The 144,179-nt window shown below is 42.5% G+C and overlaps 2 protein-coding genes across 4 annotated transcripts; one reads left to right on the forward strand and one right to left on the reverse strand.

The window, feature by feature from the left end:
• The first annotated feature begins 8,838 nt into the window (after window positions 1–8,838).
• Window positions 8,839–21,759, forward strand: LOC107983336 (uncharacterized). Its single transcript, XM_062961262.1, has 5 exons — window positions 8,839–12,533; window positions 15,016–15,225; window positions 19,792–19,948; window positions 21,139–21,268; window positions 21,349–21,759. Exons 1-5 carry the CDS (start codon window positions 9,013–9,015, stop codon window positions 21,501–21,503), a joined length of 4,173 nt encoding a protein of 1,390 aa, XP_062817332.1. The 5' UTR covers window positions 8,839–9,012; the 3' UTR covers window positions 21,504–21,759.
• A 26,113-nt stretch (window positions 21,760–47,872) lies between these two features.
• drd2 (dopamine receptor D2) lies at window positions 47,873–104,103 on the reverse strand. 3 transcript variants are annotated; one of them, XM_062961065.1, is made up of 8 exons: window positions 103,968–104,103; window positions 60,289–60,599; window positions 57,875–57,984; window positions 56,765–56,901; window positions 55,623–55,819; window positions 53,399–53,485; window positions 52,122–52,455; window positions 47,873–51,115 (listed from the first exon to the last, which is right to left on the reverse strand). In XM_062961065.1, exons 2-8 carry the CDS (start codon window positions 60,562–60,564, stop codon window positions 50,922–50,924), a joined length of 1,335 nt encoding a protein of 444 aa, XP_062817135.1. In that variant the 5' UTR covers window positions 60,565–60,599; window positions 103,968–104,103; the 3' UTR covers window positions 47,873–50,921. The 3 variants fall into 3 exon arrangements, with proteins under 3 accessions (XP_062817135.1, XP_008117091.1, XP_062817136.1); XM_008118884.3 differs by having other exon boundaries at window positions 60,289–60,603; window positions 103,968–104,100; XM_062961066.1 differs by lacking the exon at window positions 53,399–53,485 and having other exon boundaries at window positions 60,289–60,603; window positions 103,968–104,100.
• Window positions 104,104–144,179: the final 40,076 nt, after the last annotated feature.

The following is a 144,179-nucleotide window of genomic DNA, read 5'->3' on the forward strand; positions in this document are numbered from 1 at the left end:
ATTTCTTCCCATGGGAAAAACTCCCTGCTCTTCATCTCCCACAGCAGCAAGAACACTCTGCACCTGAATCCCATAATTCCCATCAGAGTCATCTTGAAACTCATCCTGAACCTGAATCCCATCATCATGCACTTGCATCCCAGAATCCTCATCAGAGTCACACAAAGGCTGAGTCACAACACTGAGTGAGTTTCCCATCTCCCTTATCCCTCTCCTTCCTTGACATTTTTTGATAGCCGTTGTGCCAAGAGCAGCCGATGTAAAATTATATGTCATGCTCATCTCTTAGGCGCAGCTGAGGAGTGAATTAATCTTCTCCACTTCGGAGATGGCACAAGCGGGGCTTTCTTCTCTTGCTCCTTCCAGCCTCGTACAATGAGGTCCTTCAGAGAGATGCTTTTCAGCCTACCTGTGCCGCAGGGTCAGGGCTGTCACTCTTTTCAAGTCGCGGGCCTTCACGCATCCCTCTGTTATCGGTGCACTGCTTCAGGGAACAATCACTCCGTTTATTACGGATGCAATCTCTGATTTCAGCTTCCAGAGTGAGTAGATACACCCCAGGGTTGCATAAACACCCTTAACCTTGATTTCATGAATAAGACAGAGTAATTTCTCCCATAACCAGACTTACTTTAACAAGCTAGTGCAGGCATAGGCAAACTTGGGCCCTCCAGGTGTTTTGGACTGCAACTCCCACCATTCCTAACAGCCTCAGGCCCTTTCCTTTTGCCCCTCAGCCGCTTAAGCGGCTGAGGGGCAAAAGGAAGGGGCCTGAGGCTGTTAGGAATGGTGGGAGTTGGAGTCCAATACCCCCAGAGGGCCTGTACCTCTTTAGTGTGGGAGGAGTTGTAGTCATGTCATTGTACTGAGCATGTTCAGACACAAGACTCCATTTTGTTAGCAGTTTGTATCAGACCTCGGTGGAGCGGCGGAGGGGGAAAAGGAAAGGGGCCTGAGGCTGTTAGGAATGGTGAGAATTGCAGTCCAATACCCCCAGAGGGCCTGTACCTCTTTAGTGTGGGAGGAGTTATAGTCATGTCATTGTACTGAGCATGTTCAGACACAAGACTCCATTTTGTTAGCAGTTTGTATCTGACCTCGGTGGAGCAGCGGAGTGGGGAAAGGAAGGGGCCTGAAGCTGTTAGGAATGGTGGGAGTTGGAGTCCAATACCCCCAGAGGGCCTGCACCTCTTTAGTGTGGGAGGAGTTGTAGTCATGTCATTGTACTGAGCATGTTCAGACACAAGACTCCATTTTGTTAGCAGTTTGAATCAGACCTCGGTGGAGCGGCCGAGGGGCAAAAGGAAGGGGCCCGAGGCTGTTAGGAATGATGGGTGTTGCTGTCCAAAACACCTGGAGGGCCCAAGTTTGCCTATGTATGCCTGCACTATGCCTGCTTAACTCCAGGCAGCCAAAGCCAGTCCTGTCCGGACAAAAGTTCACATCCCTGAAACCATGCCAATGTTAACATGTAATTAAATTATCCATGAAATTGAAATCTTCCTTTTTGCCATTGCCGGGAGTAGCGCAGTTGGATAAGCTATTACTCTATCCCTCTCGCTGGGAAGGGAGTATCGCCAGCTTATAACTCTGATCCCTTTCATTATATAACGTGGGTATCTCTCTGCGTGAAAACTCTCGAGGGTTTCCTGGTTAGTGGTAAATCCTGACAGCAGAGTGATTATTTTTCTAAAACCGTCCCGTTGGATGTCTAGCAAAATGGAGGTGTGGACTCCTTCAAACTCTTCTGCTTCCCTTCCCTCGATCCTCAGCATTTCATTGCAAGGAGATTTTAACTACTTCGGTTGTTTAAGATCTTTTTAAAGCACTTCTGCTGTTTCGATCTCCGCAAATTGACTGGAATTAACTGCAAAGAGAAGCAGAGATATTGCACCGTGCCTGCTTGTTGGTGATGTTTAACATAGTTTGTGTGAAATGTTCCTTTGGAGAAACTACCCTATTTACTTGCACCTAATGCTCATCTAAATTTGGCTAAAGAGTTTACATTAGATTTGCTTAATACAATAGTCTTACTGCTGAGCCAAAACAAAAGGAGAAGCTGATTCAGCTTGTTGCACTTGGAGCTCCTCTTTGAGGGAGTTTATGCCTCAATGCTATACATTACAATGCTATAAAACCCTAGGATTTATAGGTCTGAATTAAGGTCTATGTACAAGGTTCTTGGAAGAATGGAATTAAGTAATTGATATGTTTTTAATGCTTTTTAATGTTTGTATAATGTATTTTTACTGATTACTGTTAATGGTTTTAAATGTGTTGTTAATTTTATTGATTGTTTGACATTGAATTTTGCCGGGTATTGTAAGCCGCCTTGAGTCCCCTCGGGTGAGAAAGGTGGGCTAAAAATGTTGTAAATAAATAAATAATAGTTTGGTGAGGCATCAGCTGTCTCCGGCAGAGAAGGCTCAAGACCTTGTCAAACTATATCCCCCAGGATTCCGTAACATTGAACTAAGGCAATTAATGCATTCATTCGACCAGCAGGAGCCCAACTAGAAGTGACATTAAGGCTGTGGTTTGCAATATGTTCTTAAAAATGACCATTATGATGACGAGAGTTGTGGAGTGAGAAAGAGACGGATAATTTAAGGGATTAGTGGCATCAACCAACTTAACCAATGCCTCCCCTGCTGCGGTCCTGAGCAAAATCCCTTTTTCAGAGTTAATATTCTCATTGGGAATAAATCCCCTGTTGACGTCAAGTGAGGATTTTCTCCCAGCGCAAAGGCTAACAGTCCAGAGGAAAAAGGTCTTTTTTTCCTCTCTAGGGAACTTTGCCCGGTGGCGCAGCATGTTAAACCACTGAGCTGATGAACTTGTAGAGCGAAAGGTCGCAGGTTCAAATCCGGGGAGAGCGAAGTGAGCACCAGCTGTTAGCCCCAGCTTCTGCCAATCTAGCAGTTCGAAAGCATGCAAATGTGAGTAGATCTATAGGTATAGGTAATGGCTCTCCTTCCCACCAGCTGGCTCCCCTTCCTGGCGCTTACTTTAATAAGGCTTCCATTCTTCTTACCCGGCACTTGCTGTTTCTAATCTAGAGTAAGAGGTGCTCAGCTGCAGGCACTTGCAGGCATGCATGCTTTCTGGGCCTGCCTGCATGCCTCACCACACATGCACTCTCTTTCCAAGGCAAGGAGGCAAGTTCGGCTGCAGACGAGAGCAGGCTTTCATGTAGAGCAAATTTTTGTGTGGGGAGGGTCTTCCCATTTCTCGGTCGTGGTCTCTGTGAAATTGCACATATGGTATTTCCCTGCGAAGAAATGGAAGACACGAAAGAAACATTAGAAACGGTAAGAAATGGAAGACACGAAAGAAACGGCAAGAATGAATTCTGTGCACAACTCTAATAATCAATGTCACAGACTATTTAGTTCAATATGAGTAGGTGATCTCATATCAACATCTCTTTGAGACACCTAAGGTTCATGAGAAGAAGCTAATATTTTATTTACATTTCAAGTGAAGCCACTGGAGGGGGATGCTTTTCAAGACCATTATGAATTTGGCAAAAATGTGGATTTCAAGTCCCGGTGGTATTTTGTGTCCCCAGCTGGCAGCACGGGGAGACAGCGGCGGGGACTGAAGGCCAAAGGGATGCCCAATGAATCGGCTGATCCGCCAGAAATAGCATTTTCTGTGTTTGCGACAGATGAGTCACGTTTGGTTTGGGGACGTGAAAACATTTGCAGGAGTTTCTCGTTCTTGAGACGCCATCCGCTGCAAAGAGTTCTCAGCTCCGGAGCGAGAATAGGAAAACAAACCCTGCTTTTCCCCCTGAAGGTTTGGATGATTCGTTGCCTTTTTCTCTCCTTGTGAAGCAAAGGATGTGTGCACCCACTCTGTGTTACCAACTCTGTGTAACCCAAGCCAATCTCAAAGTCAAGGAGAGCAAGGTTGGAAACAAATGTGAATGTGTCTTGATGCCTCCACTTCTCCCCTCCTCTTCTAACCAAGACTCTTCCAATTGGTGGGTTTCCACCCTTATCTTTCTCCCTTTCTTTGGACCACGTTGAAATGAGTTGCTCTCAGATCTTAAAAGCACTCGCCAAGTACTCAACTCCGTATTCTTGACGCTCCAAGCCCAGTCCGGTCACGGCACCAAAGGACTCTCCATCGCCCGCATGAGCTAAAACTGAAGCAAAGGATGAAGGAGAATGGCTTCCTTGCATCCTTGTTGTCATTCTCCGCTCTTCTATGTCTAGTAGGTGAGTGAGATTTTTGCCCTGCGTTCATCCTTCTACATTTTCTCCCACTTTTCTCTGCATTTACCCCAGAACGACAAGGATCCTTCCGCCATTGGTCTTGGAAGTTGTCGCTCAAATGAGTAAACTTTTCCCAAATCCAATGTCCTTCTACACTATACAAGGATGCCATCTGAACTGCCATGGCTCAATGCTATGAGGCCGTGGGAGTTGTGGTTTTACAAGGTCTGCCCAAGAGTGCTGGTGCCTCACCAAACTGCAACTCCAATGGTTCCATAGCATCGAGAAGCTGTAGTATAAGTGGCATCAAACTGCATTAATTCTATAGTATACTCTAGGCATGGGCAAATTTGGGTCCTCCGGGTGTTTTGGACTCCAAATCCCACCATTCCTAACAACCTCAGGCCCTTTCCTTTTCCCCCTCAGCCACTTCAGCTGAGGAGTGTGGCAGATTTCATCGCATAATAGTCGCAAGATTGGATGGCAAGATTTGTATGTTTATATTCCTCACATAAGGGTCGCAGAGTAGGGACAAACTAGGATCCTCCAGGTGTTTTGGACTACAACTCCTACCATTCCTCACAGCCTCAGGCCCTTTCCTTTTCCCCCTCAGCCACTTCAGCTGAGGATTGTGGCAGATTTCATCGCATAATAGTCGCAAGATTGGATGGCAAGATTTGTATGTTTATGTTCCTCAAATAAGGGTCACAGAGTAGGGGCAAACTTGGGCCCTCCAGGTGTTTTGGACTACAACTCCTACCATTCCTCACAGCCTCAGGCCCTTTCCTTTTCCCCCTCCGCCGCTTCAGCTGAGGAGTGTGGCGGATTTCATCGCATAATAGTCGCAAGATTGGATGGCAAGATTTGTATGTTTATGTTCTTCACATAAGGGTCCTCTATACATCCCCATAACACAGCACCTGATTTTTCTCCCCTTATGACCTTATCAGCATTATTTTACTAGCAATTCATGGGTTTCTCCATCTGCAGTCAACAGCTGCAAACTCATTTCCTCAATCCGAAAGGGAAGCTGTGCCTGTGTGCCTTGGATTGTGATCCGTGGCCACGCTTTCGGCCAAGCTGGATGTGAAATGTCTCGATGCTCTGCTGATTTTTGGAGGCTGGTGCCTGACCTCCGATCAAAGCCTTTTGCATAATACATAGAGCCTGCTGTCTCCTCTTAACCGCATTGGCTTGGCCTCATGGTCGCAAAGCCTTGGCCAAATATATCGAAGTTATTTCCCTCGCCAGGCACACATGCCTGAGAATGCGTGTGGAAGTTAAATTGTGGGAAAGTGAGATTTGGATGAGCTGATTCAAGCCATATAGTCCTGGTTTTTTTATGACTTTATGCTTTGTGTCAATTGTCAATGCATCCTTAAACCAACCTTATCTGCCCATTTTGAAGCAGATTTAAAACTTTGGGTCCCCAAAGCGGAGCAAGGAGATCTGATCAATGTTCAGAACAAGAGCATCATCATGTGCGAAGATTTGCTGCAGAAGATTTTTTTTTCTATTATCTGATTATATGTTACTGCCATTGAGAAATCCCCTGAAGTGGCAGTCAAGATGAATAATAAAACATCCACTGTCTAATGGAGATTTTATTATTATTCTTAAGAGACCTTGATTGGGCATCACTTACATAAGAATTAGATAAAACAGAGCCTTAGTGTGTGTTCGACATAAATGTCTAGCATTGCAGTTGCCGTATATACTTTATAAGCCGACCCGAATATAAGCCGAGGCACCTAATTTTACCACAAAATAACTGGGAAAACATTGACTCCAGTATAAGCCAAGGGTGGTAAATTTCAGAAATAAAAATAGATACCAATAAAATTACATTAATTGAGGCATCAGTAGTTTAAATGTTTTTGAATACTTACGTAAAGCTCAAATTTAAGATAAGACTGTCCAACTCTGATTGAATCATTATTCTCATCTTCTTCAATGTAAATGTGCTTATGTATCCTTTTAATAATAATAGAGTAAAATAATACATGTAATAATAATAATAGTAATAGTAATAATAATTATTATTATTATTACTATTACTATTATTAACCCTAATAATAATAAATCACACAGTCCTAGACACCTGGGAAGTGTTCGACTTGTGATTTTGTGATACGAAATCCAGCATATCTATCTTGTTTGCTATGTCATACAATAAAATAATAATAGTAATAGTAATTACAGTAAAATAATACATGTAATAATAAATAGAGTAAAATAATAAATGCAATAATAATAACATGAGTGAAATAATAAATGTATTATTATTATTAATAATAATAATAGAGTAAAATAAATGTAATAGTAGCAACAATAATAGAGAAAAATAATAAATGTAATAATACCAATAATAACAGAGAAAAATAATAAATGTACCATATATTCTCAAGTATAAGCTGACCCAAATATAAGCCAACCAGGAACCTCACCCGAGTATAAGCCGACGGGGGCTTTTTCAGTCTTACAAAAAAGACTGAAAAACTAGGCTTATACTCGAATATCTACAGTACTTAAAACTTTTGCTGAGCATTTGGAAATAGAGTTTAGGCATGTAAAGAAAAGGGAGCAAGCCGAGGGACCGAGAGAATGCAAACAGAGCAAATAAAGGCTTTGTAGGTGTGGATGTGCAAGGTCTTGTTTCAACATTATGTCAGAAAGAGAAATAGCAGACCGTAAATACAGGTTTAAACTGCTCTTCATGTCATCAGTTGACCACTCCAGATTACTGTAAATGCATTGACTCATTGGCTTTTCCTGCCCTTTAGCTGCTCCCAGGAGTGAACCTTGGTCCGGTGACTCAGCCGATGAAAGCTTCCTTGAAGAAAGCCTGGTGACCTCCAAGAGCCACCTCATTTCGGTGAGAGAAGATCACACAGGAGAAGTGACCCTCCAGTTTGACAGCTGGACCTCGGACCCTGCCAGTGAAGACTTAACTCACTCGCATGGCGTCACAGGAACGGAGGCTCAAAGCACCTCGGAAGAAGAAGATGGAAGCCAGGCGGTTACAATTCTAGCTGGAGAGACTGAGAGCCCTGGGCAGACCTTCACTGATGGAGGCCTTTTGGGACATCAGACTGATGCTCTGCTCACAGACAAGACCCTGATCACCACTGATGTCTCAACATCACAATCCATCGAGACCAAACAAAACCATCTGGCAACATCTCTCTCCAGTAAAGAGCAGTTGAGGAATGCTACAACCCAGGAACTCAGACCGAGTGAGGAGTGGTCCACCTCTCCTTCGGGTAAGACAGAAGAAACGGAGTCAACTGCAGGATCCTTGGAGAGCACTGGGCACTGGACGGGATTGTCCACCATCCTCTCTCCAGTGACAGCAAACTCCAGGAGTATCTCCACATTGGGTTCGGGAAAGAGTGGAACCGCACCAGAAGCCATACCGACTCCCAGAAAACAAGAGATTGAGACATCAGTAACAGCTATTCCTGAAGCTAGCCAACAGTCACAAGTTATGAGTCAACAAACCACATTTACCAGGACATCAGATGTCACCAGAAGTCCAGGAACCCTGATGGTGGTGCAGAGTAGTTCCACATTTCAGGAGCAGCTTTTTGAGCAAGGTGGTGTGACTATTCCCAGGACAAAGATGGAGCAGCATGATACTTCCTTGGATTCCTCTACACATGGAGAGATGATGAAGGATGAGACCACTGAGCTGAAAATGACTGAAAAGCCTACGCTCCAGACTTCTGCTCAAAGCAACACTCAGCCCTTCCCACCATTGTCAACTTCAGAAACTCTCTCTTCGGCATCTCCGCAGAAATCTTCCCGAAATGATGACATCGGTCAAAGCATTCAGCCCAAAACTTTCTTTCCATCCCAGTCCCCTCTTTCTGGAACATCTGATATATCCAGAAAAGCAGAAGAACATCTTCATGAAGGAATGAATTCTATGTTGCTCCACGCAGTTGACTACCAGACAACAATCCAAACGCCTCTTTTCAGTCTGTCCCAAATGACTGTAAGAGAATCATCCTCTCAGGCCAATCTGCACAAAACCACCAATGAGGATCAGCCAAGTCCCATGGCCCTTTCTGAACCTCAACCATCAAGTGTTCCTCCCTCTGTTTATGACAGGTTGCAGGTAAGCAGAGCCAGCACTTTTTCACTAACTGACTCAACAGCATCTCATGGTAGGAACACAATGTCAAGCTTTGGGACCTCCTCCCATGTCAACTCCCCATCAACAGCTATGTCTGTACCCACTAGACACAACACACAAGGAATGTCTGTGTTCCAGCAGCTCTATATGCTTTCTACTGTCCATGGAGAGCAAACATCTGTTCCATTTGTTATTGATCCAGAAGCCTTGCTCACCTCTTCTGCTCTTGTTCCCACAACACTGCAAGAACCTGATGTCCACATTTCACCAGAGAGATCAGATCTCCTTCCTCTTCCTCAGTCTGACTCAGACCCAACAGATATTGCTTCAGCTCTGACTAAGACCACATCACTTAATTTGGCCTCCTCACATGTTGGGCTAAACTCATCAGTTGCAGGTTCATCAACTCTCTCCACGTCCAGAGCACCACCATTGTCAACTCTTGCAAATAGAGAACAGGGAAGAGAGTTGACTACCGTCCTGCCATCACAAGTCAATGAGCAAATACTTAGCAATACTGCTTCTTCTCATGTGGAACTAGATGTTCCAAGGACACCATCGATTGCTGGCTTGGAGATCCCAAGCCCTTCTTCCCTTGATCACACCAGAACAAAACTCTCCCCAAGTGTCTCCATCTCTTTTTATACTAAGATGCCACATCTGCCAGGCCAAGTTCTCACCAACTCACAACCACCTCACATCAATCCTCCTGTCAACAATGAGCATCCATTAAGCACCTTGAGTACGATAGTGCCTTCTCAAACCAGTTCTCAAATACCAAGCGATTCTGTCACTGTTATGGATGAGTCTCATCTTCTTGTCACATCTCCTCCTGCCCATGCCATCACGGAGACAAATGGCACTGCAGCGGAAGGAGGGCTGCCAGTTGATGCTGAGCCACACACAACAGATATCTTTACTACTTCAAAAGCTCCATCACAAGCTTCATCTCCTCCTATCTTCATGGAACATGCCTTGCTGGATGCATCTGCTCACCCAGGAATCCAACGCCTGACCCATAATGAGACTCAGACACCAAACCCATCTTTTTCCACCACACTCCAACTTGATTCATTTAACATGACTCTCAAGCCACACACATCCCACACCTCTGCTTTTGTCCACACTAAATCCCAGTCGTCCAATGCATCCACCGCTGCAGGGATTGGAGACCAGATACAAAGCCTATTCACAACAATCTCTCCTCATTTACAGCCACAAACTACACCTTTTCTGGTCATAACACCTTTCACCTTTGGAGAAATGAGGGAAGGAAAAGGCTCTTCACAAACCAGCTCTCCAACATCACAGGCTGGGATTTACAGGACGTCTCTGCCAAGTGTTGCATCTTCTGATTCCTTAGGGACAAGTCCTTCCAGTTTTGCCACTCCATCCTCTCTGATCAGTCATCACAACACAATGAACTTCTCTCCTCTGAGCTCAGTTCACTTAGAAGACAATGGTGCCCTCAGCACAATGTCAACACTGGCTATATCCGGAGCTCGGGATCTCCCCCATAGTTTCCTTGGGTTCCCCCAGTACCTCAACCGGTCACCCGGTGAGCTTGGTGCCTCAAGTTTTAACTCTCTTGTGTTGAACGGCATCCTTGGAACATCACCTTCCCTTCAGTACATGTCCCTCTTGGTCCGGAATGCAGAAAACATGGTGTGCTTACAGCGCATGCAAAATTCGACTCCGCTTTCTGAAGAACCAAATACTGATGGTCACGGAGTTGCTTCAGCTCAGGAAGCTCTGCCTTTGTCTTCTGCTTTTGGTTTGCCACACCTTGGTGCTTCAAGCGTGATCCAGATGGGCCCATCTAGTGTCATTCTGGTGAAACCTGTGTTTGTCTTCCTACCAGCTGAAACACCCAAAGTTCCTCCACCATCCTCCGTGGAGGAGGAATGGAACCACAAAACCAGTCTTTCATTCACCCACAAAGATGTTTCGGGTTTATCTCCTTATACAAGCAACCAGGAGCAACCCATGGGAACCAGTCCAACTATGTCCACCACTCCGCATTTGAAACTTCTTTCCTCTCATGCTTTTTCAATGGATAAGCAAAATTTTTCAGAGAAAATCCTCAGTGCTCTACGAAAATCAACAGGAAGCAACCTTATTAAGTCTGAAAGCTCAACAGCGAATCCATTCACCCAACCATCAAAGAAAGCTAGCACCAGAACAAAGTATTTAGGGACTCCAAATCAGAATGGTAGGATTCAGTCCTCTATTCTTGTTTCTCAAAAGGTGGGAAGGAATCAACCAATTGCAATATCTGTTGGAACTACTGCAGATCACCACAATATCTCGGGTGCTTCCACTGTCATGTTGCCTATCCTGGAAAGACATGAAACATTACCACCCTCCACTGAACTATTGGACATTCCCCTCAAGATGTCTTCTTTGCCTCCCTTGGTGGGACCTTCTGCTTCTCAGATGCTGAGAAGTTCCTTTCAGACATCCAGGGCTCCAAATATCCCTCAACTAAGCCCCATGCTAATGTTTCACACTGAAGGTCATCAACAAGATTCATTGACCCCCATTACTCTGGTAAGTAAGAACTTTGAAGAGTCCTTGAATGCATCCTCAGCTAGGAACATGAAACTGCCATTAGAGGTGGGACATTTCACTCCTGAGAGTCTTACATCACATAGATCCTTGAGCACTGAGTTGATTGGAGAGGAGTTGTTTCTGGCTCCTTCAGAAGTTCAATATGTACCCAATGAGGTGTCAAGTTACCAGTTACTCCCAGTTGGAAAAGAACACAAAGTGTCTGTATCCTCAAATGACTCCTACGCAGAAGAAGTGGGTGCATTCCCTGTGTCCACAGCATCTTCCTATCACGCCAGCACTATCTTCTCCAAACTTTTCCATTTTCATCCAATCTCTTCCAAGTCCACCATGGGAAAGGAGAACCCAATAATTCTACCTTCACCTTCTGCCTTATTCCCAGCAGGTCCTCCAGCACCATCGACTCCATCAGAGGAACCACTGGAGGCTCCCATTAACCATCAGAAGCTCTCTGGACTCTCTACCAACGTGCCTTCACAGGTGTCATCATCACACTCCTACTTTGCCAAATCAGTGATGAAACACAATCCAACCACTCACCAGATGCTCAGAAAAAGGGCTTCTCTTTCAAGCACTCAAGGATGGCCAGAACCAAGAGTGAGCACTGGAGAAACCAATTTGAGTGCAAGGGAAGCAATTCACATTGTGCCAGTTTTGTCTGGTACAGAAGCCAGGAACATCTCTGCGTGGCTGGCCACCACAGACTTCAGGTCAACCTCAGTCCCACCAGATGATACTGTGGGATCTGTAGGTCTTCATGGTTTGTTCCAGAAGTTACCATCACGTACTGTCCTTGGAGATGCATCCATTACACATCTTCAAGGCACAACTGTTTTGCCTGCAGGTCGCGGAACATCTCTCATGGCAGCATCACACAGTGTTTTGAATAGGTTGCTGCAGCCCAGTGTAAGTGAAGCAAATATAGCAAGGTTTTCTTCAACATCACCAAGACAGAGTCAACATCTTGAAGACAAGAAGGGAGTGACCATAGGGACTGCCAATGAATTTCTGGTTAGATCTAGTTTTCAACCAGTGCAAGCAAGCTTAGAAGGTGAACATCTGGGTGACAAATGGATACAGGATGTTGTTTCCTCCTTTCCAACTCCTTCTCCAGTGTTTTCCACCATTCTCAATGGACCAAAATTGTCCACATTATCCTCTGGTATTGAGCGACTTGAGGGTAGAGGCCTCCTGAGACAAAGGTCCTTTTGGCAAAATCCACAACTACACATCTCTGAGAGCTTTCCAAGTCTTCAAACAGAGATCCAGCCAAACCCAGGAAGCTTTGAACCTTCTTACAACATCCAAACTGATGGAGACGTCTCAACAGACACTGCTAGCAGAACTGGAACAACCAGTGAATTGCGCTCGTACACATCTGAAGAGCAGGTCGGTCTCACAAGAGATCCTTCAGGAGAAGGGAACAGAGATGATGGAGAAAGCAATGATAATGATGAGGAAGAAAGTGAAAATGATGATGATGAAGAAGATGATGGTTCAGTATCTGACTTGCCACCATGGGACTCCAGTACTGGTTTGTTAGACTGGAGAGTACAGCACCATCGACGACGGATGCGTTCAGATGATGTTTTCTTAAATGGGTAAATTCAGGGATGGGAACTGGATACCCGGTGTTATTGGACCCTATCTCCCAGCATTCCTCAGCATTGTTTCTATTAGATAGTCTTGCTAGGAGATGTGGTCCTTCAACATTTGGTGGGCCATGGGATCCTTCTTTCTGTGTGTGTTCAAAGGGACCTTGTAGCAACTTTGAGACTAAGTGAGAGAAAGAAATTGGTAGCATAAGCTTTCATAGCTTTAAGTCTAATTCTTGAGATGTATAGAGGTGAAGTACCTAGGAACATCACCTAATATTCCTTGGTGGTTCTCCTTCCAAGTACAAACCTGGCCTGATCTTGCTTAGCTTCTGAGATCAGATACGATCTGCTACCTTTAAGATTCAGATGTATTAACATCCAGGGTACCCCACTCTGTTCTATTATCCGTGCTCACTATTCTATAGCTGCTCAGTATGATTGTTTTGTACTCTTTTTGTGGCTTTATTTTTCAAATGTCTTCTCAAAAACATCCTTTTTCAAATCATGGGTTTTCTAGTTTGTTCCTCCATAGCCTCATCTTGGCCCTAGTCGTGTCACCATGCTCCAGATGACTTTGTTCCGATCGTGACGATGATTTTATCCTCTTATTGATTTACAATTTAATATGACAGCCACTTAGGGGACTGAAAAGCCAACATCTAAACATGTTAATAAATAACAAACTGCTAAAAAGGCAGAAGCTGCCAAACGTCCCCTCCCCACCAAATGAAAGTGTGCTGCTTCTAAATCTTATCAACCAGAGAACAATACATAGATGTTGAATCATTGATTGAAGATCTCATACTGGAATTTTAATGCAGAGGGATGTGTAATGCATTCACTTTTGTCATTCTTTTTGACACCTTTGCTCTGATGGAATTTAAATTATAATTTGATGGCAGAAGAAACCAATTTGTCCTTGACCTCCAACTGGAAAGATCTTGGTCATCAGATGTCAGTGTTGCCCCATCCTTTCTTGACTTGATCGGAAACATGGCTCCTCTTCATAAAGAGAGGTTGGGGATCATTACTACACAGCCAGAAGGTCACTACAATTCTGGTCCTGATGTCCTTGAGATGATCTAGTTGGGAATTTGTGACTCTTTGGGCTACTTCCAACACTTCCTTGAACACATCCTGATCTCATCCATCCTTGGAAGCTAAGCAAAAGTTTAGTTAGTCCTTGGAAAGATGACCACCATCATGGATCTCCAGGTAGGGCTAGGAGAAGACTTCTACCTGAAAACCTGGAGAGACAATGCTGCTAGTTAGAGCTGACACTACTAGGTTAGATAGAAGAAGGTTCTGGCTTTATATGGAGACGTTCGCAGGTTCTGTTACCATCCTCTTTAGGAAAGAATCCTTCCTGAAGTCTTGCAGATCCATGGCTGACAGTCAGAGGTGACAGTATTGGGCTATATATATACTAGCTGTGCCCGGCCACGCATTGCTGTGGCAAAGTGGTGGTATTGGTTAAAAATTGTTGTGTAATTTTATTTGACATTATTTGTATTTTTTAATTAATTTTATTGTAAGTTATCTTTTTATTTATTATATTTTATTATTTTCTTGTATTATTTTTAGTTATTTTCTGTTATTATAGTATTTTATTGTATTAATTTCTTAGTGTTTTTAATTATTTTTAGTGTTTTTTATTATTTTTATTGGGTTGCTAGGAGACCAAGTTGGAGGAGCTTAGTCTTCAAACTGGCAGCAATTGGATAAAAGCAATTATTCCTCTCCCTCTAATTAGGACTTTATTTTTCTTTTCTTTTTGTTGTATCAACCTAGAGCCGTGGATGATGGGTTGTGTTGTCAAATTTCGAGATTGGGGGCCCCGTAGTTTTGTTGTTTTGTCTGGTGCTGTGATTCCATCACTCTTTTATATACCGTATTTTTCGCTTTATAAGACGCACTTTTTTCCCCTCCAAAATAGAGGGAAAAAGTCAGTGCATCTTATAAATGCAATCTGCGTCCAGGAAGGGAGAATGGGGCGATCTGTGCCGTTCGCACGCGCGGACAGCACAGATCGCCCCATTCTCCCTTCCTGGCGATCTGCGTCTTATCATCAGGTGCGTCCTATAAAGCGAAAAATATGGTATATAGATTTATGTTGACATATAATAAAGACTAGTAGAGAATCTGCTCATTCTCCCATAAGAATACTCTGAGCTTCCAACACTTAAGAGTGCTAAAATACAGTGCTGGTACTAAATTTGCCTGTTTGGATCTCATGTTGGTCATGAGATGGTCGCCTAGTTAACCAAAGATGATTAAAGAAGCCTTCAGATAGATAGAGATTAGCTGACAACCAGCATTTCTAAAGCAAAAACAGCAACAAATATCAAACCCTCAGTCCCTTAGTTTAAAAAGATGGGTTGGGAAATTTAGACTATTTCAACATCATATAGAATGTTACCTCACTGAATTCCTCCACTTTGTTTAGTTTCTCGTTCTCTTAATATCTCTTTCACATTCTACACAGTTTGGCCGTTGTATCGGATGACGTCTGCAGTTCTGGAAACTATACCACGGAAATGAGACTCCAGCCTGCAAGTCGGGGAGGCAGTTTCCTGGCCCAGATTGTTCTTCACGACAACAGAAGTCGCCCGACTTTGAGTGTCGAGTCGTGTTGTGTGACTCCCACCGCCAGGCCCACCAGACCAGAGTCTGCCTCCTGCTGCCATTTTCCCAGGTGAGGAAAGAGGCAAAAGGTATTCTACCTGCACAGATATGAGTTTTTTAAAAAATGGAGACCGGTGACACTCTATATTTGGGTCATAGTATTTGGGATAAAAAAGAATTCATGGAATATATACCTTTAAATATCTGGAGGACCATCTGGAGGAAAACGGAGCAAGCTTGTCTTCGGCTGCTTCCAATGATGGGACTCAAATCAATGGCCTTCAGATGTCATGAAATGAGATTCAGACTAATATTTGGGAAAACATCCTGGTGGTGAGAGCTATGGGATAGAGCAGGGGTCCCCAAACTAAGGCCCGGGGGCCGGATGCGGCCCTCCAAGGTCATTTACCTGTCCCCCGGCCTCAATTTTATAATATAATATTTTTATATCATCTATATATATAAAAGGGTAATGAAATTTCGGCCTAGGACCAAACAACAAAACTACACATCGCAGAAACACTAAACTTGGCAGCACAACCCCTCATCCATGCCTCTATGTTCATACAACAAACAGCTCCAGCTACTCCAGAAAACGGCCAGGCTTTGAGACTGCAAGGCTATTCACTGCTATTCCACCTGGCCAACAAAGGATTCCCATAAGCCACAGCAACGCGTGGCCGGGCAAAGCTAGTTTTAAATAATATAATATATTGTATATACATACAATATTGATAATAATATTATAATAATTATAATATAATTACTAATAATACTAATAATATTATAATTATTTAAATATATAATTATGTATATTTTTAATGTATATTCTTAATTTTATTGTAATTTTTAATCTTGATGTATTTTAAAATTTGATGAAAACTGTTTTTTGATGTGTATGTTTATATTGTAAGCTGCCCTGAGTCCCCTGATGGGTGAGAAGGGCGGGGTAGAAGTGATGTAATAAATAAATAAATAAATAATGTTATACAATATAATATTAATAATACCATATAATAATATTAATTATATGATATATATCTATATATATAAAAGGATAATGGCGTCACTCCACCGGGCAAAACAACAAAACTAAAGTCCCCCCAACCTAAAAAATTCACAGCACAACCCCTCATCCACGTCTCTACGTTCTTACACTCAACAAAGGATCCCCCCCCCCCCTCAAACAGGGAAACACCCACTCTTTGAAGGTCCAAACCCATTCGGTACTCATCACTCTTTCATCTCAAAACACAAAATAAAGAACAAGACTCTGAGAGCAAAGAAATTACATCCAGGAAACAATCAAGGCCACCTAACACCTCCCAACAAAGGATCCCCCCCCCCCCCAAGACACGGAACCACCTAAAAAAAGCCACAGCAACTCGTGGCCGGGCACAGCTAGTTACATATAATATTACAGTATAGTGGTATAGTTCAATATAGTAATATATAATGCTAATATTGTGTTATGCTAATAATATAATATATTGTATGTACATACAGCTGCTCTGAGTCCCCTTCGGGGTGAGAAGGGCGGGATATAAATGTAATAAATAAATGTAGTAAATGAATAAATAAATAATTTTAGACTTAGGCTCGTCCAAAGTCTGAAATGACTTAAAGGCACACAACAACAATCCTAATTCACTTGACTATCTCATTGGCCAGAAGCAGGCCCACACTTCCCATTGAAATCCTGATAACTTTATGTTGGTTACAATTGTTTTCATTTTTAAATATTGAATTGTTCTTTCATTGTTGTTGTTGTTTTGCACTACAAATAAGACATGTGCAGTGTGCATAGGAATTTGTTCGGTTTCCCCCCCCCCCCCCCAAATGATAATTCGGCCCCTCAACAGTCTGAAGGATTGTGGACCGGCCCTCTGCTTTAAAAGTTTGAGGACCCCTGGGATAGAGCAGCGTGGAAAGTTGTGGGCTCTTCCTCCTTAGAAGACTTTCCGCGGAGCTCGGGTGATGACCTTTCAGTGTTTTTGGCTGTGTGTTCCTGCGTGTTGGACTCGGTGACTCTTGGAGTCGTTCCCAACTCTCTAATGCTATGAACCCTGTCAACGGGAAGAGAGCATTGCATCCAGGCTGATGATTCTGGGATTATTTCACAGCCAAATCCCCCTTTACAGTGTCAAACATGAGTGCTGAAAGCTGGCCAGCGTCGAGGGTCACCTCTGTGGCGTTCGTGACACCGTTTGCTCCATACGGATCAGAGCCAACCCTCGTGACATCGGTCTGGGCCAGCTTAGAGGAGTCACCTTGGGGGCTTGTATTCAGCAATGGAAACGGAGAGCTCATTCCTTTCACGGACGTAGCTTTCCCTCTTGGCCTCACGTTGGTGGGCTTTTGGCTTACGTTTGAAAGGATACAATTGTTCCGCTCCTCCTGGAAGCTGCCTTAGCAAATATATAGACTGCCAATCTTTAATCAGACCAGGAGCAAGACGGAAACAAGTCACCAAGCTCTTTCTTTAGCTTGATTTCTAAGGAATGCTGCTCTGGCTCAGGGAGGCCCTTTTACCTAACTCAAGCCTCTTTGTGTCTCAATCAAGAATGCAAGGTCTAAATATAATTATCATAATGACGACAGCAGCAACTACGAATACTGTATTGCGCCTCAGCCATGGGACACCTTTTCACCCAGACACCACGCAGAGGTGAGAGAATCCACTAAGTGTATTAATCTATATATATAAAAGAGTGATGGAATCCTGGCGACCGCCAAAACAACAAAACTAAAACACCCCACAACATCGAAAATTGACAACACAACCCATCATCCATGCCTCTAGGTTGATACAACAAAAAGAAAAGAAAAATCAAGTCCTAATTAGAGGGAGATGAATAATTGTTTTTATCCAATTGCTGCCAGTTAGAAGGCTAAGCTCCGCACACTTGGTGTCCTAGCAACCCACTCACCTAGGGGACAGTCAGAGTTAGGCCTCACTTAGGCCTCTTCCACACTGCCTATAAAATACAGATTATCAGATTTTAACTGGATTAGATGGCAGTGTAGACTCAAGGCCCTTCCACACAGCTATATAACCCATATAATCTTATATTATCTGCTTTACACTGGATTATCTGGACTCCACAGATAATTCACCACAGCTAGGGCACAGCTAGTAAAATATAAAAGACTAGCTGTGCTCGGCCATGCGTTGCTGTGGCGAAGTATGGTGGTATGGGAAATAAAGTATTGAGGAATTGGTGGTAGTTAAGGGTAAAGTTTTTCCCCTGACATTAAGTCCAGTCGTGTCTGACTCTGGGGGTTGGTGCTCATCTTAAGTCTACACTGCCATATAATCCAGTTGAAATCAGATAATCTTATTTTATAGGCAGTGTGGAAGAGGCCTGATTGAAGTGGCTCTGGGCTGAGTGGGTTGCTAGGAGACCAAGTGGTGGAGCTTAGCCTTCTAACTGACAGCAATTGGATAAAAACAATTATTCCTCTCCCTCTAATTAGGACTTTATTTTTCTTTTCTCTTTGTTGTATGAACGTAGAGGCATGATGAGGGGTTGTGCTGCCAAGTTTAGTGTTTCTGGGATGTGTAGTTTTGTTGTGTTGTCCTAGGCTGAAATTTCATTACCCTTTTATATATATAGATAAGAAAAAACACAATAAAAAAGAACAATCCAAAATCCAAAAAGACAAATCCGGAGACTCCGGAAGTGCTGAGTATAGGTGAAGCTCAGTTTCAGGAATCAACCTACAAGAATTCAAAAACTTGGAACTTCACTTTGAGTCAATACAGTGAAACGAGGCAAACTCCATGCACTTGATCAAAGTTGCATCCAGAACTTGAGAACGAAACAGAGAATAAACCAGACCAAAAACGATGAACAGGAATTAAAATCCAGAAACTTGAAGCTTAAATGAGCAAATATGAATAACACCCAAGAGTTGTTCTCACTTGAAATACAGTGTTGTTCTCATAAAGAGCGGTCCGCTTGGAGTCCACTAAAAAGTCTCAATTCTCTCCCATGACATCACTCCTCGTACACCTGGGTCTTTGCTGCTTATCTCAAAGCCACTGGGAAAAGTGAGTTTGTCTCTCTTTCACACTCTCTCAGCACAGCTACAGCTGCTCTGACTTAAACAAAGACTCACATTCCCTCACATTCCACTGAGGAACAAATTCTGGCAGATTCTCATGGGAACAGATTTTGCTTTCTCCGACATCCTGAGAACTTCACTAACCTATCTCTCCATGCCACTTCCATCTCCCAAAACACCCTCCAGAGACCCCACAAAATTCCTCATCCTCTGAAGCATCAGATTCTTCACAAACCACAGCATACGGTTACTCCTTTCGCTCATCTCAACCACTGACTGTCCTGCTCTTCCCAGTTGTGTCCCGTTGGCTCTTCATGTTCAAGTATAGAGGCCAATGATAAAACAAAACTTCTTAAAAGTTGCTTCTCCTTTTGTGACAATGCTCAGCTACAAATCCTCCAGTCATTGACAACATCGCATAAAGGATTATGTTAATTGTGGCCCAAAAATGTAACTTTACGGACCATTGATTAGGCTGTGAATTTCCTAGTAAGCTTTGGATTGTCAACATTCATTGGATTCCCAGCATCCTGAGCTTCTCTCTTTTCCATTTTCCCCTCCTTCACAGGTCACTGCTGGGATGCAGACATGTCCAGATTCACCAGAACAGCAAATCCAGTGTTGCCAGCTTCGCCATCCAGCTTTTCCAGATGCTCAACCATTCTGTGGCATACCTGCATTGCGAGCTCAGTGTCTGCCTGACCGGGTTGGCTGGCTGTGAAGAGGTGCGATAGCATTAAAATGGGTTAATAATAATAATAATTACTATTATTATTATTATTATTATTATTATTATTTATTTTTCTATCCTGCCACCATCTCCCTGGAGGGACTCGGGGCGGCTAACATGGCGATGCCCAAAACAAAACAGAATAAAGCAATTACAATGAATATCAAAACAAAACAGTAATAACATAAATCAAATAAAATAGACAATTTAAACATTTTAAAAATACAATAAAACACATAAAATCAGAACAAATGAGTAACAATACAGCATCAACCACTGGAGATAAAAGGGGTCAATTACAGTTATAGGTTGCCGCTCCATCCTTCTTAATCAAATCACCGGCATTTTTCTGACATTTCCTTATCGGAGCCTTAAAATACCTCCCCTCTTTTAGGCAGTATTTATTTATCTACTCATATTTTGCTTTTGAACCGCTAGGTAGACGGAAGCTGGGCTAAAGGCCAGGAGCTCACCCTGACCCAGGCTTCCAACTGTCAACCTTTTGATTGACAAGATTTACTGCAGCTGGTGGTTTAACCTGCTATGCTAAAGCCCCAGCCTGTAACTCCAACTACAGTAGAGTCTCACTTATCCAATGTTCTGGATTATCCAACGCATTTTTGTAATCAATGTTTTCAATACATCGTGATATTTTGGTGCTAAATTCGTAAATACAGTAATTGCTACATAGCATTACTGCGTATTGAACTACTTTTTCTGCCAAATTTGTTGTCTAACATGTTTTGGTGCTTCATTTGTAAAATCATAACCTAATTTGATGTTTAATAGGCTTTTCCTTAATGCCTCCTTATTATCCAACATATTCGCTTATCCAATGTTCTGCCGCCCCGTTTATGTTGGATAAGTGAGACTCTACTGTATATATATGCTTTGGATCACATTGGAAAGGGCTGACACCCCTGTGGTGTTTCCTTTGCTCTTTGTGCCCCTGTGCAGAAGATTTCACCTCACTTTCTGTCTCTGTGAGAATTGGATTTTGGAAAATGTGTCTTGTTGTGGGAACAAGGATTGGAGATGAAGCTTCAGTGGAGACCTCTTTTCCGCATGATAATAACTTCCAAGGGGTAGATTTCTCTTACTTCCTGTTGTCTCACCCCTGTTCTTAACTATGACCTATTTGTAAGCTGGATGTTTGGGACGGCCTGTATTTTTTTTTCTTCCTAGAACTGCTTGGAAAACAAAGAAGGGCCTTCCAAGCCGAGCGACAGGAGGAGTTACGAAACCCTCCGCAACGTGATCTCCTTCGGTCCGGTCCTAAGAACAGAAGCAGAGTTTTCACTTGGACCGTCTCCAGGTGAGTTTCCAGAGCAAGAGGAGAAAGCCCTAGGTTTCTAAGGATCACCACACGGTGATATCCCCATTTTCTCTTTCCAGGTTCTCCTCTTGGCATGATGCTCCTGGCCTTCCTACTCTCGTTGACCAGCACCGTTGGCGTCCTGGGGACCATTGTGGTTCTCTGGGTGTGTCGGAGGTGGGAGGTGCAAAAAGGGCCCCCCTTGGCCCCCCCGGCAGGAAGCGAATCCCCTTGAGACCCCCGAGTGCTCACCCCAGTAGCCGTCGCTTGGGCAAATTGGGACCACTGCTTTCCCTGCGGAGCAGCTCTTTCCATAGGGAGACTCCAGCCTCTGCTTCTCTATTTCTCTGCCTTTATGAGAGAGGCGTTAAAACCATAGATAGGGGATGGAAGAGGTTGCGGAATCTGAGAGAGAGAGAGAAAGAGTGGGCTTTGGGAGGAGAAGGAAAGAAGGAGGGAAAGAAAGGGAAAGAAAAAATGGGGAAGGGAAGGGAAGGGAAGGGAAGGAAGGAAAGAAAGAGGGAGGGAGGGAGGGAGGGAGGGAGGGAGGGAGGGAGGAAGGAAGGAAGGAAGGAAGGAGAGAAAGAAGGAATGAATGAATGAAGGAAGGAAGGAAAGAAAGAAAGAGGAAGAGAGGGAGGGAATGAAGGAAGGAAGGAGAAAGGGAAGGAAAGAAAAAGGGAGGGAATAAAGAAAGGAAAAAGAGAACGTAGGAAGGAAAAAGGAAGGAAGAACAAAGGAGGAAGGAAGGAAGAAAAATTAAAAGGGAAGGAAGAGAGGGAGGGAGGAAAGGAGGGAGGGAGGAAGGAAGGAAGGAAAAAAGAAAAAGGAGGGAGGGAAGGAAAGAAAAAGTGGGAGGGAATAAAGAAAGGAAAAAGAGAGCGTAGGAAGGAAAAAAGAAGGAAAAACAAAGGAAGAGGGAAGGAAGAAAAAATTAAAAGGGAAGGAGGGAGGGAGGGAAGGAAGGAGAGTGGGAAGGAAAAAAAAGAGGGTCGGAATAGAGGAAGGAAAAAGAGGGTAAAAAGGAAAAGAAGGAAAAGGAAAGTAGGATGGAAAGAAGAAAAAATGAAAAGGGAAGGAGGGAGGGAAGGAAGGAAAAAGAAAAAAGAAGGGAAGGAAGGAGAGAGGAAAGAAAAGAAAAAGAGGGTTGGAAGGAAAAGGGAAGGAAGAAAAAATGAAAAGGGAAGGGAGGGAAAGGAGGGAGGAAGGGAGGAAGGAATGAAGGAAGGAAGGAGAAAGGGAAGGAAAGATAAAGAGAGAGGGAATAAAAAAAGAAAAAAAGAGAGCGTAGGAAGGAAAAGAAGGAAAAACAAAGGAGGTAAGGAAGAAAAAATGAAAAGAAGGAGGGAAGGAAGGAAGGAAGAAGAAAAAGGAAGGAAGAAGAGAGGGAAGGAAAGAAAATGAGAGTTGGAATAGAGGAAGGAAAAAGAGAGGGTAGGAAGGAAAAAGGAAGGAAGAGAAAAGGTGGGAAGGAAGAAAAAAATGAAGGTAGGAAGGAAGAAGGAAGAAAAAACTAAAAGGAAACAGATGGGAAGGAAGGAAAAAGAGGGAGGGAGGTAAGGAAGGAAAGAAGGAAAAAAGGGAGGAAATGAAGGAAGAAAAAAAGGTAGGAAGGAAGAAGGGAAAAAAATAGGAGGTGGGGGTGGGACTAGATACGCAGAGGAAGTCATGCGAATTGCAAATCTAGCCAGGGAATAGAATGAACACCCCGAAACTGCAAAATTGTGGGCGACAATGAAAGCAAACTCCTTCCTCCTCTGAGGTCAGTTTAATATTTCCGGTGCAGTTACAAAAAGGGTCCTTGCAACGTTCTGTCCTGGGAATATATTTCCTGTTGCTTTCTGAGCACGATTCGCAAAACGCTTCTCCCTTTGCATGCATCTATTTTTGTGACTTTTTTTATCGTCCTTCACCTAAATGAATCCCTTAGAGCTGTAGAGTCGTAGATGGATGCTTCATATATTAATATACAAAATACAGGAGATATTCTGCATGATTTTGAGCACACGGGACTAAGATAGCGTCCCTTAGCCAGTGAATATCAATTCCGCTTCCCTCTTAACTTTCTGGGCTTTAGTGTCACTTTGGGGCTTTTGCTTTCCATCAAAAAAGGGGCAGGAATGGCATTGAAATGGGATGAAATGTGAGACTTGGGTCCAATGAAGAAAGCTCCTCCATTTGAGATAAAACTAGGCTATTCCAGCATTGCGATCTGCTCTCTGTACTAGATCCTGGAAATATGTGGCATAATAAAAGAAAAAAAAAATAGCCTCTATGTGAGTGGGCATCAGTTTCCTTCAATCCAAGACACATTTATTTATCTACAGCATTTATATTCCACCCTTCTCACCTCAAAGGGGACTCAGGGTGAGTCACAGAACATATACTTGGCAATCATTCAATGCTGTTAGACAGACAGGACAGACAACAGGTAGAGGTATTTTTCTCCAACTTCGGCGTCCTGGAGGTTATGCTCGATTCTGGCCACAGGGAGGTGCTGTTGCTCCGTCCTCTATGACGAGGAGTCCTTGATCACAGACTTCCTCCATTCTTTGATCGCCAGCATTTTCTGGTACAGTAGAGTCTCACTTATCCAACATAAATGGGCTGGCAGAATGTTGGATAAGTGAAAATATTGGATAATAAGGAAAAAAAGGAGCCTCCGGTGGCCTAGGGGATAAAAGTCTTGTGACTTGAAGGTTGGGTTGCTGACCTGAAGGCTGCCAGGTTCGAATCCCACCCGGGGAGATGAGCTCCCTCTATCAGCTCCAGCTCCATGCGGGGACATGAGAGGAGCCTCCCACAAGGATGGTAAAACATCAAAACATCCAGGCGTCCCCTGGGCAACGTCCTTGCAGACGGCCAATTCTCTCACTCCAGAAGCAACTCCGGTTGCTCCTGACACAAAAAAAATTAAGGAAAAGCCTATTAAACGTCAAATTACATTATGATTTTACAAATTAAGCACCAAAAACATCATGTTTTACAACAAATTGATAGAAAAAGCTGTCCAAAACATGGTAACGTTATGTATTTATGAATTTAGCACCAAAACATCGCAATGTATTGAAAACATTAACTACAAAAACATTGGCTACTAACAAATGGACTACAAATAAAGATAGAATTGCATAAAATGAACTTACAATAGCAACATTGTTAGAAATTAAATCCATAAAAAGTTCCATCCTTGCTGTCTAGAGAAACAGCTGTGGATCGGGGCAGGAGGCAAAACTGTGTTGGATAATCCAGAATGTTGGATAAGCAGATGTTGGATAAGTGAGACTCTACTGTACTTTCTTTTTACGGTGCTGTATAAAATGCCTCCCTGTTTAAGCGGTGCCTAATTTCTCTACTCACAGCTCTAATCTGTTGTTGAACTGCTTAGGTTGACAGTGAGCTGGGCTGAAGGTCGGGTGCTCACCCCAACCCGGGGCAATGTTTCTGTGGATGGCCAATACTCTCACATCAGAAGCGACTTGCAATGGGTTCTCAAGGCGCTTCTGACACGATAAAAAAATCAATCAATCTATCTATCTATCTGTAACTATAATTTTATTTATTCTCTCTTCTCTCTCTCTCTTTCTATACTCCATTGTATGTGCCTGTCTCATACTCTCCAACATCTTGCAGATAAAAGCTGTGACATATTTAGTCAAGATGTCAAAAAGTTGTATGAATTGGACGTAATCAGGGTTATTATGAGCGTCTCACCAGTCGGTGTGTTCCTCAATCCTTGTGTCCCGGCCTGAACCAGGGACTCAGAAGGGGGCCATCTTTCCCCCTCATTAAAATGTCATAATTTCCCAGCCTAAATTACTTTGGATCCTCGCTGGGCCTCCAGCTGTTTGATTACGGCCAGACTGCCAAAAACCGGAACATTGAAAGAGGATTTCATCGCAGAGAGCGAGCCCTTGTCTGAGTCTTGCGCACGGCTTTTTTTGGTCAGGATTTAAGAGCATTATTTCTTTACCCTTCTTTCCCACCTTGAGCTATTTAAGCCCAAGTGGAAACAGATATTTCAAAGCCTCGCGAAACGGCCTCGTAGATCCCAACCCAGATCTTTCTCCACGTTTCCTCCGGGGTCTACTTTTCACATCTTTGATAAGCGTTGTTCTATCTGGAACAGAGAACCATTGGGACAATATTTGCATTTCAGATCGTAACAAATGTGCCTGGCATTTAACTCACTGGGGTTTCTTGAGGCAACATTTACACAGGAAGATGCCCCACTGAGAACAGAAAGTCTTCCATTGGAGTAAATGCACTTAATTTATATCAGCCGTGCCTCGAATATGTAGATGGTGCATAAATACTTTTCATATAGACTGACTGGACAAAGGCAAAGAAAGAACACAATGTTGAGTGTATCTACACTCTAGAATGGATGCAGTTTGACACCACTTTAACTGGCTCAGTGGAATCCTGGGAATTGTAACTTTACAGCATCTTTAGTCTTAAAGAGTACTGAATGGCTCACCAAACTACAACTCCCAGGATTCCATATCTGTTGCACCCTAGGCTTACGAGAGTGCTTTGAAAACCAAACTCAGGCCAGTATCAACAGCAAAGCAGTTTATTGAGGATTAAATGTATATGCAAGCAAATATTAAAAAGTCTCCGAAATATATATATCTATATATATAAAAGGGTAATGAAATTTCGGCCTAGGACAAAACAACAAAACTACACATCCCAGAAACACTAAACTTGGCAGCACAACCCCTCATCCATGCCTCTATGTTCATACAACAAAAAGAAAAGAAAAATAAAGTCCTAATTAGAGGGAGAGGAATAATTGTTTTTATCCAATTGCTGCCAGTTAGAAGGCTAAGCTCCACCCACTTGGTCTCCTATCAACCCACTCACCCCAGGGGACAGGCAGAGTTAGGCCTCACTTAGGCCTCTTCCACACTGCCTATAAAATACAGATTATCTGATTTTAACTGGATTATATGGCAGTGTAGACTCAAGGCCCTTCCACACAGCTATATAACCCATTTATAATCTTATATTATCTGCTTTGAACTGGATTATCTTGACTCCACACTGCCATATAATCCACTTCAGTGTGTATTTTATCCAGCTGTGTAGAAGGGGCCTCATACTTTGCCACAGCAACGCGTGGCCAGGCATAGCTAGTTTATAATAAATGGCACTTGACTGTGCAATTATCGTTCATCAAAGTCTCAGAAAGTTATAATCCACAGACAGAATTGATAGTTCTACACCAAGAATCAAAGGCAGCAAGTAATCCGAGTTAGCAGAGATCCAAACAAGATGTAGCGATTTCAGCAACTGTAATCCACATGGGAAGCGTTTATCCGCAGTAACAAGAAACTGGAACAACAAAGCAAGGTATACTTGAGAGTCACAAGGCAAGGCGCAGCTTGGATGGAAAGTCTTGGATCAGGAAAAGGAAAGCAAGGAAAACAAAGCAAGGTTTACTCGAGAGTCACAGCATGCTTGGAGTTCTGGAAACCAGACATGGGAAAAAGGCAGGAAACAAGGCTAGGAGCTGGATACTGGAACACGGGCACCTCTTCGGAGGAAAGCAAAGTTGACTCCGCAAGGAAATGCGGGAGCGAGGTCCCTTTAAGGGATTCTCAAGGTTGTTTACCTTGAGAATCCAGGCACCTCGCATTTCACAAGGGAAAGTTGACTCAACAGCGTTTGAGAGCTGATCTTCTACTTCACCATAGACATTCTCTTTGACTCCTTTCTTGCGAGATAGGTTGTCTGCGGTCAAAGAATGTATCCTCCCCAGCCGCCTCTCCATTTGATGAAACTAAATATGGGTGATCATCGGAATTTTCCCCAATTAACTGACTTTCTGAAGGTTTAACCACAGGCAGCTGCAAGGTCACTGGGCTCGGATCCCAATCTTGCAGAGGCCCATCATCGGATTCAGTTGCTGAGTCAACAACCATCTCCTGCGAAGGGCCTGATCCTGACAGCTGGGCTACAACAATATCCTTGAGTGGTGTCAACCATTGATACTACAGTGTAGTTCAGGCCTGGGCAAACTGGCTCTCCAAGTGTTTTGGACTTCAACTCCCACAATTCCTAACAGCCTCAGGCCTTAAGCGGCTGAAGGGGAAAGGAAAGGGGCCTGAGACTGTTAGGAATTGTGGGAGTTGAAGTCCAAAACACCTGGAGGGCCCAAGTTTGCCCATGCCTGGTGTAGATGCATCCTCAATCCCAACTTGTTGTTAGAAGTTTAAAGGTGCCATGGTGTTGAAGCTATTTTGATGGGGTTGGATTCAGCACCTTGGAGAGCTCATGCTTAAAGTCAATTGTGAATTCATTACTTCTTGTTGTTGCTGTTGTTGTTGCTGCTGTTGTTGTTGTTGTTGTTGTTGTTGTTGTGAATTCATTGACCCACTGATGTGGAAGCCATCACCTATCGCTAACCAAGAGGGCCATGATTTGAAGCAGTGTATCCTTGAATGAGATTTTGTAGAGGCAACGCCAGTAAATCAGGATTGTTTTCACATTTGTGAGGTTTTTTTACTAGCCACTGTAGGAAGCAGAGACTTTGATATCATTGGTTAGGTCCAACAAGACTTGCCCCATTGGATCAATAGTTATATGGCGAATCAGCTCATAGATAATTCCATTTGTTGTTGAAGGCTTTCATGGCCGGGATCACAGGGTTGTTGTATGTTTTTCGGGCTGTCTGGCCATGTTCCAGAAGTATTCTCTCCTGAAGTTTCGCCCACATCGATGGCAGGCATCCTCAGAGGTTGTGAGAAACAATTCCATTTGTTTCTCGACTCTAGTTGGGATCCATCTAGTCTACAAACTTGATGGATCCTGAGTCTGATTCAACGCTTTTATCCTTGGGCCAGTTTCTCCATAACTACCTGAGATTGGGATGATGGGAATTATAGTCCACCACAACAGGGGATGGTAACAGATTGGGGAAAGCTGTCCTTAGGTATTGGAAGAGTAACTCTTTCTTGTACAGTTTGCCAACTTGATATATGTGAACAACTTATTGGAATTCCCGTCTCTTTGTGGACTATGGGAAGGTCAGAGAAAGCTCTCTAAGCCTCTGAGATGCCTTCAGGACTTTGGAGCCTTATGGCTTCTATTGTCTTCACGATAACAAGTATTAACCCACCATCCCTGCTGGAGATTGCTCTAATCCTCTTACTATGTCCCTTAATTCCCCAATTCACTGGCATTACCTGCTTTTATTGAACCCGAATGCATTGTAAGCAGAGCCCAGGTCAAGTCAAGCACCTCTCTTGAGGAGGCTGTGAATGTACTCTTAGAGCTTCAACGCCTTTTGTTCGCGAGGACCATCTTTTCATCGTATGTGATTATTTATTGAAAGCATTCCATTACCACCCTCTCAGCCCAGCAGAATGTTAATGACTAATCTTGCATTAATGCCGCTGAATGTCATCCCTGGGGCCAGCATTTGCAATTCCATATCGGCGCTCGCTGGGATTGGAGAATATTTACATTTCTGAATCCATGTTTTTCTTCCAGAAAATACAATACAAATGCAAAGAAATAAAATATTTATGGTGGCGGCGATTTGTCCAAGGCAGAAAAGAGACACATCTGGGTTACCGTTGGCCCAGAAAGGAATGAGACATAGCTTATTTGCCTGGGAGTCAACGATGCATCCCGAGACTTAAAACACAGGAGCATTGTTATGTTCCTCAACATCTGGTTTCATGGTATGGCCTTTCTCGTTCTTCTCTGTCTCCTTGCTTTTTTGTACCATTTATCCAGATTTGGAGTCCTTCAGATTTCTTTACCATGGGCCGAGGCTTCCACGTTTGCTCTTTAGAGTCTACTAAAAGCCCATCTTCTCGTCCATCTCTGCAATCAGGAACCTTCAGCGCTCAAAAGCATTCATTTTCTTCCATCAGCAAAAGGTGGATTTCAAATGTTAGGTCCATTTGGCTCTTAAAATAGCACCACGCGAAATGTCAGCGTGCTTTTCCTCCAACAAGATCTTCCCGTGACGTTTCTGGGAGTCAATTCCAGGCAATAATGTCATCTACTTCCAGTTTGAATTCTCTTTTTATCTCTCATCTGCCCTGAAGGCTGAAAAACTCAAAGTGCCATTAAATTCTGCTGGAACTTCCAAGAACATTTGAAACTGAAGCTATATAACAGCCCTGGGCAAACTTCGACTTCCCCTCCAGGTGTTTTGGACTTCAACTCCCACAATTGCTTACAACTGGTAGGCTGTTAGGAATCATGGGAGCTGAAGTCCAATACATCTGGAGGGAGGGCCGAAGTTTGACCAGGCATACTATAAGGAATGCTCAAACATGACACAATTGCGCAATTGTGAAACAAGTTGTAGGATAAAGTCCTCATTGTGGGAGTTGAAGTCCAAAGCACCTGAGGGCCGAAGTTGGCCCATGCCTGTTATAAGGAATGCTCGAACATTGTGCAATTGTGCAATGAGTTGTAGGATAAAGTCCTCATTGTGAGAGTTGAAATCCAAAGCACCTGAGGGCCGAAGTTGGCCCATGCAGGCTATAAGGAATGCTTAAATAATGCACAATTGTACACCGGCTCAATGAGTTGTAGGATAAAGTCCCCATTGTGGGAGTTGAAGTCCAAAACTCCTGGAGGGCTGAAGTTGGCCCATGTCTGCTATAAGGAATGCTCAAACATTGTGCAATTGTGCAATTGAGCAGTGAGTTGTAGGATAAAGTCCTCATTGTGGGAGTTGAAGACCAAAATACCTGAGGGGAGGGCCAAAGTTGGTCCAGGCGTGCTATAAGGAATGCTTAAATGTGACGCAATTTCACAAATGCGCAACGAGTTGTAGGTTAAAGTCCTCTTTGTGGGAGTTGAAATCCAAAGCACCTGAGGGCCGGAGTTGGCCCATGTGGGCTATAAGGAATGCTTAAATAATGCGCAATTGCACACCGGCTCAATGAGTTGTAGGATAAAGTCCTCATTGTGGGAGTTGAAGTCCAAAACTCCTGGAGGGCTGAAGTTGACTCATGCCTGTTATAAGGAATGCTCAAATGTTATGCAATTGTGCAATTACGCAATGAGTTGTAGGATAAAGTCCTCTTTGTGGGAGTTGAAATCCAAAGCACCTGAGGGCCGAAGTTGGCCCATGTGGGCTATAAGGAATGCTTAAATAATGCGCAATTGCACACCGGCTCAATGAGTTGTAGGATAAAGTCCTCATTGTGGGAGTTGAAGTCCAAAACTCCTGGAGGGCTGAAGTTGGCTCATGCCTGTTATAAGGAATGCTCAAATGTTATGCAATTGTGCAATTACGCAGTGAGTTGTAGGATAAAGTCCTCTTTGTGGGAGTTGAAATCCAAAGCACCTGAGGGCCGAAGTTGGCCCATGTGGGCTGTAAGGAATGCTTAAATAATGCGCAATTGCACACCGGCTCAATGAGTTGTAGGATAAAGTCCTCATTGTGGGAGTTGAAGTCCAAAACACCTGGAGGGCCGAAGTTGGCCCATGCCTGCTTTATAGTGACTTCAGAATTCAGCTTAAGACCATCTCGGTGCCATCAGAGCCACTAGCAGCTACCACTGAACCATAAAGCTCAGGAGATGCTCAGGAAAGGTTCTCTTTGGAAACATCAAACACAGAATCCTAGAGTTGGAGGAAATCCTAGAGTTGGAGGAAGACACCATTTAAGCTGTCTCAACAGATGGTGATCCAGCCTGTGCTTAGGAACCTCCAGAGAAGGAGGCTCCACCGGACTCCCAGGCAGAAGAAGCATGTTCCACCATCAAGGATGTTCTACCTGATGTTTTGATGGAAACACTTCTCCTGCAACACGTTGGGTCCTAGTCTATAAGACAGCAGAAAACAAGCCTCCTTAATGTGAAATGTGACCTCTTGAAACCTAGCTCTCATGTCCCTTCTCTTCTCCAAGCAAAATATCCCCAGCTCCTTAAACCACTCCTCATAGAAAGTCATGGTGTGCAGAACTTTGACCATTTTAGTGACCCTTCCAACTTGCCTGTTGTATTGTGGTTTCCAGGTCGGAATAAAATTGGACTTGACTTTCCTCGATCCTCACATTACTGACATTCCTATTGATGCAGCCTCGAATCGCATTGGCCTTTTGAGCTGCAGCATCACATTATTGGCTCACGTTCCGTGTGTGGTCTCCTAAGACTCCGAGATCCCTGTTTTCAAGCCAAGTGTCTCCCTTCCTATATCTGGGCATTTCATTTCTTTTGCCTTACCTTTGTGTGTCAGTTTCATCCTCGGTGTAATTCTTCCTTTTCAAGCTGCGATACAAGAGGAAAGCAGCGGGGAGACGGGCCCTGCTGCTCTGGAAAAGGTTACAAAGTGCTTTCAAAAGCTGAGAGATGAAAGGCAGGGTCACGCTGACTCCTGTTCCTCAAACTTGACAGCAGAATGAGCCTTCTTCGGTGAGCGAAATGTCATGTTTTCTTCCGAGCGGATGTCAGAGAGAGAGAGAGTGGAGGTGTGTGGTTGTGAATCAGGCTTAGATTAGGAAAAGCTGCTTGCTTGTACAGAACGCTTTGCACTTTGGAGTCTCTCGGAGAGAAATTAAGCTTTCTGGGAAGAACGAATCCAACATTCGGTTTGGTAATATTGGAGAGATCAAGGGCAGAGAGGAATCCTTTCGTTCCCCATCAGGCTTGGAGCTTTCCGGCCCTTTTCAGATGAGCCTCCTTTGTGTCCTCCAACTCATCTTTGCTGGAGACGAGACAGAAAAGAGCACTCAGTCTTCAAACTGTTTTTTGAAACCTTTGTTAAAAAAATATCAGAAAAAGAAACTCACAATTCAGTCAGGACTAAAGTATCCGTTCCTCTTTGAAGCAGGGCTTGGTTTGAAAAAGAGAAGTGGGATAGGGACCAAAGTCAGAAACTCGGTATAATTCGATAGAAATCTCACTGTTTTGGGAATTGGGACTTGGTCATAGCTCAGGGCCTCTTCAAAATGATACAAATCTGGGAAATCTGTCTTACTATTTATGAATATTTCTGGATGAGATTTTAGGTGGTCCATCTAAACCTTGGGCAAAGTTAGGTGAAGCTATTATTACTATTATTATTATTATTGTATGACACAGCTAACAAGATAGATATGCTGAATTTCGTATCACAAAATCACAAGTCGAACACTTCCCAAGAACACTTCCTTCTTCAGGGTCCCATTCGTGAGCTATAGCCAGGTCTTCTCCTTATCAGCTTTTCCTTCAATTTTGTCAAGGAACTTTCCATGCAATGTTTTGTTGTACCAGCTGTCAGCTCTAGTTTGTAGTGCGGTTTTCTTGTACTGATTTTTTGTCTGCTGTGCTTTGAGGAGTTTCTGATTTTTGATTTCAATCAAAGCAGGTTCTTCACTTTGCTTTACATCTTCTGCCAGGGCATGTTCTTCTTCTTTGACTGCTTGTTTTACTTGTAAGAGTCCTCTGCCCCCTGATCTTCGAGGCAGATATAGCCGGTCAACATCACTGCGAGGGTGCAGTGAATGATGAATGGTCATTATTATTATTATTATTATTATTATTATTATTATTATTATTATTATTATTATTATTATTATTATTATTATTATTATTATTGGTGCCCTCTCTATCCTTCTTTAAGAAACAATTGAAAACATGGATGTTTAGGTTGGCCTTTGGAGAGACAGCCATTGGATAACCAGCCTCATTATAATTCTATTCTGAATTTTACTAGGTCTCTCTTATCTTGGGATTTTAATCTAACGATTCTATCTTTATATTGCTGCTGCAGTCCCCCCACCTATGAAGTTTGACTAAATTGTATTGGTGGTTGTTTGACACTATTACTGTTGTATTAACTTTTGTTTTAACTTTGTTTTATTATCTTATTGTGTTTTAACCTTTGTATATTGTGCTAATGTATTTGTGTTGTTACTTCTCTAACAATGTGAGCCTCCCTGAGTCCCCGCGGGGAGATGGTGGCAGGGTATAAATAAAGTATTATTATTATTATTATTATTTCCTTGCTAGAAGTGTAATAAGTTTGCAGCAAGTTTTAATCTGGACTGTAAACAATCCATCCAAAGACCTATTTTGGGAGGAAAGGTTCAGCGGCTTAAAGTTTGGTCTAAAACCCAGAGCGGATTGACTAGTCCATTGGCCCCAGAGCGCCATCCTTTCCTGAGACTAGATTGGATTTGAATTTTAGTAATTCAGGAAAGAAGTTAGAATGGAAACAGTTGACTCAGCAGCCTTTCCTCCTTTTGTATGAAGTCACCTGCGATTGTTTAGTGTTCCTTGCCTTCTCTCCTCTTTTATGTGATCATCCAAACCAACAACAATCTGCAAATCTCCCGGATTTCAGCAAGTGCTTGTTCTTCTGCTCCGCAGCCTGGCTGTTTGGAGATAAAGGGAGCCAAAGCTGCCGAGGATGTAAAACACCGGCTTCTTTTTTGGGAAGCAAATCTCCTTCCAGATCATCTTGTTTCCTCTGGTATCATGGTTTCTTTGCTTTGTAGTCCACATTCTCTGTTCTTTATATCAGTGCTGCATTTGGAAAAGCTTTGTATTAGGTGGAGCACAGACTCTTTTGAAAGGTGCCAGATATTCTAAGAGAATTCATTTAGTTTTTGTTGTGTTCCTTTGGTCTCCAAACAAACCAAAGAAATCAACCAATTCGCTGTCCAAATCCCAAAGATTTGTTTTAGAGCGATTTTGTTACTCCCCAGGGTTTGGAAAAGTTACTTTTCTAGGAATACAGCACCTAAAACACCATTTCTGGAAAGACAATAAGATCAATAAAATATTAAAATATGTAAAGGACCCCAAAGGCCACCCAGTCCAACTCCATTCTGCCAACACACAGATGCTGCGTCCATGAAAGATGTCCAAACAGCCTCTGTTTAATTATTTCCAATGATGTATTTGTCATTTAAGTTCATTGATTCTAGCCTCTGGAACAGCAGAAAATAGACTAGTTCCATCTTTTATGTGACATTTCTCATTAAAGATAGATGCATCGTATTGTGTTTAGTTTGGAGTCCTCAAAAGAGATCTGTCGGGACAACAGGTTGAAGTAGGCAGATTTTAAGACTTTGTGGTGCATCTACACTGCAGAATGATTACAGTTTGACACTACTTGAATAGCTATGACTCAGTGCTATGGAATAATAGGTGTTGTAGTTTTGTTACTGAGGCATCCGAACCCAAATTATGAATTATATGAATTGTGAGCCGTGATTCCATTGGGATATTACAGCAAATGCACAAGCCTTTGCCCTGTAGCAACCTGTTTATGAATGTTTTTTGGAATTTGGTCTAAGTAGGCACACTCCAGATCCCAGGAAACAATCCATCAACTGACCATAATCCTCATGCAATGAAGTGGGAGATGTGAGGGGAATACAATAAAGTTTTGTCAGAACTTCTGGGTCCCTTTTCTGCTTTCCCAGATACGATCGGGGCTATCTGTTGTGATGGAGTCTTCGAGTAGAGATCCTACTAGTTGTATTAGAAGAGGCAGGAAGACTGCTCGTGAGCAAGACTCTGATGAGGAGCAACAAAGGAAGAGAATCCGGGAAATACTTATGGAGCCCTCTGATGATGATACCTTTGAGGGTTTTGAAGGGTTTTATGGGACTGGGAGTCAGGAGGATGGGATGTCAGACTCTGGGAGTGAGGTGATGGATTGGACTAAGGTTCAGGAGATCCGGGAGATTCATGAGGAGCCCACAAGCAGTGGTACATTTGAGGGATGGCACAGAGAAGATACAGATGGATCCTGGGGAGTTATGGGTTTGGATAGAAGGTGGTCTGGCTGGAGAGATCGTAGAAGGGCTGCAGCTGGAGGTAGGGCATTGGGTGACTCCAGCTCTGTTGAGGATTTGCAGCAACCAGCTGTGGATGGGGTGTTGGCTGGCTCAAGTTCAGAGCAGGACTTGTAGATAAAAGTAAGTTTGTTGCTAATGTAGCTTTGCAATCGGCAAGGTGTTTTGTTGGGCACTTTTCGAGATCTCTGTTTCAGAAGACGTGTTTGGAAGACTGCTTTGGGATGTAAGTGTTAACCCGGGTTTTTAGTGGCAACGGGGGCTGGCATTGTGCGGGTTTGCGCTGGATTGTCTTGTGTTGGTTTTATGCATTAGCTGCCGACTTGCCTCCTTCGCTTTGGCTCTTTGTGTTTACCTTGGACTGGAATTCGGAGACTATGACTTCTTCCTGACGACCTGGACTGGAATTCGGTGACTGTGACTTCTCCCTGACGACTTGGACTGGAACTCAACACCTGTGACTTCTCCCTAATGACGCGGACCGGACGTGGCAGCTGTGACTTCTCCTTTACAACGTGGTTTTGCTTTAGCAACGTTTTGTGGCATTGTGTGGCCGTTGGTGACTGTGGGTTACTGCTGGTAGCTTTCATGTGTTTGTTTAGCTCCAACCAGCAGGTGGAGCAAGTTTCCAGCCTTTTCAACTAAGTTTCTTTTAATCTGGATTATTTCACAGGATAATCCAGATTATATCCCAAGTTTGGGTCTTTTGAGTTCTTTTTGGACATTGTTACCTCACACTGAAGAGAAAGTGTTTTGACCCTCCTTTTGGTTGTTTCTTAGGCTCCTTTGTGCTGTTTTTGCAATAAACTGAGTTGTTTATATTGGCTGCCGTCTGACTCGTAACACTATCTGTAGGAGCAAGTCCTCTCCCATGCCACGAGCAACACCCATTGAGCTGGGCGTCACCTTCAAGCACCTATTATGTATCTTGGACTGATCCTATTGTGTCCACTGGAACCAAACCATTAGTCCCATCTTAAACCCATTGACAATTGCCACACCTCATTCCTTCCTCATTACTCCCCTCTCAGGGGCAGATCGGGAAATGGACAAATACTTCAAAATAAAACAATGACAGTTTATTAAAGTTTCCCACCAATGAAAGAAACAAACATCGATGACACCAGAGGGAATCCCAGACCAATCATGGACACTTTCTGGATCAATTTGGAGACATCATGGAAGTCTTGGATAGCTGTCAAGATATAATAAATAGATTCTATATTCACAATTGCAGTACGTCTTTGGAGTGCTTTCTCTGCTGACATCCTCTCTGGCCGGTGAGAATTAATCTCTGATTTTGCCTTACACCCACCTGTGTCTCATTTGTCCTTCGGGAAAGCTAGACATGCCAGGCCCATCCAACAGTTTTACAAGGTCTTTGCCCTTCTCTGACCAAGGGTCCTGGGGCCTTACCAAACTACATCTCCCATGCTTCCATAGCATTTAGCCATAGTGTTTAAACTGGTGTCAAACTGCATCAATTCTAGATACAGTTGGCCATCTATTTTCCCCTGCGAGGCACTGAAACGTATGGATTTCTCCTCATTCATCTCTTTGTGATGTAGAGGAACACCTTTTCTCTAGCTCGTTAATTTTTCCTTAATTGAAGGGGGTGGGAAAAGGTTGAGGACTTAATTATCGCCATATTTTCCCCTGATTAAAAAGCAAGCATCTTCTATCGGCGGATGGGTTTTAATCACTTTTCTTTCTTTTGATTGATGCCTCCTTTCTCTTCGAAGGTTGCGGAGATGAAAAAGAAATGAATTGCGCATTCAGGAAGTGAGAGGCAGTTCATTAACGCTACTCTTGAATCACATCATTCATAAAATCTCTTTATTAATGACGGGGCTGGTCTCCGCCTGCTTGAGGTGTAGTTACACTGTAGAAATAAATCAGTTTGACACTGCTTTAGCTTTAGTTTTACAAGCCTTCTTTGCCGAAGAGTGCTGGTGCCTCACCAAACTACAAATCCCAGGACTTTGTAGCATTGAGCATTGTTTGGACTAGATGATATTTCCATTTTTATAATTTGGAAATGTGCCCGCGTTTTCCTGTGATTTTTGGATTGAGAGCAGACAATGGCCCAAGTGACACACAACAAGGGTCACTTCATTCCTCCCTCACGCAACTGTGAGACAGTCGGCTATTTGACTAAAAACCCATTAGAGACCCATAATGGCAGATAATAGATTTAAATATCCCTCGACCAGCTGCAGTGTGCGAAATGGCACATCATGTCTAGCCTTTGTGTGCATCCACTCGAGAGATGGGCGAAGGACTGCGCAATAGAGCTGTAAATGGGAAAAAAAGAAAAGATAGAGAGAGAAGGAGAAAGCGAGAGGGAGGGAGGGAGGTTTAACTATCAGAGACTGGAAAGGAGCTCAGCTAAGGATTGTTTTCAAGAAAATGCTCTTAACTTTGCAGAAATTGGAAGAAATGGACTGCCAATCTCCGCATCCCCCTGCTAACACAATTGCATTTCCTATGGGTTTAGTTCCATCAAAAGAGGTTCAAGACCTTGTCAAACTACATGTTCTGTCACGCACTGGGCCTGTAACTATTGTCTTTGTATAGGACGTATACTTTATGCCCAGTGGAAGCCAGAGCGCCTCAAAGGGAGGTTCTTGAGGATTTTCCTGAAAAGGATAGTCCTTTGAGTCTTTAATGAGATAACAAAGTCTTTATTGTTGAACAAATAATAAATCTTCAAGGAGTCGAATAACACTTCAAGGTTTCCTTAATAAACTGTTGGCCTTTTCAGTCTTGTCCCCAGGGGACAGGCAATTGGCTTTGGATAACTGTGAAAACCCTCTTATAACCTCTCCCAGGCTGTCTATCAATATGGGCCTAACCCTAACCCACGACCGATTCCAAGTGCGTCTGGGTATCGAGTGGACCTACCAACCAAGGCTTGCAGATGTTTCAGCTGGGGTTCCGTGGATCTGTGGTGCTGTTCTCTCTCCGAGGTTTCTTTGGAAACTTTAGGGCTGTTTCCCTCAGGAGCTGTGAGGCTGAGAGGCTGTGAGCTCTCAGCCAGAGCCTTTGGGACCTTTTCCCCTGGAATTTCCGTTTCTGTTTTCCTGGATGTTCTATATCCCCACATGTTATTGAGATATGAAGCTTTTCTACGGGACGAGCTGGTCTACGTCCTATAGCTTAGCTTCCTTAAGTGACTTAAAAATGGCTCCTTCCCTCCCAGAGCCCTGAACAAGGGGCGGAACCAAACTTGATGATTGACAGGCGATCTGTCCTATGATTGCAAACATTAGCAGCAAGAAAATAAAGTTGGAGCTTTTGGTACAGCCGTACCAGCACACTACAACTCCCAGGGTTTCATCGCATTGAGTCATGGCACAATGCATAGATGCACTCATTGAATCCGGATTTTTGGGAGCTTTGTCGCACTTCACAGTTTTATATCACCATGAGTCCAATTTAAGTGCTATGGCAACATTCTACGTAACTTGTGAATCCCAGGATCCCATAGTGCAGAGTCCAAGTGGATATCGAGGGCCATATATGAATATATTTCAACATTGCTTGTATCATTTTCAATTATCAATTGGATCGAATTCTGCTCAATATCTGGTCTTGTTTTATGCTGTGATTCTTTGTGTGTCCATTTTCACAATTCAGCAGTCTTGAGTGTGTATCTACACTGTAGAACGAATGCAATTTAATGCCACGTTAACTGCCGTGGCTCAATGCTATGGGATGTTGGGAATTGTAGTTTGGTGAAGCAGAGAAGGCTAAACACCTTGTAAAAACACAACTCCCTGCATGCTACAGCACTGAGCCATGGCAGTTAAAGTGGTCTCAAACTGCATTAATTCTACAGTGTAGATACACTTCTTATCTTTCTTTCTTTTGCATATGATTTTAACCATCTCCACCTTGGAATGATCTCAGATTCTTTGATGAATGTTGTGCTTTTTGGTTGGCCAAACTGAGATATCCACTTCAGTCTTGCCATTATTTTTTCCTTATTGTCTGTGAGCATTTCTTGTTTCCTTCCAATCTATTCTGAAGTGTCGAGGAAGGAGGGAGGCATTAATGCGGTAAGATGAGTGTTTTTCTCTGGCGAGCATGGGAGGCTTATGCGCCTTTTGTTGTTTGGAATCAAGTGGCTTCCAATAACAAAGGCCTTCATCCCACCCATTTTGTGAAAAAAGGTAAAAAAAGGAAAACTGTCAGGGCTTCGTAACTTGAGAAATAGCTTTCATGCTAAATTCACAACATTCTTAACAGCACCTGGAGTTTCTTCAACTTCAATATTTAATTAGGGACTCTGTGCAGTATGAGAAACCTTAGTCCTGGGCTTCCTCTACGCTGTTGAATTACTGTATATATTCGAGTATAAGCCTAGTTTTTCAGCCCTTTTTTAAGACTGAAAAAGCCCCCATCGACTTTTATTCGGGTGAGGGTCCTGGTTGGCTTATATTTGGGTCAGCTTATACTCGAGAATATATGGTGCATTTATTATTTTTCTCTATTATTATTGGTATTATTACATTCATGATGTTTCTCTATTATTGTTGCTACTATTACATTTATTTTACTTTATTTTTATTATTAGTTTTATTAATACATTTATTATTTCACTCACACCATTATTATTGCATTTATTATTTTACTGTATTTATTATTACATGTATTATTTTACTGTAATTATTACTATTATTATTATTACATGCATTATTTTACTCTATTATTATTAAAAGGATACATAAGCACATTTACAGAATAATGATTGGATCAGAGTTGGACAATCTTATCTTAAATTTGAGCTTTACGTAAGTATTCAAAAACATTTAACCTACCGATGCCTCAATTAATGTAATTTTATTGGTATCTATTTTTATTTCTGAAATTTACCACTCTCGGCTTATACTGGAGTCAATGTTTTCCCAGTTTTTTTGTGGTAAAATTAAGTGCCTCGGCTTATATTCGGGTCGACTTATACTCGAGTATATACGGTAATGGAGATTGATATTGCTTTAACTGCCTAACTCAAGGCTATGGAATCCTGGAAGTTCTAGTTTCATGAGGCACAGTGCTCTTTGGCAGAGAAGGCTTAATGTCCTATAACATTAATGAATTGCCATAGTAATTCCAGTGGGGTCAAACTGCATTGATTCTATAGCGCAGATACACCTTTGGAGTGCCAGTGGTCTGGATCCTACCACAGAGCCTCATAGTGAACATCTGTATTTGTACATTTGATGTGTGATGTCAGTTCTGCAAGAACCACGGGTTTGGGGTCCCTGCATGCCTAGGTCAAATGAGATACAAATGGGTTGAAGGCAAGGAACAGAGGGTTTATTCACTTCAGCCAGAGAGGATGTCAGGAGAGTCTGCACTCTCAAATCAGACATAACGGTTCAGATTGGTGCCAGCGAGGATCTGTGCACTGATTTGTTGAAGTGCATCGTTTGCCACTGCAGTAGATACTAATGAATCATCATTGTTGCGAACTTTAATGAACTATCATTGCTCAGTTTGAAGTTTGTGACTGTTTCTTGACTCCACCTTTGGAGGGCACTTGAAGGAATGTAGGTAGGGTTCAAGTGGATGGATGGATGGATGGATGGATGCAAATAGCTGCATTGCTGCCATCTGTCATGATCCTCATCTCATGCCATCTCCGGACACAGAGTGCTGACACAGAACACATGGCCATGGGCCAAAAGGGAGGACAGGACATATGAACCAGCCATAAAACTCAATTGCCCTGAGGTGGGGGGAAAGGGACTCTAGAATGTGGGAATGGGCAACCTCCAGGCGCCAGAACTCTAAGAAGATTTATAAGACTGTAGCTAAGGCCTATATAGATGGGCAGTAGAGTAGACTCTTGGATTCTGAACAATAAAGCCGTATGGTATCTTCACTCATTGTGTGTCTTGGTGTATTCTTCCAAAGAAGACTACCCACAGCAACACAAATGGAGCTGAGAAGCCTTACAATTTGTTCGGACCTATATAGATGGGCAGTAGAGTAGACTCTTGTATTCTGAACAATTAAGCCATATGGTATCTTCACTCATTGTGTGTCTTGGTGTATTCTTCCGAAGAAGACTACCCACAGCAACACAAATGGAGCCTATATAGATGGGCAGTAGAGTAGACTCTTGTATTCTGAACAATAAAGCCATATGGTATCTTCACTCATTGTGTGTCTTGGTGTATTCTTCCGAAGAAGACTAACCCACAGCAACACAGCTGGAGCTGAGAAGCCTTACACCATCTCAGGTGAGACAATGGGTCTGGTTGGCACACCTGGACGGACCCTCATGGAAATACAAAGGCAAAACATTGGGCAACTCCATGATCTTTTGGTCTGTCCATTGTTGGCTGCACGGAGGTATTGTTAGGGGATTACTCCCATTGCCTGAAGGGATGGGATTTTCCCTGTGTTCCACTTTGGTGTATGCTTGTGCGACTGTACATCCAGGACAAAGGTTGTCTGCAGAGGTTCACTGGACTTGGTTTCCTTCAACTTAACATCTGGGACCTTTCCTGGCATTCCCTTGGATGTGGATTTTGGGGTACTTTTGGTGTCCCGGGGTTTTGACACCAGGATTAGTGTTCTGCGCCTCTTCCATTTCATGACATTGATGGACCAAACCATCACACATGAACTGAATGCACAACTGAATGCACATCCAGACACATTGCACAACCATGTTCTTCTGCTTTCCTCCCAGTGGGTCAATTGCTTCTCCTGAATACATCCTGGAACAATCTCAGGTCAGGACACTGTTGGTTTGTCCCAACTAGAATAGGTCAATTGGATACAGTGGTGAGCCAATCTGTAAGTAAATTCAACAGGTCTATTCTAGTCAAGACTAGCAATAAGGAGTTGAATCCTGCAGGAAAGTTTCAACTTGCGTATATTCAATGAGTACATATATGAATAGCTCACCCAATTTCTGTCGCTCTCAATATTCCATCTTTCTTACCTTATTAAGCACACTATATATGGACCATATTTTACCTTGAATTCTCTAGTAAACACACAACATTTGTAAAGAAAATTCCATATCAACACAGTCCTCAAAAACAAAACACAAAAAAACCTAGACTGGCCACAGACAGAATGTGACTCCTTACAGCCCATTCCATAATTACTTGATCATTTCGCCTTCAACTCTCAGAAACAGGGAAGAACTCATCCATTTGCCATGTCATCCAAGACTGAAAATTGCCTTTGCCAAGTTTGTGATTGCTGTTGGATGGGAACAGCTAAAATTACCTCCGAGCAATTGAAATTCAGGCAGGCAATTCGAGTGCCAAGAAACACCGAAGATGTTCAGGCACCTTTGGGAAAGAGCAGGGTGTTCTGACCTCTTTGCATTGTCTCATGAATTCAGGAAGACGTCTGGGTTGAGGAGAACCTATAAAGCAGGCATCCAGCTCAAGACAGGGAACATCAAACAGAGCAACCACGATGGTGAATTCTGTCTTCAGAGTGAAAAGCCTGATCTCAAGTAGCCAACCTGAACTGAATTATTCTTATGTTTTCCAAGTAGATCCCTTTCTTGAGCATCTTCTGATCCTTATTTTAGTCCAGTGATAGCTGGCTGGGGGTTCTGATGGCAGTGGGATCAGTTTAGTCTGAACTTTAAAATCCAAAGCTCAAGGCTCTGAAGCCTATCTAGGTAACAAAGGGACACTAGATCCTATCATGCTTTCAAAGAGCATCCCAAAGTGCTGAAATTGGGCTGGATGTAAAGGAACTGTCTCAGGTACTGAATCTTATTCCATTTCTGCACCTTAGGTTATTAAGGTGTTGATGAAGATGGAGATGAAGGTGGAGCTGTTGAAGATAATTGTGGTCATGGAGAAGGTGTTGATGGTGACTGCGATGATGACATGCATTGGGATGAAAAAACAGCAAGGTATGCTTCAACTCCCAGAAATCCTAACAAGTGATAAACTAGATGGGATTTCTGGGAGTTGTAGACCAAAACACCTGGGGACCCACAGGTTGAGAACCACTGCTCTACAGAAATGCTTTCTCAAGGCATCTGATATGGAAAGCCATCAATGATCTCTCCCAACATAAAAATCCTCAAGTTGGAAGAGACCTCAATGGCCACACAGTCCAGTCCTCATTCTGCTAAGGAGGAAGACACCATCAAAGCACTCCCAACAGATTGTCATCAAACATCTGTTTGGGGACATCCAAAGACAGAAAGTCCTTCACCATCCATTCTATCCTGAATGTTTTCATCTTGAAAGTTTGTAGAATTATAGAATGACACCAAGGTCGTCCAGTCTGATATGCAGGAATGCCCAATCCAAGCATGTAAGACAGCAATGGTAATTTGGAGATCTATTCTTAGCAAGTATTTCTTTCCAGGAAACTCAATAAATACCAGCAGCTGTGGCTATCAATGGTCTGTGGACCCCTGCTTTGACTTTCAATACTTTATGGCAGGGGTCCTCAAACTTTTTAAGTGGAGGGCTGAGTCACAGTTCCTCAGACTATTGGGGGGCCAGACTATGAAAAAATAATTAAAAAAATTAGGATTGTTGTTGTGTGCTTTCAAGTCATTTCAGACTTAGGTCAACCCTAAGTCTAAAGCTTACGACAGTGACCATGGGCCTTAGTTTAAGGACCCCTGATCTAGACGATCTCATAAGACCATAGATAAGCAAAGAGACCTTCAAAGACCATCTAGATGATCTCATAAGATCACAGGAAAGCAAAGAGACCTCCAAAGATCATCTAGATGGTCTCATAAGACCATTGGTAAGGAAAGGGACACTCAAAGACCATCTAGATGATCTCATCAGGCCATCAGAAGACCATAGATAAGCAAAGAGATCTTCAAAGACCATCTAGACGATCTCATAAGACCATAGGTAAGCCGAGAGAGCTCCAAAGACCATCTAGACGATCTCATAAGACCATAGATAAGCAAAGAGACCTTCAAAGACCATCTAGATGATCTCATAAGATCACAGGAAAGCAAAGAGACCTCCAAAGATCATCTAGATGGTCTCATAAGACCATTGGTAAGGAAAGGGACACTCAAAGACCATCTAGATGATCTCATCAGGCCATCAGAAGACCATAGATAAGCAAAGAGATCTTCAAAGACCATCTAGACGATCTCATAAGACCATAGGTAAGCAGAGAGAGCTCCAAAGACCATCTAGACGATCTCATAAGACCATAGATAAGCAAAGAGACCTTCAAAGACCATCTAGATGATCTCATAAGATCACAGGAAAGCAAAGAGACCTCCAAAGACCATCTAGATGATCTCATAAGACCATAGATAAGGAAAGGGATCCTCAAAGGCCATCTAGACAATCTCATAAAACCATAGGTAAGGAAAGGGACCCTCAAAGGCCATCTAGATGGTCTCATAAGAACATAGGTAAGGAAAGTGACCTCCAGAAGCCATCTAGATAGTCTCACAAGGCCGTTGCTAAGCAAAGAGACCTTCAAAGACCATCTAGACGATCTCATAAGACCATAGGTAAGCAAAGAGACCTCCAAAAGCCATCTAGATGGTCTCACAAGGCCGTAGCTAAGCAAAGAGACCTCCAAAGACCAGGTAGACTTAGGTCAACCATAAGTCTAAAGTTTGGGACAGGGGCCAAGTAAATGACCTTGGGGGGCCACATCTGGCCCACCGGCCTTAGTTTGGGGACCCCTGCTCTATGGCATGGCTATGGAACGAATGGTCCTCCAGATGTTGTTGGGCTACCTCACCCATTTGTTCCCCCTTCTAGCCAAAATGATTGGGATTTAGAACATCTGGAGGGTCACATGTTCCTGGACAAACTAATTCTGGTTGGCCAAATCCCAGATCCCCCATTTAGGCAGATTTTGAAGGCCCACAAAATGCTTTTCCCTGCCTTGAACCAGCTGGGCTCCTGTTGATGCTTCCTGCCCAGAGCAATGCATTGCCAATGAATGGCGCATGGCTAATCGGCCCACGGTGTGGAAAGTCACATGGCAATTAGAGATGCTTTTGTCGAGCGAGATTAGCAGGATTACATGTAAAGCAAAGATTAATTTCTTCCATCAACACAGGAAGGCAACAAAATCAGTTTCCCGTCCAGAAAATGGAAATGCCAAGCACTTATTGTGAGCTCCAGAGGCTGAGAAGATGCCTTGCTCCTGCCGGCTGCCCTGCTTTCTTTCGCTTTCAACCCAAACGAATTCAACCCAGGGCTGCAAATCAATTCGCCATCCCCTTAATTAAAAGATTCAAACACCCTAAATGTCAGCGCATTTTGCGCGATTAAAATAAAAGCAGGAGGCCAGCGCTCCCCCCCACCGCCCTTGCCTCAACAAGTGAGATGAAAACAGAAAAATGTCACCCAACGGGGATGAAATATTGACTGTGGCATCAAAGCCGAGAGGAAGAAAACGGGACAAAACATGGCAACGGTGCAAAACTGGTGTGCTTGATTGATCCCGACGTTTAACCGTGTATCTCCCACTCTTGCAAAGTGATTCAGATTTGTGTTTCAGAGAGGATCTGCAAAGCTTTGCAGATGTTTCTCCTTCCACAGCTTTCTGGTCCTTCCTTTTCTTGCATAATGAGAATGAAAGGCATATGTACACAGTCTCCAACATTTCACCGGTGGAAGAAGATCAAGACTTTGCTATGTCAATGCCTGAAGCCAAATCCATCCCTCTAGGATTCTTCGGATGACCCATGTTGTTGTCATCATACCATTATTAGTGGTTTCCATGGATGTGTCTTCCCTCTCAATCCAAAGAACATTGAAATCCGTCTTATGGCTTCGTTCTTAAGCTCCAATATGGTGGTCATTGAAAGGATCCCTTTGAGAAAGTGAACATGGACTATGGACCAGAAGGTCTCCCATATCCTTCAAAGGTGGACAGCACGTCAATATTCTGTGCAAACCCCCAATCGTATTGTAGGCCACCATGTGTTGCCTTCATTTCAAATGGAAATATTTATGGTTTGCTGATTTAGACCAGATTCCAATTGATGGTTTTTGGTGTCCTAATAACGTTTGGTATCCTCTTGTCCACAAAAGAACCTCACATAGAAAGAAAGCAAAACCTCAAGGAAAGGCATTTATCCTAACACATTTCCTGACATGCTAGTTTCTTCTTCATAGACAGAGAGAGGTAGGTAGGTAGGTAGGTGGACATCCAGTGAAATGAACTGTATGTTAAGCCACTTTGAGTCTCCTCTGGAAGACATAAAGTAGAATAATAATAATAATAATAATAATAATAATAATAATAATAATAATAATAATAATAATGTGGTCCCGGTGGTGATCGGCACATTGGGTGCCATGCCAAAAGATCTCAGCCGGCATTTGGAAACAATAGACATTGACAAAATTACGATCTGCCAACTGCAAAAGGTCACCCTACTGGGATCTGCACACATCATCTGAAAATACATTACACAGTCCTAGACACTTGGGAAGTGTTCGACTTGTGATTTTGTGATATGAAATCCAGCATATCTATCTTGTTTGCTGTGTCATAATAAAATAAATAATAATCCTCAGCTGCTGTAAGAAAATCGCACAGACAGACTACAAACAGAGGCACAACTATGTGGCCCAAATGATTCACTGGAACGTATGGCTCAAGTACCACCTCCCAGAAGCAAAGAACTGGTGGGATCACAAACCTGCAAAAGTATTGGAAAATGAGCACGTAAAGATATTGTGGGACTTCCGAATCCAGACTGACAAAGTTCTGGAAAACAACACACCAGACATCACAGTTGTGGAAAAGAAAAAGGTTTGGATTATTGATGTTGCCATCCCAGGTGACAGTCGCATTGATGAAAAACAACAGGAAAAACTCAGCCACTATCAGGACCTCAAGATTGAACTTCAAAGACTCTGGCAGAAACCAGTGCAGGTGGTCCCGGTGGTGATGGGCACACTGGGTGCCGTGCCAAAAGATCTCAGCCGGCATTTGGAAACAATAGACATTGACAAAATTGCGATCTGCCAACTGCAAAAGGTCACCCGACTGGGATCTGCACGCATCATCCGAAAATACATCACACAGTCCTAGACACTTGGGAAGTGTTCGACTTGTGATTTTGTGATACGAAATCTAGCATATCTATCTTCTTTGCTGTGTCATAATAAAATAATAATAATAATAATAATAATAATAATAATAATAATAATCCAGCATATCTATCTTGTTTGCTGTGTCATACAATGTCATTGTGTCAATAATAATAATAATAATAATAATAATAATAATAATAATAATGCATCACACAGTCCTAGACACTTGGGAAGTGTTCAACTTGTGATTTTGTGAAATGAAATCCAGCATATCTATCCTGTTTGCTGTGTCATACAATAATAATAATAATAGTAATAGCAACAACAACAACAATATCCTGCAGTAATACCTTTGTCAACTGATGGCTTCCATGTTGAGGGACAAGGGATGATGAATATTCTCCAGGTTTTGGTCCGAAGTTTAAATTCAGAACAAAACATGGTGAATAATAACTTATTTAGAGGACTTATTTGAATTGTTCCTCTGAAATTTGGCCCAAATGGTCCCAACTAACTTGGAGGTCACCAAGTACCATAAAGTGATTATGTTCTGACATGGATTCGTTGACTCACTGAGAAGTTGGCTGCAAAGATAGAAAGAATGAAGAAGAAAGAGAGATTCAGGAGAATCCTCGAAGTCCCCAGGCCAGGCAAGTGGAGTCCCATCAAAACCTGATTCAAGATGAGGTTTGGTTGAACGTATGCAACCCTACTGAGATTTCATTGTGTGACGGAGAACAACTGCTAGATCCCACCTTATTTACCCGATGGACTTGTAAATTAAAATTCCAGAGACCCATTTCTGTGTCATTTTATTAAGTGGCTGTAGAATAGCTGCAGGCAGCTTACAAAAGCTTCTGTGAAGTGGATACAGTTAGCAGTTACAGCATCGGCCGTTTGGTGAGATGGGCTTCCTGATGGCGGGCTACAAAGAGTGATGACGTTGGACATGTTGAGTTAGAAAATGTTCCTTCCCACCACTGCCTTTGGCTAGAATTTCGAAAGCATCAAAGCTTTCTAAAAATGTTGCTAAGGGGTGAAGGAAGGTCAGAACTCAATGAAATATGTGTCTCAATGAAAAAAGAAAGAAAAGATAAGTATATGGCTTCAAATCGTCGGATGCATAAACTTCATGAGGTTGTCTTAGGCAAGGGTTGTTTCACCATTCCTCTAAATATAACCTCCAGAACCTAGAAGTCCCCCTTCCAAGTATTTACCAGAGCTGACCCTGCTTAACAACCAAGTTCAGATGGAATGTGGTGCCGTTGGGGTGATGTCTACATGCAATATTATCTCAAAAAACGCAGATGTCTATAGACTACAATGAAACGTAAAAAGGATAGTATGGTATGTAATGTGTGAGTACTATGTTAGTAATGTAATATTTCTTCTATATAAACAACTTTTAATGGCACTTGTTATGCAAGCTGCCAAATTTTTTGACTGGTTTCCCGGGTATAGGCCAGTTTCGTTGCTTCTTCAGGTAAATCAGATTTCCCACTGTTTGTTTGGGCTAAAGAGTGGTGTGGCTCTGCCTTTTTGATTCTTCTATCCATATCGAAATACAAAGAATGACGATCTAATATACACTTTAAAGGAAAATTAAAAGTAATACATACCATACTTTAAATAGACATGTTAGAAAACACCCCAATAAATGTATAACAAAAGAGAAGCAATATATAAGGATTATACAGTAGAGTCTCACTTATCCAAGCTAAACGGGCTGGCAGGAGCTTGGATAAGCGAATATCTTGGATAATAAGGAGAGATTAAGGAAAAGCCTATTAAACATCAAATTAGGTTATGATTTTACAAATTAGGCACCAAAACATCATGTTATACAACAAATTTGACAGAAAATGTAGTTCAATATGCAGTAATGTTATGTTGTAACTACTGTATTTACTAATTTAGCACCAAAATATCATGATATATTGAAAACATTGACTACAAAAATGGCTTGGATAATCCAGAAGCTTGGATATGCGAGGCTTGGATAAGTGAGACTCTACTGTAGTTAGAACTTACATGTCCTAGGAGGATCTTTACACACCGTGTTCTTTATCAGGTTGCGAGCATTCTACTGGGGAACAGTAATGGCTTAAGTACTATAGCACAATTCAAGGAATGTAGCACAATTAAAGAGATATAGCACAATTAAAGAAAACAGGTAGATTCTAATTTATCATTCAAGCCCCGAGGAGTTAAAGACTTTAGTTTGTGGATCCAAAAGGTTTCTCTGCGAAGGAGAGATATCCTGATATCCCTGTTGAAGGGGGCTTGTAGTTTCTCTAAGACAAAGTATTTGAGATCATTACAGGAATGGGAGCTACAGTAGAGTCTCACTTATCCAACACTCGCTTATCCAACGTTCTGGATTATCCAACGCATTTTTGTAGTCAATGTTTTCAATACATCATGATATTTTGGTGTAAAATTTGTAAATACAGTAATTACAACATAACATTACTTCATATTGAACTACTTTTTCTGTCAAATTTGTTGTATAATATGATGTTTTGGTGCTTAATTTGTAAAATCATAACCTAATTTGATGTTTAATAGGCTTTTCCTTAATCTCTCCTTATTATCCAACATATTCGCTTATCCAACGTTCTGCCGGCCCATTTATGTTGGATAAGTGAGACTCTACTGTATCTTTAAAATGCAAATACAGTGTGGATTCTGTGCTCATTCTTTTGATTCTTGATCTATGTTCAAGTATCCTCGTCCTTATAGCTCTGGTTGTCATGCCTACATAATTTTTTTTGCATGGACATAAAATGGTGTATATCACATTTTCCAATTGCATAACAAGTGCCATTAAAAGTTGTTTATATAGAAGAAATATTACATTACTAACATAGTACTCACATATTACATACCATACTATCCTTTTTTACGTTTCATTGTGATGTCTACATGACCAGTTTTGTTCTTCTTCAAGAAATGGTCCGTGGAGAACGGAAGAGCTAGATGCCAGGTAGAAACCAAATGATGATGTTGATGGAGGATCTGAAACAACCATTGCCTAGAACTCCAAGTGAAGATGGCTTTTTTCAGATGTAGTGCTTACCATGCAAGACAAGTTTTGGAACACCTTATTTATTTTTTTGGCTTGGGCTTCGGCTCAGTTCCTTCTATCCCCCCTCCCTCCATATATACATTAGTATGATACAGTCGCTATAGTTTTGTTTTCTTTCCTACTCTGCCCTGAGATTCCGTTTCCGTACTTTACATTCGCCGCTCTGAAGATCATAGGGTAACGGTGGTTGGGTTGGTGGAAACCTTTGGTGAAGTTGGCCCCACCAAGACTTGGCAATGAACCCATATGTTCATTTCAAAGCCTGGAGACCATTCCAATGGACACGATTCCTAGGAGTGCTGGCTTTTGAGGAAAGATCAATTCAGTGTGTGGAAGCATCTCCTATTGCAAAGTAGACAAGGTGAAGGTGTCTTTGGTGAGAAACGTACCAGTAACATCAACATGGAAACAAGTCAAAGTGTCTCCCATGATTGGGTTCTTCCATAACTCATGTGATTAATGCACTGGAGGCCTTGCTGACCACAAGCAAACGTTGTCGTTGGTCTCCTTGGTTCCTTTCTTTGTGTTAAAAAGCACAGTGCAGAGGTTGCGTTGGAAATGAACACTTTTGTGACGGTCCCTCAGAATCTACACATCACCGTGAGAACGAGGCAATCTCGGACCACGACTGGCTGAAAATACACACTTTGAACTCTGTATGTGCTTCCTTGGAGATACCACACCACAGAAGTTCTCCTCATGAGACCTCCCCATACTATGATGATGCTATCCATGCACTTGGTCCTCAAGGAGAAGCTAGCAATGGAGGATCTTCATGAAAGCCTTTCGGAACTCAATGTTGAAGGTGGTGTAGATGATGGGGTTGACGGCGCTGTTGACGTATCCAAGCCACGTGAAGGCGTTGTACATGGCCTGGGGGATGTTGCAGTCGCAGTGCATGTTCAGGATGTGGGTGATGAAGAACGGGAGCCAACAGATGATGAAGACACCTGGTGAAGAAGAAAGGAAAAGAGACAACTCAGCATCACAAAGGGAGAGAAGATGGCTTCTTCATACAGAACATTCCTAATTAATGGGACCTAATCATGGCCTCCAACTTAGATGGTTTTCAGGAGAAATTAGGCAAGTGTGCAAAGATAAATTCTATCATGGTGTTGGGTCAAGGCATTATGATGCAAGATGTCATTTGACAGGCAGATCCAAAGTGATCATGGATTCCAACTTAGATGGTTTGCAGGAGAAATTAGGCAAGCGTGAAGAGATAAATTGTATCATGGTGTTGGGTCAAGGCATTCCCTTGAGCTCATCCAATGCACTGGCTAACACACTCAAATGTTAGACCTGTTTCTGGGTATATTTGACCTGTTGATTCAGCTCTAGTTTTTTGAGATAAAGTACATATGCCACATACCAGTTGCCATCTGCTCACCCATAGAAAACCATGATAATCATATCTAAGAAACTAGTGTAAACTAGTGCAATTTTTCCAATTCAGTGTTCCAAATAAAAGACCTAAAGACTTAGACACCAATTGTTGAGCTTTGTAACAATTTAGTCCTAAATCCAACTAGAGGAAACTTACTGGATAAATGAGGTTTAGATAAGTGTTATGTTATGTAGTTGGTGATCAGGGCCGGTCCAACAATGAGGCCGCAAAACATACGGGGGCTCAGTCGAGACTGCTTTTTCTGTTGATTTCTTGTAAAACATGATGTTTTGGTGCTTAATTTGTAAAATCTTAATGTAATTTGATGTTTAATAGGCTTTTCCTTAATCCCTCCTTATTATCCAACATTTTCGCTTATCCAACACTTTTATTTTTCATGATAAATTCTGTTCGCCTACACTTAAAAATTACCTAGGGCCGGCTCTGTTGGTGATTCAGTGTATCTTGGAACTAGAAACTGGATTTGGCACTAGGTCAGACCCAAGATTGTTCTCAGACTGCTAGGAGATCTCTGTAGACCATAACAGGTGACCAAACCAACATCTTACCAAGCACAATGGCAAGCATCTGCGTGGCTTTCTTTTCTTTCTGCTGTGAGAATTTCCTCCGACTTATGGTCTTGAGTGAACTCTGTGTCTTGCCATTGGGCATGGTTTGGATCTCAAAGGCCTTGGCTGTTTTGGGGTTGTCTGTTGTGTGCCCGTTCTTTGCGACTTGAAGTGGGCTGTCCATTGGAGACCTCAACGTGGAGTTGGCACACATGTGGGAAGGGGCCGGCATGGCTAACTCATTGTGACTTGGCACCGATGGCTTGTGTTTGCTCTTCTCTGGCGGGCTGGTGCTGGTGGCCATCTCCATCTCATCTATCTGGTTCACTGTGTCCTACACAAAAATTCCCACAGATATGTATTAGAGATGGAAATAATTTTGACTGCTGTATGTTTCCTGACCAAACAAATGGATTCCCCAACACTGGGATCTCTGGCTGGGAATAATAATGCAACAGTGAGAATATTTCTCTAGACAGTATTTCATTTAGAAGTGTTTTGGGAAATTATTCTGCACAGAAATACATTGATAGGCTTTCTTTTTGCATTAAACTTGTGAGTTTCTGTGCATGAAAAACCATTTCCAGACTCCCCTGTGTGTGTTATTGTGTGTGGTTGCTATTTCTAAGCAAAATCCAGCATTTATTTGATAGCAGTAGGCAAGAATAACCTTTGAATACCCTATAATTGTTACTCTAACTCTCATCTGTGTCCTTTGGTACCCAATTTGGGACCACAGAGATTGTATTTTGTTCCCTACTTGGGCGGAGAAAGAGACCGTCAGAAGCACAACAGAGTGGGCAGAAGAGAGCAGAGCTGAGAAAAAGTACTTTTCTGGACTACATTTCCCAAATCCCCTTTGCCAATATGGTCAATAGTATATATTGACTGTGTTTCCAAAATGGCTTTTGTGGAGGTGAAGGGAAGGGGCCTCCAACTATCATACACTTTCAACCTTAAACAAGTAATTTTGACTTGGATTTGGGGCCTGGAGTATACCAGATTAGGTAAAAATCTGTTTGGATCACATCAAGATCCAACCTGGATGATGGAATTACACACCAAATTTAATTGAGGAGGCCTGCTCCAGACCCCAAAGTGGTCTACAAGCAAACTATTGAGCAAAGTATGACTTCTTGGGCTTGTAACATCTCCTTGCCTTTTCCTTGTGCCATCATTTTGTCCCTGGCCATGGGTTTTGGCCCTTGAAGACCCAACTGAAAAGACAGTGTGCTGACCCTGTGAACCTGAGGTCTATCCCTGGGAGGAACACTCACCACTTTCCGTTTATGAAGCGGGAAGCTACCATTGGTCTTCAAGATGAGCGTGCAGAGCTTGACGTCTTCTGGATGCGTGCATTTGTCCTGAGGATGGGGAAGGGGTTGGGGAGGCAAGGAGGGACACACGGGTTACGTCAGGTGACAGCCGCCCCAGAGCAAGAAGGACTGGGTCGCCAGGAGGAGGACCTCAAGCAGCGCACAGGGAGGGTCACCCTTTTATGTCTCCTTGAAGAGCTTGGCAAAGTCTATCCCTCATCCGCATCGGAGCAGGGAGAGAAAACAGGCTTGGATTTGGGGCCAAATTACGTATTACACTTGGTGCTGGAAGTGGTGAAAATTAAGCAACTCTACTTGAACAAGCAACCATATACGAGGGCTATCCAGAAAGTAGGATACGTTTTGGATTTTAAAAAGGACAAAGTATAGGAGAAATCATTTACCATATGGAGCTGAAAGACACATCTCAATAATACAATCTCACGTAATCCCCACTGAAATCTAGGCACGTCTCATATAGATAAATGAGTTTGAAAAGGTCTGCCCCAGTAAATTTGCCGCCTCTCTCCTCTGTTTCCAACAATGGGAGCGTGGCTGGCAGCGCACCGTTTTGGCTACACTGCAGGAAGGGAGAAGGAGGAAGAGCTGAGGACACAAGTGGGGAATTTACTGGAGCAGTACTTTTCAAACTCATTTATCTGTATGAAACGTGCTTAGATTTCAATGGGGATTACATGAGATTGTAGTATTGGAATGTGTCTTTCAGCTGCATATGGTAAATGATTTCTCCTATACTTTGTCCTTTTTAAAATCCAAAACGTGACCTAATTTGTGGATAGCCCTCGTAGATGCCAGCAGTTCTGTCTTCACTAAGCGAAGAAGATGACACGGGATACTGGCCACTGATTCCAAGCTGCCAGCTTCCACATGACGTCAAAACATGGACACATCTGTTTCTTGTAGCCAACCAGCCATGGACCATGTTACCCCAGAAGCTTGAGGAGCTGCCTCCTTCCCATCTTTGAAAGAAAGTAAACATTTCTTGGACCCTTTCCCCCAACTGGTTGCTTCAAAAGATCACATCTACTTTGGTCTCAACCCTTCTGCTTATGGTGGTCAATGGATGTGGGTATATGTATGCTTTTGTTGTGTGCCTTCAAGACATTGTCAACTCAGAGTGAATCTAAGGTGAACCTATTGTGGTGTTTTCTTGGCCAGGTTTATTCAATGGAAGTTGTGGTCCCGAAAGGCAATGTCCCTCAGCTCAATGTCCTCACAGCATTGGCAAAGGAGGGAAGGAGAGATCTGTGCTTGTTCTGAGCAGCCTCTTTCTCCAGTATCTGACTCTTCGTGGTCCCTGTATCCGTGGCCTCATCACTATGGAGTTACACTGCTTAATTAATGGAACCTGATCATGGTCTCCAACATAGATGGTTTGCAGGAGAAATTAGGCAAGCGTGAAGAGATAAATTCTATTATGGTGTTGGGTCAAGGCATTCTGATACAAGACCCAAGTCTTCCCTTGAGATCATCCAATGCACTGGCCAACACACTCAAATGTTAGACCTGTTTCTGGGTATATTTGATCTGCTGATTCCATAAATTGCATCTGTTTCCCCCCATCAGCTATAGGTTTTGAGATACACTACATATGCCAGGATTGCAGCCACATCATGGACCTTACCGATGTTCTGCTGCAATTATGTTCCTTCCTGAAATCTCTTCACTTATTCCACCCATATTTCTGCTGCATATAATAATAATAATAATAATAATAATAATAATAATAATAATAATAATAATAATATATTCATGACTTACTAACAGGTTTGATCTTAGAGATAATGAGAATGGTTAACTGAGAAGAAGAAACATCCTACTGGGCCATGTTTCCCAGAATCTACCATCAACATCGACAGGGGAGGAGGGAACTACAATTCCCAGAATCCTGCTTCCACTGTGACAACTTGTCATGCTAGCTTCATAAATACGGAAAGTTATAGCCCATAAAATTATTTCTCCCACACTGACTTGACGGAGTTTCATCAAGGAGGTCTAGAAGGGCAAGTGGGTCAAGCAGCCATCTTGGGTTCACTCACAACATGGATTTGGGAAGGAAAAATGGGAAGACTGGAAAAGCCAGGGATAAAATAGGACCCTTGAGGAGAGAGGACGGGGAATGGAGGTGGTGGAGTTGGATGGGAGGCACTTGGGTTGCGTTTACCTTCAGCGGGGCCTGCGTGTCAGAGTCCGGGCCCAGGTGGGTGCCGACGCGTTTGGTGTTGACCCGCTTCCTGCGTTTCCGCAGCACTATGTATATCTGCACGTACACCAGCAGGGTGACAATGAAGGGAACGTAGAAGGAGACGATAGAGGAATACACAACAAAGGCAGGATTGGCAATGATACACTCATTCTCCTCTGGAAGACACAAGAGATTGCAGGGGCATTGTCCCAGCCATTAGGAGCTACTGCCAGTGTGTGCGTGTGGGTACATGTGTGTTGTGGCACAAGACACACCTCCACCCGAACCACCCAAGTAAAAGGAAAAGTGAGATTTTTGCCATGATTGCAAATTTGGGAGGGATTACATAGCATAAAATTATGCCAGCATAGCTGTGTACTTAGTGCACTTGACTGCCCATATTCTGGACTGCACAACTGAACAACCAATAGCACAAGTCACATGAATTCCTAATTTTGTTGTGCAACTAGCTGTGCCCGGCCACGCGTTGCTGTGGCTTATGGGAATGTGTTGTCGAAGGCTTTCATGGTCGGGAAAAACTAAGCAAGGAATGTTTATATATATCTGTGGGAAGTCCAGAGTGAGGGAAGAACTCTTGAGGGAAGACTTTCCACAGATATATATATAAACCTTCCTTGCTGAGTTTCTCCATACCTCACAACCTCTGAGGATGCCTGCCACAGATGTGGGCGAAACGTCAGAAGAGAATACTTCTGGAACATAGCCATGGAAAACACACAGCCCGGAAAACACACAACAACCCTGTGATCCTGGCCATGAAAGCCTTTGACAACACATGGAGATTGAGTTCGTGGATGAAAGGGTCATACTCTACTTAGAAATGTTCCATGGACATTTCGGTCATGCACTGCTAGAAATCTGAGAATGAAATAAAATCTCATCGGGGGTAGGATCCTTGTTTGGGACAATACCAAATCTCAATATTGGTGCAATAGGTGCAAAAAATGTGTGTTCAATTCTTTCCCTGCTGTGTGCATGCTTACTTTCTGTGTGGTACTTTGGTATGGGCAATGAGCAGAAGATTGCCCATTATAGGGAGATTTGAATTGGTTCCACGTACAGCCCCCACCAATGTATAGTGGACCATGGTGCTTGCTTACCTGTGTTGTTTAGCCCAAAAAGCAAGGGGCAGGAGATGGCAAAGGAGAGGACCCACACCACCGAGATCATGACGGTCACCCTGCGCTTGGAGCTGTAGCGCGTGTTGTAGAGCATTGGCATGGCCACGGCTGTGTACCTGTGGAACATGACACACGGAAAAGGGGAGACATCAGTGGTGCATACTTGGAACTCTCTGGTACAGTTGAGAAGTAAGTGAGATAGGAACAAATCAGAGGAAATTTTGGTCCAAGAAGAGAAGGAGGAATCTGTCGCACCTCAGGTTAGCTTCACCTTGCTAAAGACACCAGGCCGCACACAGAACGTAGTCTTTTGTAGTTTATTTAAAAAATAGGCAAAAGATAGTTCATAAAAGGTAAAAGTTCCAAAAGATAGGTACAAAACTAGGCTGTAAGCAATAAGTCCATAGAAACATAGAGCATAAAACAAGGTCCTTCACATAGAAGCCAAAAGTCCCAGCAATCAGAATATATCCACATGGTAATACAGGAAAGCAAACTTGGTACAGGGAAGCAGACTTGCTTTTTGATCAAGCGATGAAATTGCATTGACAGAGATCTCCTTTTCAGCAGACTGTTTTAAAAGCATGACATGAAGGCATTTCTTTGCCCTCTGACCTCTCATTTATTAGCTATTCAAAGACTTCTACACAACCGTCTAAATTCCAGTCTACTAGCCCGATCGAGATCCTCAGAGTCAAGGCCACAGAGTTTGTTAGTGTTATCAGGCGGAGGCAAAAAGCTACCCTCCCTTTCTGCTTCCTGCACCTGAAAACCATCATCAGAAACAACATCATAATTTCTTCCCATGGGAACAACTCCCTGCCCTTCATTTCCCACAGCAGGAACACTCTGCACCTGAATCCTATAATTCCCAGCATCAGAGTCATCTTCAAATTCATCCTGAATCTGCTGAAACCCATAATTATGCACATATAACCCAGAATCCTCATCAGAGTCACACAAAGGCACATCAGAGTCACACAAAGGCAAAGGCTGAGTCACAACCAAATCATGTTTTGTTCCTTGTGGACGGTCCTGCTGCTACACTTTGAGCTTCGGCCAGAGAGAAACCAGAGAGAGATCCCTTACCTGTCAATGCTGATGGCGCAAAGGTTGAGGATGCTTGCCGTGCACATCATAACATCCAGAGTCACAAAGATGTTGCAGTGGATGCGACTGAATCGCCATTCCCCAACCACCTGGAAAGAGAAGAAACTCAATAACAGAAATACAATATTATTTATGCTTACGCTACCAGAGAATGTAAATGATTTTTCTCTTGATGCCTCTGATGCATCAAATGCCCACGAGAAAACAAGTGCTGCACACAGTAAATCCCTATTGTGTACATCACACCTTCCATCGCTTTTCCAGATGTTCCTTGCTCAACGCCTTTGGCTAGATCTCGACTTCTCTGAATGTAGACGTTGTGGATGTGTCTGGAGAGATCAGTACCAATCCTATCAGCCCAGGAGCATTTGGAAACAAGCAGTGCTTGACTTGAATGTGCATCCAACAAGCTGTCAGGAGCCTCCCTCTGCCTCTGGCCTTGGCCTTGGAAGCTACACCCATCTCCCTCAGTGTCATTGCCTTTATGTAAGAGACATGTTCCTTCAGAAGGGATTAGCAGATCAACAAGCGAGATGTTCCCACACAAACATCTCTCTTCCAAATGGATGTGGAACATGGCTTATGACTGGGAGATGAGTCTTGTTGGAAGCGGATTGAAATTAAGTCAGACAAAAGACTAGCAAGGAAGTATTGAAAGAAATAATCGTTTGGCCTACCTAACATATCTTTCTCTTCATTTGTCCTCAATATGAAGAGCAAGGGATGGATAGTTTCTGCCTCAAACCAGAAAGAAATGCCTCCAAAGAAAGGACATATTCTCTTCCCAACTCCAATGGGTCCCTGAACCCCATACTATGACAAAATGCTTCCATTGTCTTCTGCAGTCCCTCTCAAAATAGCACTTTTCTGCACAAAAATGGGCTTCACGTGCTATCCTATGCAGAAGCATCAATTTCTGCTCAGAAAAACAATGTTTCCTTGTGAAAGAACCGTGTGTGGATTTTGTGTAGAGTAAGTCTACATAAAGGATTGGACTGGATGGACCTGGTGGATGAAGTTCTTCCAATCCTAAGTCTTGAGCTATGAAGGCTTCCAACAGTTCAGGATTCATTGGTGAAGGATTCTTCTCACCATCTTCTCATTCGATAGACACAAATATGACCATTCTCCAAATATTTTAAAAACGATGTTTCCTTTGCAAAAGAACCATGTGTGGATTTTGTGTAGAGCAAGTCTACATAAAGGATTGGACTGGATGGACCTGGTGGATGAAGTTCTTCCAATCCTACGTCTTGAGCTATGAAGCTTCCAACAGTTCAGGATTCATTGGTGAAGGATTCTTCTCACCATCTTCTCATTTGATAGACACAAATATGACTATTCTCCAAATATTTTAAAAACGATGTTTCCTTTGCAAAAGAACCATGTGTGGATTTTGTGTAGAGTAAGTCTACATAAAGGATTGGACTGGATGGACCTGGTGGATGAAGTTCTTCCAATCCTAAGTCTTGAGCTATGAAGGCTTCCAACAGTTCAGGATTCATTGGTGAAGGATTCTTCTCACCATCTTCTCATTTGATAGACACAAATATGACTATTCTCCAAATATTTTAAAAACGATGTTTCCTTTGCAAAAGAACCATGTGTGGATTTTGTGTAGAGTAAGTCTACATAAAGGATTGGACTGGATGGACCTGGTGGATGAAGTTCTTCCAATCCTAAGTCTTGAGCTATGAAGGCTTCCAACAGTTCAGGATTCATTGGTGAAGGATTCTTCTCGCCATCTTCTTATTCGATATACACAAATATGACCATTCTCCAAATATTTTAAAAACAATGTTTCCTTTGCAAAAGAACTATGTGTGGATTTTGTGTAGAGTAAGTCTACATAAAGGATTGCACTAGATGGACCTGGTGGATGAAGTTCTTCCAATCCTACATCTTGAGCTATGAAGGCTTCCAACATTTCAGGATTCATTGGTGAAGGATTCTTCTCACCATCTTCTCATTCGATATACACAAATATGACCATTTTCCAAATATTTTTCAACATTATTTCAACTCCTAAGTAAAGCAAGAGCAGAAGACACTCTACTGGCCCAAAGAGGACCTCAAAGAGTCTTTGATGTTCTTTATACTCCCAGAAGGTTGAGATCTTTTCTAAAGGAGAGAGTAGACCGATGCTCCTGGAAACCTCCAGATGCAACAATTTACCTTTCAAATATGTTACAACATATCCTTGCACTCAACATAAAGTATACCAATTTTTGAGAACCAGAAATGGACTTCTACGATGGACTTGAAGAAATATCTTGGCCATGGAGGGTCCTGAGATATAAACGTTGCTCAAACGTGTTTGCGCTCACTACTACTGTTCTATGTATGTCAACAATAACAATGACAACAATAGACCTCACCCCAGGAGCACTTACCTCCAAGTAGACCACCCACGGTATCACCAGAGTGGCCACCAGAAGATCAGCCACCGCGAGGCTCACAATCAAGTAGTTGGTGGTGGTCTGAAGGGCCTTCTCTCGACACACGGCCATGCACACCAGCACATTGCCAAAGACGATGACGAAGATGAGGAGGGTGAGGAGCATGGCGTAGTAGTTGTACTCGTGGGCCGGCTTTGGTTCTGGGCCAGACTCGTTGAGACTTCTGTTCTCATAGATACCGTCATACCAGGACATGTTGGGGGAATCCATGAAGAAGAAAAAGAAGAGCCCTCCAGGTTTGGGACCTGCCTTGCACAAAAGGAAAAAACAACGTAAGTGGCAATGTCTAATGGCATTGAATGTTTGCCATGTATATGTGCATTGTGATCTGCCCTGAGTAGGGTGGAATATAAATATGTAAATAATAATAATAATAATAATAATAATAATAATAATAATAATAATAACAACTACAACAACAATAATAATAATTTTCATTATGACACAGCAAACAAGATAGATATGCTGGATTTCATATCACAAGTTGGACACTTCCCAAGTGTCTAGGACTGTGTGTTGTATTTTTGGATGATGTGCGCAGATCCCAGCAGGGTGGCCTTTTGCAGTTGGCAGATCGTAATTTTGTCAATATCTATTGTTTCCAAATGCTGGCTGAGATCTTTTGGCATGGCACCCAGTGTGCCGATCACCACTGGGACCACCTGCACTGGTTTCTGCCAGAGTCTTTGCAGTTCAATCTTGAGGTCCTGATAGCGGCTGAGTTTTTCCTGTTGTTTTTCGTCAATGCGACTGTCACCTGGGATGGCGACATCAGTGATCCAAACCTTTTTCTTTTCCACAACTGTGATGTCTGGTGTGTTGTGTTCCAGAACTTTGTCAGTCTGGATTCGGAAGTCCCACAGTATCTTTGCGTGTTTAATAATAATAATAATAATAATAATAATAATAATAATAATAATAATGGCTCAGTGCTATAGAATCATGGGAGTTGTAGTTTTATGCTTTCCCCAAGAGTGCTGGGGCCTCACCAAATGAAATATGGTCGACTTCCAATGCAAACTTTCTGAAGGAACTATCAATACTAGGAGATGTTTTCTCTTTAGATATCTCTATCTACTAGACATGTCCAAAAAATCGTTTTGAATTGTATATCGGAATTATTTCGGATTGTTCTCGCTTTTTGATACGCATTCCGAGACATTGTCTCACAATGCAACCAGCAATGTAATTCAAACCATTGTTGGCCCATTCTCTAATTGTCTCTTAATGTTTCGTTAATTTTTTTCCCCCATAACATTTTTTAAAATATATTTTTAAAAATATTTTTAAAAAATTGTTTCTGCAACCTACCTTGAATGGGAGCTTAGCGCAGCCTAACATGGCTGCCGCTCCCCGGCCAATCAGAAACTTCCACAATGGACGCAAAGGTGAGGGCTAACGTCCTCTGCGTCCACATGGAAGATTGCCATACAACCCCAGTGTGTAGCGATTGCGCATGCGCATCCGCCATTTTAGAAACATTTAGAATCATTACGAATTTTTGGAAATATCCGAAATTTTTGGGTGAAAAAATTGGAAATACTTTCTATATCGAAGTGCCAGCACCCCCTACTTTTGAAACGAGAATTGAAACATTTTTTTCATCGATCGGACATGCCTACTATCTACGTATGACTTTATAGTTACAGTAACTTTTGCCAGATGTTGACCAGAGTGTTGCATTGGAGGACCAGGAAATTCCTGGAGGGAAGAGATGAATCAAATTCACCAACGATCAAAACCGCAAAAGTGAAATTTGCAAATGCAGAGGGCCAGTTGTGGAATCCAAGGTGCAGAAATGAAACAGAAGTCGACAACGGATCCAAGTTTGACACGTACAAATGACTATTTATGGCCTTCCTCTGGAGAGCCATTACATTTAATGCGTGGAAAATGTTGCCAAATGCCTCCAGAGCGGCCTTGCTTTTCCCCATCTTGCTTTGATTATGTCCTTATCTCTTTCCGCTCCAGAGGAGATTAAACGCCGATTAGGACCCTTCAGCAAACAACGCGGTTTCGCAAAAGTTGGTGCTAATTGGATCGTGCCACGCGTCTTATTGTCAAAGGCTTGGAGTAATCATTACATACATATCCCTTTTTTAAAAGGCAACATTTTCCAAACGATGCAGCAAACAGTGACAAGCGGTGGGAGGTTTGCAGTTCGGCGGCTTCAGATGTAGCATTTGGAGAAGGAACACGAGTTACTCTCATCTTGACACCAGTTTCAAAGACAGATCTACAGTCAGTTCTCTGTATCCACAGATTCCATTATCCATTCCAAAAAGCAAGCCTTGATTTTTCTATTTGATATGAGGGATACCATTATACGACACCATTGTATATAATGGGACTTGGACATCCTTAGGTCTTGGTATCAACAGAGGGTTCTAGAACCAAAGCTCAGCAGATACCAAAGACCCAACAAAGTTGCCAATCTCAAATTCCACATGGACTTGGAGGAGTATAGTATTCCACAAAACACATCCACACGCATTCTTAATCCCAGTCCAACCATCCTCAGCATTAAATATATGGGAGCATTTCATGATGGACAAGCCATCTCCTGCACGATGTTTGTTTTCTCTAACAAGGAAGATTGTCCCCCTCCGAAATGATTTCATTTGTGCCGGAGAATATATTAAAGACAATGCGTTAAAGACAAGTTGTGCCAACCGTGTCTCTTTTCGACACAGCTTAAGAGCATTTAAGACATGACAGCTTTGGGAACGCCAGAGACAATGCTTGACGGATCCTCTCTTCTATGAAGTCTGCGGCTGTAGCGATTGACAAGCGTTTTTTTGTCGTGAAATCGGGACAAAACTCTGCAAATGGAGAAGGATGTAATAAGTGTGGGAGGAAACGAGAAGAAGATGGACACAAATCTATCTAGCATGGTGTAAATATCCCCATTGGAATGATCCTGCAATCGAGCAACTATTATGAGGATCCATGAACCTGGGTTCGCTTGTTGCAATTATGGTTGAGTGGCTTCAACTTCAGAAAAGATCTCAAGATCCACCTTCTGTATCATACTCCAAGAACTGGTAAGATTGTAACTCCCATCAGTCTCGGATCTGTCCAGCTACAATTCCCATCAGCCCAAGTCAGGCTTCAACTCCCATCATCCCCAGATCTGGCTTGACTCTAAGCAGCTCTCCTCTTAACCTTCTTGTTGAGCTTCAACTTCCATGAGCCATCTGATTGGTTAGAAGGTAAGCCACACCATCATTGGTCATGGGTGGTCAAGACCCATCAAGCTATGTAATTGCCTTTGTGTTTCAAACAAACATACCCATAAAGTCACATATATACTTTGAATTGTATATATGGCTGAGATTCTCCTCCAACTCCATAGGATGTGGATCCAGACTTTGGAAGGCCTGCAGCCTTGACAAACTTGTGTGCATCAGTGGGAAGTCAATGATCTTTGGCCTGTAGACCTTACATTCCTGCCTTACATACATGCCTGAGAGCACTGCGGAGGGCTCTGAACTGCTGTGTGCATTCCCCAGACTGTCCTCTCGGCATAAGCACCGCTCACACCGTTCTTATGCCAGGAGGAGGGCGAGACATGTTTTGGCTGAGAGCGCTCCAGAGGACTCTCAGATGTTGCGTACCTTCCTCCGCCATCCTTTCTGCATAAGGATGCAACGGGCCACCATGTCCTTATTCTGCATCCAGCCATACCCAATCTACACTCTAGAATGAATCTGGTTTAACACCACTTCAGTGACATGGAATCCTGGGAACTATAGTTTGAGGAGGCATCTGCTCTCTTTGGCAGAGGAGGCTAAGGATTGTGTAAATCAGTGGTTCCCAAACTATTTGGGACTGATTTCCTTAGTTTGGGATTGTCCTCTTGTCCATTCTATTTTTATAGTGTTTTATTCCTTACCCTTAATGAGATAATAATCCCTGGTACCGACCTCTTTCCTAATCTATACCGTACAAAACTATTTGCACTTTTTTGGCCCACTACCCCTTTTAGGAGCCAACCCAGGTTTTTATCCAAGTGTGCTTATTGTTTATTGGTATATGTGGTTTTATTTATTTATGATTTGTTTTTATTGTTGAGTTTTATATTGCTTGTTGCCTGGGCTTGTCCCCATGTAAGCTGCCCCGAGTCCCTTTGGGGAGATGGGGCGGGGTATAAAAATATTATTATTATTATTATTATTATTATTATTATTATTATTATTATTATTATATTTGGCCTACCACCCCCTTTCCAAAAAAAATATGACTCAGCGCCCCCCCCTGGAAAGGGGGCGTGGCTTAGAGGGGTGGGCGTGGCTCCTGCTCAAGAGGGCGGGGCTGAGCCTCTCCCCTAGTCCAAGATGCAGGGCTGGGAGGGGAAGGTGGGCGGGGCCACAAATGGGCAGCCAGGACTGGGATGGGCGGAGTTACGAGCTCTGAGGCAGGGCTGAGCTTCTATCCCTGTCCTGGACCCAGGGGGCGGGGCTAGAGGATGGGGCGGGGCCTCTTCCCAAGTGCCTGACGGGGCTGAACCTCTATACCCCGCCCCTGTGTTCTAACAAGTGCCTTGGGAGGTGACAGCCCTGTCTTGCGCTCTTGGGAAGAGGCTCCGCCCCAGCCCTGCCCTTTAGTCCCAAAAGGCCTCTCAGGAGAAATATAGAGGCTCAGCCCTGTCTCAGGCTCTTGGAAGGAGGCTCCGCCCCCTTCCCTAGCTCCGCCCCCTGTGTCCCAACAAGTGCCTCAGGAGAGGTATAGATTCTCAGCCCTGTCTCGCGCTCTTGGGAACGGGGGCGGAGCGCCCCTCCCCTGGCCCCGCCCCTGTGTCCTAATAGGTGCCATCACCGCCCCCCTGGATCCCTGCAGCACCCACCAGGGGGCAGTAGCACCCACTTTGGGAATCACTGGTGTAAACCTATGAGTCCCAAAGGCCATAGCATTGAGCCATGGCAGCCAAAGGGGTGTCAAACTCCATTCATTCTACTGTGTAGATCAGTAGTTCCCAGCCTTTGGGCCTCCAGATGTTTTGGACTTCAGCTCCCACAGTTCATAACAGCTGGGATTTCTGGGAGTTGAAGTCCAAAACAACTGGAGGCCCAAAGGTTGGGAACCACTGGTGTAGATGCACCCTTAGATGAAGGAGATCAGAGCACAAAGCCAAAATTTGGAAGCAGACCTGGTAGCAAGTGAAGGGATCAATGGAGAGAAGGAACATATGAATAAAACGTTGTGTCATGGAGCATCTGCTTGTGTAATCCCACTATTCACTTTGGAGGCCATGTTGCACAACTGTTGTGTAACCCCGCGAGTGCAAAGTTATGCGCTGCCTCCTCGATGTCAATCCGAGCCTGTATTTTGCGGTGCAAGGTGACATTTCTGCATTGTGCTCCCAAGAACATCCTGATAGATTGACAGGGAGAGTCAGAATCACAAAAAATTCGAAGATTTAGTCATCTAGGGGAGGAAAAAAATCCGCCTGCCACTTCTGATGGTTTGTGGTTAATTATTCTGGGCGAGTTTTACAATAGGGAGGAGGGAGCGTATTTAATGACAAGCCGAACAACACGGATCATAAATCACAAAAGAGGGGAAACAAAAGGGAACCTTCAAGGCACGTTGTGCAAAATGTGTTTGTCCAAACACCTCAACCGAAACATTTATAAATGACAAGTCCATTTAGTGGGAAAGGAACCATTTGCACACAAAACAAAGGAACAAGGAAATGGCCAATTTGGGCTCATGATTACCATAGATTCATCATTATTCCACACGAATGATCATGGCTGGGAAATAAAATAAAATATAGCCATCGATGGCAGGTGCATTTATTTTCTAGATACGTTACTATAATGATCCAAAGTAATGCTCAAGTGGGTGTAGGCAGGTATGTATGTATGCACCAACTACAGGACTGATGAGTTAGGAATTTAATTCAATGTTTCAGAAAATGAACCCATTGGGTCCATAGATCCATTCTAAGACGGTGTGCTTGGCTTGGAACCCATGTCAGCCACGATTCCTGGAATTTGTAGCCAGTCATTAGAAACCTCCAAATGGCTGTAATTTCCTTTGCTTGTCACCAAAATGTAATGCAATCATTGCACTAAATGAAGCCACCAAATTGCAGACAGATAGGCTTTCCGTTCATTACGTCAGCAAAGTGTTTCAAAAGTTCCGAACTACAACTCCCAAATTCAAGCTCAATGCCCACCAAATCCTTCCAGTATTTTCTGTTGATCATGGGAGTTCTGTGTGCCAAGTTTGATTCAATTCCATCTTTGGTGGAGTTCAGATTGCTTTTTGATTGTAGATGAACTATAAATCCCAGCAACAACAACTCCCAAATGTCAAGGTCTATTTTCCTCAAACTCCGCCAGTGTTCACATTTGGGCATATTGAGTATTGAGGCCAAGTTTGGTCCAGATCCATCATTGTTTGGAGTCCACAGTCTCTCTGGATGTAGGTGAACTACAACTCCCAAACACAAGCTCAATGCCCACCCAACCCTTCCAGTATCTGGGAGTTCTGTGTGCCACGTTCGGTTCAATTCATCGTTGGTGGAGTTCAAGGTGCTCTTTCATTAACTATAAATCCCAGCAACTACAACTCCCAAATGACAAAATCAATCTTCCCCAACCCCCACCAGTATTCAAATTTGGGCGTATCGGGTATTTGTGTCAAATTTTGTCCAGTGAATGAAAATACATCCTGCACATCAGATATTTACATTATGATTCATAACAGGGGCCGGCCTGTGGCGCAGGCTGGTTAGCAGCCAGCTTCAATAAATCACTCTGACCAAGAGGTCATGAGTTCGAGGCCAGCCCGTGTCGGGGTGAGCACCCGACAATAAAAAATAAAAAATATATAGCCCCTGCTTGTTGCTGATCTAAGCAACCTGAAAGATAGTTGCATCTATCAAGTAGGAAATTTAGGTACCACTTATATGTGGGGAGGCTAATTTACGACACCATAAAAATCACCCAGCCGCCGTTGGAATGAGGAAGTGCCGTCGCAGTGGATGATGAAGCAGCTGCTCCCCCTGTGGCCGGAATCAAGCATACCCTTAGGAAGCTGGAAGCTGGAGAAGGTTTAAATTGCCTCTGTGTCTGTCTCCGTCTCTGTTCTATGTGTATATGGGCATTGAATGTTTGCCTTATATGTGTACAATGTGATCCGCCCTGAGTCCCTTTCGGGGTGAGAAAGAAGGGCGGAATATAAATACTATAAATAAATAAATGACCGATAATAATCGCAACTTCACGTTGTTGGGGAAATGGTCCTCTTGCCCCAGAGATTGGAGGACTCTGTATAAAACGTGCCTTGGGATTCGAAGGTGGCTGTGCCACTCTCTCCCTCTACTCCTGGAGTATTTCCACTAAAACAAATGTAAACAACGGTCGGCTTTTGTTTCTTCTCTGTGTTTACAAATTGCACATCCTACACACAGCTTTGAGTCAGCTCTGTTTTGGAAGAAAGCCTTGGAAGTGCCGAAAGCTTTCCAAAGCAGACCGATCAGATGCAAGATTTGGGCTCTGTCTAAAATGGATACGTCTCCCAACCCTGCTGAATTTCTCTCCAACACAACCTGCATTATTCTCTCCATGTTTCATCTCTCCATCTCCTTGTTTTGGTAGGGTTCGGGTCACACTTGACAATGATGGAGAAGAACAAATGAAACTACAGAAAACAGACCCTTTCTGTCCACATTGTCAGGATCCTAACAAAACCCATCACAGGGAGCTTCATCGATCAGCCCTGAATTGTGTTTACCTCCAAATCCCCCAGCAGGAGAGAAAAATGAGTTTCAGAACCATTTATTGATGGTATTGATTTTTGTCGACATAATTATGATCTTCCTTTTTTCCACGAAAGGTCCTGAGCTGGTGCGCAGAATGTTATAAAAAGAAATATATCCACTTGCTAGTATCCTCATCGTGACTCACACAAAGGTTCCTCTATGGAAGTAGCAGGACATAAGTATATTTATAGACTTAAGTATTATCATCTTTGACTGCGCTTTGGTGGAAAGGCTGTTACAAATAACAACAACAACAACACAGGCAAAAAGTTCTTGGTGTCTTGGTTTTTAGGCCTGCTCCTGGGGTTATTTGGGTCACCGATTCAGAGAATTGCATTGGATAGACCTCATTGGCCCTAGTTTCTTAGATATGGTGATCATGGTTTTCTATAGGCAACTGGTAGATGTCATGTGTTCTGTATCTCAAAAACTGATACGGGGAAATTAGTGCCATTTTTGGAATCAGCAGGTCAAATAAACCCAGAAACAGGGCTAACATTTGAGGCACTAAAAAGTGTGTAGGCCGGTGTTGTTGTTGTTGTTGTTGTTGTGAGTTGCCAAAGTGGTGACATTGAAAATAATCGCAAGTACACCAGATTTTACTAAGGCAGTACACTGGAGCTCTCCAAGGTGCTGAACTCTATTCCCAAAATATATTCAGAACCTTGGACAACTCCCATCAAACTCCAAGTAACTCCTATGAAACCCAATGTCTACCCTTGGTCCAGACTTTGAGGCCAGCTTCCTGATTGGGGGATTCTGGGAGTTGTAGTCCAAAAAGGATTACGACGGACGGCTGTGCATGCTCCGCCTGTCTTTCTCTTTCTCTCTTTTCAGTTTCTATTGAATCACAACCTTCGCGTCGTCTCCATCCAGCCAAACGCTGAGAAGTTTCCATCATGAGTAGCATCCTCATCAGAAGTGGTTTCAATCTTGTCTGTGTGGGCGTTAAGACACTTGGTTGATGTGTTAAAAAGACTTGCATGCACAAATAATAGATGGGCAACCGGCTCCTTTAAATCTCCCTGCTATCAAGGACACCCTTGACCTTCTCTTGAATTAATAAATTGTGCTGCTTTTCACATCTTTTTTGGCATTCCAAGCACATCGCCTCCCCCATTTCTTATTATTCCGCCATCCAACTATCCATTTTCGCTCATGACTTATAAGGCTACCAAGATTGGCAGTTTCAAACATGTATATATGTATTTTAAATTTATACCTCTCTATATACATTACACACACATTCACTTGGGGAGGATTTTCTATTCCAAAGAGAACACACACAGAGAGAGATTAATGCAGAGCAGACCAAAAGAGGCCAAAATTAAGGAGATAGGGATGAATGAAGTCTCCCATTTCTAATCTGAAGGTATAATATTATCATACCAGTCTCATTCGGTGAACTTCAGCAATTCATTTCCAGACCCCAGTTCTTTAGAAGCCTCTCCCTTTGAATGTTCAGCCAGAAAAATCTCCCTTTTTCAGAGGAGATTGAATACTGACTTCTGTGCCTTTAGAGACTGTATTAATTGAGTTCGTACTTTCTGTGGCCTCGAAACTCTGTAATGACTCGGCTCCGAACACCACTGACGTTCGGCCGCATTCTGATGAATGTACCAGGGATGGCATAATGTCTCCAGTCGATTTCATGCTGCCCCCAAAACCACATGTATATGGCTCTCAATAAAAGAGAAGTCTTGCTCCATCCTCAGCAGTCAAATGCACCCTCAGAAGACCCCATTTAGGAATGTAAGGTCATTTAGGAATGTAAGTATGGGGTCTCCACCAGATGGACCCTGTCTTGAGTTCTCCCAAAATAGGGTCTCTTTAAGAGTGAAATGATTAATAATAATAATAATAATAATAATAATAATAATAATAATAATTACAACGGATCATTTGGGCCACATAGTTGTGCCTCTGTTTGTAGTCTGTCTGTGCGATTTTCTTACAGCAGCTGAGGATATGATCCATGGTTTCGTCGGTTTCCTTGCACAGTCTGCATTTTGGGTCATCAGCTGATTTTTCGATCAAGTGAAGCAAAAGCTTTGGCATAAACCTGTACAGGTGGTCCCTGTAGTGATCAGCACACTGGGTGACGTGCCAAAAGATCTCAGCCAGCATTTGGAACTAGAGCTAAATCAGAAACTTCTCAAAGCACAGCAGACAAAGAATCAGTACAACAAGACTGGTAGTGCAGTTTGGATTGGTGGAAGTCTGGATTGAGATAGAAGGCTTGTGGATAGGATGCCTGACTTTGAAATGACCCCATCCTCTTGGGTTGAAATTCCCATTATCCCCAGCCCAATCAAGAGATAAAAGCAGAAGATAATAGTAATAATAATAATAATAATAATAATAATAAGACAAAGAATCAGTACAAGAAAACCGGGGACCCTGAAGAAGGAGACAGAAGGCCTGATCCTTGCAGCCCAGGAGCAAGACATCAGGACAAAGGCAATTAAGGCCAAGATCAAAAATCAGCTGATCACCCAAAATGCAGACTGTCCAAGGAAACCGATGAAACCATGGATCATCTCCTCAGCTGCTGTAAGAAAATCGCACAGACAGACTACAAACAGAGGCACAAATATATGGCCCAAATGATCCATTGGAATTATTATTATTATTATTTGTCTTTTTTTTACGATCTGTCAACTGCAAAAGGCCACCTTACTGGGATCTGCATGCATCATCCGAAAATACATCACACAGTCCTAAACACTTGGGAAGTGTTTGACTTGTGATATGAAATCCAGCATATAGATCTCATTTGCTGTATCATACTATGTCTTTGTGTCAATAATAATAATAATAATAATAATAATAATAATAATAATAATAATAGGAGAGAAGAGTCTCCCTTGAAGGTCTCAGGTCTATGGTGGCATTGTACAAGGGAAAGGTAGTATTTTCGATTTTCTAGACTCAAGACGTAAGGGGCTTTTGCGTAAGGATAGCTTGCATTTCCAAGTCGAAACACCCCTTTGGCCTTATTCCACTCCATTTTCCAATGAGACCAACCAGGTTGTGATGCCTCTCAAGAATCTTGTTTCCAAACAGATTGAGAGAGAAAGAGAGATTAGATCCGCCGTCCATCACGAGCAAGGCAGAGTTTTAATAACGCCAAGGCTCTGCAGGCGAGCATCTGGGATGCGGTGCTCATATTTCAAACAATATCACTTCTATGAAGGCAAACATACGCTGCTTTATTTACATGCGCCCTGCCAGACTCCCTCCTGCCTGCTACCTGCAAAGTGCTGGTTTATTCTGTCACTTCTTATGTTGGCTCCCGATGTGTGTTTCATAGCTGGTACCCACCAACTGTCAAACATTGCCAGGGTTTAGCATCTTATGCTGAAGCCCCATAACAAGGCGGTGGGTCCAGAGGTGAAGCCTTCCAGTCCAGTGAATGGCCATCCAGCTTCTGTTTAAAAGTGTTAGATCCCAGCGAGCCAGGGCACCAAGGCCTGCAGTGGTTCAGGACTTGCACTTCGACAGAGATAATGCTGAGGATTATACTGACATTTCACCCTCCACGGAGGGGCCTTTACAGCTGCAGGTGCCCGAAGATATTGGCCAGAAGCATTCTCTCCTGATGTTTCACCCCATCTATGGAAGACAACCTCAGAGGTTGTGAGGTCTGTTGCAAAGTAAGTGGGGTGAATATATCTGTGGAATAATGTCCAGGGTAGAAGGACCCGCTAATACGTCCCAACAAAGGATTCCCCCAGCCAGGAAGCAGCCAGGCTTTGAAGCAGCAAGGTTATTCAATGTTAATCAAGGTGGCCAATTGCACTATTCATACTTGCCTCCAACAGATAAAGAGTTCTTTCTCCCACCCTGGACATTATTCTATAGATATATAAACACCACTTTTCCTAGTTTCCAACAGCCAGGCTTTGAAGCTACAAGGCTAATCAAGTTGGCCAATTGCAACATTCACACTTGCCTCCAACAGATAAGAGGTCTTTCTCCCACCCGGGACATTATTCTACAGATATAGAAACGCCACTTGTCCTAGTTTCCAACAGCCAGGCTTTGAAGCTGCAAGGCTATTCAATGCTAATCAAGTTGGCCAATTGCAATATTCATACTTGCCTCCAACAGACAAGAGTTCTTTCTCCCACCCTGGACATCATTCCACAGATATATAAACACCACTTGTCCTAGTTTCCAACAGCCAGGCTTTGAAGCTACAAGGCTATTCAATGCTAATCAACTTGACCAATTGCAATATTCATTGCCTCCAACAGATAAGAGTTCTTTCTCCCACCCTGGACATTATTCTATAGATATATAAACGCCACTTGTCCTAGTTTCCAACAGCCAGGCTTTGAAGCTGCAAGGCTATTCAATGCTAATCAACTTGGCCAATTGCAACATTCACACTTGCCTCAAACAAACAAGAGTTCTTTCTCCCACCCTGGACATCATTCCACAGATATATAAATGCCATTTGTCCTAGTTTCCAACAGTCAGGCTTTGAAGCTGGAAGGCTATTCAATGTTAATCAAGTTGGCCAATTGCAATATTCATACTTGCCTCCAACAGATAAGAGTTCTTTCTCCCACCCTGGACATTATTCTATAGATATATAAACGCCACTTGTCCTAGTTTCCAACAGCCAGGCTTTGAAGCTGCAAGGCTATTCAATGCTAATCAACTTGGCCAATTGCAACATTCATACTGGCCTCAAACAGACAAGAGTTCTTTCTCCCACCCTGGACATTATTCTACAGATATATAAACCTCACTTACCTAGTTTCCAACAACCCTCACAACCTAGATATAGATGTGGGTGAAACTTCAGGAGAGAATGCTTCTTGAACATGGCCACACAGCCTGGAAAACTCACAGCAACCCAATAATAATTGTATATTGAAAACTGCAATCTTTTCTTATTTGCCACATGGAAAAGCGTAGAACTTGAGTGTGTGTGCACGCGCACACACAAATGCACATCGCACATTGAACAAGCCGGCAACACTGAGCATTTCCCACATCATCCGAAAGTGTGGCAAAGGTCCCCTCCATGCCTGCCTCTCCTGATGTGAAAAGCAGCGAAGCATCCGCATGAGTGCGCTTCACGTCTGACGCCTGCTGTGCCGCGGTTGGCATCGCGAGTGCCAAAAATGCAAAACGAAATGACCCGGCCTGGCTTCCTTTCAGGCTGGAGCGCATGGATATGAAGGCATGGCTTGCACAATCTGCTTCCCAAATCCCATGCGCTCCGGCATGCTTTGCTTTCCTTGCATCCGAATTATCCATAACTGTGTTCAGATTAGGAAAACTCCCAAAACAAATGCAAGATTGGATGCCAATAGTTTTTATTGAGATTTTCCACAAACAAGACATTATACAAACCATATTTTACATAAAATAGAAAGGGAGCAAAAACAGGTCTTAGGTGAGTAATGGTACAGAAAAGAGGGATATATATATATATATATATAGCATGTCCGATCGATTAAAAAAAATGTTTCAATTCTCGTTTCTCTAAGCTAAGCTCCCATTCTAGGTAGGTTGCAGAAACAAAAAATTTTTAAAAAAAATTTAAAAAAATATATTTTAAAAAAAAATTTGGGGAAAAATTAACGAAACATTAAGAGACAATTAGAGAATGGGCCAACAATGGTTCGAATTACATTGCTGGTTGCTCTGTGAGACAATGTCTCGGAATGCGTATCAAAAAGTGATAACAATTCAAAATAATTCCGATATACGATTCAAAACAATTTTTGGACATGTCTAATATATATATATATATAACTATACAGTGATACAAAAGGTAGGGGTAAACAGTGTTTGATCTTCCATCCTTCCTCTGCGGGACCTTAAAGTTTATTTGTTTTGATTTTTATTATTCTGGTTGCGCTAATATTGTCCAGTTAAGTCCCCAATTCCAAGGCTTGTTCCTTACTGTCTATTCATATAGTCTCTATATAAAGTCCAGTCTGTCTTTTTTATTGGCTGACCTCTATGTATTTTTAATAGAAAAGTTAGTTCATCCATATCTCGAATCTCTTCCATTTTTTCCTGCCATTGTTCTTTCGTAGGAATAACTTGTGACTTCCAATATTTCACGTATATGATCCTTACCACCGTATTAATATAAGTAAACAGTTTATCTTCATTTAAATTAAAATTTGTTTCTGTATCTGTCAGTCCCAGTAGATAATATTCTGGTTTCATAGGAAATCTTTTTTGTAATATTTTTTGGGATTCCAAATGTATCATTTGAAAATATTTATTTGTTTTGGGGCATGTCCACCACACGTGGTAATACGATCCAATATGATTTTTACATTTCCAACAGGTGTTTTGAGTTCCCTTATACATTTCCCCCAGCTTTTTTATTATCAATCAAAAAATGCCTCTTTCTTGATGCATGCACCTGTCCTTGCGCATTGGAAAAGGCACCATGCGCAGAGACGTTGCGGATGAACAATGACCCAATGAGGCATGCAGTCTCATAGATTGTGGGAATTTTTGGCTGGCTTCATCTCCTTCTCCTGCAGTGTAATAAATGAGTGGTTTGGGAATGGATTGTAATATTTAGTTTAATGTAGTATAGTTCAGTTTTGGGTATCCATATACATTAAGTGTCGTCTCTCGTCTCCTTCTTTTTCCCGAATGCTGTTTACCTTGTTGGGAATTAGTTTGTGTGTGTTAAATCCAATAAATGTCACACGTTTTCATCTTCCGAGCCTCCTTTTATTTTCCGTCAGTTCCTCATTTCAAAGTCCTCTATTTGCCTCCACCACCGCAAATGCGTCTATTTTCTCTCTTTTCAGGCTTCCAAGCATTTAGCTGCCATTAATCTCAACAAAAGAGCCAATCTTGTGCTTAACAGTTCTCCGTTCCTTCTGCGAAGGAGCATAATAACAAATGCCGGTTGTCATAGACAATTTGTCACTTGGTAATCTGATTTAAGGAGCTTGGTATTTGGTGCCAGGAGCCTGTTATTTTGGGAAAGCGAGAGACATTACAGGGAGGGAAATTTTATTAAGGTGAGATCATTTCACTGCATTTAGGTGCAACCTAGAGGTTGGTTAGTCTATATCAGGTATGGGCAAACTTTTGGACTTCAATATCAATACATGGAGGACATACTCTTAGCACAGGCATGGGCCAACTTGGGCAGATGTGCAAAACCACATTAACAACAAACCCTATTGAAATGAAAGACCACCGACTCCAACATGGCGTCATTGGAGGACCTAGAAAATGCCAAATTTCTGGATAAACTGAACCTCTCATGCATACAGGAGCCACACCATTTTCTTGCTCTAAATGCAGCTCTGATCATATGCTTTCCTATTGTGCATCTACACTGGAAAATTAATGTAGCATGACATCACTTTAACGCAATGCTATGGAACCTTGGGAGTGATAGGGGCCAGGCTTAGCACAGCAGGATAAACTGCTAACTGCAGAAAATCCTGATGATCGAAAAGCTGAGCCCAGGTCGGGGTGAGCACCTGCTGTCAACCCCAGCTCTACAACCGCACTACAAACTAGAGCTGACAGCTGGCACAACAAAACATTGCATGGAAAGTTCCTTGACAAAATTGAAGGAAAAGTTGATAAGTTGATTATAATCAAACTACAGTTTCCAGTACTACATAGCATTGAGCCATGGTAGTTAAAGTGGTGCCAAACTGCATTAGTTCTGCAATGCAGATGCACCCATCGTTGTCCTTTTCTAGCACCACTTTGCCTCCCACCTGTGCCTTCCTCGCCAACTTGTTGACTGAGGTTATGAAACTTCTCTTCTTAAGATAAGCCTTTCGAATCAAAGCCCCTTTTATTAGATCGCACCAGAAGCCCAGACTGACATTTATACACTGTCGGCACTTAAATAATAAAACACCACCATTAAATACCAGCCCGGCTTTGCCTTGCCTTTCATTCCCTCTATCCCCTCTGCGCTTGTAAAGGGCTTTTTTTTCGGGATGGCCCAGAGGCGATTAATGCCAACCACCTGGCAATGCTTAGGAAATATTTCAAGAGCAATATGATTCTGGATAATACTCCATAGATCTGGAGAAGTGGGCTAAGATGCCATAAGTCATCTTCCTCTTCCTCCTGCACATACAAACTAGAGTAGACCTACTGCAACCGTAAGATTTACCTACATGTTGACTTGCAATTCAACGGCAGAGCAAAGGGTCTATTCATCAGGTTAAGTATCCCTTAAACCTAAATTCTGATATTCAAAATGCTCCAGAATTGGAATTAAGTTTGTGTACATTGCTCCATCAGAAAGCAAAGGGGTCACTACCTCAGGAGGACTGAAATAATAATAATAATAATAATAATAATAATAATAATAATAATAAAGTGAAGAACCTGCTTTGATTGAAGTCAAAAATCAGAAACTCCTCAAAGCACAGCAGACAAAAAACCAGTACAAGAAAACCGCACTACAAACTAGGGCTGACAGCTGGCACAACAAAACATTGCATGGAAAGTTCCTTGACAAAATTGAAGGAAAAGTTGATAAGGAGAAGACCTGGCTCTGGCTCACGAATGGGACCCTGAAGAAGGAGACAGAAGGCCTGATCCTTGCAGCCCAGGAGCAAGACATCAGGACAAAGGCCATTCAGGCCAAGATCGAAAAATCAGCTGATGACCCAAAATGCAGACTGTGCAAGGAAACCGACGAAACCATTGATCATATCCTCAGCTGCTGTAAGAAAATCGCACAGACAGACTACAAACAGAGGCACAACTATGTGGCCCAAATGATTCATTGGAACTTATGCCTCAAGTACCACCTCCCAGCAAAAAAGAACTGGTGGGATCACAAACCTGCAAAAGTATTGGAAAATGAGCATGCAAAGATACTGTGGGACTTCCGAATCCAGACTGACAAAGTTCTGGAACACAACACACCAGACATCACAGTTGTGGAAAGGAAAAAGGTTTGGATCATTGATGTTGCCATCCCAGGTGACAGCTGCATTGACGAAAAACAACAGGGAAAACTCAGCCGCTATCAGGACCTCAAGATTGAACTGCAAAGACTCTGGCAGAAACCAGTGCAGGTGGTCCCGGTGGTGATGGGCACACTGGGTGCCGTGCCAAAAGATCTCAGCCGACATTTGGAAACAATAGACATTGACAAAATTACGATCTGCCAACTGCAAAAGGCCACCCTGCTGGGATCTGCAGCATCATCCGAAAATACATCACACAGTCCTAGACACTTGGGAAGTGTTCGACTTGTGATTTTTGAAACGAAATCCAGCATATCTATCTTGTTTGCTGTGTCATACAATAAATAATAATAATAATAATAATAATAATAATAATAATAATAATAATAATAATAATACATCACACAGTCCTAGACACTTGGGAAGTGTTCGACTTGTGATTTTGTGATACGAAATCCAGCATATCTATCTTGTTTGCTGTGTCATAATAAAATAATAATAATAATAATTATAATTATAATTATAATAATAATAGGAATCATGCCCTAACACAGCCTCTTCTTTATTGCTCTATTGACTGACAATCTGCACAGAAGCAATCAAGACAAAACCGCATGTTACAGATTTGTTGCCTCTACAATCAATCATTACAAATCCTTGTTAACACACAATCCAAACAATTACAAAGACAAATGTAAATATTTGCTTATTCCTCAAAAGCTTGTACAATTAAATACATTTTAGATGGGCATCTGACCATTAGATCTCTCAAGGAAGGAAGTTCTACAACTGGTTGCCATCACTGACAACGTGAGCTATGTCACACAAATGTTGATATAATGTTGCTGTTGGCCATCAAGTTATCTTTGACTTGCAACAATCCTAGGAATGAGAAAAGTCTTTCAAAAGCCCTGGTCTTCTACCCAAATGTGGCAAGTTCAATGGAAACCATTAATAAGCCCAGCAGGTTAACCACCAGCTGTAATAAATCTTTCCAAATGAAAGGTTGGTAGTTCGAAGCCTGGGTCGGGGTGAGCACCTGACCTTCAGCCCAGCTCACTGCCCATCTAGCAGATTGAAAACAGCCGTGAGTAGATAAATAGGTACTGCTTAAGCGGGGAAGTATTTTTATGGCACCATAAAGGAAATACCACAAGAATGCCAGTGATCAAAAAAGGGAGAAATTTTAGGTTTAACCGAAAGTATAATGGACTTAAAAAGAAATGACGATATCCTATTAACTTTTATAACGAGAATGACTTTTGCAAGATTTTGGAAACTACAAGAAATACCTACGAAAGAGCTTTGGATTCAAAAATTAGATAAAATTCATGACATGGACAGGTTAACCTTCCTTTTAAAAGAATTTTAAAAACAACAGATTGGAAGGGATACGAGGAATATAGGAAGAAAATAAAGATTGAATAAGTAAATAAGAGTCAAGTCACGAGGAGAATGAAGAATCTAAAAAGTGTAAACAAATGAATTTACTAGATGGTTGACGATGAGAAGAACAAAGAACGGAAGTTTAAATTATTTAATTAAGTTAAATAAGATTCCTTCCTTTTTTTTCCTTTTCCTTTTGTTCTCCCTTGCCCTCTGTCCCATTTTCAGTTATTCTTTCTTTCCTATCTTACAATATTGTTCCCCTACTTTTTATGTAGAGAAATCTTTTTTCTTTTAATAAGAATTATGATATAAAAAAGGGGGAATTCTGTGAACTCTTTGACATGGAGGATGGAGCAACAGTAACCCTTCGTGGCCGGATTCAAGCACAACTTCCAGGACGCCGAAGATGGAAATACCTATATATATATATACACAGTCTGTCCTGTTTAATTTAATTTTATTTAATTTTTGCCGTATATGTGTTCTCTGAACTGCCCTGAGTCCCCTTCAATCTGAGAAGCAAGGAATATAAATGCTGTAAGTAAATAAATAAATGTTTCCAGTCTTTCTCTTCAGCTTTCCACATTACGGAGCATTCCCATCTCTTCCAAAGATTTTAATATCATTGGGATATCCAAAGTACGAAAGCCTTGGTTTAGACTTTTGCACTTCTAAGGAGAGTCCAAAAGACTCAAAAACCATTCATTGGCCTTTTTGATGGTTTGTGGGATCTATAGATCTTTCCTTTAGCTTCCCGTTTCAAAGGAGTTGAATTGACACTTTGAATTGACTCTTTCTCGGTGCGTCGCCAAAGAAGGCACTTTCTAAACCACATCTGAATGTCTTTCGCTTTGAAAACTTATGAAGGAGCTATTTCAGAAGTTGGGAGCATATATCTCTCTAGTGCTAAATATATGAAATTATCATCAGAGATCAGGAGACAGGCAGTAAAATGTCTTCTGATGTATCCATGACAAATCCTGGACGGATAGAGCCTTAGCCAGAATTGAAACACCAGCAAGGCTTAAAAAATATTAGCAGTCTCTCTATTGTTCTCGTCAAACGGCATTTTTCTTTCTATCGATTGATCGCATTCAGATTTTGTGAAACAGTCAAGTTCTTACAGCAGGTGCTGTCAGGTGTCAAGGCTCTTCTTAAAGCATTATCTCTTGACTTACAGGGCAGGAGGGAGGGGGGATGTATTGATGTCTTTTGGAGCGAGATTCTCCCAAAATACAAAGAAGAGAAAGATCTCCTTGTTCCTAATCTGTCCTCTGATTCTGAAGTGTTCTTCACTCCCCTAAATGTCTTGACAGTTCTTGTACCAAACAATAACTCTGGAGACACGGGAGGCCTGGCAGGTGGGAGATGAAACTCTGATCGTATCTTTGATCTTTTAAATACGGGAAGGAAATGAAGAGAGTAGATTTCAAGGCCATGTTACAGTTCTCAAAGTCAGAAGCCTCTCAGATCAAGACTCGTGTGTTTTATCCTTGGCAGAAAACTGTGGACGCTTTCAGGAAGGAAGAAGATAAAACAAAACTATGATAACGGATATCCTTATCTTATTCCCTTTCATAGTTTACATTGGTTAGATAGCTCCCTGTTAAGCATTAGTTCTGCTTTCTGTGTAGAACAGATTGATCTAACCCATTTGTCACCAAAAGTCATTCCTTCCCAAACTCTGAATAACAAAGCCCAATTCAAGTTATCGAAGGCATTTTCTGTGTCTAGAAAAGACAATGCAGACTGTTTGTCATTCTAGGCATTCTGATATATTTTATACATTTCTCATATATTTTTAATATTATATCTCACTGGTCAGATGTCAGCAAGGTACATCACTGGTTTGCATGTGACCCAAGACCCTTCTCTGATTCCTGCGCATACACTCTTCCAATACATAATCCAATAGAGAAGCTTCGGGGACTCAAGGACCATTGACATGGCCCCTGTATGTTGATGCTACTTGTACTGATCTGAAGTATTCCAGATCAGTAAAACAGGAGTCCATATGGCCAGCTGCCAAGTCGGTTGACAGCCGGTGGGTATCCACAGTGATTGGCTGGAATCATTACTCATTGCATCCACTGACACTGATGACACCAATGGTGTGTTGCAAGAGGGAGGAGGAATATCTACCACCTTTCCTCCACCTTTCTCCAATCGCTCCATTAAGCATCAGTAGATGTGATATGATGTGCAACAGCCACCAGCAGCTTCTGCTAAGCCAAGGACAAGAGGTGGAGGGTAAGGGCCATCCCAGGTCCCTGGACCACACAAGCCTGGGGAAAGTGAGGTGGTTGTTGCTTCTGAAAAGGTGACAGAAAGTGCAAGTGAAGTTCTGGAGCATCTTATGACTTCTTAAAATATGGAACTAGGCTGTATTAAGCTGCTGTGGTGGATGTTACGGCAGGTGGACCCCATGCATCATGTGGGCGCCACAGAGTCCTGTTGTAGATCATCCATCATGGCCTGTATTCCAGCAAGAGATGGAGTTGGAAACAGATGAGGTTGAGGGTTTTGCAGACAATTCTGCTTCAGGCCGAGGCCCCATGACCTTGCAACTACCTGATATGGAAGGAATTTGTTACTAGAGATAGAAGCAAGAAAGAATGAGAAGGTCTCGAAGATTAGCTCACAAGTCGGATGGCTAACTTTCCCAAGGGAAGTTTTTGGGGGTCCTGTACTCCTTAATCTTACAGGCTTGGGATTCCTTAAAAGTGCCCCTCACTGTATTCTTGTTGCAGTGTCAACTTTGCCTTTTCTCAGAAGAGGTTCCAGTTTCCAGCTCCTTGTCTTGTCTTCTGAATCCGTGCCGAGTTTCCAGTTTCAGGAGAGCTGAGCCGCGACTCCCGAGTAGACCTTGTCTTGTTACAGCAACTTCCTTGTTCCTGAATTGAGATTGACTTCACTTTGTTTACCTTGCTTCTTTGACTTTGCTACAGGACTTTTCAAGCGGATTTACAGTGCTTTGTTTCTGTTATTGCTTCATGGACAAACTTTGATTTCTAAAGGAAGCTATCGAGCTTCACTTGTGGACATTGATAAACTCTTTCTGAATTGCAATAGACTATATATTATGGACTATTTTTTACTCTGACTTTCCACCTTAAATGTGCATAGATATATATATTCTGCTTCAATAAACGGCTTGTGTATTATATGTCAGAGCGCAGCGGAAGTGTGCTGGGCCCATAACCACTGTCAGAGCGCGCGGTTTGGATAAACACACATGCAGCGGAAGATCAACGAAGAATCACTGGCACCAATAAATAGGCTGAAGCCTGTTTGGCTTTCTACAAAAGATTTACTGACAAATGGAAAACTCTCAAGACGACATATACATACAGAGTGCAAAGAGGCAAAAGAGCAGAGGGCAGAGGGAAGAACAGATAACACAGCAAGCTATTTATAACCACCTCTGCTGTCTGATGCAATACACAGTTAACTCTTTACACACTCGCATAGTGGACAGCAGACAGTGCATGATGCAATCTCCAGCTCACATTGCACCACTATAACTCAATTACATTTAAACAACTCTATATACAATCATTCCCACTTCAACATTATATTGGCTCCGGTCTGGTTTTCAGGTGCTCGCGCTGCCTTGGGGTGCAACAAGTCCATTCACCCCCGCTCTGACTCATTTGGCCCTTGTAGACGGACCCTGAATTGTAAGTCTAAAGGGATCCTTTTGTTATTGCAGAAGGAGAAAGACATCTTCCTCTCACAAAACCTCCTCCCAGAGGAATGGAGTTGCAAGGTGAACATATGCTTACGTACATCATCGGGAGGACAACACCCAATGGGAAAGGAAAGACACTTATTGAAAGCGACCAGCCCTGAGCATCTCCTGCCACCTTTCTATGTTTCACTGCAAGCCACAGACCCGTTACTTTAAACAAGACCCAGGAACAAGGATAGAGGTCTCTTGGGCAAGATACCAATCCAAAGGTTGTTCTGTGTCCCAGCAAGTTAACCACATTCAGGAAACATGCAAACTGACAGGGTGCTTAAGCTGCCTGTGTCGCTTCCACAACAGACTTCCTCCCTCCGATTTCCAATACCAGGAGCCGGTTGGTGTTCTTTTAAATAAGATTAAAGAGGCTCATTGGGATCCCTTCGCTTTATGGAACACATACACAAACATCCCGCCTCTATAGAAGCCACAGGGTGCTATCACTTTCCTAAAGGATGCCTCTTGTTCTAATACATTTGGAACTCAGGATTTATTTTCATGCACAAGTGCCCCATTTCAAGCTGATCTAAGGAAAAGTACCGCAAGTTTGAAAATGCCCGAAGGTGACTTTTTCTGACATTACCTCAGGGCTCCTCTCATCCCAAATTGACCTCAAACGAAGCTGTACCACTTTATCTATGTTTTGAGTTTACAACTTATAATGTGCACTTTGCTAATCTACTATTACAACCTCATTGTTTTTAAATTCTATGTTTTTAATAAGTGTGTTTTTATTCTTTTTGGTTAATGTGCAAATATTACAATTGGTGCATGTTATTGTTTATTGATGTATTGTATATTGTTATTGTTTTGCATTTGATATTTCTGTTAACCGCCCCGAGTCCCCTCCGGGGAGATGGTGGCGGAATACAAATAAACTTATTATTATTATTTTATTGTATGACACAGCAAACAAGATAGATATGATGGATTTCGTATCACGAAATCACAAGTCGAACACTTCCCAAGTGTCTAGGACTGTGTGATGTATTTTCGGAAGATGCGTGCAGATCCTAGTAGGGTGGCCTTTTGCAGTTGGCAGATCATAATTTTGTCAATGTCTATTGTTTCCAAATGCCAGCTGAGATCTCTTGTGCAAGGAAACCGACGAAACCATTTGATCATTCCTCAGCTGCTGTAAGAAAATTGCACAAACAGACTACAAACAGAGGCGCAACTATGTGGCCCAAATGATTCATTGGAACTTATGCCTCAAGTACCACCTCCCAGCAGCAAAGAACTGGTGGGATCACAAACCTGCAAAAGTATTGGAAAATGAGCATGCAAAGATACTGTGGGACTTCCGAATCCAGACTGACAAAGTTCTGGAACACAACACACCAGACATCACAGTTGTGGAGAAGAAAAAGGTTTGGATCATTGATGTCGCCATCCCAGGTGACAGTTGCATTGACGTAAAACAACAGGAAAAACTCAGCCGCTCTCAGGACCTCAAGACTGAACTTCAAAGACTCTGGCAGAAACCAGTGCAGGTGGTCCCGGTGGTGATGGGCACATTCGGTGCCGTCCCAAAAGATCTCAGCCGGCATTTGGAAACAATAGACATTGACAAAATTACGATCTATCAACTGCAAAAGGCCACCCTACTGGGATCTGCACGCATCATCTGAAAATACATCACACAGTCTTAGACACTTGGGAAGTGTTTGACTTGTGAGTTTGTGATACGAAATCCAGCATATCTATCTTGTTTGCTGTGTCATACAATAAAATAATAATAATAATTTTATATCTGTTATTATTACTTGTGGGTATATATTAGTTTGGTGTGTAACCAGCAACCCATTTACTTAATAACCTTAGGAAAGGGCAGCAGATCAAATAGCTCTTAAGACCTAGCCCAATAGTGATTTCTGCTTGGGCTGGATGGCCATCATTGTCTATGATTGGCTTCAAGACTCAAAACCTAGGGAAAGACACCTTGTTTCATCTGAAGCCACAGTCCCATAGAACTGAATGAAGCAGATTATTTTCCAAATTCATCTCAAACATCTCAACTCCTGGTTCCGGTTACCTGAGACATCGCCGCCTCCTTTTCCTCTCCAAGGGAGATGTTGTTTTGCTCCGTTCCTGTTCTAATCCATAAGCAATGCCATACTGAAGTGCCAGGCGCAGAGAATAAAGCCACATCTTGGCCTCGGCTTCCCTGTATTTCATTTTAAAAGGGAAGTTTGATTAAGATGCAGGGGCCGATTGTATCCTAACAACCATCTGCCAGGCCTCCAACGTGATGGCTTAATTCACCCGTTGCGAGAAGGAGGAGGAGGCCGGGAGCGAAGGGACGGGGACAAGAGACCCTTTCTTCCTTCGGAGGAGACATTGCCTTCCGTGAGCGGATTCATAAAGCAGAGGTCACGCAGGTGGAGGAGTTAGTGGCATGAAGCGCCAAGAGCTGGCTACATAACGCATCGCTCAGCAACACTTCTCTCTCCCGGCATAAATCCAAGGGTTGGAGTTATGCCTTAATTACACGGAAACGTCCAGGGTCAGTTGTTTAGGTCTTGAAGCAAAACAAAACCTAAAGTAGGCACCCCAGCCAACAAAAAGGTGCAAACTTTGAAAGTCCTCCAACTCCTTCATCAGGCAAAGAGGTTACAAAACGTACTAGAGTAAAATGAGAAAGGCGCCCAGGTGTTTGCATCACCGTTTTGTAACTGTACTGTTTGCAAACTGCTTTGTATTATCCTCCTTAAGTGGTTTTAATATGTTTAAGTGCATGATTCTGTTTCATTTGTGAGCTTTTGAATGCTTTCTGAAGACCTACAAATCCACACGGGTTACGTTCCTGAACTCACCATGGAAACAAGAAAATGTGGATCACAGTGAACGCTATTGACATGACCAGTTGTCATTTGGATGGACCTGGGAAATTCCTAGAGAGGACATGACTTCCATGTTATATGATTGTATTGGGCTTGCCCCCATGTGAGCCGCTGCGAGTCCCCATTGGGGAGATGGAGGCAGCATACAAAAATAAAATTATTATTATTGTTGTATGACACAGCAAACAAGATAGATATGCTGGATTTCATATCACAAAATCACAAGTCAAACACTTCCCAAGTGTCTAGACTGTGTGATGTATTTTTGGATGATGCGCGCAGATCCCAGTAGGGTGGCCTTTTGCAGTTGGCAGATCGTGATTTTGTCAATGTCTATTGTTTCCAAATGCCAGCTGAGATCTTTTGGCATGGCACCCAGTGTGCCCATCACCACCGGGACCACCTGCACTGGTTTCTGCCAGAGTCTTTGAAGTTCGATCTTGAGGTCCTGATAGCGGCTGAGTTTTTCCTGTTGTTTTTCGTCAATGCGACTGTCACCTGGGATGGCAACATCAATGATCCAAACCGTTTTCTTTTCCACAACTGTGATGTCTGGTGTGTTGTGTTCCAGAACTTTGTCAGTCTGGATTCGGAAGTCCCACAGTATCTTTGTGTGCTCATTTTCCAGTACTTTTGCAGGTTTGTGATTCTTTACTGCAGGGATGTGGTACTGGAGGCATAAGTTCCAATGAATCATTTAGGCCACATAGTTGTGCCTCTGTTTGTAGTCTGTCTGTGCGATTTTCTTACAGCAGCTGAGGATATGATCAATGGTTTCGTCGGTTTCCTTGCACAGTCTGCATTTTGGGTCATCAGCTGATTTTTCGATCTTGGCCTTGATTGCCTTTGTCCTGATGTCTTGCTCCTGGGCTGCAAGGATCAGGCCTTCTGTCTCCTTCTTCAGGGTCCCATTCGTGAGCCAGAGCCAGGTCTTCTCCTTATCAGCTTTTCCTTCAATTTTGTCAAGGAACTTTCCATGCAAGGCTTTGTTGTGCCAGCTGTCAGCTCTAGTTTGTAGTGCGATTGTCTTGTACTAATTCTTTGTCTGTTGTGTTTTGAGGAGTTTCTGATTTTTGACTTCAATCAAAGCAGGTTCTTCACTTTGCTTTACATATTCTGCCAGAGCATGTTCATTATTATTATTATTATTATTATTATTATTATTATTATTATTATTATTATTATTATTATTATGTAATGGTTTGAATTTGTAAATCACCCCGAGTTTCAGTTTTGCAGAAGTTTCTGGTAATTGCTGAAGCTGGTCTTGAGAAACGGTTGATGTTCTCCTGTTGTGGCTCCAAAACCCCCATAAAAGCATTCTAGTAGACATTGGGGACATTTTTAGGATGTTTTTGGGACATCCTGGGTTATTTTAGACATGCCAAAATAAGCGCGTTTTGGAGAACATAAAACCAAAAATTGGGACTGAATGTGGCCACCTCTGTTCTAATTCATTCCTCTGCAGGTGAAGTGAACAATTTCACAACCAACAAAACAACAATTTGCATTTCTATCCATTCCGGTCTTTGACTCAAAATTAAACCGGACCGATGTTGTCGCTGGCTAATTCCAAAAAGTCATTAACAGACCTCCACATATTCATTAAATGTCGCTGTCCCCGCCTTTGGGAATGGTATTCTGTTTCAGATATGGACGTCACTCGAGAACATTAATGTTTTTAATTACGGAAAACCAAAATGAGGGAGAGTTAAGGAGTGGAGTGTTTTCAGGGAAGGAAGGTGGGCAGTTCAAGCGGAAATGGACCCAATGAATAGAATGCACCCAATTCATTGCAGAGTCGTGGCCTTAAATGTCTGGAGAAAGAGTTTCTGAAAGTTGTAGTTTTGCAAGGTCTGTCGCCTTCTCTGCTTAAAAGTGCTGGTTCCTCATCAAACTACAACTCCCAGGATTCCATAGCATTGAGCCATGGCAGTTCAAGTGGGAACAAACTGCACTAAGTCTCCAGTGTAGATCGGAAGTTGAAATGTATTGAATCCGTTCAAGTTTGGTCCGAAACACAGAACTAATTCTCCTCCAGCACATTTTTATACCACACTTCAGATTGAAACATTGCCAAAGGGGTTTATTCTAGCTCATAAAACACAGCCGAGGAAGCCGCAATCCATAAAAACCAAGAGCTGGAAACAGCGGGGAACGAAAGTGCCGAAATCTAATTTCTGCAGACGTGAAAAGTCCTGGGAGCAGAAAGAGGAATCATCATTGTGCAAAACGCATCCCGCTTCCTCCCTTCCTTCTGTGTTTTGGTGTGAGTCAGATCCACGAGTGTGTCCTCGAGTGACCCCCTGTCCCACTTCACACAGCTATGGACCCGCTCTCTTGAGCTTCCCCACTCGTTTCATTGAAATATCTAGGTCAGAGAATCCCACAAGGAAATGTGTTGACTCTGCAGGTGCTTCGGGAGTAAAAATACGTCAAGAAGAACTTCTTTTTGGGCAACACCGTCAACAACTCCAAGCCAACATGGCCAATGACTATACTAAATCAAGGACTGAGTTTGTGTAAATATGGCATACCAACTTCTTGTTGATTTAGTTAGGTCTGGGCTCCGGGCTGTGGCGCAGGCTGGATAGCAAGCCAGCTGCAACCAGCTGCAATGAATCACTCTGACCAGGAGGTCATGAGTTCAAGGCCCGCTCGGAGCCTATGTTTGTCTTGTCTTTGTACTATGTTAAAAGGCATTGAATGTTTGCCTATATGTGTAATGTGATCCGCCCTGAGTCCCCTTCGGGGTGAGAAGGGCGGAATATAAATGCTGTAAATAAATAGTAATAAATAAATAATACTGTACTTACTGAGGTCTATTCTACTAGCTATTGAATCTGACCCTCTCATTCCTTCCTGTCTTATAATTGTTGTAAACGTTAATACGAAGAGAAAGGGCAGACACTGACGTGCCAACGTTCATTTCATCAACAATAGAAATGGAACCGGACACTGGATTCATCCACCAAGGTTCCTCCTAAATCAGTGATGGCCAACCTATGACACGCGTGTCAACACTGACACGGCTAGCCATTTTTGCTGACACTCTGCCGCATGCAGATTGATTGGGTGACTATGTATTTTGTGGCCAAATTTGGTGTGATTTGGTCCAGTGGTTTTGTTGTTTACTCCATGAGAATTATGCACATTACATTTATATAGGGTAATGAAATTTCGGCCTAGGACAAAACAACAAAACTACACATCCCAGAAACACTAAACTTGGCAGCACAACCCCTCATCCATGCCTCTACGTTCATACAACAAAAAGAAAAGAAAAATAAAGTCCTCATTAGAGGGAGAGGAATAATTGTTTTTATTCCAATTGCTGCCAGTTAGAAGGCTAAGCTCCACCCACTTGGTCTCCTAGCAACCCACTCAGCCCAGGGGACAGGCATAGTTAGGCCTCAGGCCTCTTCCACACTGCCTATAAAATACAGATTATCTTATTTTAACTGGATTATATGGCAGTGTAGACTCAAGGTTCTTCCACGCAGCTATATAACCCATTTATAATGGACTTAATGTCAGGGGGAAACCTTTACCCTTTACCTTAACTACCACCAATTCCTCAATACTTTATTTCCCAGACCACCAGACTTCGCCACAGCAACGCATGGCCGGGCACAGCTAGTATATATATAAAAGGGTAATGAAATTTCGGCCTAGGACAAAACAACAAAACTACACATCCCAGAAACACTAAACTTGGCAGCACAACCCCTCATCCATGCCTCTACGTTCATACAACAAAAAGAAAAGAAAAATAAAGTCCTCATTAGAGGGAGAGGAAGAATGGTTTTTATCCAATTGCTGCCAGTTAGAAGGCTAAGCTCCGCCCACTTGGTCTCCTAGCAACCCACTCAGCCCAGGGGACAGGCAGAGTTAGGCCTCAGGCCTCTTCCACACTGCCTATAAAATACAGATTATCTTATTTTAACTGGATTATATGGCAGTGTAGACTTAAAGTTCTTCCACGCAGCTATATAACCCATTTATAATGGACTTAATGTCAGGGGGAAACCTTTACCCTTTACCTTAACTACCACCAATTCCTCAATACTTTATTTCCCAGACCACCAGACTTCGCCACAGCAACGCGTGGCCAGACACAGCTAGTATATATATAAAAGGGTAATGAAATTTCGGCCTAGGACAAAACAACAAAACTACACATCCCAGAGACACTAAACTTGGCAGCACAACCCCTCATCCATGCCTCTACGTTCATACAACAAAAAGCTCCAGCTACTCCAGAAAACAGCCAGGCTTTGAGACTGCAAGGCTTATTCACTGCTATTCCACCTGGCCAACAAAGGATTCCCATAAGCCACAGCAACTCGTGGCCGGGCAAAGCTAGTGTATGTGTATGTGTGTGTGTGTGTGTGTGTGTGTGTGTGTGTGTGTATATATATATATATATAATTCTATTATTCTATTATTATTGTAGTATATTATTATATTATTACTATTATATTATTATTATATTATTTATTATTCATGACTACATTGAAACTAGAATACAGAGAAATCAGTGTGGAAGCTGCAAGAGGTACAATAGACTGTTGTACATGGAAATAATGGTAGTAAATAGTTTTTGATTAATTAAATACAGTTATATATTACAATTATATATTTTTGTTATCTAAACTATACATATTGCGAAATTATGGTGTTTTTTTTTTCTCTCAAAGTGACACATCATCCAGTTGTCCAGTTGGTGGTGGACTGCAAATTCATGGCAATATAGTCAAATGGTGAGGAATTCTGGGAACCGCAATCCAACAACAACGGGAGGACCACATGGTTTCATCTTGATGTAGATCAGGCATGGGCCAACTTCGGCCCTCCAGATGTTTTGGACTTCAACTCCCACAATTCCTAACAGCCGGTAGGCTGTTAGGAATTGTGGGAGTTGAAGTCCAAAACATCTGGAGGGCCGAAGTTGGCCCATGCCTGATAAATTCACAATTATGTTTGTTCCGTCTCCGTCTTCCTCAATATTTCTTTTATCTATCTACCTGGATAGTAAATAGATAAGTAAATAAATGACGGACAGATCATAAATACATAGAGACAGGAATCTATGTGAGTCATAGATACTTATAAGAATCCAAACAAGATCTCCTTCTGGGATGCCTAAATAAGAACTAACAGCTGGGAGATGTCCTCATTGTCACCATAAACATAAATCTCTTTTGGAACCTCAACCTCTAAATTTTCCACCCGATATCACTATGTTAGCTGGGATATATAGAAATTTTAATGTTTCCAAGCTCTGCATGTGTTTGCATGCTCTTCACAGATTTATGGATGTGTCAGATACATCTGTATGGAAAAAACTCTTTCTGGAACCAAGTCACTAAGTTTGAGCCCAATGAATACACATGAGCCGATGAGTAAACAGACTGGTGCTTGGGGATGATAAATGATTTCGAAGTACGGCGAGAACGGAAAGTTCATCTTCTGTGTCTTACTCATCTTTCACATCCATCTCAATGTGGTCGAGTGCAGTGGTTCTCAACCTTCCTAATGCCGTGGCCCTTTAATCCAGTTCCTCGTGTTGTGGTGACCCTCAACCATAACGTTATTTTCGTTGCGACTTCACAACTCTCATTTTGCTACCGTTATGAATCGTAATGTAAATATCGGATATGCAGGATGTATTTCCATTCACTGGGCCAAATTTGGCACAAATACCCGATACATCCAAATTTGAATACTGGTAGGGTTGGGCAGGAATGATTTTGTCATTTGGGATTTATAGTTCACCTACAATCAAAGAGCATTCTGAATTCCACCAATGATAGAACTGAACCGAACCTGGCACACAAAATTCCCATGACCAACAGGAAATAGTGGAAGGGTTTGGTGGGCATTGACGTTGAGTTTGGGAGTCCTAGTTCACCTACATCCAGAAAGCACTATGGATTCCAAACCATGATGGATCTGGACCAAACTTGGCACTAATACTCAAAAAACTCAAATGTGAACACTGGTGGAGTTTGGCGAAAATAGACCCTGACATTTGGGAGTTGTAGTTGCTGGGATTTATAGTTCACCTACAATCAAACAGCACTCTGAACTCCACCAATGATGGAATTGAATCAAACAAGATATATAGAACTCCCATGGGCAACAGGAAATAGTGGAAGGTTTTGGAGGGCATTGACGTTGAGTTTGGGAGTTCTAGTTTACTTACATCCAGACAGCACTATGGATTCCAAACCATGATGGATCTGGACCAAACTTGGCACAAATACTCAAAATACCAAAATGTGAACACTGGTGGAGTTTGGGGAAAATAGACCTTGACATTTGGGAGTTGTAGTTGCTGGGATTTATAGTTCACTTACTACACAAATTTCCTAACTACACAAATAGAATCTGCTCCCAGTTTTGGTCTACTCCAGGATTTAAAGGAGCTATCCAAAGTGCTGAAGGCTGAAGTCGAGGACCTTGGATAGCTCCTTCATCCAAGCCCTGAAAGGGATTTCTTGCCTTGTGAAACTGGAGCCACTAGACCAGTATTTCTTAACCTGGGGGTCGGGACCCCTGGGGGGTCCTCTTGAACCCCAGTAATGATAAAATTGGGCCAAGCTTCTCACAGAGAATCCTCATGACCAACTGAAAATACAAGAGGGATTTGGGTCCCTAAGACCATCAGAAATATGTGTTTTCTGAGTGTCTTTGGTGACTCCTCTGAAACCCCTCTTGCCACACCCCCAGGTAAATCAAAGCTGGGAGTAGTTTCTATTTGTGTAGTTAGGAAATGTACACATACAGTCTAGACAGTGCATCCCTTCCACAAACAACCTGGGGGAGAACTGGTTCATGGGGGTTCTGTGGGCCAAGTTTGGTCCAGTTCCATCACTGGTGGGCATCGCAGTCGCCTGTGGGAGCCGTAGCAATTGAAAGTACTACAAATTCCATCACCTATGGTCCATTGTCTCGCAACAGCACCAGGGCGTAAAGTGCATCATGGGGATTAAGTGTGTGAAGTTTGGTCCAGATCCATCACTCCTGGTGGTCACAGTGGCCTGTGATAGTGGCGGCCAATCAGAAAGCTGCCACATACACACATACATACACACATACATACACACATACATACATACATACATACACCGCCTGCCGCATACAAACATTGACTTTTATATATATAAGATATATAAGATACTAGCTGTGCCCGGCCACGCGTTGCTGTGGCAAAGTAGTGGTGGTATTGGTTAAAAATTGTTGTGTAATTTTTATTTGACTTTATTTGTATTTTTTTATTAATTTTGTTGTAAGTTATATTTTTATTTATTATATTTTATTATTTTCTTGTATTATTTTTAGTTATTTTCTGTTATTATAGTATTTGATTGTATTAATTTTTTTTAGTGTTTTTTATTATTTTTTATTGGGTTGCTAGGAGACCAAGTTGGAGGAGCTTAGCCGCCTAACTGGCAGCAATTGGATAAAAGCAATTATTCCTCTCTCTCTAATTAGGACTTTATTTTTCTTTTCTTTTTGTTGTATCAACCTAGAGGCGTGGATGATGGGTTGTGTTGTCAAATTTCGAGGTTGGAGGGCCTGTAGTTTTGTTGTTTTGTGGGTCGCCATGATGCCATCACTCTTTTATATATATAGACAGATATAGATATAGATGTGTACACACACACACAGCAATGCCAGCATGTCAAAGAGATCTTAGGGGGAAAGAAGATAATGTATGTAAAAGGAAACCACTCTTGGTCCTTCACATGAATCCAACTTTGCCGTTGTCCATTCTCAGTCACTCCCGTGAAGATTCATGAGCAATGAGATAGTCTTCAGGCATGATCCCTTCTCCTATGGCCGTGTTAGAGAACCAGTATTGTATAATGGTCTGGGTACTGGACTATGACTCTGGAGAACAGGGTTGAGTCCTGTCTTGGCCATATAAACTCACTGAGGAATCTTGGGCAATTCCCCTTCTCTCAACTACAGCTAAAGGCAACCCAGCTCTTGACCAGAAAACCCTACAATAGGTTTGATTTGGGGTCACCATATAGTGACCGAGGCACACAACAACTGTGGGATTATGGTTGTATGTGTATGAAATGTACATCAAGTGTTTCTGCTGTTTTGCAAGAGTGTGCGTTTCAGTAATGAAACAGTTAACAGCAGGCTAGTTTTGACTGACAGCCTGTTGTGACTGCTATGACCTATCAGGCATGGTTTCTGGCTTTGGAGGTTGGAACTTCCTGCAGACTGAGGAATGTGTTTTCTTATCTCTGGGTGTGTTGAGCTGTGCTTGCCGGAGCGAAGAGGCTATAGAGAAATGCCAGCTCAGAGCGATGGCTTTTGTTATGCTTTGTAAATATGTTTGTAAATATTGAATAAATGTTTGGACTTCAGACTACGGATGACATTGAAGAGGAATTGGTGAGACAGCCGATTCACCAATTCATCAGGGTGCTGGAGAAGATGATTGATGGAGTTTGAAGAAACCCACCCAGCACACCCCCTGACCCCCACCTGCTGACAACAACAACAACAACCTACTGGAAACTTAATGTCAACAACAGCATGGAAAAGCCATCCCTCCAATCTGTAGGTTGTAAATCACTGCCCGCCAATCCATTGGCATCTGCATAGGAAAGAGTGTGTTGACTATTTTTTGGCAGCTCCTCTGAGAAGAAAGCTAATTGAATAAACATTTAATTGTTATTACAAGCAATGGGGAGTTTGAGAAGAAAAGGGGAGGAAAGTGACAGGCAGTCAATTTGATTTAATTGCGAGCTGAAGAGGCTTTCATGAGTCCCCCTGGGAAGGGAGAAATGGAGCACCACTTTGCATCCTAGGGTTGCCAGTTGGAAACCTCAACGGGGCTCTTGTATCTTCAACAGTTGCATTATTACCTGGCTTCAAGTCTTTCTCAATGTATGGTGACTCAAAGGCAAACTGAACCCAGGGTTTTCTAGGAGAATGTTTCTGGCTTTTGCCTTCCTCTGGGGACGAATGTGAGACTTACCCAAGTTGGGTTTGCATGGTCTTCGGATTTCCGGTTTAGCACAACAAACCACTCAGCCACACTGAGTCTCAATGGTTGAATCGAAGAGGAAATGTCGTGACAAGCGACTTCTCAATGGTTATGTAGAAGAGGAAGTTTTGCTCCGACTTGCATGACGAGGAACCAAATTATAAGAATTGATGCACTGGCTTAATGCCGTCTTTTACAGAGCTGTTTTGCATGCGATTTGGTTTCATGGCACGCAAAGAGTTCTTCCCAGTTTCCACTCCAACAGTGATAACTACGTCTCACCCAAAGTTTTGGTTTTTACGGTCTTCAGTTGGAGCCTAATTCTCAGTGGCTTGGAATGAGATCTGGTTCTCAGTGTGGGACATGGAGAACAAGACTTCATTAACTTTAAAATATTGAATCCAAGTGCCTTCATTTTTGTGTGTCTCACCTCTGCTTTCCCATTAACTACAACAGATAAGGCTGGTCCAAACTGGTTTCAGGTTGTCAATTAAGGAGTAAACTCAGCTTAACTGTGCAAACAGTAAAGATACCATGTGTTGTCGAAGGCTTTCATGGCCGGGATCAAAGGGTTGTTGTATGTTGTCTGGGCTGTATGGCCATGTTCTAGAAGCATTCTCTCCTGATGTTTCGCCCACATCTATGGCAGGCATCCTCAGAGGTTGTGAGGTATGGAGAAACTAAGCAAGGAAAGTTTATATCTCTATATATAAAAGAGTGATGGCATCACGGCGACCCACAAAACAACAAAACTACAGGCCCCCCAACCTCGAAATTTGACAACACAACCCATCATCTACGCCTCTAGGTTGATACAACAAAAAGAAAAGAAAAATAAAGTCCTAATTAGAAAGAGAGGAATAATTGCTTTTATCCAATTGCTGCCAGTTAGAAGGCTAAGCTCCTCCAACTTGGTCTCCTAGCAACCCATTAAAAATAATAAAAACACTAAAAATAATTAAAAACACTAAAAGATTAATACAATAAAATTCTATAATAACAGAAGATAACTAAAAATAATACAAGAAAATAATAAAATATAATAAATAAAAAGATAACTTACAATAAAATTAATTTAAAAAAAAAACAAATAACGTCAAATAAAAATTACACAACAATTTTTAACCAATACCACCACCACTTTGCCACAGCAACGCGTGGCCGGGCACAGCTAGTATATATATATATATGTGGAAAGTCCCAGGTGAGAGAAGAACTCTTTATCAGTTGGAGGCCAGTGTGAACGTTGTAGTTAATCACCTTGATTAGCACTGAATAGCTTCATCTCCTGGCTTTTTCCTGCCTGGGGGTATCCTTTGTTCAGAGTCATTAGCTGCCCCTGTCGGGAAATCCTCTGTTTTCAGAGTGTTGCTTCTTATTTACTGTTCTGATTTTTGAGGTTTTTTTTTAATACTGGTAGCCAGATTTTGTTCATTTTCATGGTTTCCTCCTTTCTGTTGAAGTTGTCCACATGCTTGTGAATTTCGAATTTCTATGCAGCTCTGTGTCTATTAAAATTGAAATTCACAAGAAGCATGTGGAGAACTTCAACAGAAAGGAGGAAACCATGAAAATGAACAAAATCTGGCTACCAGTATTTAAAAAACTCAAAAATCAGAACAGTAAATAAGAAGCAACACTCTGAAAATAGAGGAGTTCCAGACATGGGAACCAGGGGCAGCTAACGACTCTGAACAAAGGATGCCCCCAGGCAGGAGATGAAGCTATTCAATGCTAATCAAGGTGATTAACTACAACATTCACACTGGCCTCCAACTGACAAGAGTTCTTCTCTCACTCTGGACTTTCCACAGATATATATAAACCTTCCTTGCTTAGTTTCTCCATACCTCACAACCTCTGAGGATGCCTGCCATAGATGTGGGCGAAACGTCAGGAGAGAATGCTTCTGGAACATGGCCATACAGCCCGAAAGACATACAACAACCCTGTGATCCCGGCCATGAAAGCCTTCGACAACACAATAAATGTATTAATAATAATAATAAATAGAGTAAAATAAATGTAATTATAGCAACAATAATAGAGAAAAATAATAAATGTAATAATAATAATAATAAGATCAGAGTGAAATAATAAATGTATTAATAATAATAAAAATAGAGTAAAATAAATGCTCGTGCATGATCTACACTGTCTAATTAATGCAGTTCGGCGCCACTTTGGAGTTGTAGTTTGGTGAGCAGCCAGCAGTCTTTGGCAAAGAAAGCTGGAGAGGTTGTGAAACTATAACTCCCAGCATCCCATCGCATTGAGCCATGGCTGTTAAAGGGGTATCAAACTGTGTTAACTCTACAGTGTAGATGCACCCCAAGAGAACATTGATAACCAAAGAATCAAATCCGTAAAGCTGTGAATGGGGAGGGACGAACTGTGCATTTGCTTGCCAGAACTTCTCAACAACCTGTTATTTCACCATCCAATATATTTTTAGTTTTCCCAGTCCACAGCATGTTGGTTTTGCTCTTTTGGAGCCTTAAAAAGGAATTGCATCCTCTCTTTTTTCCCTGTTTGCAAAGGGACAGCCCACGGGCCTTGCAGCTTTCCAAGTTTCCTTTCTTTCTTTCTCTTTCTCCCACCAACTCTACAGATGCCACAAGAACTGAGAAGCCGAAGACAACCGCATTTGCATTTCCTGAATGGGCTAATCACAAAATGTGTACTTTCTTTCCTCCGCCTCCGAATGCGGGGAAGGAGCCAGGGGCGGGGGCTCAAAAACCAGATAATAGATGTCACTTGGGGGAGGAAGAGGAGGAGGAAACAACCATGAGGAACATGAACCAAAAACAAGCCATATCCTGCATGCTGGTGTGTCTTTGTAGGGGTTGCATAGGGCAGAGATATAGACATAAACACACAAACACACACACACACACACAGACATCAATTGGGAAGGAGAGCTGGAGAAAATGTGATGGGCGAGAGAAAGGAACAACTAAGGAGGCCGTTCCTTTTAAGAATTGTCAAAAACAGACAATACGCAAGGTTTAAAATAACTCTCTGAACGACGGCTTTGACAGAAGCAAGAAAAACTGTCAGTTGCTGTGACTTTTCCAGGCTGTATAATAATAATAATAATAATAATAATAGCAAAGAATACACACAAAGGGTCAGAAAAATTCTCAAAAGCAAGCTCAATGGAGGCAACACCATCAAGGCCATAAACACCTGGGCCATACCTGTCATAAGATATACTCCTGGCATTATAAATTGGACACAGGCGGAACTGGACAATTTGGACAGAAAAACAAGAAAACCCATGACCATTCATCATTCACTGCACCCTCGCAGTGATGTTGACCGGCTATATCTGCCTAGAAGATCAGGGGGCAGAGGACTCTTACAAGTAAAACAAGCAGTCAAAGAAGAAGAACATGCCCTGGCAGAAGATGGAAAGCAAAGTGAAGAACCTGCTTTGCTTGAAGTCAAAAATCAGAAACTCCTCAAAGCACAGCAGACAAAAAACCAGTACAAGAAAATTGCACTACAAACTAGAGCTGACATCTGGCACAACAAAACATTGCATGGAAAGTTCCTTGACAAAATTGAAGGAAAAGCTGATAAGGAGAAGACCTGGCTCTGTCTCACGAATGGGACCCTGAAGAAGGAGACAGAAGGCCTGATCCTTGCAGCCCAGGAGCAAGACATCAGAACAAAGACAATTAAGGCCAAGATCGAAAAATCAGCTGATGACCCAAAATGCAGATTGTGCAAGGAAGCTGACGAAACCATGGATCATATCCTCAGCTGCTGTAAGAAAATCGCACAGACAGACTACAAACAGAGGCACAACTATGTGGCCCAAATGATTCATTGGAACTTATGCCTCAAGTACCACCTCCCAGCAGTAAAGAACTGGTGGGATCACAAACCTGCAAAAGTATTGGAAAATGAGCACGCAAAGATACTGTGGGACTTCCGAATCCAAACTGACAAAGTTCTGGAACACAACACACCAGACATCACAGTTATGGAAAAGAAAAAAAATCTATTATTATTATTATTATTATTATTATTATTATTATTATTATTATCTTCTGCTTTTATCTCTTGATTGGGCTGGGGATAATGGGAATTGCAACCCAAGAGGATGGGGGTCATTTCAAAGTCAGGCATCCTAGCCACAAGCCTTGTATCTCAATCCAAACTTCCACCAATCCAAGTTCCACCAGCCACCTGTAGCTAAGGATGCATCTACATTACATTGTGGAATGAATGCAGTTAGTGTTACAGTGGGATCTTGGAAGTTGTAGTTTCACAAGGTCTCATGGCTTCTTTGTTCATGATATGGTGCCCAACCAAACTACAAGTCCTAGGATTTCGTTGCCTTGAGCCGCAACAGTCAACGTGGTGACAAACTGCATTCATTCCACAATACAGACATACCTCAAGTCCAAACCAAAAACAGTGACCAGTGTTTCAAATCGTTTGCGCTCGATGCAGAACATTACAACCATTTCCTTCTCAATTTATGAAAACAAAGCGCTCTCTTTTTTGATGGAGAGCTGTGCCGAGGAAACCCACTTTCCCCCAGGGAAATAAATGAGCCCCAATTTGCTGCGTAGAGGGAAACAGTCCTTCGTCTACGGACAAAGAAAAAAATCAACCAACTCCTCCTGGTTGCCAGTAGCAACCCACCAAGAATTGTTTAGGAGGGGAAAAATATATAAACATATATCAATAGGAAAATTGCACACTGGGAAAGTCTTGGAGTGATCAATCTATATATATAAAAGGCTTTTGGCATCACGGCGACTCACAAAACAACAAAACCCAACACCCCCCAAACTCTAAAATTGGCAACACAATCCATCATCCCTGCCTCCAGTAAGATACAACACAATCACACATAAAACACAATCACAACACCAAAAAAAGACCAAAACCCACAACAGGCAATGTACACATGTGTGCGGAACTAAAAGTATTTTTCGGGACAGGGACCATGGGCGGGAACTTCTACTATTCTTATTCTTATTGCCATGTTTTCTATATTTTGTAATATATATATATAATACAAAATAATAAATACAGCCAGACATTGGAGCTGCAAGGATATTCAGTGCAATTCAACCAGACCAATAAAAGATTAACCTTCGTAAAAGGCGACCAGGCTTTGAAACAGTGATACAACTCTGAAGCTGACCAACCAAAGATTTCCCCTAGGTAGCAAGCACCCAGGCTTTGAACCACCAAGGCTATTCATTACAATTCTACCACCCCAAAAAAACATTCCCCTAAAAGGCAACTACCTAACCTTCCAAGCAACAAGCCTATTCCTTTCTATTCCAGTTCACCAAACAAGGATTCACATAAGAAAATGGCCAGGCTTTCAGGCTACAAAGCTATTCACTGTTATTCCACCTACCTAACAAAGAATTCCCATACGCCACAGCAACGCGTGGCCGGGCACAGCTAGTCATATTTATATAAATGAGCAACGCTGTTGGAAAACTACCCAAACCATCTTGTGGCGGAAGAAGAGAAGACTTCTGAGAAGTGGAAAGTGGGAGCATTCGTTAAGGACTTCTGCAATTATACTCCCACGGCTCAATGCTATGGGGTTCTGGGAGTTGTAGTTTGATGTAGTTGTACAAAGAAAAGCCTTGTACAACTACAACTCCCAGGAGTGCCGGGTTTGTGATTCCTGGACAATCCCATTGATGCTCCTCAGTCCCGCATCTTAGACTAGATGTTTAGTCTATTTCACAAAACACACTGACCTGGAGCCTATTGTCAACTAAAGTAGGGTTGGTGACTCAATAGTTGTGTCTTGACTCAACAATATTTCATTGAGTTGAGCATAGCAAATAAGGACGGAGACCTTTTTCTCCACATGGTCTACACTTAAGCAATCTTGCAATTCATAGACACTTAGACTTGGAAGAAACTCCCAGGACCATCCAGTTCACCACTCTCTTGACAGGTGGGAAGACACCATCTAAACCCTCCCGAGAGAAGGCCATGCAACCTCTGTTTAAAAACCTCCAGAGAAGGAGACTCTGACAGACTCTCCAAGCTAAACATAACCAATTAGAACTGGACACAGCACTGTCCAAAATGACGTCTGACCCAAGCAGAACGGAGATGCACAATTTCTTCCATTAATCTCAACACTATCCTTTTGATGCAGCCCAAAATCCCATTGGCTTTTTAAGCTGCTGCATGACACTGCTGGCTCATGTTCAGCTTGTGGTCCACTAAGGCTCCTAGATCTCTTTCACATGGACTATTTCAAGCCAGGTTTCACACATCCTAGATCTGAGCATTGCATTTTTTTTTCCTGCTTAAGTGGAACACCTTACACGTACACTTGCAACTATGATATCACCAAAGAATAGGATAATAAATTGGCACCGATGTGTGTTTGGAAGCCCAATTTTTCACAATTTTCCCCGACTTTTTTGGTCCCAGAAATGGGCTCTTTGTCACCATCTCCATGCCAAGAATAATGAAAAATAATCCCGACGTGAAGCAACCGCATGGAGAGGAAGCAAAACTCAAGGTTGTTTGCAAAAGCGGGTTTCCTCACTGAAAGGTTGCTTTTGTTTACTAAGCAAACCTTACACAATTTGATGGGTAACCAAGAAGGTCAGGTTTCCCCATGATTTACTGAAGGAATGAGCAAAGCCTATAACGGAGCAACAGAAATATTGACTTGCAAGAAGGGAAAGAGGTGTGCTTGCGGTAAGCTCAGTCTCCGGTGCAAAAGGGAACTTTCCTAGTTGTTTACAGAGAGCAAATAAAAGCATTGACACACTTAATAACACCACATAACTAACAATACATATCAATGTGGAGTAAATCTGTTTTGCATTGCAGCAACGGTACAATGTGTCCCACTTAACAAAAGATCAGGCGAAGAAGAAACACTTTGGAAGCAACACCACATCCTTCAACTAATTCTAAATCGTATATTGAATGTTGTTTGACTCCACTTTAACTTCAATGGCTCAAGGCAATGGGATCCTGGGATCCCATCAAGAAGTTCCCATTCAGTTGTTGAAGGCTTTAATGACTGGAATCACTGAGTTGCTGTGAGTTTTCTGGGCTGTCTGGACATGTTCCAGAAGCATTCTCTCCCAACATTTCGCCTACATCTATGGCAGGCATCCTCAGAGGTTGTGAGGTCTGTTGGAAACTAGGCAAGTGGGGTTTATATATCTGTGGAATATTCAGGTTGAGAGAAAGAACTCTAGTCTGTTTGAGGCAGGTGTGAATGTCTCAACTGGCCACCTTGATTAGCATTGAATAGCCTTGCAGCTTCAAAGTCCGGCTGCTTCCTGCCTGGGGGAATCCTTCGTTGGGAGGTGTCAACTGGCCCTGATTGTTTCTTGCCTGGAATTCCCTTGTCTTCTGAGCATTGTTCTTTGTTTACTGTCCTGATTTTAGAGTTTAAGAATACCATTGAATTAGCATTGAATAGGCTTGCAGCTTCAAAGCCTGGCTGCTTCCTGCCTGGGGAATCTTTTGTTGGGAGGTGTAAACTGGGTCCTGATTGTTTCTTGCCTGGAATTCCCCTGTCTTCTGAGCATTGCTCTTTATTTATTGTCCTGATGTTAGAGTTTTAGAATACCATTGAATTTGCATTGAATAGCCTTGCAGCTTCAAAGCCTGGCTGCTTCCTGCCTGGGGGAATCAATGCTAATCAAGGTTGTCCAATTGCAACAGTCACATTTGCCTCAAACAGGCAAGAGTTCTTTCTTTCTCCCACCCTGGACATATAGAAACCCTGCTTGCCTAGTTTCCAACACCTCACAACCTCTGAGGATGCCTGCCATAGATGTGGGAGAAACGTCAGAAGAGAATGCTTCTGGAACATGGCAAGAGGTTGAGAGGCCTCTGAGATGCCTGCCATAGGTGTGGGTGAAACATCAGGAGATAATGCTTCTGGAACATGGCCAGAGGTTGAGAGGTCTCTGAGATGCTTGCTATAGGTGTGGGCGAAACATCAGGAGAGAATGCTTCTGGAACATGGCCAGAGGTTGAGAGGTCTCTGAGGATGCCTGCCATAGGTGTGGGCGAAACATCAGGAGAGAATGCTTCTGGAACATGGCCAGAGGTTGAGAGGTCTCTGAGATCTCTGCCATAGGTGTAGGCGAAACATCAGGAGAGAATGTTTCTGGAACATGGCCAAAGGTTGAGAGGTCTCTGAGATCTCTGCCCTAGGTGTGGGCGAAACATCAGGAGAGAATGCTTCTGGAACATGGCCAGAAAACTCACAGCAACCTGGTTCCCATTGACTTAAAAAGAAAGAAAGGAGAGAAGGTAGGAGGAGAGGGTGCCTGGGCTGCTTTGAAGTCCCTTCTGCCTTTCCTTTTCCTTCCCACCAAATTTACTCAGCGTTTGTCTACACTGCCAAACAAGGAGAGAATCTCAATCATAATACACTTGGAGAATAACTCTCCAATTCTCAGCCACATCCTCCAAAGCGGGTCTGGATTGTAGAGAAGAAACCAAGCCAAAATTGTGTTGTCGAAGGCTTTCATGGCCGGGATCACAGTGTTGTTTTATATATGGCCACGTTCCAAAAGTATTCTCTCCTGACTACTACGGTCAGCAAAGGACAAGAGAGATCCTCTCTCCTCTGCAGGAGTCTACCGTAGACCATGCAGCTGTGGATAAGTCTATATAGGGACCACTATACGCAGTATTGCCCAAATACGAGTCAAAGAACATGAAAGGCACTGCACACTAATTCAACCAGAGAAATCAGCCATGGCAGAGCACTTGATGAACCAACCTGGACACAGGATATTATTTGAGAACACAGAAATGAGAGGAGTTCCCGACATGAATCATCCAAGGGCAGCTAACGACTCTGAACAAAGAATTCCCCCAGGCAGGAGATGAAGCAATTCAATGCTAATCAAAATGATTTAACTACAACATTCACACTGGCCTCCAACTGACAAGAGTTCTTCTCTCACCCTGGACTTTCCACAGATATATATATATAAACCTTCCTTGCTTAGTTTTCTCCATACCTCACAACCTCTGAGGATGCCTGCCACAGATGCAACATTCACACCTGCCTGAAACAGACAAGAGTTCTTTCTCCCACCCTGGACATCATTCCACGGATAGATAGAGATAGAGCAGCCAGGCTTTGAAGCTGCAAGGCTATTCAATGCCAATCAAGCTTGCCAATTGCAACATTCACACCTGCCTGAAACAGACAAGAGTTCTTTCTCCCACCCTGAGTATCATTTCACAGATAGATAGATAGATAGATAGATAGATAGATAGATAGATATAGCAGCCAGGCTTTGAAGCTGCAAGGCTATTCAATGCCAATCAAGCTTGCCAGTTGCAACATTCACACCTGCCTGAAACAGACAAGAGTTCTTTCTCCTACCCTGGACATCATTCCATAAATAGATACATAGATGATCGATAGATGATAGATAGATAGATAGAGATATAGATATAGCAGCCAGGCTTTGAAGCTGCAGGGCTATTCAGTGCTAATCAAGCTGGCCAATTCACACCTGCCTCCAACAGACAAGAGTTCCTTCTCCCACCCTGGACATCATTCCATAGATAGATACATAGATGATAGATAGATAGATAGATAGATAGATAGATAGATAGATAGATAGATAGATAGATAGATATAGCAGCCAGGCTTTGAAGCTGCAAGGCTATTCAATGTTAATCAAGGTGGCCAATTGCAACATTCACACCTGCCTGAAACAGACAAGAGTTCTTTTTCCCACCCTGGATATATATCAACCCCACTTGCCTCGTTTCCAACAGACCTCACAACCTCTGAGGATGCATGCCACAGCTGTGGGTGAAACATCAGGAGAGAATGCTTCTGGAGCATGGCCAGACAGTCCGGAAAAGATACAACAAGACAAGCCAACATCCTTACCTTCAAGCCATAAGACAAGAGGGTGGAGAAGGGGGTCCTGGGGGCTTCGTCTTGAGGGGTAAATCCCACACCTTCTTCTCTTCTTTCTCCTCCTCCTTCTTCTTGCTCACTCCTCAAGGGTCGCCAAAGGCTTGTCCATGTCCATTGGCTCTTCCCAAGGAGAGGAGAGGCCACCTTCTCTTGAACCTCTTCCTCCAGAAGAAGAGAGACTCCCAGCAGAAGCCCAGACCAGACCTTCTTGCCTTGGTCCTCCTCCTTCTCCTCCTTGAACTTCAACTTGGAGGCGCTTCTCCTTTGTGTCTCTCTTGGGCTCCAAAGGGACGCTTTGGAAAAGGTCTGGGCTGCCTGGGAAGTGGTGCTGAAGCGCGACTAACCCGCCAAAGGGCGCCTCGGGGGGTCCACACGCGGAAAGCCTCCCGATTCGGAGTCCAGGAGGAGGAAAGAGAAGAGAAGGAGGAAGAGAAAGAGGCGCGTCTTGCAGGCTCTTTGGAGGCAGAGAGGGATTCAGCACCGAAGGGATGGACAGCTCCGAAGCAGCGCAGAGCAGGGAGCGGTAGGGGGCGGGGCTTAATGAGTGGGCGGGGCGAAGACCTCAGCTGTGTGTGTGTGTTGTGTGTGTAACACATATGTGCACTGTGTTGGTTTTGGTTTCTATACAAAGCCCCCTCCAATGTTCTCCTTCCTTGCAGCCTCTGTTCAGCACCATTGGGTCTTCTCTTGTGCCTGTTGGGTACTTTTGTTGTGTGGTCCTCTCTGTTGTGTCTGCTGGAAATGTGGCTCTTTGGGCCTTTTAGTGTGTTTCCACGAAAGGGTTGTGCACACTTGGTGTTGCTTTTTCAACTGTGCCTCTCCAACAGTTATCCTTCCTGGCTGCCTTTGTTCATAGTATCTTCGAGCTCGAAGGAACCCCAAAGGCCATCCAGTCCAACCTCCTTCGGTCAGGTAGGAATCCATATCCAAACCCTATCAACAGACTGCCATTCAAACTCTGTTTAAAAGCCTTCGCCAGACTCTGAATCCTAGAGCTGGAACAGAGCACAAGGGACATAATAGTAAGGTAAAGGTTTCCCCTGACGTTGCCCAGTCATGTCTGACTCTGGGGGTTGGTGCTCATCTCCATTTCTAAGCTGAAGAGCCAGCTTTGTCCGTAGACACCTCCAGGTCATGTGGCCAGCATGACTGCATGGAGCGCCGTTACCTTCCCGCCTATTAATCTACTCGCGTTTGCATGTTTTTGAACTGCTAGGTTGGCAGGAGCTGGAGCTAACAGCGGGCACTCATTCCACTCCCGGGATTTGAACCTGCGACCTTTCGGTCCGCAAGTTCAGCAGCTCAGCACTTTAACACACTGCGCCACCACCAGGGGCCCAAAGGGACATAATAATAATAATAATAATAATAATAATAATAATAATAATGGTCCAAATGATTAATTGGAACTTATGCCTCAAGTGCCACCTCCCAGCAGCAAAGAACTGGTGGGATCACAAACCTGCAAAAGTATTGGGAAATGAACACGCAAAGATACTGTGGGACTTCCGAATCCAGACTGACAAAGTTCTGGAACACAACACACCAGACATCACAGTTGTGGAAAAGAACAAGGTTTGGATCATTGATGTCGCCCTCCCAGGTGACAGTCGCATTGACCAAAAACAACAGGGAAAACTCAGCCGCTATCAGGACCTCAAGATTGAACTTCAAAGACTCTGGCAGAAACCAGTGCAGGTGGTCCCGGTGGTGATCGGCATATTGGGTGCCGTGCCAAGAGATCTCAGCCAGCATTTGGAAACAATAGACATTGACAAAATTATGATCTGCCAACTGCAAAAGGCCACCCTGCTGGGATCTGCAGCATCATCCGAAAATACATCACACAGTCCTAGACACTTGGAAAGTGTTCGACTTGTGATTTTGTGATACGAAATCCAGCATATCTATCTTGTTTGCTGTGTCATAATAAAATAATAATAATAATAATAATAATAATAATAATAATAATAATAATGTCCCTTGTGATCTATTCCAGCTCTAGGATTCAGAGTCTGGAAACTCACAGCAGCTCAATAGTTTTATTTCTTACCTGCCTCTCCTCGTCACTCAAGGTGGGTTACATCCATCTCAATCCCATTCTGCCAAGCAGGGAAAGCACAACCTGATCCTTCCTGACAGATGGCCATCCAGAGCAGGAGACTCCAGCAAACTCCAAGGCAGCCACATATTCCACCATTGAACAGCTCTGATCACCAGGAAGTCCATTATAATTATAATTATTATAATTATTATTATAATTATTATTATTAGGAGCTCCCGGTGGCACAATGGGTTAAAGTCTTGTGACTTGAAGGTTGGATTGCTGACATGAAGGTTGACAGGTTCGAATCCAACCCGGGGAAAGCACGGATGAGCTCCCTCTGTCAGCTCCAGCTTCATGCGGGGACATGAGAGAAGCCTCCCACAAGGATGCTCAAAACTTCAAACACATCTGGGCAATGTCCCCTGGGCAAAGTCCTTGCAGACGGCCAATTCTCTCAAACTAGAAGCGACTTGCAGTTTCTCAAGCTGCTCCTGACACGGAAGAAAATATTATATTTATTTGTTTATACCCCTGCCTTATCTCTCCCAAAAGGAGACTCAAAGTCCTTCCTAGTGTTCAGTCTGAATCTCTTTTCCAGCCATTGGCATCCATGGCTCCATTGTGTCCTAGTAGAAAAACATTTTCTTCCCTCCTCAATGTGACATCATTTCCAACACGTCCCCTCCTCTCAACCTTTTTCTCCGTCAAGCTAAGCATACTTCTTTAATTATTTCTTCTTTGGGACTCATAGTTTCCAGGCCTTTGACCCTTTCGGTGGCCCTTCTCTGGCCCTCTCTGCTCAGAATTGGGCACGGGTCATTCCAGGTGAGCGGTGACCAAAGTGGGAGAGAGTTGATGACAACGACATTGATTGCTATTAACCCGGCTCTTGTGTGTGCACTGTTGTTGTTGCTTTTTATTATCTTGACCAAATTGCAGAGAATACAAGCCAAACATGGAAACCACAAGTCACCCTTTCATCTGGCTCGGCCTTTGTGGGTTTTTGTCGTGGGCTGTGCTTCGAAGGAGTCCTTGACCCGCCTGGCAGGGCCACGCGCTCCAAGCAGAGCGTGGCACACGGCGCCCGTGGCCTCGGGCGGCACAGCTGCCTCGCTCTCGCATCCCTGGGACACACACATCACACACACACACACACACCATGCACACGTCACCAATGAGGCTGAGGCTGGTGCCGAACCCATCCGGAGACAGCAAAGGGACAGGCAAATGTCAACAAGAGTTAGGCGATCCAATGTATTTATTATTTGGAGGAGAGAACCGCAAGAGAGTAAGGCTGCGTCTACACTGGCTAATGAATTCAGTTTGGCACCATTTGAACTGCTTTTGTTCAATGCTATGGAAGCACAAGTGCTGTAGTTTGGAGAGGCATGGACATTATTGTTGTTGTTATTATTATTATTGACACAAAGACAGAGTATGACACAGCAAACGAGATCTATATGCTGTATTTCGTATCACAAAATCACAAGTCACACTTCCCAAATGTTTAGGGCTGTGTGATGTATTATTATTATTATTATTATTATTATTATTATTATTATTATTATTATTATTATTTTATGACACAGCAAACAAGATAGATATGCTGGACTTCGTATCACAAAGTCACAAGTCGGACACTTCCCAAATGTTTAGGACTGTGTGATGTATTATTACTATTATTATTATTATTATTATTTTATTTTATTGTATGACACAGCAAACAAGATAGACATGCTGGATTTCATATCACAAAATCACAAGTCAAACACTTCCCAAATATTAGGACTGTGTGATGTATTATTATTATTATTATTATTATTATTATTATTATTATTATTTATTGTATGACACAGCAAACAAGGTAGATATGCTGGATTTCGTATCACAAAATCACAAGTCAAACACTTCCCAAATATTAGGACTGTGTGATGTATTATTATTATTATTATTATTATTATTATTATTATTATTATTATTATTATTTATTGTATGACACAGCAAACAAGGTAGATATGCTGGATTTCGTATCACAAAATCACAAGTCGAACATTTCCCAAATGTTTAGGACTGTGTGATGTATTATTATTATTATTATTATTATTATTATTATTATTATTTATTGTATGACACAGCAAACAAGGTAGATATGCTGGATTTCATATCACAAAATCACAAGTCAAACACTTCCCAAATATTAGGACTGTGTGATGTATTATTATTATTATTATTATTATTATTATTATTATTATTATTATTATTATTATTATTTATTGTATGACACAGCAAACAAGGTAGATATGCTGGATTTCGTATCACAAAATCACAAGTCGAACATTTCCCAAATGTTTAGGACTGTGTGATGTATTATTATTATTATTATTATTATTATTATTATTATTATTATTATTATTTATTGTATGACACAGCAAACAAGGTAGATATGCTGGATTTCATATCACAAAATCACAAGTCAAACACTTCCCAAATATTAGGACTGTGTGATGTATTATTATTATTATTATTATTATTATTATTATTATTATTTATTGTATGACACAGCAAACAAGGTAGATATGCTGGATTTCGTATCACAAAATCACAAGTCGAACATTTCCCAAATGTTTAGGACTGTGTGATGTATTATTATTATTATTATTATTATTATTATTATTATTATTATTATTATTATTTTATGACACAGCAAACAAGATAGATATGTTGGATTTTGTATCTAGGACTGTGGGATGTATTTTCGGACGATGTGCGCAGATCCCAGTAGGGTGGCCTTTTGCAGTTGGCAGATCGTAATTTTGTCAAAGTCTATTGTTTCAAATGCCAGCTGAGATCTTTTGGCATGGCACCCAGTGTGCCCATCACCACCGGGACCACCTGCACTGGTTTCTGCCAGAGTCTTTGAAGTTCAATCTTGAGGTCCTGAGAGCGGCTGAGTTTTTCCTGTTGTTTTTCGTCAATGCGACTGTCACCTGGGATGGCGACATCAATGATCCAAACCTTTTTCTTTTCCACAACTGTGATGTCTGGTGTGTTGTGTTCCAGAACTTTGTCAGTCTGGATTCGGAAGTCCCACAGTATCTTTGCGTGTTCATTTTCCAATACTTTTGCAGGTTTGTGATCCCACCAGTTCTTCACTGCTGGGAGGTGGTACTTGAGGCATAAGTTCCAATGAATCATTTGGGCCACATAGTTGTGCCTCTGTTTGTAGTCTGTCTGTGCAATTTTCTTACAGCAGCTGAGGATATGATCAATGGTTTCATCGGTTTCCTTGCACAGTTTGCATTTTGGGTCATCAGCTGATTTTTCGATCTTGGCCTTAATTGCATTTGTTCTGATGGCTTATTATTATTATTATTATTATTATTATTATTATTATTATTATTATTATTATTATTTGGACAGAGGATGGTGAAGGCCTTGTTAAACTACAACTCCCAGACTACAACTCCCAGGATCCCATAGGATTCAGGCAGTGTAGAGTTAATGTAATTCGACACCATTTTCACTGCCATGGCTTATTACTATGCAGTCCTGGGATTTGTAGTTTGGAGAGATATTGTGTGCAATCGACACTGAGGAATGCCATGTGGACTGCCATGGGATCATGGGATTTGTAGTTTGGGCTCAATGGAGACTCATTTCTGAAATACTGGTGCCTCCCTGAACTATATCCTCGCACTGAGCTATAGCAGGTGAAGTGGGGTCAAACTGTGTTAAATCTGCAGTATAGATGCATTGGGCTCAAACTCCCATCTAATTTATAAGTGTGCCCATTGACTAGGATGATGGGCATTGCAGTCAAACACTTGCTAAAAAATACTCACCCTGTAGCTTTAAAATAGTTGGGTTCTTTACTCCCCAAATCTCGTGGAATTACAACTTCCGGGATCCCACGGCAGTCAAAGTAGTGCCAAACTTCATTAATTCGACAGTGTGGATGCTCCCAGAGCTGGCTTTGAGGTCTGCTCCAGCGAGGCTTTGAATAATATATCCTATTTCATTCCGCCGCACTGAATAAAAGCAGCTGTTCTTAATGAAAGATGACAATATCCAATATAAATAAGCCCATTGGGATTGGCGGCAGGACACTTTTCGGATGCCTGTACATTCACAATAATAACCGTATTGATTGGCACATGTGGTCAGGAATCAATAGAAAGCCAAAAGAGTCCATCCATCAAAGGACGATGCTATAAATCCCCAAATATGATTATTTATCCACCTGACTTTTCCTTTCTTCATTGGGAGTGAGCGTAATTAGACGAAATGCATCCACACTGTTGAATTATTGCAGTTCTGTATCACTTGAACTGCCGTGGCTCGAGTCTATGGAATGGAGTGAGTTGTAGCTTTGCAGGGTCTGGAGCTCCAAAGAAATCCAACTATACAACTTCTCCAGGATTGTTGTCGAAGTGGCGTCAAACCACATCAATTCTACAATGTAGATGCACCAAAATAGCAGCCGAAAATAGTTGCAACATCCGAGAAGCTGAGAGATATGGAAGCAATAATAACCGCGCCTGGGAAATTAATGCATTTTCTTTGCGGCGGAGCACCAAAGGATATTAAGTCCAGGGATAAAAATATAATAAGCATTGACCTATAACTGATGCCGTTGGAGCAGAAGGCAGATTATCTTCGACAGATGGAAAAGGGCAATGGAGAAACGCCTCGCCGATGTATTTGGGCCAGGGCCAGGGTGGCAGAAAGGCATCTACACTGTCGGATTAATGTGGTTTTGACACCACTTTAATGCAATGCTGTGGAACCATTGGAGATGTAACTCCAATCTTTGGCTGTTTCTGAAATGCTGGTGCATCCCCGAACTACATATCCTTACACTGAGCTACAGTAGTTGAAGTGGCATCAAAGTGTGTTAACTCTGCAGTGTAGATAGCATTGGGCTTAAACTCCTATCTGATCTATAAACATTCCTATTGACTAGGACAGTGATGGCCAACCTATGACACGTGTGTCAGCACTGACACACCTAGCCATTTTTGCTGGCACGCTGTCACATGCAGATAGATTGGATGACATTTGATGAAATTTTGTGTCCAAATTTGGTGTGATTTGGTCCAGTGGTTTTGTTGTTTACTACATGGAAATTATGCACATTACATAAATACATACATACATACATATATATATATACTAGCTGTGCCCGGCCACGCGTTGCTGTGGCAAAGTGGTGGTGGTATTGGTTAAAAATTGTTGTGTAATTTTTATTTGACGTTATTTGCATTTTTTAATTAATTTTATTGTAAGTTATATTTTTATTTATTATATTTTATTATTTTCTTGTATTATTTTTAGTTATTTTCTGTTATTATAGTATTTTATTGTATTAATTTTTAGTGTTTTTAATTATTTTTATTGGGTTGCTAGGAGACCAAGTTGGAGGAGCTTAGCCTTCTAACTGGCAGCAATTGGATAAAAGCAATGATTCCTCTCTCTCTAATTAGGACTTTATTTTTCTTTTCTTTTTGTTGTATCAACCTAGAGGCATGGATGATGGGTTGTGTTGTCAAATTTCGAGGTTGGGGGGCCTGTAGTTTTGTTATTTTGTGGGTCGCCGTGATGCCATCACTCTTTTATATATATAGATAATCATTCTATTATTATTGTAGTATATTATTATATTATTACTATTATATTATTATTATATTATTCATTATTCATGACTACATTGAAACTACAATAGAGAGAAATTAGTGTGGAAATTGCAAAGGGTACCATAGATTGTTTTACATGGAAATAATGGTAGTAAATAGTTTTTGATTTATTAAATACACTTATATATTACAATTATATATTTTTGTTATTTAAACTATATATATTGTGAAATTATTTATTTATTTATTTATTTGCGACATTTATATACCGCCCTTCTCACCCCAAAGGGGACTCAGGGCGGTTTACAAGTATATATACATACAATATATTATATTGTATATAATATAATATAATAAATTATGTTTTTTTTTTTCTCGAAGTGACACACCACCCAAGTCATGCTAGGTTTTTTGGTGAATTTTGACACACCAAGTGCAAAAGGCTGCCCATCATTGGACTAGGATGATGGGCATTGCAGTCGAACAGTTGCTAAAAATGCTCACCCTGTAGCTTTAAAACAGTCGGGTGCTTTTTTCTTTCTTTCCTAATCCGGACATGGATAATGTTAACTCACTTGCTGTGCCTTCGGGGGCTGTTTGACGGTGAATTAAGTTGATGTTATACTATCCAGGGACCAAAATACATTCTGTATTTTGCTTTTTTTCAAAAAGGATCTCCATTCCATTAGACTAGTCACAGGGATTTATTAATATCATGTGTTTTTCCTCGCAGGTGCCTCCAGTTTCCTATGGATCTGCCCTTTCATTGCAGCGAATGTAAACACAAATCGGCACAGCGTAACGAGGAAATAAGAAATGTTTTTGCCCTCCCTTGATATGACTCTTTTATCACATTCTTTGACGAGCTCAAGGAGGAAAATATTCATTTCCTTCTCAAGCCAGATGTTGTCTCCCATAGATAGCAATGCCGCTACTTCCGCCCTTGCTATCTGGGTGATGGATGTGGTGCCGCCGGACAATAATATCTCCTTGCAGAGATAAGGACCCAGCAAGAGTTGCAGGAATGATAGAGATCACCAGGTGCTTGTAAGAGAGCAATTAAGCTGGAAAATGTGGGCCCACAATAATAATAATAATATTAATAATAATAATAATAATAATAATAATAATAATAATAATAATAATAATAATCATAGAATCATAGAATCGTAGAGTTGGAAGAGACCACATGGGCCATCCAGTCCAACCCCCTGCTAATAATAATAATAATAATATTTCGTCAGTTTCCTTCCAGACTGTGCAAGGAAACTGACGAAATCATTGATCATATCCTCAGCTGCTGTAAGAAAATCTCACAGACAGACTACAAACAGAGGCACAACTACGTGGCCCAAATGATTCATTGGAACTTATGCCTCAAGTACCACCTCCCAGCAGCAAAGAACTGGTGGGATCACAAACCTGCAAAAGTATTGGAAAATGAGCACGTAAAGATATTGTGGGACTTCCGAATCCAGACTGACAAAGTTCTGGAACACAACACACCAGACATCACAGTTGTGGAAAAGAAAAAGGTTTGGATCATTGATGTCGCCATCCCAGGTGACAGTCACATTGACGAAAAACAACAGGAAAAACTCAGCCGCTCTCAGGACCTCAAGATGGAACTTCAAAGACTCTGCAAAACCAGTGCAGGTGGTCCCGGTGGTGATCGGCACATTGGGTGAAGTGCCAAATGATCTCAGCCGACATTTGGAAACAATAGACGTTGACAAAATTACAATCTGCCAATTGCAAAAGGCCACCCTACTGGGATCTGCACGCATCATCCGAAAATACATCACACAGTCCTAGACACTTGGGAAGTGTTCGACTTGTGATTTTGTGAAACGAAATCCAGCATGTCTATCTTGTTTGCTGTGTCATACAATAAAATAATAATAATAATAATAATAATAATAATAATAATAATAATAATAATAATACTCAGGACCCACACTTTCCAGCGTAATTGCTCTCTTACAAGCACCTGGTGATCATCATGTTAATATGAACATAATGAGATACTTCAACAATGATCATAATATTAATGGGTTGCTGTGAGTTTTCCAGGCTATATGGCCATGTTCCAGAAGCATTCTCTCCTGATGTTTCGTCCACAGCTATGGCATGCATCATCAGAGGTTGCGAGGTCTGTTGGAAACGAGGCAAGTGGGGTTTATATATCTGTGGAATAATGTCCAGAGTGGGAGCAAGAACTCTTGTCTGTTGGAGGCAGGTGTGAATTGGCCAGATTGATTAGCATTGAATAGCCTTGCAGCTTCAAAGCCTGGCTTCTCTATCTCTATCTATCTATCTATCTATCTATCTATCTATCTATCTATCTATCTATCTATCTATCTATCGGTGGAATGATGCCCAGGGTGGGAGAAAGAACTCTTGTCTTTTTCAGGCAGGTGTGAATGTTGCAATTGGCCAACTTGATTGGCATTGAATAGCCTTGCAGTTTCCAAGCCTGGCTGCTCTATCTCTCCCTATCTATCTATCTATCTATCTATCTATCTATCTATCTATCTATCTATCTATCCGTGGAATGATACTCAAGGTGGGAGAAAGAACTTTTGTCTGTTTCAGGCAGGTGTGAATGTTGCAATTGGCAAGCTTGATTGGCATTGAATAGCCTTGCAGCTTCAAAGCCTGGCTGCTCTATCTCTATCTATCTGTGGAATGATGTCCAGGGTGGGAGAAGGAACTCTCATCTGTTCGAGGCAAGTGTGAATGTTGCAATTGGCCAGATTGATTAACATTGAATAGCCTTGCAGCTTCAAAGCCTGGCTGCTATATCTATATCTCTATCTATCTATCTATTTATCTATCATCTATTTCTCTATCTGTGGAATGATGCCCAGGGTGGGAGAAAGAGCTCTTGTCTGTTTCAGGCAGGTGTGAATGTTGCAATTGGCAAGCTTGATTGGCATTGAATAGCCTTGCAGCTTCCAAGCCTGGCTGCTCTATCTCTATCTATCTATCTATTTATCTATCTATCTACCTATCTACCTATCTATCTATCTATCTATCTATCTATCTATCTGTCAATCTGTGAAATGATACTCAGGGTGGGAGAAAGAACTTTTGTCTGTTGGAGGCAGGTATGAATGTTGCAATTGGCCAACTTGATTGGCATTGAATAGCCTTGCAGTTTCCAAGCCTGGCTGCTCTATCTCTATGTATCTATCTCTATCTATCTATCTATCTATCTATCTATCTATCTATCTATCTATCTATCTATCTATCTATCTATCTATCTATCTATCTATCTATCTCTATCATCTATCTGTGGAATGATGTCCAATGTGGGAGAAAGAACTCTTGTCTATTTGAATTTTGCAATTGGCCAGCTTGATTAGCATTGAAGCCTTGCAGCTTCAATAATAACAACAACAACAACAACAACAACAACAACAACAATGTATTAGAAAAGACTTTAATACTACTACTAACAATAATACCCCTGCTTTTCTCTCTTGATACAGAACCAAATTATTCCTAGACAATAAGAAGGTCCTTTTCTGTTGAAAACATTAATCTTCCTATTTCTTTGTTTTTTTCTTCCATAGAAGTTGGATTAATGGGAGCAATATCCGCAACTAGAGCTGGAATCCTGTTGGGGACATTTCCGTCTCTTCTCCTTGTCATAATGGATTGAGAGAGGTTTCTCGCTGCGCTGGAATCGCATGCGTGTGACTCATTTATTCCTAATTTGTGCAGTTTATTGAATTAGACAACTTCTCCCCATGGGCTAAACCATGCTGCTGTGTGTTGTTCCTCCCAGTGTGTGCATGTATACATCATATGGTGTGTCTGCTTTGTTTCCCAGAGCCTGCTCAATGTGTGAATTCTCAAGGCGCGGGATGCGTTTTCTCAAGATGAGCAGAGAAACGATGCTTTGCATTGAGATCGTTGGGTCCAACAATGGTTTCCAACCTTACCATGAATATATACATTGGCCTACATATGTATATGAGGTCTTCTAGGCAATGGTTTCGGCACATCTTTCGCTGGTTCTCTTTGGAAATGTAAAACCTGATGCTGAGTTACAAGAAGTAAAAGAACACAGAGGGAGAGCTTCTCAAGGCATCGATCTCTCTCCAGACTTTGCAAAAGGTTAAGTGGTAGAAAAAGGGCATTTTCTTAGAGATTTAGTGCTATTCATTTCCACTCTCAACGGCTGGCAAAAAAGCAAGACATTGGAAGCAGGGACCACACAATTGTGAAAGTAATTGTAATCTTGAAATGGGAGAAGAAGATCAGGATGTTGGGTCGTGCAATATGACAAAAGACTAAATCTAGGAAGACGTTGCTGTCTTGCACAAGTTTAGGTCTCCCTAGAATGATGGATGGATCTTTTGTGGCCAATGCAGAACGTCTTCGTCTGGTTCAAGTTTGGCAGAGTGTTAGGGTTTAGCACTGGAAGGGGATTTCTCAGAGGATGATGGGTTTAAACTGAGGAGTCTGTGTCTGATTAGGAAGAATGGCAGGCCTTAGATCAGAGAGAAGAGCAGGCAGTTGAAGATGAGACAGAGGATGTTTTGGATTCCAGTGTTCATTCCTTAGCAACAGGGAAAAGGGAAACATGTGAAATGTCCATTTCTCTTGGGAATCAGCCTTCAGTTAATGGGGAGTTTTCCCATGATATCAGATTAGGTCTCTGGACGGAGGGGGTGAAAGATGGATTACCCATTTGGAGACCCAGGTGTGTGAGGCATGATTTGATGGCTTCTTGGTTGGGCCTGGGCTTAATTTAAGTGGTGTTTACTTGGTGTCTCTCAGAGGAGACAGTGTTGCCAAAAGGTTTGTGTTCCTATCTTAGCGCTCAAGTTCATGATTCAAGTTTCTTGACTTTGCCTATGTTCCTGGAAGAGTTTGCCTTGGAAAAAGTTCCAGATTTATGCCTGTGATTTTGACTCTCTTGACTTCATGTACTGTGCCACTTTTGCTCTTTTGTATATAGACTACTGCTATTTTATAGTTCCTTTTTATTGCTCTTTCGGGAAATGCCCTTTCTCCCATTTGTACATGTTTTTCTTTGTAAACTGCTGTAGTTAGTACTACTGGACTCTGGTTGGTGCTTGGTGAAAAGGTGTCTCAAGGCTAGGGTGCAACAAGAGATTTGTACCATTACATCTGGAAAATCCATTGTACTTCAAACTTGCCAACTATAGTCTAATAAAAGAGTCCTACCTTTGTTGGAAGTAGTTAAGTCCTAGTCGTTCTCATCCTTCTTGTTTTAAGGTCTCCCTATTGCAGATAAATGTATCTCTATACTTTATTAGAATATTTCAAAGGAGCTTTCCAAGGTACCATTACCAAGTCCTCAGAATAGGTTCAGCACAATGGATAGTTCCCATGAAATGTTCTAGTTTGAATTTGACAATGTTGCTTTTGGTATTATTAATTTTTTTACTATAATTTACTAGTTTTTGAATCATAAACCACATTGAATCCCAATCTGGGAGTAAATAGAAATGACAATGGCAACAATGAAGACGAGTATGAAAACAGACATCTTGATCATTACCATAAAATCCAATGTGGATTCGACCACACTAAGATAACAAAACCATTGGTTGTTTTTGCAACTAAGTAATTGAGTTGCTATTTCGTAGGCCAAAGAGGAAAGACTGAAAGTAGTTTCTGTAGCCAAAGAAGTGTTTGGAAGTGTTTGGTTGCACTTTTTCCTGGTTAATTTGACATTGACACAGGGTTTCTCCCATCCCAAATTACTCTCCCACGAATCTGCAGCACTTTATCAGTTACCTCGTGTTTACAACTCTTACAAGGTGCACTTTACCCGGTCTATTATTGCAACTTCGCCGTTTTTAATTTCATGTTTTATGAAGTTTCTTCTTTATTTTTATTGGTTAATGTTTAAATTTTATCATTGTGTATGTTTTTGTCTATTGATGTATTTTATATTGTTATTGTTTTATCCGTGTAAGCCACCCCGAGTCCCCTTCGGGGGAGAGGGAGGTGAGGTATAAATAAACTTATTCTTTTATTGTATGACACAGTAAACAAGATATACATGCTGGATTTCATATCACAAAATCACAAGTCGAACACTTCCCAAGAGTCTAGGACTGTATGGTGTAGGGTGGCCTTTTGCAGTTGACAGATCGTAATTTTGTCAATGTCTATTGTTTCCAAATGCCAGCTGAGATCTTTTGGCACAGCACCTAATGTGCCGTTCACCACCAGGACCACCTGTACTGGTTTCTGCCAGAGTCTTTGAAGTTCAATCTTGAGGTCCTGAGAGCGGCTGAGTTTTTCCTGTTGTTTTTCGTCAATGCGACTGTCACCTGGGATGGTGACTTATTATTATTATTTTATTATGACACAGCAAACAAGATAGACATGCTGGATTTCGTATCACAAAATCACAAGTCAAACACTTCCCAAGTGTCTAGGACTGTGTGATGTATTTTCGGATGATGTGCGCAGATCCCAGTCGGGTGGCCTTTTGCAGTTGGCAGATCGTGATTTTGTCAATGTCTATTGTTTCCAAATGCCGGCTGAGATCTTTTGGCACGGCACCCAGTGTGCCCATCACCACCGGGACCACCTGCACTGGTTTCTGCCAGAGTCTTTGAAGTTCAGTCTTGAGGTCCTGATAGCGGCTGAGTTTTTCCTGTTGTTTTTCGTCAATGCGGCTGTCACCTGGGATGGCAACATCAATGATCCAAACCTTTTTCTTTTCCACAACTGTGATGTCTGGTGTGTTGTGTTCCAGAACTTTGTCAGTCTGGATTCGGAAGTCCCACAGTATCTTTGCATGTTCATTTTCCAATACTTTTGCAGGTTTGTGATCCCACCAGTTCTTTGCTGCTGGGAGGTGGTACTTGAGGCATAAGTTCCAGTGAATCATTTGGGCCACATAGTTGTGCCTCTGTTTGTAGTCTGTCTGTGCGATTTTCTTACAGCAGCTGAGGATATGATCAATGGTTTCGTCGGTTATTATTATTATTATTATTATTATTATTATTATTATTATTATTATTATCATTGTTATTACGGCCTCTTTTGGCACCTGGATTATTCACACAACCCGACCCACCTTCTTTTGACATTTATGAAAAAATGATCTGAATAATTTCTAATAGCAGATGACTTTGGACACACTTCATACGCCTTGCTGCTCTTCCTTGCGTGGAAGCTGCCTCTTGGCCTGGCCTCCTTTCACCCCCAAAGTAAATGATTACTCCGAGCCCAAACCCTGGCATCAAACTTTGTCTGGTTGAGCCATCATCGGAGGCTAAATTACCACTCAGCCTGACAGCTGGTGGCCATCCAGCCCATTAACAACCACAGGAGTGGCATAAACAATTACCATCTATCGGGGAAGTTCAGCTCGATAGAAACATCAAACGCCTTTTGCATTGTCTCTAAATGTTCCGAACGGTGCCAGTTGTTTTCTTCCTCCACTTCATGGGAGAGTTCAGTCTTTGTCACGCTGCAGACGTTTGTTTCCTGTGGTAATTAATTAAGCCCAAGCGCTGGCAAGCCCTCAGCAAAAAAGGTCGGGGTTGATGCTTCCTCGGCGAAGATAAAAATCTGTATTTCAGTCCAAGCCCTTATTAATTTCCCAATAATTAACTGCACCACCAAAGTAACTCAGCCAAAATTAAATTTGAGATTGCACGGAGGAACTTTTCCTCCAAAGACGGGGTTAATGTTGACACCTTTCATCTTTCTTCCAGAGACGGAGGCAAGATCCGTGCCAGGAGCGGCTCCAAAGGCAGCGGAATAATGAAGTCTCCGAAATGAGCAGCTAAGGAAGGGATCGTCTTCGCAATTATGAATCTGCGGCACAGATCTTGGGGCGAACGCAACTGACAGGAGTTCAGCAGAACCAGCTGACGGTTCTCAATCACAGAAGAATGGGGCAGAGGCGTCAGGAAAGTTCACTGCTAATGGCATATGCAGTCTGGATTATTAAGAATATTATCTGGAGATGTCATTGAAAGCCAGAGTGATGTAAGGCTCCCCTAGGACTAAATTCCCGGTCCCTTGAAGGACCAAATAACAACTTCTATCCTATCAAGACATTTTTTTTTAATCACACAGTGGGGTTTTCCATCGCAAATAAGCCTGTCATTTCTTTCCACTGATCAATTATGGAGCAAATCATGCCAAATCTCACATACAGGGGTGAGGGAAAGTATGTGCTGTGGGAGAATATTTGCACCACTTTCCCCCATTGGCCCTTGAAATGGAGACTAGGTGCCTGCTTGTCCTCCACACAATATATCTTGGAAAAATCCTGGCAATTATGACCCTCAGGAAAGGACTTCACTCTGTTTCAGATCCCAAATCTTGCTATTTCATGCAAAGTGCAAATAAGGAGATGAAGAAAAGCATGTGTGGTCTCAAAGACTTTTCTTTAGCTTGTTGTAGGTCTTTGGCCCATAACCTCTAGCAATCTCTAGCCCTAGCCCTAACTTCTATTAATCATTAATCCTAACCTTTTTCCAGAGCCCACGGTGGCACAGCGGATTAAACCACTGAGCTGCTGAACTTGCTGACCGAAAGGTCGGTGGTTTTAATACAGAGAGCGGTGTGAGCTTCCTCTGTCAGCCCCAGCTTCTGCCAACCTAGCAGTTTGAAAACATGCAAATGTGAGTAGATCAATAGGTACTGCTCCGGCGGGAAGGTAACAACACTCCATGCAGTCATGCTGGCCACATGACCTAGGAGACATCTATGGACAATGCTGGCTCTTCGGTATAAGGATGGGTCTGCTCGCCCTGTGATTATGCCGGGAGGAGGGCAAGACACATGATGGCTGAGAGAGCTCCAGAGGGCTCTCAGCCGCAGCGTGCCTTCCTTGAGCTGTCCTCCTGGCATAAGGATGGATCCGCTCACACCGTTGTTATGCTGGGAGGAAGACAAGACACACGGTAGCTGAGAGCGCTCCAGAGGGCTCTCAGCCACAGCGTGTTTTCCTTGAGCTGTCCTCCTGGCATAAGGATGGATCCGCTCACACCGTTGTAATGCCGGGAAGAGGACAAGACACACGGTGGCTGAGAGCACTCCAGAGGGCTCTCAGCTGCAGCATGCCTTCCTTGAGCAGTCCTCCTGGCATAAGCATGGGTCCGCTTGCTCTTTCATTATGGTGGGAGAAGGGCAAGACACATAGTGGCTGAGAGAGCTCCAAAGGGCTCTCAGCCGCAGCGTGCCTTTCTTGAGTCGTCCTCCTGGCATAAGGATCAATAAGGACGGGTCAGTTCACACTGTGATTATGCCAGGAGGAGGGCAAGACACATGGTGGCTGAGAGCACTTCAGAGGGTTCTCAGCTACTCCGTGCCTTTCTCCCCCCATCTTTTTGGAATAAGGACATGGCTGGCCACCGTGTCCTTCTTCCAAGAGGACAAGGAAAATGAGGAGGGCCTGAGATAAGCATCCAGGGGGCCACATCCGGCCCGCGGGCCATAGTTTGCCCATGCCTAACCTAGGAGGTGTCTACAGACATTGCCGGCTCTTCGACTTAGAATGGAGAGGAGTACCAATGCCCAGAGTCGGACACAACTAGACTTAATGTCAGGAGAGAACCTTTACCTAACCTCTCTCCATCTCAATCTCTAACTCTCATCCTAACCACAAGCTTACCCCCAACCATACCTCTTAACTATGCACCTCTAACCCTAACCTCTACTAGGGTTAATGACTCAAAGTTGGTCTCCCCGCGTTGCATTCTTTCCCATTTAACAACCTCCCCGCTGTTCAATTTGCTCAGAACCTTGTTGCCGAAACAAAGCCACAGTTCAAACACTTGCCTTCTGCAGAGTAAGCTGGATGTTTAGTTTCCAATTAACACGCCGATCGGGAGGGTGCTTGAATACGCTGCTTTCCAATCAGTTGGATAAGAATCAAGAACAAGCACTTCGGAGTTTCTCGTGTTGTGCCAGGCTGCGGGTTTCGTTCCTTTTCGGTCTGCGGTTGCCTGGTTAATCATGTAGCCTTGGGGGAACTATTATTATATCCCAGTTATTATTCATGATGCCCAGAGGGCAATGTGTGGAATAAAATATATATTAAGAAACTCATCTCCAAAAAAGTCCACCTCCAACTACGGTGGCTAATGGTATCTAAGGGGGTATCTACACCAGGGATGGGCAAAACACCTGGAAAGCTGAAATTTGCCCATCCTTGAGCGACACCCTGAAAATAATTCATATCTCAATAATACGAGGGTTGAATGAAAAGTAATGCCTCCGCCTTCGTTACGTGGGTTTGGATGGGAATATTTTAATACATCAAATGCAGAAATAATCCTTTAACGACCACTATTCACTTTTCCAAACAATTGCCAGACAATTGGATACATTTCTGCCAACATCGACGTTTTCTGAAGCCATCACTGAGGAAGTCGACACTCGGTTTCCGCAACCAACGTCTCACAGGACCCATTGTGCATATATCTTCTGATAGCCAAGCAAAGCAATAATGTGACTTTAACAACTCAACCGTTCAATGCTAAGGCTTCCCCGTCTGCGCAGGGTTCCATACTTCACTCTTTAACAACACAACCATTCAATGCTAAGGCTTCCTGACAAATGTAAATGTAGAGAAGAGTCTACGGAACAAGCCAGAACCTGCCGCAGACCAGGACTGCCATTGGTTGAGGAGTTACGAAGGTGGCGGCATAACTTTTCATTCAACCCTCATATAATTCACTATATTGTGGGCACCTCTACAGAAAACAATCTTATATTTTTGGTTGTTCTTCCCTGGAAAGTGAGCTTCCAAACCATGGAGAAAGGAGAAAACATCCATCATTTTAGTGATTGAAAATCTCCCTCGAGGACAATCTGACAGCGACGAAGAGAACGTTCCAAACACAATATAATTTGTTACCGCGGGTACAATAGATTCTGCCACTTTCATAAAACAGCTCTTGATATTATATTGTGCGTTTTGGGGAGAGGAAAAACTAGACTGTGTTTCTGGTTATCTCATTCTGTTTTTTCTCTTAAGGTCAGTGAATATATGCCAAAGAGAGAGACTTCGTTTCAAAACCAAGCCGCGTGGGAGGTTCGGCGTTAAGCTCCAGGGAGGGAATTCCTGATTAAATCTGGGTTCGGAGTAGAGCTTGCCAATTAGATCTGCGCTGATGAGCAAATTGGATGGAAAGTGGGACCGACCCAGAGCTAAGGGAGATTTTGTGTGGGCTGATGTTGCTTCTTTTTCTTTTTCTAATGTGCCTTACCTTGATTGTTTCAACTCCTGGACCCATGAAACGGGTGTTTTATTACTCGTCTGCAGTGCCTTTCATTGGAGTTTCTCATCTGATCTCAGCCACCGATTGTGGTTCCGAGTTTTAGCCTGCCACTTTTGGACTCTTGCTTGCTGAGGTGTTCCTATGCGTGTCTCTGTAGATCTTAGGAAGCTGTGTCTTATTTAAGGCATTGGATATCAATGGCTTCTCACCTTTGCAGGCGTCTACCGTATACCATGCAGCTGTGGACAAGTCTACACAGAGGTTCTGGGTTTTAGCCTGCCACTTTTGGACTCTTGCTTGCTGAGGTGTTCCTACACATGTCTCTGTAGATCTTAGGAAGCTGTGTCTTATTTAAGGCATTGGATATCAATGGCTTCTCACCTTTGCAGGCGTCTACCATATACCATGCAGCTGTGGACAAGTCTACACAGAGGTTCTGGGTTTTAGCCTGCCACTTTTGGACTCTTGCTTGCTGAGGTGTTCCTACACATGTCTCTGTAGATCTTAGGAAGCTGTGTCTTATTTAAGGCATTGTATTTCATGTTCCTTGATTCATGTCTGGGCAATGCTGCTGCATTTGGTGGTCCTTGTGGTATACGGTAGACTCCTGCAAAGGTGAGAAGTCATTGAAATCCAATGCCTTAAATAAGACACAGCTTCCTAAGATCTACAGATACATGTGTAGGAACACCTCAGCAAGCAAGAGTCCAAAAGTGGCAGGCTAAAACCTAGACTTGTCCACAGCTGCATGGTATATGGTTGACTCCTGCAAAGGCGAGAAGCCATTGACATCCAACACCTTAAATCAAGACACAGCTTCCTAAGATCTACAGATACAAGCATAGAAACACTCCAGCAAGCAAGAGCCCAAAAGTGGCAGGCTAAAAACCAGAACCTCTATGTAGACTTGTCCACAGCTGCATGGTATACGGTTGACTCCTGCAAAGGCGAGAAGCCATTGACATCCAACACCTTAAATCAAGACACAGCTTCCTAAGATCTACAGATACAAGCATAGAAACACTCCAGCAAGCAAGAGCCCAAAAGTGGCAGGCTAAAAACCAGAACCTCTATGTAGACTTGTCCACAGCTGCATGGTATACGGTTGACTCCTGCAAAGGCGAGAAGCCATTGACATCCAACACCTTAAATAAGACACAGCTTCCTAAGATCTACAGAGACACACATAGAAACACCCCAGCAAGCAAGAGTCCAAAAGTGGCAGGCTAAAAACCAAAACTTCTATGTAGACTTGTCCACAGCTGCATGGTAAACGGATGAGTCATGTAAAGGTGAGAAGCCATTGAAATCCAATGCTTTAAATAAAGCACAGCTTCCTAAGATCTACAGAGACACACATAGGAACAACGCAGCAAGCAAGAGTCCAAAAGTGGCAGGCTAAAAACCAAAACTTCTATGTAGACTTGTCCACAGCTGCATGGTAAACGGATGAGTCATGTAAAGGTGAGAAGCCATTGAAATCCAATGCTTTAAATCAAGACACAGCTTCCTAAGATCTACAGAGACACACATAGGAACACCTCAGCAAGCAAGAGTCCAAAAGTGGCAGGCTAAAATCCAGAACTTCTATGTAGACTTGTCCACAACTACATGGTATATAGTAGACTCCTGCAAAGGTGAGAAGCCATTGACATCCAACACCTTAAATCAAGACATAGCTTCCTAAGATCTACAGAGACACGTGTAGGAACACCTCAGCAAGCAAGAGTCCAAAAGTGGCAGGCTAAAAACCAGAACCTCTATGTAGACTTGTCCACAGCTGCATGGTATATGGTAGATGCCTGCAAAGGCGAGAAGCCATTGAAATCCAATGCCTTAATCAAGAAATAGCTTCCTAAAATCTACAGACACACATAGGAACAACTCAGCAAGCAAGAGTCCAAAAGCGGCAGGCTAAAACCCAGAACCTCTATGAGAAACTACCTCCTGGGCATACAGTAGACTGGATGACTTGGAAGGCGCTCTGGCACCACGAACTTTACATTTTTCGTCAGAAGGAATTATTCTGCCTCTGCTTCCAGGTGGATACTTTGAACAGGAGCCTACAGTCCTTTCTTTCTATCTTTCTCCCAAGCGCAATAGGAAAGCAAGTTTCTTGAGTGTAATTAGATGGGAGCATGTGGATAAGCATCTGCTTTATGCTGCCTAATAAATCATTGCCTTGAGTGCAACGCAATGCAAATTCTTCCACTGTTATTATTAGGGAATGAACCTGCCACGCTGGTGCCACTGGGATGCATCTGGTCCATCCTTTCAAAGCAACAAGCTTTTTGTTAGTTGCCATTATCGCTACATTTTTATCTTTCCCTTTTCAATTTTCTCAAAGGCTCTAAGCTAATGAACCTGGCACAAAAGATTCTCAGCATCTCTGCTTTATCAGTGCCGCAAAACCTAAAAAGGATGCACAAAGGATTGTACTTTGGAGAGGCACCAATGCTCCTTAAGGAAGACCTTGCAGAACTGCAACTCCCAGGATGCCATAGCAATTGAGGTCTTGGTTTTAATAATTGCCATGTAATGTTGTTTTATGACTAATGTATATACTCAAGTATAAGACTAGTTTTTCAGACTGAAAAAGCCTCCCTCGTCTTATACTTGGGTGAGGGTCCTGATTGGCTTATATTTGGGTCAGCTTATACTCGTGCTCATTTTCTATGATTCTATGATTCTATGATTTTCCAATACTTTTACAGGTTTGTGATCCCACCAGTTCTTTACTGCTGGGAGATGGTACTTGATTCATAAGTTCCAATGAATCCTTAGGGCCACATAGTTGTGCCTCTGTTTGTAGTCTGTCTGTGCGATTTTCTTACAGCAGCTGAAGATATGATCAATAGTTTTGTTGGCTTCCTTGCATAGTTTGCATTTTGGGTCATTAGCTGATTTTTCGATCTTGGCCTGAATTGCCTTTGTTCTGATGTCTTGCTCCTGGGCTGCAAGGATCAGGCCTTCTGTCTCCTTCTTCAGGGTCCCATTCGTGAGCCAGAGCCAGGTCTTCTCCTTATCAGCTTTTCCTTCAATTTTGTCAAGGAACTTTCCATGCCATGTTTTGTTGTGCCAGCTGTCAGCTCTAGTTTGTAGTGCAGTTTTCTTGTACTGTTTTTTTGTCTGCTGTGCTTTGAGGAGTTTCTGATTTTTGACTTCAATCAAAGTAGGTTCAATCAAAGTACTTTTGCAGGTTTGTGATCCCACCAGTTCTTTGCTGCTGGGAGGTGGTACTTGAGGCATAAGTTCCAATGGATCCTTTGGGCCTCATAGTTGTGCCTCTGTTTGTAGTCTGTCAGTGCGATTTTCTTACAGTAGCTGAGGAGATGGTCAATTATTTCGTCGGTTTCCTTGCACAGTCTGCATTTTGGGTCATCAGCTGATTTTTCGATCTTGGCCTTAATTGCATTATTGTTGTTGTTATTATTATTATTAGTAGTAGTAGTAGTATTTACCAAAACTGAACTGGTGCCCAGTGGATATTGCAGCCTTCTTACATCCAGCTTCCATCAACAATCTAAGCACAATATTTTGGATTTGCTGAAGTTTCTAAACAGTTTCCAAAAGCAGTCCAATGTACAATCCTGGTCTCGTTTCCTCTCTCTGGGTGATTCTGGATGACTCATTTGTTCATTTCCCTCCTTCATTGTTGTTCCACACACACCGAAAGGCTTCCTGGCTTGACCTTTCATGGGGACATCTGGAAGCCAGTGGTTGAATTGAGGACCTTCCTTATCCACCTCTGCTGACTCACACCTGAAGCACCAAACAACGTTTTGTTCCAAAAGGCTTCGAGGAAAAAGAGGAACAGCTGCTGGATGAAGAGTTTCTGCCAAATCTTTACTATACGAGCAGGAGGTTTCTTACACTCCAGTATTGGTGGGACCAAGGTCTTCCAAGAGTAGGAAACCGGGAAGAGTCTAATTCAAATATATGGCATGCTTAGAGCATGCGGTGAAGTATGGATCCATACAGTCAACGTTATATTCCAGAGTTGTGTAGCACAATTGTTCTCATGTGGAAGAACAAGGTGACCACCATATTAAAGGGATCAGGATTTCCAGGTTGACCTGCCTGCAACCAACAAAATAACTCCTTATGAATTTTCTAGGTCCTCCAAGTGATTCTATGACATGTTTCCACAAGAAACTACCATAGAATCATTTTAAGTCCAAGGTGATTCTATGGTAGCTTCAGGTAGACGTTACCATATGATTCCAAGAGAAGATACCATAGAATCACCATATGGTTTGAACAGAAGATACCATAGAAATCACCATATGATTCCAACAGAAGATATTATAGAATCACCATATGATTCCAAAAGAAGATATCATAGAATCACCATATGATTCCCACAGAAGATACCATAGAATCACCATATGGTTTGAACAGAAGATACCATAGAAATCACCATATGATTTCTCAAGAATTTTACCATAGAATCACCATATGATTCCTCCAGAAGATATCATAGGATCGCCATACTCTACCTCCAGGAGATACCACAGAGGCACCATATCATTCAACCAGAAGTTACCATAGAATAACCATTTGATTCCACCAGAAGTGCCTTAGATGATCTAGAGAAGATATACCTATCGGGATTTTCTATATCCTCCAGGGAAACCGGATTTCTGGTGGAAGTTGCCCATTCAGTCTACAGAACCTCCCATCCGAAGGCTAACCAGGGCGGATCCTGCAAAAAATTTCCAAGATTAGGTGATATTTTGTAACTCTAATCTAGGTGACTAACGGAGTCCTAGGAGATGTATTTCAATGTTTTGGAATTAGAAGAGTAGCTAATTCCTTAGCTCAAGCTAGGAAAAGACCAGATGATGCCATGGAAGGAGAAATGATGTCATGAAGAACTGTTGTGTGACTGTTGTATTGAAAGAGAGCCAGGTACTTAAGTTGATTGACAGCAGGCATTGTCCCTTGTTAATTGAGTGACTGGGAAAGCTATATTTGTCAGAGGCTAAACTCAGGGGGGCAGGTGGTTCTCGCAAAAGTAGAGGCAGCAAGAGGACATTTCTGCTCTCTGGCTTCAGGTAAGATTTGGCTAAGATTTGGCTAAGATTTGAAACTGAGTGTGGGCTTGGCTCCTGTAGTCAAAGTCTAACTGTTGTGTGACTGTTGTATTGAAAGAGAACCAGGTACTTAAGTTGATTGACAGCAGGCATTATCCCCTGTTAATTGAGTGACTGGGAAAGCTATATTTGCCATAAGCTGAACTCAGGGGGGCAGTTGGTTCTCACAGAAGTAGATGCAGCAAGAGGACATTTCTGCTCTCTGGCTTCAGGTAAGACTTGGCTGGAGAACAAGCCCTATGAGGAGCGGCTTAAAGAACTGGGCATGTTTAGCCTGCAGAAGAGAAGGCTGAGAGGAGACATGATAGCCATGTACAAATACGTGATGGGAAGTCATAGGGAGGAGGGAGCAAGCTTGTTTTCTGCCGCCCTGCAGACCAGGACGCAGAACAATGGCTTCAAACTACAGGAAAGGAAATTCCACCTGAACATTAGGAAGAACTTCCTCACTGTGAGAAGGGCTGTTCAGCAGTGGAACTCTCTGCCCCAGACTATGGTGGAGGCTCCTTCTTTGGAGGCTTTTAAGCAGAGGCTGGATGGCAATCTGTCAGGGGTGCTTTGAACACGATTTCCTGCTACTTGGCAGGAAGGTTGGACTGGATGGCCCATGAGGTCTCTTCCAACTCTACTGTTCTATGATTCTATGATTCTAGGGTGACCACACTGTAGAACGAATGCATTTTGACACCTCTTTAACTGCCATGGCTTAATACTAGGGATTCTTGGGACCAAATCAGGGCTGGATTCAGCTCAGGTTCTGAGATGTTGAGTTTTCAGAGCCTCGGGCCAAAACTGAACTCATTTCCTCTTTCTCTCTCACGTCTTTTTTGCCTGAATGCTCTTCAGATTTTGTGTTTCAAATGATGTCTTTTTCGGGGCAATCACACGAAGGAATACATTATTCCAAGGTACTGCAGAGAAGTCTGATTTGCCAATTTGGTGACCTAGAGAAGAAGCATTTTCAGTCCTGGTCCTGAAAAAAAAGTGCGCACCTTGCAAATGAAGATGCTAATTTGCCACTTCAGTACCTGCAGGGATCATGTCTGTTCCAGGAAGACGGTGATAAAACATTTGCCTGCAAAACGCCCAATGAAATGAGCCGATCCGAACATTTTAAGGGACTGTGCCGGTTTCCCCTGACGCGCCTGTGGAAGCGCGGCGCTTGGAATATTTTTGCATAAACTCCGGAGGGGTGATTATGTTAATATTGTTTGAACACATCCCTGTAAGCTTGTAACAGGAAAAATAAATGCCGAGGCGAAAATTAGACCCAAGCTCTCCGCGCCTACCTCCAATTGCTCTCATTTCCATAGCCTAGGACACGGTGGAGACACGGATTCAAACTGTTGAAAAAGAGATTCAAACAAAACATTACGAAAAACATGGAATATGCCTCCTGGGAGTCCAGTGCAGTCTCCGTCTCTGGAGGTTTTTAAGCAGAGTTTGGATGGCCATCTTTTGTCAGAAGCAACTTGAGAACATATTGCAAGTTGCTTTTGGTGTGAGAGAATTGGCTGTCTACAGAGACGTTGCCTGGAGGACACCCGGATGTGTTACCATCCTTCTGTTGTGTCCCCACTTAATGCTTGGGAGTGCTTAGACCAATGATGGGCAAGCTTTTGCGCTTGGTGTGTCAAAATTCACCAAAAAAAACCTAGCATGATTTGGGTGGTGTGTCATTTTGAGAAAAAAAAAACATAATTTTGCAATATGTATAGTTTAAATAACAAAAATATATAATTGTAATATATAACTGTATTTAATAAATCAAAAAACTATTTACTACCATTATTTCCATGTACAACCATCTATGGTGCCTCTTGCAATTTCCACACTGATTTCTCTCTATTGTAGTTTCAATGTAGTCATGAATAATGAATAATATAATAATAATACAATAGTAATAATATAATAATATACTACAATAATAATAGAATAATAATAGAATGACTATATATATATACTAGCTGTGCCCGGCCACGCATTGCTGTGGCAAAGTGGTGGTGGTATTGCTTAAAAATTGTTGTGTAATTTTTATTTGACGTTATTTGTATTTTTTAATTAATTTTATTGTAAGTTATCTTTTTATTTATTATATTTTATCATTTTCTTGTATTATTTTTAGTTATTTTCTGTTATTGTAGTATTTTATTGTATTAATTTTTTAGTGTTTTAAATTATTTTTTTAGTGTTTTTTATTATTTTTTATTGGGTTGCTAGGAGACCAAGTTGGAGGAGCTTAGCCTTCTAACTGGCAGCAATTGGATAAAAGCAATTATTCCTCTCTCTCTAATTAGGACTTTATTTTTCTTTTCTTTTTGTTGTATCAACCTAGAGCCGTGGATGATGGGTTGTGTTGTCAAATTTCGAGGTTTTGTTGTTTTGTGGGTCGCCGTGATGCCATCACTCTTTTATATATATATTTATTTATATATATGTAATGTGCATACTTCCCATGGAGTAAACAACAAAACCACTGGACCAAATCACACCAAATTTGGCCACAAAATACATAGTGATCCAATTAATTTGCATGCGGCAGCGTGTCAGCAAAAATGGCTAGGCGTGTCAGGGCTGACACGCATGTCATAGGTTGGCCATCACTGGCTTAGACCAATGGTTCTCAACCTTCCTAATACCACGATCACCAACCATAAAATTATTTTAGTTGCAACTTCATAACTTGTCATTTTGCTCCTGTTATGAATCGTAATGTAAATATCTGAGATACAGGAATGTATCTTCATTCATTGGACCACATTTGGCACAAATACCTACCCGATATGCCCACATTTGAATACTGGTAGGGTTGGGACAGGGATTGATTTAGTCATTTGGGTGTTGTAGTTGCTGGGATTTATAGTTCACCTACAATCAAAAAGCATTCCGAACTCCACCAACGATGGAATCGAACCAAACCTGGCACACAGAACTCCAATGACCAACAGGAAATACTAGAAAGGTTGGGTGGGCATTGGCATTGAGTTTGGGAGTTGTAGTTCACCTACATCAAGAGTGCATTGTGGACTCCAAACAATGATGGATCTGGACCAAACTTTGCACAAAGACTCAATATGCCCAAATGTGAACACTGGTGGAGTTTGGGGAAAACAGACCTTGACATTTGGAAGTTGTTGTTGCTGGGATTTATAGTTCACCTACAATCAAAAAGCATTCTGAACTCCACCAACGATGGAATTGAACCAAACCTGGCACACAGAACTCCAATGACCAACAGGAAATATTGGAAGGGTTGGATAGGCATTGGCGTTGAGTTTGGGAGTTGTAGTTCACCTACATCCAGAACGCATTGTGCACTCCAAACAATGGTGAATCTGGACCAAACATGGCACAAATACTCAATTTGCCAAAATGTGAACACTGGTGGAGTTTGGGGAAAACAGACCTTGACATTTGGAAGTTGTTGTTGCTGGGATTTATAGTTCACCTACAATCAAAGATCCCATTGATAGAATGGGGACAAACTTCCCAAACATAATCTCCACGACCCACAGAAAATACTGGAGAAGACCATCAGAAATCTGTCGCTTCTGGTGTGAGAGAATTGGCTGTCTGCAAGGACGTTGCCCAGGGGACGCCTGGATATTTTGATGTTTTAACCATCCTTGTGGGAGGCTTCTCTCATGTCCCTGCATGGAGAGCTGGAGCTGACAGAGGGAGCTTATCCGTGCTCTCCCCAGATTCTACCTCTGAGGATGCCAGATGTGGGTGAAACTGGATTGCTGTGAGTTTTCTGGGCTGTAATGGCCATGTTCCAGAGGCATACTCTCCTGACATTTCTCCCACACCTCTGAGGACGTCTGCCATAGATGCGAATGAAACTGAGTTGCTGTGAGTTTTCTGGGCTGTAATGGCCATGTTCCAGAGGCATTCTCTCCGGACGTTTCTCCACTCCCGGTTACATCAGTTTAGGTTTTGGCCCTGAAACGTCAGGCTTCCCTCCCGCACTCAGGAACAACGAGCCATGATGGACATTAGGAAATATATGCATTGCTGTGAGTTTCACATTGGTCCCGACAGCTGCAAAATCCAGGTGCTAACCAGCCTGCACTTCATTGCAATCGTCCCCCCGAGTTCATAAATATAGATGAACCTATCCTCTTTTATATATTTTTTTACACCTGAACTACCTGCACTCTGCAATCTGTTCTCTTTTGCACACAATGAATATTTATGATCCTGTCAAACAACAATACATTTCATATCCTTTTCATCTCAGGGAGGAACGTATTTCTCCCTCGGAGTGATCAGCCCTTGTTCCTGGAGAGCTTGGGGCTATTTCGAGCTCAGTCCCTTGGGTTTCTAAACTCTGAAATGTCTCATTCAGGTGTCTGGATGGGACATCTTTTGAAGGTGGAGCTTCCTATTGAGGCGTCAAGTCGGTGTCTTCCCTTGGCATTCGAAAAGGAGCTTAAAATTCCTTAAAAGCTGGAGATGCAAGCCAAGAGCATGTTCCCTCTGGGAAAGACCTTCAGAGTCATTGAACCTGGATGGTTGGAACCAGATTCATGTGGGTTTGCTCCTGGATCTCCTTCTTGGTGGTTGCCTCCAGGATCTGGAGTAAAATTGCGGAGAAGAGATGTTGGATGTTTATTTTATTATATTATTATATTATAACCGCTGCCACCAGTGTAAAGATGTTTATAATGCGGCCACCTGATGTAAAGGGGATTATCCACGCTTGCCACCACTATGGGAAGATTTAGCCACTAGCTACTTAGAGAGGAGACCTTTTAAATTTTGTTTTTCTTCTTTCTTCTTGTTTGTTTTTGATGGTAATATATATGACAGAAGCTGAGCTGCTTAAAAGAACAATAACACGTTTATTCTGCCACAAAGCTTAATGGTTACAGTAACTTTCTCTTTAGAGGCACTTTGGTTAACAGTTGCAAGGCTAGAATGAGGTGTTTCGAACTTCTTAAATGTCACTTCTTTCTTTACTCTAAACTGCAGTCACCCTGTGAATTACAATCACAGATTATCTGTTCTTCATCAGGAGACAGACTACCTTAAAATAAGTCACCAAACTTATTTTAAATTGACTCAAAAATAAGCATTTGAGTCTCCCTGATCCCTTCAACTGAGGATCAGTCTTCACTGTACCTCATCAGGGCACAGACTCACTGCTTCTTTTTCAAACCTGCACTTCTCCACCAAAACGGCAGTTGGCTCCACCCCCTTCTCCATGGCAACCAACTCATGAGGGCAGAGTAACTGAAATATTGATCCTTTTAAAACGCAATTAAACATAACATCTGTAAACTAAAAAATTCACACTTCGTTATAAAAGTCAATAAGGCTCAAAACGAGCCCTTACTTGGATGGTTGGAACCAGATCCATGTGGGTTTGTTCCTGGATCTCCTGCTTGGTGGCTACCTCCAGGATCTGGAGTAAAGTCAATAAGGCTCGGAATGAGCCCTTACTTGGATGGTTGGAACCAGATTTGTGTGGGTTTGCTCCTGGATCTCCTTCTTGGTGGTTGCCTCCAGGATCTGGAGTAATGTCAATAAGGCTCGGAATGAGCCCTTACTTGGATGGTTCGAACCAGATCCATCTGGGTTTGTTCCTGGATCTCCTGCTTGGTGGTTGCCTCCAGGATCTGGAGTAAAGTCAATAAGGCTCGGAATGAGCCCTTACTTGGATGGTTGGAACCAGATTTGTGTGGGTTTGTTCCCGGATCTCCTTCTTGGTGGTTGCCTCCAGGATCTGGAGTAATGTCAATAAGGCTCGGAATGAGCCCTTACTTGGATGGTTGGAACCAGATTCGTGTGGGTTTGTTCCCGGATCTCCTTCTTGGTGGTTGCCTCCAGGATCTGGAGTAAAGTCAATAAGGCTCGGAATGAGCCCTTACTTGGATGGTTGGAACCAGATTCGTGTGGGTTTGTTCCTGGATCTCCTTCTTGGTGGTTGCCTCCAGGATCTGGAGTAAAGTCACTAAGGCTCAGAATGAGTCCTTACTTGGATGGTTGGAACCAGATACATGTGGGTTTGTTCCTGGTGGTTGCCTCCAGGATCTGGAGTATAGTCAATAAGGCTCAGAATGAGCCTTTACTTGGATGGTTGGAACCAGATTTGTGTGGGTTTGTTCCTGGATCTCCTTCTTGGTGATTGCCTCCAGGATCTGGAATAAAGTCAATATAGCTCAGAAAGAGCCCTTACTTGCTGTAGAAATAATGCAGTTTGACACCATTGTCACTGTGGAATTCTGAGTTATGGTTTCGTGGTCATTAAAGTGGTATCAAGCTGAAATACTTCTATAATGTAGATGTAAACAGTGTAGAAGAAGACTGGGAGATGTCACCCTCTAGGTCAGGTTTCTGACACGCATCAGTTCTTGCCTTTGATTTCTATGTTTCTATGCCCAGCGATTGGGCAAGTTATTTCGTCTTCTTTCTCTGTCTCTCCTTGCAGAGATGGACCTGGTTCTCATTAGCCCTTACCATAAAAAGGAGGCATTGAACTTTGATCTGAGCCAGCCACAGAAGGAAGCAATCCTTCAGACGCCTTTTCCTCTGCAGCCAAAAGCACTGAAGGAACATGGTCTCCTAATTAGTGATAATTGCTGTTGCACTTAATTACCATTTAGATGAAGCCGAAGGAAGAGCAAGCCCCGGCGGGATGTGGCGGGTGAGTGGTGCCCTGTGCAAATGCACAGGGCAAAAGGAACGATGTTTGCAAATTTTGGAAGGGAGACGTCACCCGGAAACAGAGACCTTTCTAGGTCCAACTTCTCTTCCTTGTCTTCTTCAGAGTCCATCAAGTATGCATCTACATTGTTCAAGTGATGTCAAACTGCATCCATTCTACAATGAGTCATGGCACTCAAATGGTAGGACCGTCTCCTTCCTCAGCTATTGTCCTCCAGATGTTGAAGGTGGGCCTCCATATTTTAGTCCCATGGACACACAACTCCAGGACAATGAGGAAGCATCCATATTGCAGATTTAATGCGGTTTGAGCCCAGACTTACTGCTAAATATTATTGAGTCCATCAAGCGTCTATGCACACCATGTGAGTCATGGCACTCAAATGGTAGGACCTTCTCCTTCCTCGTCTATCGTCCTCCAGATGTTGAAGGTGGGCCTCCATATTTTTATCCCATGGACACACAACTCCAGGACAATGAGGAAGCATCCATATTGTAGATTTAATGCGGTTTGACCCCAGTCTTACTGCTAAATATTCTTGAGTCCATCAAGTGTCTATGCACACCAAGTGAGTCATGGCACTCAAATGGTAGGACCTTCTCCTTTCTCAGCTATAGTCCTCCAGATGTTGAAGGTGGGCCTCCATATTTTTATCCTATGGACACACAACTCCAGGACAACGAGGAAGCATCCATATTGTAGATTTAATGCGGTTTGACCCCAGTCTTACTGCTAAATATTCTTGAGTCCATCAAGTGTCTATGTACACCAAGTGAGTCATGGCACTCAAATGGTAGGACCTTCTCCTTCCTCAGCTATAGTCCTCCAGATGTTGAAGGTGGGCCTCCATATTTTCGTCCCATGGACACACAACTCCAGGACAATGAGGAAGCATCCATATTGTAGATTTAATGCGGTTTGACCTCAGTCTTACTGCTAAATATTCTTGAGTCCATCAAGTGTCTATGCACACCAAGTGCATAGACACCATATATTCTTGAGTATAAGCTGACCCAATATAAGCCAACCAGGACCCTCACCCAAGTATAAGTCGAGGGGGGCTTTTTTCAGTTTAAAAAAAGGGCTGAAAAACTAAGCTTATACTCGAGTATATACAGTACATCCAGATGCTTCGGTAGCTCCGTTATAGTTCAAACTAAAACCCAGAGCTGATTCAGCTCTCCATTCAGATCTGATTTTCCCAGCCATTCTGGTAACAATATTTCTGTTCTCTTGATGGCAAGTGAGCTTCGAAACGAACCATGAAAAGAGCCTCCAGCAGTTTTTCCCTCCATTCTTTCGCTAAGCAGGGTTTTCCTCCCTTCTTTATCGCCTTCATAAATCACTTCTGAAATTGCTTCTCCCCGGCTGGAGCCGTTCTCAGGTTCAGGCCCCATATCTGCCAAATGATCGCTAAGTGGTGATTTCACCGTGCAAAAGTCTCTGTAAGACCACACGCTCCCTTTCTGTTGGAAATTAAGAGAGAAGAGGAAGGAGAAGAGAAACATAATGGAACAAAGAGTCTATTTCCCGTTACAAAGCTCACCTACCCAATTGAAGATCAACATTTCGGATTTAGTTTTGCATCTATTTAGCAAAATAGATGATCCAGCAGTACTTTGGAAAGCAATGGGTCAGAACTTCCTGCTCAATGGCCAACCCAATTACTCCCTCTCTTCTCCCACTTGTTATCTGAGCTTAGAGGCAAGTGTGAATGTTGCAATTGGCCACCTTGATTAGCATTGAATAGCCTTGCCGCTTCAAAGCCTGGCTGCTTCCTGATTGGGGGAATCCTTTGTTGGAAGTTGTTAGCTGGCCCTGCATTGCACCCCAAGGCAGCATGAGCACTGGAAACCAGACAGAGAGGGAGTTTCTACATCGCCAGAGATCAGAAAAACAAGGCCTCCGAAGGAGTCACCGTTTGGCATCCCGAAGGGATAATGGATAGAAGATTCCCTTGGGAAACTCTGGGGAGTTTAGCTTCCCTTCTTTGTGATCAGATCTAAGTTCCATAAAAGTGCCTTGAACTGTAAACTCTTTGCAGTGTCAACGTAGCGATTTCCTTTTTTTTCTGTATTTTTTTTATATGAACGTAGCGATTTCCTGAGAACAGTCCTTTGAATTGGTCCAAAGAGTTGAAGAGAAACGTCCAATATTATTGTCCAAAATCAAGAAACCGAAACACACTCAAAACTGTTGGAAAGTTCTTGAGCGGGGAACAACAAGGAAACAAGTCTGAATAACAGAGTCCAAAGTCACTAGGAAGTCGTTGATATCAAGGCAGGAACAAGACGAAGCTAAGACCAAACTTGAATCAGGAACAAGGCAAGGAAGTGGATTTACTCCGGGTCTACTCGGGAGTCGCAGCTCAGCTTGGCCGCCAGGAACAGGAAACTTGGCTTGGTAGAAACAGGAGCTGGAATCGGTGGCCATGTTCCAGAAGCATTCTCTCCTGTCGTTTCACCTGCATCTATGGCAGGTATCTCCAGAGGTTGTGAGGTCTGTTGGAAACTAGGCAAGTGGGATTTCTATATCTGCGGAATAATGTCCAGGGTGGGAGAAAGAACTCTTGTTTGCTGGAAGATGCTTGACGTAGAGGTGGGTGAGACGTCAGGAGAAAATGCTTCTGGAATATAGCCATACAGCCCGAAAAACTCACAGCAAGCCAGTGATTCCAGCCATCAAAGCCTTTAAAAACACATCTTTAGGCTTCTCTGTCGAAGAGTTCTGGGGCCGCACCAGACTCCAAATCCCATGATGCCGTAGAATTGAGCAGTTAAAGGCGGTGTCCAACTGCATTAATTCTGCTATGTAGATGCACTCCAGATAAAGACGCAAGAAGTTACTGACCTCCTTTGCTATTCTTATTCTTGGATTGGCGTGCTTTGTGCCTTGCGTCAAGTTTGGAGGAAACAACATGTTCTGCATTAACAAAATGCAGCGATAATTGAGTTGAAACTGCAGAAAGCGCATCTCACTTTGTGATAGGAATATCAGCAGCGGGGTGATTATGAGTTCCTATGTTTTTTTTATTCCCGAAAGTGAAGAATAACCCGAAATGGCCTTCCAATTTCACTCGTTAATATTTTTTGGTTGCTCTGATGCTCAGAAAATGGGAACATTCTTTTCAGGGATGTGTCTACACTGCAAGATGAATGCAGTTTGACACCACTTGAAATACCCTGGTTCAATGCTATGCAATGCTGGGAGGTGTAGTTCAACAAGGTCTTGAGCCTTCTCTGCCAAAGACTGCAAATTCCAACACATAGGATTTCATAGCATGGAGTCATGGTAGTTAAAATGAGGCAAAACTGTGTTAACTCAACAATGTAGACATACCCATTGACGTATATTGCACAATGTTGTTATTCTGCAGCAATGATGAGTAACGCTGGGCATGACAAGGGTTGTCTGCAAAGACATCTCTCATTCTCAATGCGTCCTCGTTGTGGCATTAATCTCGTCTATTCTTTCTTTCTCGTCATTTTTAACTGCATTTCCATCTTAATGTGTCTCTTATTGCCAGTTGCTTTGAGTCCTGGTCAGGACATAAGTTGAACAAACAGAGTCATAAAATAAATTGTGCACAGGGAGACACATCAAATGGTTCTGATGGAAAGGATTAATGGCGAGCGATTGAGGGTTTCTAAAAAGCAAAGAAGTGTGAAATTGCTTACGGGGAGGAGGGACATGGAAGACTTTTGGAATCTGCCTTTGCTTTCTGGGATGTATTTGACAACTTCAAGGCTGACTTTGAACGCCATTCTTTCAGCCGATCAGAACTAAAAAGAAGCTCAAACTTGGAAACAAGGTGCTATAAAATAGCACTGTTCCAAAATACAAAGATCAATAGCCCAAAGTATATGAAATCTATGAAATCAGAAACATAGACATACACCCATAAGCATGAAAACAGGAACTTTTCCAAGGTAAAACTATCACAGGAACAAAGGCAAACTTGAGAGCTAAACATGAATTTGGTATTAAGATATTAAAAGAGAGGTAAAGGTAAAGGTTTCCTCTGAGGTTAAGTCCAGTCGTGACCGACTATGGAGGTTGGTGCTCATCTCCATTTCTAAGCCGAAGAGCCAGCGTTGTCCATAGACACCTCCAAGGTCATGTGGCCGGCATGACTGCATGGAGCGCCGTTACCTTCCCGCCGGAGCAGTACCTATTGATCTACTCACATTGGCATGTTTTCGAACTGCTAGGTTGGCAGGAGCTGGGGCTAACAACTGGCGCTCATTCCACTCCCGGGATTTGAACCTGTGACCTTTCTGTCTGCAAGTTCAGCAGCTCAGTGCTTTAACACACTCTGCCACCACAGGCCCCAGTTAGAGAGACTTGGTGGTAAAAAAGAATTAAATAAAATATATGGAAGAATGATAGAAGATAAGGAGTCTATGTATAGAATAATGGAGAACAAGTGGGAAAAGGAAGGGGGCCTAGGAAAAGAAAAGATAGAAAAGATAGTCAATGGTTTAAATAAAATAAAAATAGACAAATATAAGGAATTAGAACTGAAATGGTACAAAACACCAATTCAGCTGGCACACATGATTCAGGGATTAAATCCCAAATGTTGGCCACCGGGACCACCTGCACTGGTTTCTGCCAGAGTCTTTGAAGTTCAATCTTGAGGTCCTGATAGCGGCTGAGTTTTTCCTGTTGTTTTTCGTCAATGCAACTGTCACCTGGGATGGCGACATCAATGATCCAAACCTTTTTCATTTCCACAACTGTGATGTCTGGTGTGTTGTGTTCCAGAACTTTGTCAGTCTGGATTCGGAAGTCCCACAGGATCTTTGCGTGCTCATTTTCCAATACTTTTGCAGGTTTGTGATCCCACCAGTTCTTTGCTGCTGGGAGGTGGTACTTGAGGCATAAGTTCCAATGAATCATTTGGGCCACATAGTTGTGCCTCTGTTTGTAGTCTGTCTGTGCAATTTTCTTACAGCAGCTGAGGATATGATCAATGGTTTCGTCGGTTTCCTTGCACAGTCTGCATTTTGGGTCATCGGCTGATTTTTCGATCTTGGCCTGAATTGCCTTTGTCCTGATGTCTTGCTCCTGGGTTGCAAGGATCAGGTCTTCTGTCTCCTTCTTCAGGGTCCCATTCGTGAGCCAGAGCCAAGTCTTCTCCTTGTCAGCTTTTCCTTCAGTTTTGTCAAGGAACTTTCCATGTAGTGTTTTGTTGTGCCAGCTGTCAGCTCTAGTTTGTAGTGCGGTTTTCTTGTACTGATTCTTTGTCTGCTATGTTTTGAGGAGTTTCTGATTTTTGACTTCAATCAAAGCAGGTTCCTCACTTTGCTTTACATATTCTGCCAGGGCATGTTCTTCTTCTTCTTCTTCTTCTTCTTCTTCTTATTATTATTATTATTATTATTATCGTTACTATTATTACGAATCTATATTGGAATGAATGCAATTTGAAACCACTTCAACTGTTGTTCGGCAATGCTATGGAGTTGTATTTTGGTGAGGCACCAGATCTCTCGGGCAGAGCAGACCCAAGACTTTGTAAAACTACAAGTCCCAGGATTCTGTGGAAGTCAAAGTGGGATCAAAGTACAATGTAGACGGGCATCCAAGACAATGCTCGAATCAAAGAATACAAGCAAACTGCTTCAATGTTTCCATGAATGTGGCCCACTTCTGCCAGAGTTGTTATATTTCATGGTTTCTTTTTTCCTGGTGGAAAAAGAGAAAACAATGTTCAGATGGGGGAAAAAATTGAAAAAAAGAACCCACTGGGTCAGAGAAGCCTATTTTTAACAGGATTTGAGGAAAGGTACATGAGAAGATGCCTTTGAACTGCCTTGACCACAGCTTTGCTTGGAAAGTAGCGGAAACAAATGACATCGAATCGGAGACATTGTGCCTTGTCCGGCTCAGCCAGACGCTGTCTCGTTCTTGCGTGGATATGTCCATCATCTTGCTGTCAGAGAGATAAACGCTGTCTTTTCTCTCCTCTGGCAAATCGTGGTTTTGCAAGAACCGAACTTCCAGCGTGTCAATCATCTCCTCCTCCTGCTCTCCCCATTGGACCCGTTGCAGATGTTTGCCCCCAGCTTCCTTCCTTGCAGATGATGTTCAAGAGCAAGAAAGCCGCCTTCCTCGGCAGCTGTAACTATCATTATCTCGCCTTGCAAAACATGACTTTGGAGGGACCTCAAAGAGCTTAGACAATTTAAACAACCGCGATGCCACTCAGCACAGTATGGATGGAGGAAAATGTATCATCAGTCTTGAACAATCCATCCAGAGTGTGCTTGTTATTTTTGCGCTCACACAACCGTGTCACAAGGAGTTTCAAGAAACCCATCGGTTATTAGATGGAGGAGCATTCTGTGTGCTCCTTTGTCATTGATTTGCTCTGCAAAGTTTGGGAAAAGTGCCTATATTACTCTCAACTGCAGTTGAACCATTGAATCATTGGGATTTACCTACCGTAGGGATGCAATTACTCCCTATTTATGTCTTGGAGGAAGCAATGAGTAAGTTCAGCAATTTTTAGAAGAGTGGAGGAGGCAAAACAAGGATCTAAATGTGCATCTACATTATAGTATTACAATGAGCTCTTTGAACGTACTTCTTTTTTCCAACTCCATGGAGACTTCAAGATTAATTATCCTTTTGTATCCATATGGAGAAATGCCTGCTTCCTGCTGAGAGCAGGATCTTGTTGAAGTTAGTCGAGAAAGCAGCTCGTAAAGCAAAATGCAGGGTGCTCTTTAGCAGAAGTCTGCATGTGGCACACTTTGCAAAGAAATGTTGCAATTGTTTGGGCAACTGAAACAGATAAGCCGATCACAAGATTGTTCCGGCTTTTTTATTGAAACCTCCTTTCTCCAGCAAAGGCTATTGTTTTGTTTTCGGTAAAGTATTGCAAAGGACGTTTGCAAGAGATTGTACTGTAGTCAGTGAACTCCAGTCGGTTTGGCATCAACAAGTCCACATTTCTGATGACATTCTCTCCATTTTGCATGTGCTCTCCTTTTCTAACAATCCTACTTGGGAGGTGTTACACCCCAAGGCTGCGTGAGCACCCTGAAAACCAAACAAGAGCCAGTATAACACACAAGCAGTTTATTGAAGCAAATATATATATATATATATATATATATATATATATATATATACGCAGTTAATGAAATAAGCCAGTATGAAGATAGTCCTTAATATGAAGTCTTAATAATACAAAACAAGTTCAACAATGTCCTTTTTGTAATCCACCGGTGAAACTCAATAGTTTCACCCAAAAGTCAAAGATAGTTCTAAGATCAGAGACAAGAACCAAACGCTGCAAACTGCAACTGTAATCCACTTGAAGAGTCTCGTCTCAGAACAAGGAAAGCAAACAAGGCAAAGTCAGTCTTGACTCAGGAACAAGGAAAGCAAGGTAACGAGGTGAGGTCTACTCAGGAGTCATGGCACGGTGTGGCTTACATGGAACTGGGAACCTGGCACGGTTTCCAGACAGGAGACAAGGCTGGGAGCTGGATACTGGAACTTCTTCCGAGGAAAGGCAAAGTTGACACCGCAATGAGAACACAAAGAGGAACACCTTTAAGGAGATCCCAAGGTTGCAAGATTAGGGGAGTGCAGGACCCACAAAACTTCTCATGAGAACGTTAGTCATTATCGAGCCTGAGAGCTAACCTCTTGCTTCTTCAAACCCCCTTCTTTTTGCTCCTATCTCTCGTAAAACACTCCCTCCGATTAAAAGGCCCATCTTCGCCCAAAACAACACCACAGAATCATAGAATCATAGAATAGTAGAATTGGAAGAGACCTCATGGGCCATCCAGTCCAACCCCCTGCCAAGAAGCAGGAAATTGCATTCAATGCACCACCTGGTGTAGGCAAGATTGACAAGGCATCGGAATGCTCTCCAATTAATGGATCCTCTAGCGTTATAACATCAGGCATCTGCAAGGCCAAGGGGCCTCGTTCTGGGCCTGGAATGTCTCCTGAATCCGTAGAATAATCTGTTTCCAAATCCATCTCCTGGTGAAATATAGGCCGAGATGGCTGAGCCACAACACGAGGTTTTTGAAACAGAAGACAGGTGGCCCTCTATCAGTCAGGCTTGGATTGTGTCTTCCTGCATTGGGTTTGGATTGGATGACCTTTGGAGGCCTCTCATCTTTCTCCTTCATCTCCTCTTCTTCCTCATCCTTGATTTTCTTCTCCTCCTTTGTCTTCTTCATCTCCTTCTTCTCTGTGTTCTCCTCCATCTCCTCCTCCTCCAATTTCTTAATATCCTGATTTTATCTCGATTGATACTTTAAAAGCCTATGATTCTATGGTTCAGGAGGTAGCCTTGGCAAGCAACACTCTTTTCTCCTTGCTTCCTGTTTTGGAGTCCAGAAAGAACCACCGAATGGCGAAATAAATCTCCGCGAGCCGCATATTTGTGCAGGAAAATATTATGCAACCAGTACTTAATTTGTGTTTAGAAAGCCCAGATGATTAGCAATAGAGGTAGCAATAACATTCTAATTGCCTTCTCTATTGCATATTATGTACCAATAACATACTACAGCAACTAATTAACTAATTAAAGCTTGAAGGCATCTTCCTTCGTAGAGACGGGGTGACCTTTCAGGCACTACATTCTTTTTTGCAAATTATGCATTCCCGAGATAATATGTAGCTGTTTCAAGTTCCCCTACTCAATGCTATGTAATCCTAAGAGTTGTAGTTTGGTGAAGCGCTAGCCCTGTTTGGCAGAGAAGGCTGAAGACTTTACAGAACTACAACACATAGGATCCCATAGCCTTGAACAGGCCTGGGCAAACTTTGGCCCTCCGGGTGTTTTGGACTTCAACTCCCACAATTCCTAACAGCCTACCGGCTGTTAGGAATTGTGGGAGTTGAAGTCCAAAACACCCGAAGGGCCAAAGTTTGCCCATTCCTGGCCTTCCGCAACTGCATATTCCAGGTTTCAGATAGCTTTAAGGTTGCTCTCCAAGGTACTGAAACTCTTCCAAATGCCTCCGCATTTTGGCAAAGTCTGGATTAACTTTCCCATTGATCAGATGATGGTAAATAAGTACTAGTTAATTATTCCAACCCCGTCACCAGAAGTAGCTTTTAACCAACACACAGACTCGAACCATTCTGCTTTACATACACATGAACATGCGTTTTTATTTGGCCCAGAGGCGGAAGAGAGACCTCCTACCAAGGTTCTTAGCAAATCTGAGGACACTCGTAGTTCTTCCCCCCCATGCGGAGAAAAGCCCTTTGATGAAGATGATCCTCCGAACAAAGAGGGGTTATTTTGCTGTGATTGAAGTGCATTTTTGAAACCCTCTTGCCTTTTTTTGCAATCAGCTTTTGTTAGCGAATCAATAAAGAATGGATGCCGCGAGTTCAGATTTGTTCAGATGGAAAACATCTTCAGCTCATCAAAGGCCTTTGATGGCTTCAAGTAGTTTTCTTCCATGTATTCCGTCCCGAATTTCCTGTTCTGTCCTTGCTGATGAGG

This window comes from Anolis carolinensis, unplaced genomic scaffold (genome assembly GCF_035594765.1).
Source record: "Anolis carolinensis isolate JA03-04 unplaced genomic scaffold, rAnoCar3.1.pri scaffold_8, whole genome shotgun sequence".
NCBI classification, from domain to species: domain Eukaryota; kingdom Metazoa; phylum Chordata; class Lepidosauria; order Squamata; family Dactyloidae; genus Anolis; species Anolis carolinensis.

Coding starts and splice junctions, on each gene's coding strand:
- LOC107983336 (XM_062961262.1), top strand. CDS start 9,013: ATGCCACATCTGCCAGGCCAAGTTCTCACCAACTCACAACCACCTCAC. Junction 12,534..15,015: donor GATGATGTTTTCTTAAATGG/GTAAATTCAGGG, acceptor CATTCTACACAG/TTTGGCCGTTGTATCGGATG. Junction 19,949..21,138: donor GGTTGGCTGGCTGTGAAGAG/GTGCGATAGCAT, acceptor TTTTCTTCCTAG/AACTGCTTGGAAAACAAAGA.
- drd2 (XM_062961065.1), bottom strand. CDS start 60,564: ATGGATTCCCCCAACATGTCCTGGTATGACGGTATCTATGAGAACAGA. Junction 57,985..60,288: donor CGTGGGTGGTCTACTTGGAG/GTAAGTGCTCCT, acceptor TTCTCTTTCCAG/GTGGTTGGGGAATGGCGATT. Junction 53,486..55,622: donor ACACGCAGGCCCCGCTGAAG/GTAAACGCAACC, acceptor CCCCATCCTCAG/GACAAATGCACGCATCCAGA.